Genomic DNA, 129,051 nt, shown 5'->3' with positions numbered 1-129,051 from the left:
TGAAGCGCAGACCAACTCTGTATGTGGTGAACCTGCTGATCCCCAGCTACTGCCTGATCACCGTAGATCTGTTCAGCTTCCTCCTGCCTCCTCAGAAAATGGATCGCTCTGCCTTTAAAATGACCCTGATCTTGGGCTACACCGTCTTCCTTCTCCTCATGAACGATCTGCTTCCAGTTACAGGAGACACCATACCTCTTATAAGTCTGTTATCACTCTATATAAAGAGCGGGGTCCAAAAGTCTGAGTCTGCAAATAAAATGCTAAATATTTCTGATTTAACTGATTTTTATATTAATTAGAAATCACATTTGAAAGGATTAAATAAATAGTTCTAGTGACCTAGAAATAGTGCAATCCATTTTATACTTCATGTAACCTTTATTTGTTTTATATTTTTCAAAATAACTAAATAAACTTAGATTTAAATTATATTTTGAATCTCAGACTTTTGGACCTCATTATACGTTATTTAAGAATAATATAAAGGAACTCATATCACATAAAATCAACAGATCTCAAACATTACAGGCACCTTTAATGAAATGCCAAATGTTCTTAATCTTATTTTTAGGTTATTTATTGTAAGCTTGTAGAATCATTTTGTGTACCATCTGCACCAGAGTTTAAGTGGATAGTTCACTCAAAAAAATGAAAAATTGGCATTAATTTACTCATCCAAGACATAGGTAACTTTTCTCTTCAAGTTAATTTTTAGCTGAAACCATAGTCCTTGATTATTCATAAAATGCAAGTACCAGCACTTGAAAGTCAAAAAAGCATTTACAGACAACACAACATTGATCTCTGGAGGTCTAATGAAGCGAAACAATGGATCTGTATAAGAAACTGAACATTATTTGCAACATTATTACCTGTAATCCAGAGGTCAGACAAATGGAGAAGTCCGATTTGAACTGGTTCTTTCAGACAGTTTGTTTCAAAGAACTGGTTAATGTGACAAATTTAGCATTGCAATGTGAAACTGGTTTACATGTCTACAGCATATAGTGTGAATAAACATCTTCATCAGCTCGCTTTTTTTACATAAACCATGAAAAACCATAAAAACTTTCATTTCATTCAAGTGTTCGGTTCACGCATGCACATATCAGTAGCTCATCGTTCTTGGGTCTGAAGTGTTTGAGGAACTGGAGCGCTGAATCAGTTCATTCATCGTAGGATCAAAACCAATTCAGTCTGATTTGGTGAACAGTCAGGTTTTTTGTCCATTAACAAGAACTGATTCAAAAGAATGATTCGTTCGCAAACTGTACATCTGACAGTTTGAATTGCTGGTAATCATGTTGAAAAAATGTTAAAACAAAAAGTTATTGTACAAAAAAGAAATAATATTCAGTTTCTTGCACAGACTGATTGTTTCACTTCATAAGACCGCAATATATCAGCTATGGGTATGTATTTTGTCTTGCCAGTATATGCGTTTTTTGACTCACAAAGTGACGGTATAGCCATTGACTTGCATTTTATGAATCAGCATAAAATGCAGTAAATCATCTTTACTGTTCTACTAAAGAAAAAACATTACACACATTTTAAATGGCCTGAGGACAAATTTTCATTTTTGGATTAACTATATATATATATATACATCAGTAACTAATTTTATGGTAGGGAACTTACACTATTGTCTCTCTCTCTCTCCCAACAGATGTGTTTTTCTCTCTGTGTTTAGCGCTGATGGTGGCCAGTCTATTGGAGACAATTGTCATTACTAATATTCTTTGTGGCTCGAGTGATTATCCCCCTCTACCAAACTGGGTTAAAGTGTTGATCCTGCATTACATGGCGCGACTGGTTTGCTTGCGCAAGAAAGTCTCTGACCAGAATTCTGAACCTCAAAGTGAGTCTCGTAACAGCTGAACAAAAAGTTAAACACTTTCTGCAAATAACAAGAAAAATAATATGAACCCTCTTGGACAACTGACAGTATATAATGTTTTCTTCTATGCGTAAAAAAAAAAAAAATACATAAAATACTGCATATATCGAAATTGATGCACAAGTAAAAAACATGATGCTTCACAGGGCTCGCAAAATTTCCAAATGCCTGGTAGCCCTTCGGGCAGGTACTCATCAGATTTTGGTAGCCCGAAAATAATTTAACTAGCCCAAATAAAATAAACATTTCCAGGATGTTATATTTCAGATGTCATTGCGTTTGCGTCGTCTCTCGTGTTGAGCGCACTGCAACCATTGAAGTATTCAGTTTCTACAGCGACGCATTTGGTGCATATCGTTCTCTTTCTATGAAATCGGCTCTAACTCTGTCGTGACATCAGCTCTATAGCGGTTTGCCCGAGCATTGCTATTCTTTCCCTTTTACTGGCGGCATTCAATCAAGGCTTCCCAACTCATTTTTGTGTGCGTGAGGCACATTATTTCTTCGCGCCCGCTCAGCTTAGAGGGAACACTGCGTGGGAGCCCTGTATTTAAGGTAGCCCGTCGGGCAGGGCAGTGATACATTTTGGTAGCCCGACTGTAAAACACAATAGCCCCGGGACGTCAGGCTAGCGATTTTGCGAGCCCTGCTTCATGTTGAGCTTGCTTACCTTTAGATCACATTAATACATTTAACAATTTCTGCCAGCAGAAAACACCAAAGGCACAGTTTCCTGTTCACTTGAGATAGAAATAAACCAAATTAGACACCGAGAAAAAGGCATTAAATCACCATTAAATCATAATGAGCAAGAACTGAAGGAACTGAGGAAGATTCATGAAGACATGCTCACCATTCGCCAGCAAGTTGACAAGCATTTCTCCACTGATCAGAACTCAGAGGAGTGGATACACTTGGGGGAGGTCATTGATCGATTTTTGTTCGCTCTGTATTTTATCTTCCTCTCTGTCAGCTTCTTCACCATATTAATATTCTGGTTGTACTGGTACAGTTTTGACAAAAAAACATAATGGCCAGCCAAAATGTATCTGCTCAAATTCAGTGGTCTATCTCTCATTGGTCAAGACAAGATTGCTTAACTGCATACATGAACTTCTCATGTAGTGTATTTTGCTATACAGTAACGTATGTCAGTAAGTAGCAGAAGTTTTCTTTTAAATACACATGGCTTTCTGTAATTGCGGAAGGACATAAATATAACATTGTATGCTTTAATATAAATATAACATTGTGTATGCTACACAGATCTAACATTGTATGCTTTTAATGGTTAGACCAAGGTTTAATAAATAAGAAATTCATAAATTGAATCACTATAGTCTTGAAATAGATATTAAAGCATCTTATTGTGCAAATTTTGAGAAGAATCTTGCAATGTAATTGTTTTGTTTTATATGGCAAAAATTTCAGTTTGTCGTGAATATTATATTTTGCATCAATAAAGCTATGCTGTGTAAACACTTGATGGTGGTTCTTTACAAAGTATCCAGAAAGATCTGCACATGGTCACAAGAGGGCACCCTCCCTTTTCAATTATTGTTCTGTTATTAAACTAGTAGTAGTTATTATTCCCAATAAATCTAAAAGAGTAATGCATGAAAGATATGTCAGTGCACACAACGAACAAATACATGTCATTTATTGTCATTTTAGAGTCATTTATATAGGTGGTGACACAATATACTGTATAGGAAAAGAATTTATAAATCATACTGAGATTTTTTTTTTTCTGTAACGGTTAGGTTTAGGTCATAAATAATAGAATAAATTTTGGATCATTGTGTCTGGAGAATCTTCATAAAACCCAAATATCCAAACGTGTGTGTGTGTGTGTGTGTGTGTGTGTGTGTGTGTGTGTGTGTGTGTGTGTGTGTGTGTGTAAAATATGCAGGTTACATAATAACGCCAGTAGATGGTGACAAACGACTGACTGGACGAGACATCTGTCAATCAAGGTCTACAGGAAGAACCAGAAGAAGAACAGCAGAGTCAACAGAAGCATCAGTTCCAGTTGTGCAGATGGTAGATCATGTGTCATGGTGTTTTTTGACGCGATCGACCCGAGTTCAATCCCGCCTTTTGCCGAACTTTTTTTTTCTCCCTTTTCAAATATTGTAGCGCATCGGAAAGGCATTTATTTTCAATAAAAATTAAGGAAATAATCAAAAAAAAAATTTATTGGGAATAATGACTGGAGTCCCATTGCTCTGACACCCATCTTCAGCAAGTGCTTTGAGAAACTCATCAGAGACTACATCTGCTCTGTGCTGCCTGACTCACTGGATCCCCTACAATTTGCATATCGCAGAAACCGTTCCACAGACGATGCTATTGCCTTCACCCTGCACACTGCTCTCTCCCACCTGGAAAATAAGAACACCTATGTGAGAATGCTGTTTGTGGACTACAGCTCAGCATTCAATACCATAGTGCCTGCCACACTGGTTGAGAAGCTCCAGACTCTGGGACTAAACGGATCTCTGTGCAGCTGGATCCTGGACTTCCTGACAGGCAGATGTCAGGTGGTCAGGATGGGCAACAACACTTCATCCCCGCTGACCCTCAACACTGGTGCTCCTCAGGGCTGCGTCCTCAGCCCACTCCTGTACTCCCTGTACACACACGACTGTACAGCAACACACAGCTCCAACGTCATCGTCAAATTTGCTGACGACACAACGGTGATAGGCCTGATCACTGACAACGATGAGACGGCCTACAGAGAGGAGGTGAGAACCCTGACTAAATGGTGTCAAGAGAACCACCTCTCACTCAACATCGACAAGACCAAGGAGCTGGTGGTGGATTTCAGGAGACAAAGCAGAGAACACACACCCATCACCATCGACATGACACCTGTGGAGCGGGTAAATAGCTTCAAATTCCTCGGTGTTCACATCACTGAGGATCTCACATGGTCCGATCACACAGATGCAGTGCTGAAGAAGACACACCAACGCCTCTTCTTCCTGAGACGGCTGAGGAAGTTTGGAATGAGCCCCAGCATCCTCAGATCATTCTACACCTGCACTGTGGAGAGCATCCTGACCGGCTGCATCACCGCCTGGTTTGGAAACAGCACTGCTGGCAACCGCAAAGCTCTGCAAAGGGTCGTGCGAACTGCCCGTCACATTGTTGGAGGTGAGCTTCCCTCCCTCCAGGACATCTATGCCAGGCGGTGTATAAGGAAAGCCCGGAGGATCATCAATGACTACAGCCACCCGTCCCACAGACTGCTCTCTCTGCTGCCCTCAGGAAGACGTCTCCGCAGCATCCGATCCCGCACTAGCCGACTGAGGGATAGCTTTTTTCCTCAGGCTATCAGGCTAATGAACAGTCAAAACTAATACACCCTACAGCACACTCCCACTTTACAATATACCACGCACTGCACTTTAATTCCATACAGTTCAAACTGGACTACCAGTACACTACTGCACAAATACAACAATCTTTTTGCCAGCACTGGATACCATCCAATGCACATCCATGACATTTGCACATCCGGTTTATATATAATCTGCTGCATCTTCGCATATTACTGTGTGTATATAACGTAGAATGTGTGCTACATACTGTGTATAATGTGTATCGGTAACTGTATGTCTGTCTAATAGTACACTGTGTGTACTGAGTATATGTATGTGTATATTACACATTGTCATCTGTATAAGTCTGTACGTATGTATGGTAATGTCTATATGTAAATTGTTTTTGCACTGTCTGGAGCACGCTCTCAAGAATTTCACTCACGAAGGCACACGTGCTGTGGTGATGTGACAAAAGTGATTTGATTTGATTTTGATTTGAAAAAGTTGAAAATAAAGTATCAGGTAGAGTTAGGGTAGGAGTAGGGAGGAGCATTTAAAATAATCTATACATTCATAATAGAATAAAAATATTTGACCCTGGACATCACGTATGATATCATTAAAATGTTAAAAACCACAGAGGATTTAAAGTGTGCATATAAAATTTTACTGACGTCCTATTTTTATTTTATTTTGTTTTGTTTTCAAAAGCATACAGTTCTTGGTTGCTTTTAGAATTTTAGCTGATGGACACTAATTAAAATGTACGATTATTCATAGTAAATTAGTTGTAAACATCTACATCATATTATATAATACTTGAGGATTAAATTCTGAAATAAGACTGCACTACATTAGTATCGGATGAGTTATTGACTAATTTTATTTTTTATATATTTTCTTACTCTTATTCATCACTGTGCAACACAATTCATATACCACATGCCGAGTATCAGGTTGTTGTTTTTTTTACACATGTGTGAGCTTGGCCGTGATATGTGGTTGAACGACTCTCATGGAAATATGAGGTCACGGTAGACTATTTTTATTAATACCTTCCCCATGTATACACCCATACTATAAAAGGACACTCATGAGTTCCTTCAGAAACCTAAAATGACACATTGAACACCCTGAAGTTCATTGATTTAAGCAGACAAAAGTCATGGGACCACAAGTTCACCAATTGGCACATTATATCACCCAGATCATGGTAGTAAATCTTATGCATGTGCAGATACCATGGTAATCTAGTGTAAGAATACATGTCCAAGAAAACATGGTGTCAACCAACAGCATTTTGAAGAATCAAGGGCTTTTTGCTTGAACAAAACTCAATTTTAATCAAATGTTCAGGTTTACAAATGTCCATTATTTCCATAGTGTATTTCCAACTTTCAACCTTGGTTTGTAAGTATGAATCCTTATAGCTTCTGTCACTAAAACACTAAAATTATTCGTATGTATAAACATACTTGGCCAATAAAGCTCATTCTGATTCTGATTCTTATATGTATCCCTTGTGGTCACCGCCTGAAAAGTAGAACGTCTTTACCCCACGTGTTGAGATTTGTTTGCCATTGTTTTGTTTTTTTAGCAGTGCTACATGTAATCTGATAAGATTCCAAAAGTGTTTTAAGATTAAAAGATTATTAGAATAATAATAATAAGATTATTCTAAGAATAATCTTAGAATAAAACTATTATAAGATTAACAAACTGGTTTATATTACATTATAAAATGGTCATAATCAGATTACAGTTACTTTTTTATGGATTACATGATTACACTATTCATACAATGGCAGTAAACTAGTCATAATATTCTTTCACTTAAATATGGCACATTCAATGGTATGTTTAAAACAAGTTGGGTAAAAAGTAATCTAAAAATAATCTAAAAAGTAGTCAGAACATATTACCTAAAATGAGTAACCTAGATTACGTTACTAATTACAATTTTCATAATGTAATCTGTAATCAGTAACGGATTACAATTTGTACAGTAAGTAATCTACCCAGCACTGCTGTCCGTTTTGCTTGTTTTAGGAAGATATAGATATCTGTGAATACATTTATCAATATTTGCTGAAAAAAGCCTCCAAATTAAGATAATTCAAAGACTTCATATTACTGTAGCAGATCAATGAATTACTGAATAGACATCATAAATAGACTGACCTACAGTCCACAGCAATCCATCTCAATCCAATTAGACTACATGTATATCAATCTATAGCTACATTAATCAGGACATATTCCAAAACTAAGTTTCTGTTTCAAAATGCTCTCCATCCACACTAGCATTTTCCAAAATTTGCTCGTTCACACTGACACATCTGAAAACGTGTAAATCATGTCATAAATATTCACTGAGATGATAAAGTGAAACCAGACATCACAAAGTGCTCACTCTTCTTCTAGCACAGGGGTTCCCAAACACTCCCCAACACTGCACATTTGTCTGACACACCCATTTCAGGTCTTGGAGTTGCTACTAATGAGCTGATGAGTTGAATCAGATGTGATTGATAAAGGAGACATGCAAAATGTGAAGTGTTGGGGAGGCTCCAGGAATGAGTTTGGGAACCCCTGTTCTAGCACAATCATTTTAGTTGCAAATATCCCAAGACACACTGGTCACACTCAATCGCCATTGGTCTAAAATCCAACTGTCATCATCCTTTGCTGCAGGACAGCAATTATGAGCAAATATTCGTCATCTCTGCAGAAGATACAAAGCAAAAGTATCTTTAGCAATATTATTAAAGTGAATAGCTCGCAAAACAATGCCTTTACAAACATACATATAGGGTACGATATGTGTCACATGACTAAATATGTGTCATTGTTTTTGAATACATCCATTTTCACAGTCCACACTACAATGTGAAAGTTACATTTTCAAATGTATCCACTGAGACAAAAACTTAGGCCAAAACGGTGAGAAAAAGATGCACTGGCAACTAATCGCCGTGAATTGTGCCGTAATGTAAATAACAGTAATTTACTGACATAAATTTACAATTAATTTACAGCTCTTCATTTTTACAGTATGTTACTGTTATAATTAACTCTGCTCCAATTGCTTCAAACAGTTAGAGTTTAAAATACTAGTATTCATACAGTATTAGTAATGTGAACTTGTATCATTTGCATCCACTAGTACACATAGTATAAAACTGCAAGCACTTTGAAATAACTAAAAACATGTCTTTAACTCAGATCGTTTCAGTTCATCATCAGCTATAGCACACATGCATGTGCTGAAATACTTAACAAAAAGATAATCGCTGCTTAGGCAACTGCACAGTTACTGTCTTTAAATGAAGCAGCAGAACGTCAGTGCTTATGGCTCATCATTGACTGAAGCACAGGCTCTACTCTCCAGCACAATGGTGACCCACAAAACTACATTAAACTAACAGATCTCTCTTGTGCAAAAACACATTAATACAGTTCAGTGAAATATTTACTCTTCTTATCAGTTCATGACTTTGCATTACTGTTTTCTGTGGACCTTCGCTAATATTTCAGTGAACTGCCAAAATAAAGCATGTTACAGCATGTTACATGTCCCACCAGAGACAGTAATATATTTGGATCACTGTTACACAGCAATAAAAGATGCATAGCACTCTATCCCATGGGCAGCTTTAGGACTCTCTGATCACTGTTTGGTTCATGAGGCTGTAACATCATATATCAGTTTCTGTGAAGATATGTGCATTCTTACCAGGACACATCTAACTTACAACAACGACAAACCGTGGTTCACTGTAAAACTCAGACAGCTCCGTCAGGCCAAAGAAGATGCTTCCTAAAACAAGCACAGTTACGGATTTAGTGACACATGCCTTTAACATTTACACTAAAAAATAATAGAAAATAAATCTCCAAAATGAGCAACAAAAACCTCAAATGTTCTCCTACTCAGGCATACCCCTTTTCCACCAAGGGGTTTGGAGAACCCCTGAAGACCGACGTAAAGGCTGATAAAAATTCTGATTTGCATCACTAAAATAAAATAAATTAAAAAAAACATTAAAAATCATTTGAACGGCAGTGTGTATACATATGCATATATAAATGTTATCTAGGAATATTTATATATCTAAATAAAAATAGACTTTCAGTATATGATCCAAAGTAGCTAGTAACTAACTATTTGAGTAGTGTTTTTATCCGATACTTTTTTACTCTTACTCAAGTAACTATTCAGACTATTACTTTTACTTGAGTAAATATTTCTACAAGTACTTTTATTTTACTTGAGTACAGTTTTTGGGTACTCTATACCCACCTCTAACAAATGCCCATTATTTACATACATGTAAGTGCTCTAACCAACTCTCAGTCTTGTTTTGCTTGGTTTGTATGATCCATCAACCCCTTGCGGTCACTGCCTGAGCAGGACAACATTTGAGGTTTTGTTGCTCATTTTTTAGATTTATTTGCCATTATTTTTAGTGTAAATGTTAAAGGCATGTGTCACTAAATCCGCAACTCTGCTTGTTTTAGGAAGCTAAGCTAATATGCGTATTAAGCATTGTATATACAGTGGTATTATTTTCTAAGTGGTTACAAAAGTCTTTCAAAATCAAATCATTTAATAATTACAAATATTTTTTAATACACTATAAAAATGGGTGTGTTAGTTATGTGATTTAATAAAACCTAATCTGTACAGAACAAACATGGCTTAGTGTTTACACTAACTTTGCTACAAATTATGCTACTGTATTTACAGTACCTAAAACACTGCAGTTAATGTAATATTTTTATTCAAAGTTTCATTGTACAAGTCCAATGATTCAAAAAAATATGACAACATTTCTCAAAAGGAACATGATTCGAAACACAATTTGAGTTACATATTCTTTTGCATGTTCCTTTAGTAAAAAACAGTGTAGAAACCATGGAAGATTATTTATACTATAGATTTTTTTACTGCATGTTAACATACAACCTGCATACTGCATGAAAGCATTTCATCTGAAGCTGCATTTTTTTAAATGTTGTAAATTCCAGCCAACACTCGAGAAGAACCTTCTTGTCTAAATGGTTTCATAAAGAACCTTTAACATCCGAAGAACCTTTCTGTTTCACAAAAGGTACTTTGTGGCAAAAGAAGGTTCTTCCGATTATAAAAAGGTAAGAAAGAGAAGGTTCTTTAAAGAACCTTTGACTGAATGGTTCATTGTGGAACCAAAAATGGTTCTTCTGTGGCATCGCTGTGAAACACCATTTAAGCACCTTTATTTTTAAGAGTGAAGAAATGCCAAGACTTGTCAACTCAACCATCTCACCCACACAGAAAGTCATTTGGTCTGTTTCTAAAACATTTGCAAGACCTTTTCTAACCTGCTCAGATTCTGCTGCAGGCCTCAGTCTGATCCCATCTGCACTCCTGCAACTTACTTCAAGCTGGCCTCCCTCAAAAAAATTGCTGTTGGTTCTTCTGATTTATGGGTGATCAAATGCTTGACAATTTAGATACTGAATATTAATCAACCCCTTGTGGTTATTCTAATTTGTTTAAACAAATACTGAAAGTCATATATATTTATGTTATGTTCACTCTCCATTCTGCTATTCAAACCTCCACATAAAAAACTGGCAAAGGAAACAAATCTGCTAAACATTTACTTGCAGTCCAGGTTATTGAGGACCTGATGGCTTCTCTCAGTCTTCCAAGAACGCAGGTAAGACCGTATGTGGTGTTATATTTCATTTTAATTGTATGTGTATTGGGCAAAAGAAACTATCTATACATATTGTTCTAGTTTTTAAAGACTAATAGCTGTCATTTTTGTTGTTGTTGTTTGTTTTGTTATTTTTCTTTAGTTTTAATTTCCTCTATCATACTTTTTAACATTTTGAAATTCGAATGTTTAATTTCATTTAGTTTAATATCTTGAAGATTCTTGGTAATGGGAGTTAATAGTTGTTGCTGTATTTAATCGGTGAGCTTGTATTTTGTGATTATTTGCTATATATTGCAATTAGAGGTAACACTTTATTTTAAGGTGTCCTTGTTACAAGTTACATGTACTTATATTATAATAACAATTAATTATTAGTGCTGTCCATTAATCGCATCCAAAATAAAAGTGTTTGTTTACATAATATATGTATACATAAGGACACACACATACAGCATATATTTCGAACATATTTACATGTATTTACGTGTATATATTTATATTCATATAAATCATATCATATATAAATATATTTAATATATAAACGTAACATATTTTTCTTAAATATATGCATGCATGTATGTATATTTATATATCCATAATAAATATACACAGTACATACACATATATTATGTAAACAACTTTTATTTTGGATACGATTAATCACGATTAATCACGATTATTCATTTGACAGCACTATTAATTATATATAATTACATGCAAGTAACCCTAAACCAAACCCTAATCCTAAACCTAACCATATAGTAATAGTACATGCTGTTAATTAATATTACTCAGTACAATTTAATATTCCACAGGTTATTACATGGATCCAGATGATCACCTGCTTCATTATACACTGTAAGATTCATTTCCATACAATTATTATTATTATTTTTTCTTAATCTATTTCAAAGGACTGTGATTTTACAGCAAGAACATTTGAAGTGATTTGATAGAAGAAGAAAAAAATTATTAGCAAACAAACAAACTGCATTGTCCATTATTGTTGCAAGAAATGCAAAATGCTTTAGGTTTTGCTCAGTGGTGTAGCAAGTCAGTACCGGGCCCATATGCAAAAAATAATGTACGCCCCCCAACCCCAAATGATATGGGCTCCAACTTGTATAACTTGTTGATTATTATTTATTATTTATTTATTACGTAAATACCGTTACGTGACTATTCACAAGCTGTTTTAATGCTTGTAAATAATATTTAACGTTTTCAAGTCCATTCATTACACACAAGCAATAAACTTTGTGTTTTTTATTATAACACAAAGTCTCATCTTTCTATAAATGTTAAGATCAAAAATAAACAATAAATGTGTTTTGCGCTCTTTTACATTCGCCTCAGTTCAAGCTGCATGTGAATCAATGATATTTTCCTCTTTAATATTTGCATCACGAAATAAACATGAATAAATATTTTAATGCATATTAAAAAAAATCTGAACAATTTATACAAACGAATGTCTCATGAAATTGATCAGAGGTTCAGAAATATCTATAAGCCTACGTGTTATTGCTGTTTTTCGTGTTAAGAATAACAGGTTGGATGCCACAGATTTCTTTTTTTGTTTTTCTTTTTTTTTTGTAGAGTGTAATTTTCACATTAATTCACGCAATATAATATGATTTTATTATCGTCATTTTTACTTTATTAAATTATTATGACGTTAATCTTATTTAGTTATTTTTCAGTGTGACACTAAAATGCCGCTGTAGGGTATTTGTACTGCATGCAACACAATCTTGGCACAGTGGCCCAAAAAAACTAAAAAATAAAAATAAAATAGTTTTAAGTTTGACGTACGATCCTGACTCCCCATATCTCCTCACTGGACGCGCCTTTAGAGAGAAATGCATGGATTACATAGGCTAATGAAATAGTTTTTAATTTTTTATTTGAATTATTTCATTGTAAAGTAACATTTTATAGCATTCTATAAATATATTTATCATGTCAGTGAGGCAAGTATTTGCTGAGTTTCAGTTCAGTTTTTGTGAAGTGTTCCTGCTCAAAATCAAGACACCCTGTTTGTTTTCTTTATTTTAAAAAGCAAAACATTTTGTTGATAATGTGAGTGCACACAAATAAAACTATTTTCCGCCTTTATGAGGAAAAAGTACGGCGTATTTGAATTTTCCACTCTTATTAAGAAAAAAAAATGCCAGTGATCTCAATAGCGCCTCCATGTCCTTCACAGAGCGCTTCAGCTCAGGGGCGGATCTACCGGGGTGGCATGGGTGGCATCTAAGAAAAAGCTCTGCCACCCCAGAATTATCAAAGAAAAATATATAAATGTAAGCAGTGTTTCATGTGCTACTTTTCAGCCGCGGCTATGACCGCGTAATGGAAAATAATGGCAAAAAAAAACCATGTTTTTCACTAAACTGTTCACGATGGTTGCACGCGCACGCAGCACGCCCAGTGTAGCGCAGCCCATTCACTAACGAACCGTTTTTACATTCGTTCGTGAATTAGTTACTGCTTCTTGGTTTATTCAAAAGTCCTCTGAGAAATCTAATCCCGTCCAGATATGTTGGTTCCTGTTATTGTTTGGTGATCACTTTCATCATGGATAGGCTTTTCTGCCATATCAGACGAGCAAATAACATGAAATCAATAAGAAGATGCCGATCACGAAAACTAATAGCAGCGTTAGGTAAGAATCTTGTATTGCACTTTTTGATTGTTAACATAATATAACTGATTTTAGTTGGCCCATTTCCCCAAACCATTAATTCAGTTCTCAAAACAAAGACACATTTCTCAAAAAGTTTAACAATGAGTAAGTTAAACATTAGGTAGCAAAACTGATGGCACCAATCAGAATATCTGCATCTACAACGGAGAGAGAGCTGAATGAATAATATACATGGGTTTTATACTTACACATTCAGTATAATTACATTAGATGATGGAAATTTCACTATTCTATATGTACAGTAAACTGTAGCACATGTTGTACACCTTCAAACGTGTGACTGACAAATTTAATTGATAACCATTTTTCTGTGTAGCCTACTGCATGTTTGCAAAACTGAGAAATGACTGCCTAGAGCTATAGCTAGTCTTGTGTCAGGAGACCAGGAAACTGCTATAGTACTGTATACTGTAATTAAATTTGACCAAATGTGCAGAGGATGCTGAATTTATATTGTTTTTACTGTAGGCCTACTGTATTGTAGTATACCAAGTTAATATACAATTCTTCGGTATTTGAACTGTTCTAGTGTTTTTCATCTACTGCAAGATTACCTTACAGTAGTAAGATGAAAATTATCTGTTCCCAAAAGTTCATTGCTGAATTATTATTATCTGTAATTTATTTTATGTAATAGACATTGAGTGTAACGGAACTGGTCAGACACAGAAGGTAAGTTAAATCACACAGTGTTTATTAATGAGGTGAGCAGCACACAGGAGCAGTGAAGAGTCTTCATACTTGGTGAGTATCAATCCGTGAGATTAACGTGAGGTGAATGTCACAGTAACCGTTCGTCTCTCTGTCTTGACAGATCCAGTAGAGCGGCAGCTTCAGAGTGGCCGAGACGAACGAGCGTACACACAGACACCAGGAACGAGAGAAGAGGATGACAAGACAGAAGGTAAGTAATAACAGGTCTTAACAAGTCTTAACTGGTAGCTATACTCAGCTTCTAGAAGAGCGGAGACGGTCCAGGTAGCAATCCCAAGATCGGACAACTGGTGACTCTGGTGACTGATCTTATATGTGGCTGGTGATAATGAGGTGCAGGTGCAGGTGATTAAAACTCAGGTGAAGTGGATCGGGGTAACTGGCTCTGGGAGGAGCCTGGTCCTTCTGTTACAGTACCCCCCCCCCCTCCATGGCCCACTCCTGAGGGCCGACCTCGGCGTCGTGGTGGTCTGCCTCGGCCTCGAGGTGCAGGACGATCAGGATAGGTGGCGTGGAAATCATCCAGAAGGCTGGGATCAAGAACATCGTCTCTGGGTATCCAGGAGCGCTCCTCAGGACCGTACCCCTCCCAGTCCACGAGGTATTCTAGTCTCCCACCACGACGCCGGGAATTTAGGATGTCTCGGACCTTGTAGATGGCTCCATCATCAATGATGAGTGGGAGAGGGGGTTCCTCGGTCGGACCAGGCTCTGGGGAAACAGAAGGGTAATATGGTTTGAGTAAGGAGACGTGAAAAGTAGGGTGAATTTTATATTGTGAAGGGAGTTGAAGCTTGAAAGTGACCGGGTTGACCTGTTCCAAGATGGTGAAGGGGCCAACGAACCTGGGACTCAGCTTACGGCTGGGCAGGCGTAGCCGAATGTCTCGTGTGGAAAGCCATACCTTCTGTCCAGGCTGATAGGTGGGTGTTACTGAACGACGAGCATCGGCGGCGATCTTCTGCCTGCGTACAGCCCGTTGCAGGTGGTGATGTGCTGAGTCCCAGACTCCCTCGCTCTCTCGGAACCAGTGGTCGACCGCAGGCACATCGGAAGGTTCTCCGGACCAGGGGAACAATGGAGGCTGGAAACCGAGTACGCACTGGAAGGGAGAGAGTCCAGTAGAAGATTGACGGAGTGAATTCTGGGCGTACTCGGCCCAGCCTAGGAACTGGTTCCAAGAGTTCTGGCGGCGATGGCAGAAGGTTCTCAGGAAGCGCCCAATCTCCTGGATTTTGCGTTCAGTCTGCCCATTTGATTGAGGATGGTAACCTGAAGTCAAGCTGATGGTCACACCTAGGAGAGCGAAGGCCTTCCATACACGGGAGATGAATTGTGGGCCTCTGTCCGAGACTATATCTTCGGGGAGGCCGTAGTAATGGAATACATGATTGAATAAGTGTTCTGCGGTTTGCATGGCAGTGGGGAGTCCGGGCAGAGGAACGAGACGGGTGAATTTGGAAAATCTGTCGATGATGACGAGGATGCAGGTATTATGGTCGGAGGGTGGTAGGTCAGTTATGAAATCCACTCCTAGGTGTGACCACGGGCGGTTGGGAATGGGTAAGGGCACCAGCTTGCCTGAAGGGAGATGACGGGAACTTTTGGATATGGCGCAGTCTGGGCAGCCCTGAACGAACCTTCTCACATCCCTGGCCATGTTCGGCCACCAGAAGCGATCGCTTAGCAGCGAGAGAGTAGCGTTGGCCCCTGGGTGACCAGTACCAAGTGAAGTGTGAGAGGAGTGGATGAGGGAAGTGCGCTGTGTCCTGGGAACATACTGACGGCCCGGTGGGCAGCCCGGCGGATTGGCAGGAGGAGTGTCAGAGACCACTGGAGGAGAGGACCAGGCAATAGGGCTCACGATGATGTTGGAGGGCAAGATACCTTCGAGCTCCTCGAGAGACTCCTCCTCGGTGTGAAGACGAGATAAAGCGTCTGCCTTGGCGTTATGGGATCCCGGTCGATAGGAGATTTGGAAATTGAAACGGGTGAAAAACAATGCCCATCTTGCTTGGCGTGGATTTAATCGTTTGGCGTCTCATAGATATTCAAGGTTCTTGTGATCTGGGAGCACGGGAAATGGTTGAGCTGCCCCCTCCAACCAGTGTCTCCACTCCTCCAGGGCAAGCTTGATGGCCAGAAGCTCCCTGTTGCCGATGTCGTAGTTTTTCTCCGCCGGGCTGAGCTTCTTGGAAAAGAAGGCACATGGATGGAGCTTGGGAGGCTTCCCCTGCCGCTGAGATAATACCGCACCTACTCCAGTTGTTGATGCGTCCACCTCTATGATGAAGGGCAGTTTTGGATCGGGGTGGACGAGGAGTGGTGCGGTAGTGAAGGCTTCTTTGAGACGGTTGAAGGCATTGGTGGCATTCACATCCCAGGCAAGGGACTTCTTATCTCCTCGCAGGAGATCAGTGAGGGGGCTTGTGATTGAACTATAGTTGGCGATGAATATTCTATAAAAGTTTGAGAAACCCAGGAAGCGCTGCAATTCCTTGATCGTGGTGGGTCAGGGCCAGGATGTGATGGCTTCCACCTTCCCCTTGTCCATGCGGATGCCACCGTGACTGATGATATATCCAAGGAAGTGTACTGATGGTTGGTGAAATAGACATTTTTCTGCCTTGAGGTAGAGCTGGTGTTTCCTCAACTGCTGAAGGACCTCCGCAACGTGGTGGCGATGTTCGGCCAGGCTCCGGGAGTAGATTAAAATGTCATCAATGTAGACGATTACAAACCGATGAAGAAACTCCCAGAGCACCTAATGCATGAAACTTTGGAAGACAGATGGGGCGTTGACAAGCCCATAGGGCATAACCCGGTAGTCATAGTGCCCAGTAGGGGTTACAAAGGCGGTCTTCCACTCGTCCCCCTCTCTGATGCGGATGAGGTTGTACGTGCTGCGGAGGTCCAGTTTGGTGAATATGGTGGCACCGCGAAGTTGTTCCAAAGCTGCAGGGACAAGAGGAAGGGTATAGCGATATTAAACAGTGATGAGATTTAGCTTACGGTAATCTATGCATGGACGGAGCCCTCCGTCCTTCTTGGCCACGAAGAAGAAACTCGAAGCAGCAGGGGAAGTGGAAGGGACGATGTAACCCTGCTTGAGTGCCTCCTCAATATACTCCTCCATCGCCTTCTGCTCGGGTAGTGATAGGGGATAAATTTTACCCCGTGGTACTGGTTCACCCGGAACTAGGTCGATTGCGCAGTCCCATGGCCGATGAGGTGGTAGCCAAGATGGCCTTTTGGGACAGAACACATCCCGGAAAGCCTCGTAGTCAGGTGGAACCTCCACAGATTGTTTCTCCACAGGGCTCTCTATGGACGTGGCCTGCACCGATAATTCAACAAATGGACGTGGAGAAGGTTTTGGCATATGTGGGAAACATTGAGGGAAACAGTTAGTACCCCACTTCAGAACATCTCTAGAGGTCCAAGATAAAATTGGATTGTGCTTTACCAGCCAGGGTCGACCCAAAACAATGTCTACAGTGGATTCCTCTAAAATCAGTAAATGAATACTCTCCTAATGGAGCTGCCCCATTCGTAGCAACAGGGGACCGACACAATATTTGACAAGGCGACATGTGAGTGGAGTACCTGTTATGGCTTGGATCTGGTAAGTGGTTTCGGTTGCAATGGGTGTGAGGTGGAGTTGCCGGCTGAGTTTCCCCGAGATGAAGTTCCCCGCTGAACCGGAGTCCAAGAGGACTGTGACTGGCATCAGGTGATTTACAAGGACAATGTTAGCACAAGTAGTTAAAGGGTTCATCTTGGGTATGTGAGGTTGCATACCACTCACCCAAAGCCTGGGCGGACGAAGGGTGCAGGACAGAATCATATGGTCAGAACTTCCACAATACAGGCACAACCCATTGGTAATTCGCCCCTGTCTTTCTGTAGACGATAAATGGAAAGTGTCAGTCTGCATAGGCTCAGATATGGGTCTAACCTCTGGCTGGTGGCTCGGAGGAGTGTCAATGGCTGTAACGGTCGTGGTCTCCGATGTGCAGGCCCGCATACGGTTGGAGCAGCGGATGGCAAGTTGAATAAACTTCTCTAGCCCAAAGGTGTCATCGTAGGCTGCCAGATGAATCTTCAGGCGGGAATTTAAGCCTTGCCGGAAAGCTGTAATCAGTGAAGGCTCGTTCCATCCACTCGCGGCCGCGAGGGTGCGAAACTTCAGGGCGTATTGATGAATAGTCAAGTTACCCTGTCGAAGCTTATATAACTGTTCTCCAACAGAAGAATCACCAGGAGAGCTGCTAAACACCTCTTTGAAATGGGCGAGAAACTGGGCAAAAGAGTGCGTGGCGGGTCCTGCTTGACTTAGAATCATCTCCGCCCATCTCAATGCGGGTCCTGTGAGAGACGTGATCACGAACGCTATCTTCGCCTGGTCGGTCAGGAACATCTGAGGATGTAAGTCAATTGTTAGAGTACATTGTAGAAGGAAGCCATTGCACTCCTCGGGATCACCTGAATAGGGCACTGGTCGGGCCATGGGACTGGCGTACATTACTGCCGAAGAAGTGGTGGTAGCGGAAGTGACGGGTGCGGTAACAGAGACCGGTGGCGATGGTGAAGCCGGATGGGCTAATAACCTTTTCAAAGTGTCAACCAGTTCCTGAAATGGGTCGTTAACACTCATGGTGTCGCCGTCTGGTCCGATCTTCTGTAACGGAACTGGTCGGACACAGAAGGTAAGTTAAATCACACAGTGTTTATTAATGAGGTGAGCAGCACACAGGAGCAGTGAAGAGTCTTCAGACTTGGTGAGTATCAATCCGTGAGATTAACGTGAGGTGAATGTCACAGTAACCGTTCGTCTCTCTGTCTTGACAGATCCAGTAGAACGGCAGCTTCAGAGTGGCCGAGACGAACGAGCGTACACACAGACACCAGGAACGGGAGAAGAGGATGACTGGAGGATGACAAGACAGAAGGTAAGTAATAGCAGGTAAGTCTTAACTGGTAGCTATACTCAGCTTCTAGATGAGCGGAGACGGTCCAGGTAGCAATCCCAAGATCGGACAACTGGTGACTCTGGTGACTGAGCTTATATGTGGCTGGTAATAATGAGGTGCAGGTGCAGGTGATTAAAACTCAGGTGAAGTGGATCGGGGTAACTGGCTCTGGGAGGAGACTGGTCCTTCTGTTACATTGAGCTGCAAAAATAATTGCTGAATCCTAATAAGACATTTTTTTTTGTTAAGTGTTATTGATCTCATGAGTGTTCACTGGGCAGGAAAGTCATCTGTGTATTTGAATTGAGTGTAAGCATTTAAGAATACCTGTAATAACTAGATTGAAAAGTTTGAAAGACAAATTTATGCTGGCTTGTCTTAAAGTCTTGTTTAAGATACATAAATACTTTGGTCAGTTCTAGATGTTTGCTAAAGTGTTGCTAGTTGGTTGCTAAGTTATTCTGGGTGGTTGCTAGGCTCTTGCTATGCAGTTGCTGGGGTGTTGCTAGACTATTGATAGTGTGTTCTGGGTGATTACAGACATTACCACCACTGGTAATAACAGAAAATCAAACATTGTTTTCAAAACTGATCCAGTTTCAGTGCTTTTATATTATTGTATTTCTTTCTAATGTTAGCAAATTCAAAAGTCTTACTCTTAAACTTGCTCTTAAACTTGCACTAAAACGTGATTTATACCATGTAAGTAGCCTATGTAATATTAATAGAACCGCATGTCTTCTTTAATGATACAAGCTCAGAAACATTTATAACCTGTTGAAGTTTTTTATATTTGTGTATTAACTTGGTGCCATGATGGATATTGAAATATTGCTATTTATTTTTCATTTTAAACAGTATGATTACTTAATGGTAATGCAATATTTGTGAACACAACTGTGCATGTCAGACAATAAATCCCCAAAAACTATGCATGGGGGCTTGCTTTGGATTGCCATTCCTCGTAGCCACCCCTTTGCCACCCTAAAAATTATTTTCTAGATCCGTCCCAGCTTCAGGCTCCACTTTTAGCACAAACGATTTTATATTTATCACACATTTATCTTAATTTTTTACATTTATATTGTGAACTGCATTAAGTTTTTGTTTTTGTTTTTTTGTCTCAAATTGTGTTTATTTGAGAAGGCTAGACTGATCAACCATATGCTCAACTCACTGTCTGGAGCTGGCCGCTTGGTATTTAAAACACATACAACTTGGATTTAACAAACATAAAATGTTCCAATCATGTTTCTAAATTAACTTAATAAAGAAACGAAACGAAATATTAACTTTTTTAATGGCTGCAACGGCAGCTGTGTTGGAAGATAGGGAAGAGAGAGAGAGAGAGAGAGAGAGAGAGAGAAAAGACATGGTCTCGGGTCGGACTCGGGCTGAGAATTCTAATAAGCTGTCAGACAAGGGCCGGGCCCGTGCAGGGCTCTAATTTCATTCCCTTGTTTCAATTAAAAGTCCCCTTTTGGCTCGGCAGGCCCCCAATCTGCCCGGGCCCATATGCACCTGCATACCCTGCATATCCAGACGCTACGCCCAGGGCCGTTTTAACCACTGGGCTAGGCGGGGTTGAAGCAAGGAGGGGGCCCGTGATGGACTGGCGCACCCATTGCCCAAATCGACCACGCTCACCCACTTATTAGCGCTGTTATTTAGTTGAGCTTTTCCGTAAATTCCATGCATTACCATTTGAGATTAAAGTGTAAAGTCTGAATTTGGTTTACCAATCAAATGCACTTATTCTATATTTGACTTATGACCGATATGTGCACGTATCTATCAGGTGATCGCTGCCCAGTATGTCTCCATTCACCTTCACTCTTCACTTAGTTCTGGAGTAATATGGAAAGAATGGTCGCGCAAAGAACAATATTCGATAAGTAAGAATGTCAGCAATTCTAAGAGAGAGGGGCTCAAAAAATGAAAAACCCCAAATACAAAGAACAGAAAAAAAACACAAGTTAGTCAGTAAAATCCCCAGCTATTGGGGATTTTACTTTATATTTTAGATATATTTACTTTATATTGGGGATTTTAATTATATTACTAAAGCTGATTGGAAGTTGTTTGAACAGCGAGTGGACCGCGCACATGGAGCATAAAAAAATACAACAACAACAAAAAACTGCATCATCGTCCACACAGATTTTAGGTTAGTTTGATTATTAACTGGATGTATATTGGTTTTGTGTTTAAACAAACTCTATATAGGCTATTCATTTAAGGGTGGGGACTTGGGGAGATAATCCGGTAGAAATATATCAATCGATTTGTGCGTCAAGATGTAGGCTAAGCTTGTCATTTAATCGCGTTTTAAGCAGGTTTTAAAACAAATGGTTTAAACTGTTAATGAACATTATAAGTAGTGGGACAGAATTCGTTCTGGTAAATGCGTGCATTAAAACGGTTTCAGAACGATTTCGCACAGCGCGCAGCTGCTCGTATTGCGACTGAATAAACTTTTCGCTCCTTGTTGTGCTTAAACGTTCAAATACATAGTTGGGTGTAAAGAATTCTCGTCTTTGTGAGTATCCTCATAAACACAGTTATTTGTGTCTTAAATAACCGTTAATATTTAAAGATAAAGCATGTGTAGTGTTAGATTCTTCTGATCAGAATTCTTCTGATTCTGATATGAGATCCTGGATTAGCCTATATGATGAGATCTTAAAAGGATAGTTCACCCAAAAATGAAAATACTGTCATCATATACTTAAACTCAAATTGTTTTAAACCTCTATGAATTTGTTTGTTCTCCTCAACATAATACTTTGAAAAATTATCGCAACCAGTTTCTGGTCCCCATTGACTCAAATTATAGTGTTTTTTTGTTTGTTTGTTTGTTTGTTTTCCCATACTATGGAAATCATGGGGGCCCAGCAACTGTCTGATTACCAGTATTGTTCCAAATATATTATTTTGCATTCAACAGCAGAAGGAATGGTAACACTTTAGATTACAGCCAACAATGTACCGCGTAATTAAACAGAATTTACAGCGTACCTATTTGTAACTATAGTGTACCTCCACAGTACCTACTCATAGGTATAAGGGAACAATATGCAACGTTTGGGGAATAAGGGGGTAATAATCTGCGGAATTATAAAGCATTTATACTGTAAGTATTTTATAACTAAAGGGAACCTATTCTGAAATTATGCAGAGTCCGTGATTTTCCGCGTCAGCATAACTTCTAAACGTGCATGTAGGTAAATGGAAACAATTGGGGAATAAGGGGGTAATGAGTAACTATTCTAAGATTATGTGGTATGCATGACATTCTGTGTTTGGCAACAATATTATGATTTAGAACAAGTTGCCTGATTGTAATAACATAAAATATATGATGCAGTATATTTTACACTACATACTGAGTACTTATTGTATTATTACAACATATATCTTACATGACATTGATACAAATATTAGGCCTATACTATAGGAAAATTTAGTAATTATAGCAAAGGTAAAAACCACCATAGTCGAGATTACTAAAGTATAGGGAAATTTTGTAATGAGTTTCTGCTATGATTTGGTTTAAAAATTGATATGAAATTTCATGTCAAAAATCATGTCAGCAGCGAATCATGTCTGTTGAGGTGCAGTAGTGGAAAACTAGATTACCTGTTTCCAGCTGCTCCCAGAATATAGCATATAAATTTACCATCATAATACACATGTACTTTTACTGAATTGATGTTTTTTTGATACCTGTAGTGCTGTTGGTGCACTTGAGCTTCCGTATGTGGTTTGAGGCAAGTAGAATAAAATGTACTACAACATTTTTCTCAACTACTATGCAAACATACACCCTTGTTACGTGTAGTTACTGTGTAAGTGTAACATCCGTGGGCTGTAATCTAAAGTGAAGTCTTGTTACGTGTAGTTACTGTGTAAGTGTAACATCCGCGGGCTGTAATCTAAAGTGAAGTCTTGTTACCCTCTTGTTACGTGTAGTTACTGAGTAAGTGTACCATCCGCGGGCTGTAATCTAAAGTAAAGTCTTGTTACCCTCTTGTTACGTGTAGTTACTGTGTAAGTGTAACATTAAACAATTTTAGTTATGCTACAATAGATGTGTTTCAAATTTATTAACAATTAACTGTATTACATAGTTAAACACGCAAGGTCCAAAGACCTTAAGTTAAAGAATTATTATTATTATTTAACAAAATTTTAACAGATCTTTTCCAAGAACAGAATGCAGAAAAAACAAACTTGCAATCACTTATACAAAATACAAAGAACAGTAAACACACACACACACACACACACAAAATCATGTTCTACATTTACTTTTAATAGGCATATTATAATTTTTTCCTTTCAGCTGTGGGCAGGAGTCGACAAATTTCTGGAGATCTTTTGCATATGCTTGCAAAGTTGTCCCTGCAGTATATGAGGGAGCAGAGAAGTCCTCCCCCTCAAGTCAATGGATGATGGGAAATGAAGTCCAATGTGCTGTGTAGTGTTAAAGTCCATGTAGTGAGCGGGTGACCTCTGGTGGTGAACAAATGGAGGTTCATGGCCGGGATTCGTGACATAGCCCCCCCCCCAAGGAGCGGCTTCCAGATGCTTCTATACAATCAAGGAGGGAGGCGGAACAAGGGGAGGGATGGAGAGCCAGGTCCCCGTGGAAGTGGAGTGGCCGGGGATAGAGGCAGAGCCAAAGGAGCACCAGGGCGGAACAGACGGGACTGGAGCCCACCAGTGCAGAGAAGACAGGGCGGGAGACCTCCACGGCGGAGCTGAAGACCACCAGACCTGAGCAGAAGACCACCACAGCGGAGCAGACCGGGCAAGAGAGCACCACGGCAGAGATTGGAACCTAGGGAAAACTGAGACACAAGATACAGACAACACAGGCAGAGCATTCACGGTCTCAAGGACCATGGCAGGGAACACAAACTCATCAGTGGGCTCGCTGACTGAAACTGGACAGAATGATAGTTCATAATTAGTCTCTATGGCAGTGACAGAGTTGACATGACAGTCATGGGGTGCATTCATAGTCTCTGGTCTCATAACAGGCAGATTTAAGGGTTCAATGGAGGTTTTCTGGGTTGTGATAGACTGGGCAACCAACTCCGTATTGGCCTCCTTGAGAGTGGTTGGACAGGACGAGAGCTCACAGATGGCCTCCATAGCCGTGACAGGGCAGAACGAGGATTCATAAACGGCCTCCATAGCTGTGACAGGGCAGGACGAGGATTCACTGACAGCTTCCATAGCCGTGACAGGGCAGGACGAGGATTCACTGACGACCTCCATAGCCGTGACAGGGCAGGACGAGGATTCACTGACGGCTTCCATAGCCGTGACAGGGCAGGACGAGGATTCACTGACGGCTTCCATAGCCATGACAGGGCAGGACGAGGATTCACTGATGGCCTCCATAGCCGTGACAGGGCAGGACGAGGATTCATAAACGGCCTCCATAGCCGTGACTTGACGAGACTCCGGCAGATCGGCGGAGGCATGGTGAGACTCTGGCAGATCGGCTAAGACGCGAGGTGACTCTGGATGACCGGCTGAGACGCGGGGTGACTCTGGATGACCGGCTGAGACGCGGGGTGACTCTGGATGACCGGCTGAGACGTGAGGTGACTCTGGATGACCGGCTGAGACATGACTTGGCTTGTGATGATCAACGGTGATTTGGCTTGACTCACGAAGATCAACTGTGGCTTGGCTTGGCTCTTTAACATCAGCGGTGACTTGACTTGGCTCATTAACATTAGCCGTGACTTGACTTGGCTCTTTAACATCAGCGTGACTTGACTTGGCTCTTTAACATCAGCGGTGACTTGACTTGGCTCTTTAACATCAGCGGTGACTTGACTTGCCTCTTTAACATCAGCCGTGACTTGACTTGGCTCTTTAACAGCAGCCGTGACTTGACTTGGCTCTTTAACATCAGCCGTGACTTGACTTGGCTCTTTAACAGCAGCCGTGACTTGACTTGGCTCTTTAACAGCAGCCGTAACTTGACTTGGCTCTTTAACAGCAGCCGTGACTTGACTTGGCTCTTTAACATCAGCTGTGACTTGACTTGGCTCTTTAACAGCAGCGGTGACTGAACGGGATGCTGTTGTGTCCGCCATTTTGTGAGCATGCTCTGGTGCGGCCGCCATTACACGAGTGAGTGCCGTGTTCCTCCGTGACACCCACAGTGAACACTGAACCAATAGTCAATAAAGCATAGTTCATAAACTGAGCGAGTGATGAACGCAGACCCTCAAGGGTTAATAGTGATTTGAGCGGCTGGTTAATGCCCTCACAAAAAAAGTCTGAGCACACAGTCAGGCAGATCAGCATAGTAGGCGACATCTAAATACTCTTGAATATAGGCCTCGAGGGATCGATTGCCCTGCTTGAGAGCTAACAGCAGTCTTGCTGTGTCCCTACCTGGTCAGAGTCCATTTGAACAGCTGCTGGATCCTTTTGCGGCCGAGTATTCTGTTACGGGGAGAACAAGACGTGAGACGTGCGGATCCGTATGCAAACTTTTATTTATAAACATAGTCAATTCACAGGCAGGGTCAAACGACGGCAGACAGGTATGGCATGGGCAAGACACAGAGTAATCCTAGGGCAAGCGTGGGTCGACGATCGGTGAACAATATCCAATAGGGCGAGGCAGAGAGATAATCCAGGTACACAAGCAAAGATCCAAACGAGGGGCAAACAGAGTCCAAACGGCAAGGCAAAGGGGTTAATCCAGGAGAAGTGGGCAGGAATCAAAACACAGGAAAACAGGCTAGGCAAGACTTGGAATGGCTTGTTAGAGTAGCTATCGACAGAGACTGTGACAAATGCTAAACAATACTTGGCAGTGACAGAGAGGAAGTCCAAGGCTTATAAAGCGTGTGTGATTGGGTGATAGTTCTCAGCTGTGAGTGTGATTAGTGTAATCAGCTGTGTGTGTGTGTCGTCAGTGCAATGGATGATGGGAAATGGAGTCCAATGTGCTGTGTAGTGTGAAAGTCCATGTAGTGAGCAGGTGACCTCTGGTGGTGAACAAAAGGAGGTTCATGGCTGGGATTTGTGACAAGTATACTATTTGTATACTTATACTATTGTACAAGTATACTATTTACTATTTGTATCAATGTCATGTAAGATATATATGTTGTTATAATACAATAAGTAGGCTACCCAGTACGTAGTGTAAAAATATGTTGCATCACATATTTTGTGTTATTACAATAAGGCAAATTGTTTTAAATCATAATATTGTTGCCTAACACAGTAGGATATAAATACCACGTAATCCTAGAATAGTTACGCCTTGCTTATGAAATACTAACAGTGTAAATACTTTAATTTTCCAAGTCATTACCCCCTTATTCCCCATTTGTTTCCGTTTACCTACATGTACATTCAGCTTTAAGTTATGCTGATGCGGAAAATCGCGGACTCTGTATAGGTGCTGTTGCCATTTGTGTCAATAATGTAATTCAAACATCAGAAAGAAAATCACTTACTGTCCTTGACTGAATCACTTTTGTAAAATAAATAAGAATGAATGTATATTGAATATGCACAGTGGACACCATTCAGTCAATTTGTACATTTTCTTTATACATCATAATATTATTCAGTGCTTTAAGTATATCAAGTAGGTCGATTTCTTATGATCTTTGTTCTGTTGTAGCCTAATTTGTGACAGTAACCTTATTTTTACTTAGGCTAGTATTATGTTTTGTGATATTGAAATTGGTAAAAAAAATGATGAAATTTCAGTGCATCAAGAATTTTGATATGGGATAAAAATCCTATTTAAAGCTTATATATATATATATATATATATACAGTGGTGTGAAAAAGTGTTGGCCCCCTTCCTGATTTTTTATTTTATTGCATGTTTGTCACACTTTAATGTTTCAGATCATCAAACAAATTTAAATATTAATTAAAGATAACACAAGTAAACACAACATGCAGTTTTTAAATTAAGGGTTTTTTTATGAAAAGAAAACTAATCCAAACCCACATGGCCCTGTGTGAAAAAGTGTTTGCCCCCCCCCCCCCCCCCCATCCACCCCCTACCCCCGCGTTAAACTATAACTGCGGTTTATGACACCTGAGTTCAGTTTCTCTAGCCACACCCAGGCCTGATTACTGCCACACCTGTTTGCAATCAAGAAATCACTTAAATAGGACCTACCTGACAAAGTGATGTAGACCAAAAGATCCTCCAAAGCTACACATCATGTTGAGATCCAAAGACATTCAGGAACACATGAGAAAGAAAGTAATTGAGATCTATCAGTCTGGAAAAGGTTATAAAGCCATTTCTAAAGCTTTGGGTCTCCAGCGAACCACAGTGAGAGCCATTATCCACAAATGGCGAAAACGTGGAACAGTGGTGAACCTTCCCAGGAGTGGTCGGCCGACCAAAATTACCCCAAGAGCGCAGCGATGACTCATCCAAGAGGTCACAAAAGACCCCACAACAACATCTAAAGAACTGCAGGCCTCACTTGCCTCAGTTAAGGTCAGTGTTCATGACTCCACCATAAGAAAGAGACTGGGCAAAAATGGCCTGCATGGCAGAGTTCCAAGACAAAAACCGCTGCTGAGCAAAAAGAACAAAAAGGCTCATCTCAGTTTTGCCAGAAAACATCTTGATGATCCCCAAGACTTTTGGGAAAATACCCTGTGGACTGACGAGACAAAAGTTTAACTTTTTGGAAGGTGTGTGTCCCATTACATCTGGCGTAAAAGTAACACAGCATTTCAGAAAAAGAACATCATACCAACAGTAAAATATGGTGGTGGTAGTGTGGTGGTCTGGGGCTGTTTTGCTGCTTCAGGACCTGGAAGACTTGCTGTGATAAATGGAACCATGAATTCAGCTGTCAACCAAAAAATTCTGAAGGACAATGTCCGGCCATCTGTTCGTGACCTCAAGCTGAAGCGAACTTGGGTTCTGCAGCAGGACAATGATCCACCTCTGAATGGCTGAAGAAAAACAAAATGAAGACTTTGGAGTGGCCTAGTCAAAGTCCTGACCTGAATCCTATTGAGATGCTGTGGCATGACCTTAAAAAGGCGGTTCATGCTCAAACTCTCCAATCTGGCTGAATTACAACAATTCTGCCAAGATGAGTGGGCCAAAATTCCTCCACAGCGCTGTAACAGACTCATTGTAAGTTATCGCAAACGCTTGATTGCAGTTGTTGCTGCTAAGGGTGGCCCAACCAGTTATTAGGTTTAGGGGGCAAGCACTTTTTCACATAGGGCCATGTGGGTTTGGATTTTGTTTTCCCTTCATAATAAAAAAACTTAATTTATAAACTGCATGTTGTGTTTACTTGTGTTATCTTTGATTAATATTTAAATTTGTTTGATGATCTGAAACATTAAAGTGAGACAAACATGCAAAAAATAAAAGATCAGGACGGGGGCCAACACTTTTTCACACCACTGTATGTATATATATATATATATATATATAATTATTGTGATGGGGGGCCCTGCAGTAAGTCATAGCCCCGGGGCCCAGTGCAGTCTTAATGCGGCCCTGGCTACGCCACTGGTTTTTCTCTTTCAGCTCTCTTGCTAGGATCTGTAGAGTCATTAAAATGCTCAGAACCAACAACAAAATCGCTCCTTAATGCCATGAGAGAGGAAGTATTCCTCTACAGCGATGCAAGGCCAGTTATAAGTCTGAGTACTCCCACCAACGTCACAGTGGACTTGACTCTATATGGAATCTTAGGAGTGGTAAGCAATTTTGACTTAACATTTACAAAATCATAATATTTTTTATATTACTAATCCCACTTAATATTATAGAAATGGATACAGACTGCTTATTTTCCTTTCAGAATGAAAAGACACAGGTGTTGGAAACATACCTGTGGGTGAGGATGGTAAGAGTCAACAAATACACTGTTTAGACTAAGGGTGTGTGATATTGACAAAAAGAATCCCAATATTTAATGGAATTTTTCCAGTACTGATAATTAAACAATATTTTTTTTTTTCAAAATCTTGCTGAGACATTGCTGAGTATGTTTTTGTGCTGGTACCTTGGCTGGTTTAGGTCTGTCATTAACAAATAAATAAGACACGAAAACAACCAGTAGGTGGCAGCAAGTTCCTGCCTTAATGAGTGATTCATGGAATCATTCATTCAAATGATTAATTCAAAATGGCTGAGTCACTTAGAAATTATGTAAGTGATCAGTGGTGGGTAGATTACTTACAAATTATGGTTCATTACAGATTACAAATTACATGAAAAATCTGTAGTTAGTAATATAATCTAGGTTACACATGTTAGGTATTGTAGTCTGACTACTTTTTGATTACTTTTAAATTACTTTTGACCTAACTTGTTTATCACATCGACTTGATTGTTATTATTAGCCACATTGCGGCTCATGTTGGGCCAAAAGCGTGCATGCTAGTGCGTGCCAGGGCCAGTCGTGTTTCCACTGTCCCTTCTGGGGCTTCCCCTGGGCCAACCGCCAGGGTTTTTTGGCCAGACGAAAACCTTGGGCAAAAGCAGGCTTTATGTAATCCATAAAAAGTAACTGTAATCTGATTATAAACATTTTAAAGCACATTACAATCTAATTACAAGTATACCATTTTTGGAATCTGATTATGTAATCCAGATCACATGTATTCAGTTACTACCCAGCACAGAAAATGATTTATGAATAGATCACTAATCTGTAATTTTCATTAGTGAAGCTAAAAAACTTTGTGTTTGTTGAACTGTTGTATAAAATCAATATAGCATTCGCTACTGCGCTCACACGCTAATAGTTAGGAAAACAGCACTGATGCATGTGTGAGATTAATGAACTATTTTGAATCGAACAAATATTAAAAACAAAATCCCATTCAGGGATATTTTTTGCTTCCATGTCATACCTGCTTTCTAATAGGCTTCATCACACAGTAATAGCTTTCGGATTGTCAAGACATGTTTGTCTTAGTAAAAAAATTTTTATTTATCTCTTCATTGTACTTGGGCCCTCCCTGGACGAGCGAGTATAAAAAGCCTATGCATAAATCCGGCCTTGCACGGATGATAAATATCACACACCCCTAGTTTAGTAGATATTAATAGTCACCTATGATCCATTCACATTTTATGGTGCTAAATACTTCAAGGCACTAGAAGCAATAGCACTTGTTGAATTAATATTTTTGTAGAGGTGGCAGATTGAAGGTTTGAGCTGGGATCCTGCTGAATGTGGAACGAAAAAGATCTCACTACCAAGAGAAAAGATATGGATTCCAGATATTGTCATCAGTGAATTGTAAGTTTCAAATATTGAACGTAACAGCTATGACTTCTGAATAGGGGGAAAATATAGTGTTTACGCATTTGCAATGGACATCCATAACCTTTAACCCACCTTCATTCTGCAGCATGGATGAAAACCGAGCACCTGAAACATATTATGTCTATGTGACCAACACTGGTCTGGTGCTTGACTATCGGCCGTTTCACGTGATCAGTTCCTGCAGACTGGACATCTACACCTTTCCGTTTGATTTTCAAAACTGTACATACACGTTCAACTCTTATAAACACTCTCGTGAGTAAGCCAAACTGAGAAAATTATGTTCCTGTTTGGCTACTTGTGATAATATTGTAACTATTGGTCTCTTTTTTTAGGTGATGATGTTCAGTTGTTCTTCTTTCTGCCAGTGGAGCAGATATTCAAAAATTCTCTTGAAGTGATGACAACTAAAGGAGAGTGGGAGCTGATAGACATGAGAGCAGAAAAACCTGTACAGCTCTTTCTAGAAGGGGGATGGGATACCCTCATTGTTTATGTTGGTGCCATTTTAGATTTGGGGGTGAATTCACTAAGAATTGTAACTGATAATGACCTGATTGGTGAACGAAATTTCTCCAAGTACAAAATGTTCCTGGATCAACATCCTGGTTGATCCTGGAACAACATTCCAATCAACCAAACAGAATTGAGGGATAACTTTTCAGGAAATATCTGTTTTAGGCTTACGATCAGGGTTAGGTGCTTCTACACCCTTGTTAATCAGCTATTATTTCACACTGATTTTAGGAATAAATTATGGGTAGTGTTAGGTTAAGGGGTAGGTATTGGGTTATGTGTATATTTTTGGACAGTAATGTTGATCCAGGATCAACAAAAGATGTTAATCCAGAAACATGTCTTACTTTGCAAAATCACAGCGACTGTCATAATTTGGTGCATGTTACTGGAACTGTGCAGCACAGCTGCACCACTGTGATCCAGACATCAATAAAACAAGCTGAAAGTGTTTGACTACACCAGGGGTGTCTAATCTTGCTCCTGGAGGACCAACGTCCTGCATAGTTTAGCTCCAAACAGCTCCAGCACACTTGCCTGGAAGTTTATAGTGAATCTGAAGACCTTTGCTGTGCCTGAAATCGCCCCTTTACCCTTAAATAGAACACTTTTTAAGGGGACAGCCATTTGTAGTGGTGTCCAAAACCATAGTGCACATTATCGAGTGCACTCATTCAATCCCATTATGTACTGCGACAGTTAGTGTATAACCGATGTATACTAGAGAGTACCCATAATGCACTGTGAGGGATTTGCCGAAATGAATTCCTGCATTTCACCAGAAGTTGGTGCCTACAGCTGAATCGTCCATCCATCCATTTTCCAAACCGCTTGTCCATTGTGGGTAGAGCGTAATGTCATGCAGGTATAGATTTATTTTAAATTGATTGTTAAATAGTTTAATTAAGGTTTATACTTGCAAGTTTCAATGACAAAGTTCAAGATAAATCTGCCAGTTCCTTCCAGTGCACCCAAAGTCTGAATTCCCTCACACGTTATCATTCACTCCTTCAACTGGACTATATTAGTAGACTAATGTAGGAAACAATGAATGAGGGTATGGGGGCGATTCAAAAGCAGCACTTGATTTGCTAATTCAGCTGCATTTCATTAATGTTGGGGCTAAAGTCTGCTGGGACAGTTGCCCTATAGGAACAGTTTTGGACACCCCTGGACTACACTATGTACCTGGATATGACCATTTATAGGGCTTTTCTTCATCTTGACAATCATTTTTTGATTATGTTTACATCCTGCATTCTATGTGCAGTTTTAGTGCAACATTAATTCCTTTAGTAAGAAGAACTTCGTTTTCCGAATCTGTGATCGATCTCTTACAATTTGGTGAAATCCTTCGGAGGTTTTGCTCCATCTGGAGTTCCCATGCACGTCATGATTTTTACTGAGTTAGATGTGTTCCTAAGTCAACATACTTTGTTCAACCTGGAACAACATTTTATTCCAGAAATTTAGTCTTTACTATATCCCTATACCTAAACCTTACCTTAACCATGAGTAATCCCTAAAATCAGAGGAAATGGTAGATGAATGACACTGATGTACAAACACCAAACACTGATTGTAAGCCTGGACTTCACAAAAACTATAAACTGGTTCTTCAAATCTGATTGGTTAATCACAAAGACGTTGATCATGGAACATGTTGCAATTGGTAAAATCATATTCTGCGAGTCCCCATGCTCCTTTGGAGATTTCTGCGCTCTATCTCGTTGACACAATCTGTAATGAGTCCAAATCCACCTAATGGAATACAGCTCAATAGAGTGTTGAAGGATTGACGTATTTTTGTAGGCAACGTCGGTCCTGGAGTGCCGATGTCCTGCAGAGTTTAGCTCCAACCCTGAAAAAAAAAACTCACCTGCCTGTAGCCCTAGTAATTCTGAAGACCTTGATTAGTTTGTTCAGGTGTGATTGATTAGGGTTGGAGCTAAACTCTTCAGGACAGCGGCACTCCAGGACTGACGTTGCCTACCCCTGCTGTAGACCAACCTGGTTCCAACACTCACAGTCGGGTCTTTACTTTTAAAGAATTAGCTAAAGAAGAGGATGGAAAACGTCAATGAACAATGAATGGACAAAGCTGAAAACAAGTAGGAAATAACACACACAAACGTTGTGCAACTTCTTTGTGAATTCACCCCTTTATGTTATTTTTTCTCTACTGTGAAATTTGTACTTGATAAACACTAATGTCCTCACTCATTGTGGAATAGATTGTCCTGAGACGTCGAGCTACGCTGTATGTGGTGAACCTCCTGATTCCCAGCTGCTTCCTGCTTTCTTTGGATCTCTTCAGTTTTCTGCTGCCACCTCAAAGCGTGGACCGTGCTTCCTTCAAAATGACCCTCATCTTGGGTTACACCGTCTTCCTTCTGCTAATGAACGAACTGCTGCCCGTCACAGGAAACAACTTACCACTCATAAGTAGGTCGTCAAACCTTCTTACTCATTTTGCATATTTTTGTCTTTACTCTGCTAAAATGTGGCCCCAGATGGTCACCAGCATAAGTTGATAGTCTCCAAAATGGGATGCTGGTGCAACCTACACAGCAGTTCTTGGCAAAGCAAAGTTGGCATAACCCAGTTAGGGCTGGTCAAAACTCAGAGGTGTGCAATCCTGCTCCTGGAAAGCCAGTACCCTGCAGAGGTTTGCTCCAACCAGCTCCAAAACACTTGCCTAGAAGTTTTTAGTGAGTCTAAAGGCCTCAATTACTTTGGCTCAGGTGTGTTTAATTAGAGTTAGAGCAAGTGTGCCGCTCACATCCTGAAATGTGAAGCCAAAACATTCCAAATGCCATCTGATGGCTGGTTGCAGTGTGGATCATAAACCCTACGCTCTATGTAAACAAATGGGATGCGAGCCAATCGGCGTCCTAGCTTTCTCAAGGTATTACAGACCTCTTTGACCAGTTGTATCATGAAGATCATCCTAGTCAATCAGCTTAAGTCCAGGGTGCCAAATCCTGTTCCTGGAGAGCTACAGTACCTTCCTGTAAAGTTCAGCTCCAACCCTGATCAAACACAGCTGAATCAGCTAATTAAGATTTTCAGAAGCACTTGATAATTACAGACAGGTGTGTTCAGTCAGGGTTTAAATTGAACTCTGCAGGTAAGTATTGTAGATCTCCAGGAGCAAGATTGGGCACCCCGGCTTGAGTTTTTCTGATCTACATTCTGGCACAAACCAGCCAGGGTGCGTTTCCCAAAAGCAACTATGGTTGCAAGATCATTTCTCAAAAGCAATGTAGACCATCAATGTTCTCTACAGTGGTTTACAATACTTTCGGGAAATGAAGCCGAGGACTCTAACCTGATCTTTTCAGCAGGTTAGGTGATCCTTCTTTACCTCCAATCTAATCCAATCTAATTCTCTCTCAATCTAGATGTGTTTTTCTCACTCTGTATGGCCTTGATGGTAACAAGTCTCCTTGAGACTATCCTCATCACCAATGTCCTGTATGGTTCCCGTGATTTGCCTCCCTTTCCAAAGTGGCTCAAGATTCTGGTACTGAAATATCTTGCTGGACTTGTTTTTATGAAGAAATCATGCGATAAAAACTTTGAAGGTAAGACTCTTTTTGGAAGCCAATATATTTTTGTCTTCCAGTACGCTTTCACTTTATTGGTGCGCACCTGACGTCAGAATTCATATCATTGGTGTAAAAGATATTTTCTAATGGCGGTCTTGTTTCTTGCCACAGCAAACGCATCTGAGAGCACTTTCTACAAAAATCCCATGACTGATATTCCAAAGACAGAACTAGTTGGTGCAAGTCCAGTGAGAGTCTGGGAACAATGCCTTGATGAAATGAAGAAGATGAGTACGGATTTATTGGCCATCCGTCACCAAGTTGAAGAGCACTTCAGTAATGACAACAGAACAGATGATTGGTTCATGTTTGGTCAGGTCATTGACCGTGTCCTCTTTATAATGTATAGTCTCTTTATCGTTGTGAGTTTAAGCACATTTATGGTTCTGTGGCTGTACTCGTACAGCCTAGATTAGGGGTCACCAAGTTCGGTCCTAGAGGGCCAGTGTCCTGAAGAGTTTAGCTCCAACCCTAATCAAAGACACCTGAACCATCTAATCAAGATCTTACTAAGTATATTTGAAACTTCCAGGCAGGTGTCTTGAGGCAAGTTGGAGCCAAACTCTGCAGGACATCGGCCCTCCAGGATCAAGTTTGATGACCCCTGGTCTAGACAAAAGTTGTGATTTTTATTATTGCCTGCTCTGTAAACTGATGACACCAAAACTCTGATGTCATCCCTCTAGTTGTGTCAGAAACACACGAAAAAGATATTTTAAAGAATGTTGGTAACCAAACAGTTGACAGTAGCCACTGACTTGATGGCACAAAAAATGTTTACCGGCGACTGTTAGTTTTTTAACAATTTAAGGGAGAGTACATGATGACAGAATTTTCATTTTTGGGTGAACTCTTTAAGTGTCCCAATACTTAAAATTCTATAGACATTTAACATTAAACATAAAAAAAATATTCAAAATTAGTGAATATGTAGAATCTGACTTTCTGTTGTATCTGTAACACCAAAACATGTTTTGTTAGCTTTGGTAGCATAAATAGCAAATATGACTCTTCACTGTCATTTTCAAATGTTATATTATTAAATAATACTAAATATTATTTAAATATCAAACAAACTTTGCTTCTAGTTTTGTGTTTGTTTTTTAAATGATTTATTGATTTGATTTATTGTGGTTTAATGTTAAATACGGTATATGTATTAAAATAAGCATAGGGTCATGCATTTCTAAATTAATAATTATAGTTAATGATAGTTATTAATTTGATGCATGGATATAAAAGAAGCCCCAAGAAAATGCTCTTAAAAATGCAATGTGTTAAGTAACATACAAACAAAGCCTCTGAATTTCTAGGTGGTATCACGGAAATATAAACTACCCATAGTATATTAAACAACTGGAAATATATTCAAGATGATTTAATATGTTAAAATAGATTTAAAAAGGTCTTGAAGAGCTATAATAGCTCAAGCGTGAAAGATGTCCTTTCTTCTAATTAAATGTGTGGAACTGAACATGTTTTTTATCATCTAATGGAAAACAGATACATCTCTAATGAGTTCAACCAAACGGATCCAAAGCTATTAAAATAAGATAGGTCAGTGATTACCGAAGGTGTTAAACAACATGTAATTGCACATGATGTGCCAGTAAAGTCATCACATTTCACCTGTGGAAGGTAATGGTGAGCAGTTTTAAACAAAAGGATATCTCATCCAAACGGAGCATTATGGGACATCTTTGGAGTCTTCTTTTGCCATTTTTCATTCTACTTAAAGGTAATGAATTAAACTTATGTGTAAGTCACAGACTTAACGTTTTGGTCAGTTATAATTGTGTCTTTGTTAAAAACAACTATGCAATATCTTCAATGATTCAGAATTACCCTTTATACCAAATCAATTGTCTTTTTGTAAGTGGGTGTTTTTCTTTGTTCGTTTTTTGGTCTATGCATTACAAACATTGGTATAGCATTCACATATTTATCTTCATCATAGCTGTTTGGACAAATAAAATTAGAACGTGATGTATTTTACTTTATTACAGCTTCTGTAATTGTAATGTGATTTTATCACTTGTTGTCAATTTCTAAAATGGATAAACTGATCTCACCCCATGTTACAGGATCTGCTTTAAAGTTGTGTACAGTTTCTGTATATCATACATTTATTTCTGCTTTACTTAGGCTACATTTATGTTTTATGTACATGGATAATGTACACTACTTTTAATTAACTGTCAAAGTTAAATATGCTAGAAATACCCATTAGGCATTATCAAACAACATGCATTTACTAGGGCTGTCAAAGTTAATAACGCGTTAACGCAAATTTTATTGGCATGACTGTAAAAAATACAATATTGCCAAAGCTTGAAATATATATAGAGAAATATAATAAAGAAAATATCAAAATATTAGAATAAAAACATTATAATATAAACTTACATAAACAGTGTAACAAATAAGAACTTGTGTGAACATTTCATACCACAGTGTTTAACATATAAACACACACAGGCTGAGGGTCACTGTGGTAGACATTAGGGAAACACACTGAGGTCAGGGATAATACACACATTACTCTCTCTCGCTCTCTCTCTGTGCGTCTGCATTGTTGAAAACAGTTTTATTGAGAATTTATCTGCATCAAAATACAGTATGTGGGCACCAGTGTTGCCACAGTTACTTTGAAATAGTAATCGAATTACTGACTACTGATTACTCCTTTCAAAAGTAACTTAGTTACTTTACTGATTACTTTATTTTAAAAGTAACTAAGTTAGATTACGAGTTACTTTATTAGTTACTTTCAGCAGCTGCCAATAACACCCCCCCCCCCCCCCCCCCAACATAAAAATGACAACCGGTTTTGCCAATGCTTACTTTATTGTTGGTGCATTTTAACAGTAACGTCAACAATGTATCTCTTGACATTTTAAGTTGAACTTAAAAACTATTTCCTGACAGAAATACACGTTTGTATAAAAATAAATAAAGACAGTCTTTCTTGACTTCACTTAACATAAATACTTTTTAGAGAAACAAGTCTCTTTTTTTTCTCTTTCTTGACTTCATTGAACATAAATACTTTTTAGAAAAAATAAGTCTTTCTTGACTTAATTTAACATAAATACTTCAGAAAAAAATAAGAGTCTTTCTTGACTTCACTTAACATAAATACTTTTTAGAAAAACAAGTCTCTTTTTTTCTTTCTTGACTTCATTTAACATGAATACTTTTTAGAAAAAATAAGTATTTCTTGACTTAACATAAATACTTTTTATACCATCCACATATAACATCTTATGTTGTCATCGCATGTTATGAGGGAAACAGTGGAGTGGGGCGAGTAAACCAGTGGTTGTACCTCAGTAACAGAAGCTTCTCAAACCTCTTGTCAGAAAGTCGATTTCTTCTAGGCGTGAGCACCAAACCTCCCAGACTGAAAAGTCGCTCCACAGGAGCACTTGATGGGGTTGGAGTGTCGCCAGCACAGAGTGTACAACTAACCTTAATATTATCATCTTTGGCTGATACAAACTCAAAATAGTGACTATATTTCCAGCTAGAAAACGCATATCTCTCTCCTCCCTCCATTGTTGTTCGTGTGTCGCTAGCCACGGTGCTTGCTAGGTGAGCTGTCCTGAAAATATGACCTGTCGCATACGTGATGTCACTCCCCGAGACGCAAGAAGAAACCAAATAGGTTTTGCTTAAAAAAAAATTAAAGAAATAGTAACGCACAGTGGCTTGGACAAGTAACTTTAATTTGATTACTGGTATGGAAATAGTAATGCGTTAGATTAGTCGTTACTGGAAAAATTGGTCATATTAGAGTAACGCGCTACTAAGTAACGCGTTACCGGCATCACTGGTGGGCACAGAGAGGCAAACAAATGTAATAATAAATAATAAATGTACATTTTGCATGTTCAGAACGAAGTGAGCGGCCCTGTCGCACAAAAATGTAAACAGGTTTGTGTAAGTAAATTGCTCAGTGCAAATAAAGAGAAGTCGGAACCTGGTATTTCTTTTTTTTATATGTCTAATAGACATGAACAAGTTATTTTAAAAATATCTATGAAACGTGTAGAATTCATTTTCTATGTTGACTATGGTTTCAATAATAAACATATATTTGCATAAAGCATCCATATACCCATGTTGATTAGAGTATTAAAAACTTGAAAAGTATTAATTTAAGGTACATTTAGAACAAATAAAAATGTGCAATTAAGTTGTGATTAATCGCGAGTTAACTCATGGCAGTCATGCGATTAAATGTTTTAATCGATTGACAGCCCTAACATTTACAATTAATATGTTTGAATACTTTTTGCGTTTATAATATTAAACACTTCTATATATATATATATATATTTATTTATTTTAGAATTTTATTAAAGATAACATAGACAAATTGCTTTTTTGTGTAATATCTGTACATTTTAAGTGTCCAAATATGTTTTGGGGTGACTATATACAAAAGAACTGTGTAGCACAGCATTTATTTGCTGACTGCATGCAAATAAATGGACATCAAATGAATTTCTAAGCAAGTTTCCCTGGTTTATGGTCATGTTAAGTGTCATATCTGGTGAATATGCTTCGCTGTGAAGAAGGACAAAGTGGACCCACGTATGACTCTCTACAGGAGGTCATTGACAAGAAGTCCTTCAGACCTTCTGTCAACCTCAGCACCCCCACCATAACCAACATCTCCTTCACTCTCTACGCTATCTTGGGAGTGGTGAGTCAGTGCAGGACCAGTTGTATGTCTCTAGTTGTGTAAACTGTACTTGTGTTTGAACATTTGATGCGGGTTTTGTTTTGCAGAATGAAAAAGCACAAATTCTCACCACATTCCTCTGGCTCAGGCTGGTAGGTTTGGCGCATTAACACTACGAGATGTTTGAATAATCACCTGAATATGTCACAATCCTGTTCTCCAATCATGTTTCGTTATAGTACTGGTTCCATGAGTTCCTCATCTGGGATCCAGAAGCCTGTGATGGCATTAGGAAGATCTCTCTTCCTGTCAAAGATCTCTGGACTCCAGACATTATCGTTTATGAGTTGTGAGTGCCCTCTACTGGGGAGGTTTGAGACATTTTTGTGGAGAATTAATGGTATGGTTCACCAACAGGAACTTTTTCCAGCAGATGAACCATAAAAACACTGACAGCCAATCAGAATCAGAAACATTAAAATTCATCTTATTTCTTATTTAGCCTACACCTAATGCAGGGATTCACAAACTTTTTTTAATTTATTTATTTTTTGTCTTGTCAGTCAAACCTCTTTCACCTAATATATTTACTTGAGAAGTACTCAAGAGTATTAAGCTAATGAGTTAATTATTAATTAAAACATTTGCATGTTCACAGTTCTCTGCCATTGATTAATGGCCACATGACATGCAGTTAAATAAAATATATTACTGTTTTTAGTAAGTGTTCCATTTTGATTATTGTTATTTTCAAATTATTCATTTTAATTTTAGTTTTTTATTATTTATTTTATTGTTAGCCTTTTATTAAACTTGACACAATGTAATGTGTCTTTAATAATATATTTTCTATCTCTTTGTATTTTTATATCAATATGGTACAAGATTATCCTATTTAAATCAATGTGATAAACATGTTAGGTCAAAAGTAATCTAAAAGCAATCAGAAAGTAGTCTGAAAGTAATCCTAAAATGTGTAATGTAGTTAATTATGTTACTAACTACATTTCTGTAATTCTGATTTCACAAATCAACACATTCTCACCAGTGAAATGTTAGCCCATATCTTCAGGAATAATATATAAGAAATACATAAGCACTCCATACAGTTATCATTATGGTTACTTAAGTAACTATAAACAAAACTGTAGCAATAAATTTCTCTGAAGATTTAAAGGGATCATATGATGCGATTTCAAGTTTTCCTTTCTCTTTGGAGTGTTACAGGCTGTTCATGCATAGATAAGATCCCTGAAGTTGTAGAGACTAAAGTCTCAAAACCAAAGAGATATTCTTTATCAAAGTTATTACTCTACCGCGCCCCCCTAAAACGGCTCATTCAAACACGCCCCCACATGTCTACGTCACGGTGTGAGGAGATTTGCAAAACACCTCCTGAATGTATACGCAAAGAAAGGCGGCATGATTTTTGTTCTCGCTGTAGTATTGTTGCTGCCGCCGGCGCCATGTCCTGGAGACGCTGAGTTTCATTCGCTTCCAAAAGAGGACACAACTAGAAATCAGTGGTTAAGTTGTATTTACAACACTGTTCCAGAACAGTTCAAACCAAATATTAGAGTGTGTGCAGCGTATTTCACGGAGGACTATTTCCTGAACCTGGGAGTAGCCTGCCACCTATGCTCAAAGGCTGTTTCTATAAAGTGGGGCAATTCCAACATTGCAAGGACAGTCTGGCGCTTCTGACTCACAGCCTGTAAGTACGTTTTCTTATTTAAAGAATTTGCCACTGCCGATTCAAACGCGAGTTTTGAGCTGTGTAGAGTAGTGCTTGTTTGTTATTTCTCCGATCACAAATGCAGACATGGTAATGTTTGGTAATGTAAAAAGACAGTATAATTCATTATAATCAGTAATTATGTCCCCACTGGATGCAACAAATGCCTCGTTTATAATGGGTTTTATTGTTTTTGTGTCGTCGCGCTGGGACACGGCATCACAACATGGTAAGGGGCGTAACATTTCCATCTCACGCTTGAGGTATTCAGCCAATCACAAAGCACTGGATAGCTGGCCAATCAGAGCACACCTCGCTTCTCAGAACAATGAGCTTTGTAAAAATCGACACGTTTAAGAAAGGTGGGGCATAGAGGAGCAACAATAATGTACAGTATGTGGAAAATAACGTGTTTTTTGAACCTTAAACTGCATAAACACATTGCATCACACCAAATAATGTTCTTTTTAGTAACGTCATATGACCCCTTTAAAATCGAATTAAATAGCTACGCAATATTGTTGCAGTGTTCATCTTGTTTCTAGGCCAATTCTATAAATTGGACTATTTTTGTCTTAGCAGGAGGTTTAAAATAATACAGACTACAAGTAAACTATTTTTTTAAATATCACAAATATAATCATTTTAACTCCCTCTTTTCTCCTGTTTAGCGTGGATGACGATGTCTCTCAGGCCTGTCCTTATGTGTATGTGAACCACACAGGCCACATCCGCTATGACAGGATGTTGAGGCTGGTTAGCGCCTGTAACCTACAGATCTTCAGTTTCCCTTTTGACATACAGAACTGCTCTTTCACCTTCGGCTCCTACATGCATACCAGTAACGGCTCCTCTTTCACTGCTCTCCTCATTTCCTGCCATCTCGGCATATATTTGCCATGAAAGCATTTCCCTTTATGTGTGTCTGCGGTTTGTGAAGACCCACTTAATCTGTCTTGTTAGTTTCTGTGGAATTTGGCTTGCAGTAATTTAAAGTCCACATATTGTAGTAAGCGAATGCCAATTTTGAAAAGTTTCAATTTAGTGCCTTGATTAATGTCAAGTGGTGTAACCATCCATTAAAACATCATAAATACATTTTCCTTGCATCTTGAAGTCATGTGAATGTACACACCTTTATAGTATTAAAAAATATACTTTTTAAATATAATAAAACTTTATTTTTTTTAAATAAGTCTTACTGACATTGACACACAGTCACGAGGGTCTGAAATAATTTCCTGTTTTATGAATGTGTTTCTTTAAGTGTAATGATTCTAACACCTGTAAAACCTGTAACCCCTTCAGTAAAGGACGTCCGTGTCAGTCCTGCCCTGTCCTTTAATGAGATGACAGAAAACTCGAAGCGTTACCTGCAGGCCAGTGGAGAGTGGGAGCTTGTGTATATCTTGGGCGATGCTGACATTTTGAAGTTCGGAATAGATGAATGGGACATCATCACTTTCTGGGTAAGAAAGAGACAAAAGCAGGGCATATAATAGGCTATGTTTAGAATAACATACTACTCTGTTTCTCTAGTATCTAGTTGTATGTGCACATTTTTTTACCTAAATAACCTACTACATTTGACAAATTATAACATATGTCATCATTATAACATTGTTAGAATGTGTACTACAAAAGCTTATTTCTGCCAAAAATAATAAGAAATATATTATATATTTTTATCTAATTTTTTTCTCTCACAGTTGTGAGTGTAACTTATAATTCTGACCTTTTTTCTCAAAATTTTAAAAAGTTAAATTTACATCTCATAATTTGGACTTTTTCTTGGAATTTTTAATTTCTTGAAAGTCTTTATCTCAGAACAGCAAGTTTCTGACTTTTGTCTTGGAATTATGAGTTTACATCTTGCAACTTTAACTTTTTTTTTTTTGGTTATTTTTAATTTGTTTTCACGGATTTAAAAATAAAAAGGGTAATTGCAACTTTTTATCTCACGATTAACTCTTCTCAGAATTTGAAGAATTGTGAGATAATTATTAATTTGTGGCCACATTTTACTAATTTGTTTCCTTAAAGTGGAAAGGACGTGTGGCCAAGTAGGTGCCCCATACTTGGAATTTGTGCTCTGCATTTAACACACACACAGAGAGACACACACACAGACACAGACACACACACACACATGTTTGTTTCTGTGAAAAGTGTGTACATCCCACAGGCTTAATGGTTTTTATACTGTACAAATTGTATGTGCTATTGCCCTACACCTAAACTTAGCCCTCACAGGAGACTGTGCATTTCTACTTTCCCAAAAGAAACCTCACGCTGTATGATTTATAAGCGTTTTGAAAAGTGGGGACATGGGTCAATGTCCTGAAAAGTCACCTTTACCTCATACCGGTGTCATTATACAAATTTATTGTTCATGAATAACAAGATATTTTTACTACCACACGTCAAGTGCAGAGCTCTGTAAATGTGTGATATTCCAAAATAAATATTCCAAAAAACATACAGGGCTTCAAGCTAAATATATGTCAGTCCAAGTCTTACTGTTTTCATCCTGCAGGTGGTGATAAAGCGACGGCCGATACTGTATGTGGTTAACCTGATCATCCCCAGCTCCTTCCTCATGATTATTGACATCCTGTCCTTCTACTTGCCACCGCACAGCGTGGATCGATCCTCTTTCAAAATGACCCTCATTCTGGGATACACAGTCTTTCTTCTCATTATGAATGACCTGCTTCCCAGCACTGCTAATGGGACACCTTTAATTGGTCAATTAGCCACAACACACCAGTTTGAAGCAATGTGTGAACTTTAATTTTCTTCAATCTGGCCCCAAGCGTTTGTATCAAAATGGAAGTCTACTTTGGGTTTAAGAAGAGAAAACCTTTGACAGATGGCTTAACAAAAGCTTTGAAAGATCAACCGATAATCGCTGTACCGATATTTGCACATTTTGTGCATTATAACTGCAAACCTGCTGATTGTGGAAAAATACAAATATCAGGAAAAATATGGGTAAATATAGGAAAAATATAAAAATCTGTGTGTGTGTGTGTGTGTGTGTATGTGTGTGTGTTTTGGCCATTAACATGTGGTCGCATTGACTATCTTTCAGTAGAATTGTCACAGGTGAATTCCAGTCATTTCAGTAGGAATCCACACATTTGTGAGCAAAAGGTTTCCCATGCAGATTTTGCACTGGGTTCAGTTAGTAATGCGAATTTGCCATGTTGGTCAACAGAAAGCTGCTTGGTTTGAAAGTGACTTCTGTGAGAGGTGTTTACGTCTCTACACTACTGACAATAGGCAATGGACCTTTCTTTGCTCATGAATGATATGTGAGTGATATGAGAGACATAACAGCACAACCAGTATGTTGCCATGGACAATTGACATTATTGACCAATAAGGATCAATAATTTAATTATGTATTATTGTTAACTTTTTTTAAACACTCATTTAGTTATATCTCTAAAATTTGGTTTCACCTCCTAAGGAATCTATTTCTCTGTGTGTCTGGCATTCATTACCATAAGTCTACTGGAGACGGTCCTCATCACCTGCATTCTCCACCACAATTCAATGAAATACAGGGAGGTGCCACACTGGGTTCAGGTTCTAGTGATGCACTTCATTGCTCGACTTATTTGCTACAGTTTCCCCGAAGACCCTTTAGCTAAACTAGAAGGGAAACAAGAAACCAATCCATGGGACGTCCAGCCCTCAGAATCAACGTCCAGTCAACAGACGTCCACTAATGGTGAGACAAGAATAGAACCTGATGTTAACTTTCAAATTCAAGGTGTCCAAACCTGTTCCTGGATGGCCGGTGTCCTGCAGAGTTTAGCTACAACCCTAATTTAACACACCTGATTCACCCAATCAAGGTCTTCAGATTGTGTATTGGAGCTTGTTGAAGCTAAACTCATCAGGACGTTGGTCCTCAAGGAGCAGGAGTGGACACCTCTATTTAAGATGCTAAATGTTTGCTTTTTGTCCCCTAGCGTCTGGATCCATGACACTGGATGTGCCTGAACTAAAACAGATCAGTCAGGATCTTAGAGAGATGAACACTTATTTGTCCATTCTACGAAAAGAAGACCATCTACAGAAACAGTGGTGTCATGTGGGCTACATCCTGGACTTCCTTCTCTTCCGCATTTACCTGTTGATGATCACGGGATACGCGCTTATAATCATATGCATGTGGTGCATTTGGATGAACCAGTAGAAAGAGTACAGGCTAGTAGAAAAGAATCTTTATAGACTTTTGGTTGTTTTCCCATATTCATATGTAGTGAGTAGAAATTGACCGATAGTGTTTTTTACAACATTAAATATCGGTTTTGTAATGTCAGATCCACCAATAAATAGTCAATTTATGCATATCGGCCATCAACATATAAACATACAAATAATCGATATCGGTTATAATAGGGTGACCATATGTCCTCTTTTCCTGTCCTGATCAGGACCAAAAATTAGAAATTAGACAAAATGGCGCCGCTGTGTTTGGATGCCGTTCAGGTCGCTCCGCTGAGATTTTGCTTTAACTTCCTTTTTTACTTACTTTTACTTTCTCTTTTTACACATTCCATGTCGGCACTGATCACCTACAACATAGAAACACTTTTGGACATTGGAAACCGCTACACTAACCTGTTCCAGGACACTTCATCCAGGAATCCTTCATGGCCACTGGAGATTCTTCGGAACGCGGAGATGAACAATAACCCCCCGAGGCGCCGGATCAAGAAACACCGCGGGAAACATGCTGGGATTTGAGATAGACTCCGGAAAAGGGCTCACAGTCCTCCTCTCCCGAGCATTCTGCTCGCAAATGTCCAATCCTTGGATAATAAGATGGACGATCTTAGAGCCAGGATTAGTTTCCAATGGGACATAAGGGACTGTAACATCCTTTGTTTGTCAGAAACGTGGCTTTTGTCCGGACACTGCTGTAATGCCAAGTGATAACTTCTCTATTTTTCGGATGGACAGAACAGCAGAGTAAATCCAGGGGTGGAGGAGTGTGTTTCATGATTAACAAGAAATGGTGTGATCCCAGGAATATCTCCATTCTGTCGCGTTCCTGCTCGCCTCATCTGGAACATCTTTCCATTATTTGCCGCCCATTTTATCTGCCCCGGGAGTTTTCATCGATCATTGTTACTGCTGTGTACATTTCACCACAGGCGGACACCGGCTTGGCTTTGTCCAAGCTTCACGATGTGCTCAGCGGCTACATTAACAAACATCCTGTCGCTGCATTTATCATCGCGTTTATCAAAGCATACATTTTCTTGGTTGCTTTTTTCATTTTAGCTGATGGACACTAATTAAAATGTAAGATAATTAATCATAAATTAGTTGTAAACATCTACATCATATTATATAATACTTGAGGATTAAATTCTGAAATAAGACTGCACTACATTAGTATTGGATCGGATGAGTTATTGATTAATTTTATTTTTTATATATTTTCTTGCTCTTAATTAGCTTAATATGCTATTTACATTTAAAACAATAAATCAGAAAAAAGAAAGAAATGCACGTTCTGTACTGCATAATGCATGTTGTACTGTACAGTATATTAAATTATACTGTTAACATATTGCACATTGTGTTTAGTGTACATTATATTGTACAGTATGTACAGTACATGGCACACAGTAATGGATACTTATACATTCACAGACACTATTCCAGTCTATTTGTTAGATCATGCAGACAGGCTTCTATGAAGACTCCTTAGACCCTTCATATTCTACATTCCACAGGTGAAGAAAGAAATAATACATATGGATTTTATACAATGTAAAAAAGTAATAGCAGGTTTTATTATACATACCACTTTGTGCAGTTAGTTAATATTTTTAACTGCCATCAAAGCTTGCTAAATATACATCAAGATATATAGGCAGTGTTTAAAAAGAAATATGCAGCAAATTATTCATCACTGTGCAACACAATTCATATACCACATGCCGAGTATCAGGTTGTTGTTGTTGTTTTGTTTTTTTAAAACCGCTTTGAGCGCATCATGATCGCTCTGAATGTTGGATAAGGCACAGGTGTGAGCTTGGGCGTGATATGTGGTTGAACGACTGTCATGGAAATGTCAGGTCGTAAAAAGACCCAACTTTCAACCTTGGTTTGCTTGGTTTGCAAGTATGAATCCTTATACAGGTCCTTTTCAAAAAATTAGCATATTGTGATAAAGTTCATTATTTTCTGTAATGTACTGATAAACATTAGACTTTCATATATTTTAGATTCATTACAACACAACTGAAGTAGTTCAAGCCTTTTATTGTTTTAATATTGATGATTTTGGCATATTGTTTTAATATTGATGATTTTGGCATACAGCTCATGAAAACCCAAAATTCCTATCTCAAAAAATTAGCATATTTCATCCGACCAATAAAAGAAAAGTGTTTTTAATACAAAAAAAAAGTCAACCTTCAAATAATTATGTTCAGTTATGCACTCAATACTTGGTCGGGAATCCTTTTGCAGAAATGACTGCTTCAATGCGGCGTGGCATGGAGGCAATCAGCCTGTGGCACTGCTGAGGTGTTATGGAGGCCCAGGATGCTTCGATAGCGGCCTTAAGCTCATCCAGAGTGTTGGGTCTTGCGTCTCTCAACTTTCTCTTCACAATATCCCACAGATTCTCTATGGGGTTCAGGTCAGGAGAGTTGGCAGGCCAATTGAGCACAGTAATACCATGGTCAGTAAACCATTTACCAGTGGTTTTGGCACTGTGAGCAGGTGCCAGGTCGTGCTGAAAAATTAAATCTTCATCTACATAAAGCTTTTCAGCAGATGGATGCATGAAGTGCTCCAAAATCTCCTGATAGCTAGCTGCATTGACCCTGCCCTTGATAAAACACAGTGGACCAACACCAGCATCACTGACTGTGGGTACTTGACACTGGACTTCAGGCATTTTGGCATTTCCCTCTCCCCAGTCTTCCTCCAGACTCTGGCACCTTGATTTCCGAATGACATGCTAAATTTGCTTTCATCCGAAAAAAGTACTTTGGACCACTGAGCAACAGTCCAGTGCTGCTTCTCTGTAGCCCAGGTCAGGCGCTTCTGCCGCTGTTTCTGGTTCAAAAGTGGCTTGACCTGGGGAATGCGGCACCTGTAGCCCATTTCCTGCACACGCCTGTACACGGTGGCTCTGGATGTTTCTACTCCAGACTCAGTCCACTGCTTCCGCAGGTCCCCCAAGGTCTGGAATCGGTCCTTCTCCACAATCTTCCTCAGGGTCCGGTCACCTCTTCTCGTTGTGCTGCGTTTTCTGCCACACTTTTTCCTTCCCACAGACTTCCCACTGAGGTGCCTTGATACAGCACTCTGGGAACAGCCTATTCGTTCAGAAATTTCTTTCTGTGTCTTACCCTCTTGCTTGAGGGTGTCAATGATGGCCTTCTGGACAGCAGTCAGGTCGGCAGTCTTACCCATGATTGCGGTTTTGAGTAATGAACCAGGCTGGGAGTTTTTAAAAGCCTCAGGAATCTTTTGCAGGTGTTTAGAGTTAATTAGTTGATTCAGATGATTAGGTTAATAGCTCGTTTAGAGAACCTTTTCATGATATGCTAATTTTTTGAGATAGGAATTTTGGGTTTTCATGAGCTGTATGCCAAAATCATCAATATTAAAACAATAAAAGGCTTGAACTACTTCAGTTGTGTTGTAATGAATCTAAAATATATGAAAGTCTAATGTTTATCAGTACATTACAGAAAATAATGAACTTTATCACAATATGCAAATGTTTTGAAAAGGACCTGTATGTATCCCTTGTGGTCACCGCCTGAAAAGTAGAACGTCTTTACCCCAGTGTTTTGAGATTTGTTTGCCATTGTTTTTTTTAGCAGTGCTACATGTAATCTGGATAACGTAAAAAGATTCCAAAAATGTGGTAGTCGTAACTGGTTTATATTACATTATAAAATGGTCATAATCAGATTACAGTTACTTTTTTATGGATTACATGATTACACTATTCATACAATGGCAGTAAACTAGTCATAATATTTTTTCACTTAAATATGGCACATTCAATGGTATGTTTAAAACAAGTTGGGTAAAAAGTAATCTAAAAATAATTTAAAAAGTAGTCAGAACATATTACCTAAAATGAGTAACCTAGATTACGTTACTAATTACAATTTTCATAATGTAATCTGTAATCAGTAACGGATTACAATTTGTACAGTAAGTAATCTACCCAGCACTGTTGTCCGTTTTGCTTGTTTTAGGAAGATATAGATATCTGTGAATACATTTATCAATATTTGCTGAAAAAAGCCTCCAAATTAAGATAATTCAAAGACTTCATATTACTGTAGCAGATCAATGAATTACTGAATAGACATCATAAATAGACTGACCTACAGTCCACAGCAATCCATCTCAATCCAATTAGACTACATATATATCAATCTATATCTACATTAATCAGGACATATTCCAAAACTAAGTTTCTGTTTCAAAATGCTCTCCATCCACACTAGCATTTTCCAAAATTTGCTCGTTCACACTGACACATCTGAAAACGTGTAAATCATGTCATAAATATTCACTGAGATGATAAAGTGAAACCAGACATCACAAAGTTCTCACTCTTCTTCTAGCACAGGGGTTCCCAAACACTCCCCAACACTGCACATTTGTCTGACACACCCATTTCAGGTCTTGGAGTTGCTACTAATGAGCTGATGAGTTGAATCAGATGTGATTGATAAAGGAGACATGCAAAATGTGAAGTGTTGGGGAGGCTCCAGGAATGAGTTTGGGAACCCCTGTTCTAGCACAATCATTTTAGTTGCAAATATCCCAAGACACACTGGTCACACTCAATCGCCATTGGTCTAAAATCCAACTGTCATCATCCTTTGCTGCAGGACAGCAATTATGAGCAAATATTCGTCATCTCTGCAGAAGATACAAAGCAAAAGTATCTTTAGCAATATTATTAAAGTGAATAGCTCGCAAAACAATGCCTTTACAAACATACATATAGGGTACGATATGTGTCACATGACTAAATATGTGTCATTGTTTTTGAATACATCCATTTTCACAGTCCACACTACAATGTGAAAATTACATTTTCACATGTATCCGCTGAGACAAAAACTTGTGGAAGAAAGGTCAAAACGGTGAGAAAAAGATACGTTTTCAAATGTATCCAGATGTGGACGTAGCTATGGGTTTTGTGTATCATGCCACTAGCAGCAATGATGCCTTCATAAGCACTTATTAGGATTGGTTTTGTTGTTGTTCGAGATGTTAGAGATTTTCAGCTTTTCTGCAAAACCAAGCTGAGATTTATCAACATCTTTGGCTAGAACAAAACTTTGAACATGGCAAAGAGATAAAAGATAATGCTGTATCTGGTTGTTTGATTTTAATCAAATATTCAGGTTGTACAAATGCCCATTATTTACATAGTGTAAGTGCTCTAACCAACTCTCAATCTTGTTTTGCTTGGTTTGTATGATCCATCAACCCCTTGCGGTCACTGCCTGAGCAGGAGAACATTTGAGGTTTTGTTGCTCATTTTGGAGATTTGTTTGCCATTACTTTTAGTGTAAATGTTAAAGGCATGTGTCACTAAATCCGCAACTCTGCTTGTTTTAGGAAGCTAAGCTAATATGCGTTGTCCATCAATTATTAAGCATTGTATTTTCTGTAGGTGTTCTCATTGATACAGTGGTATTATTTTTCTATGTGGTTACAAAAGCCTTTCAAAATCAAATCATTTAATAATTTAAAATAGATTTTTAATACACTATAAAAATTGCTACTTCATCTACAGTAAATGCATGTCTGGGGTAACTGACATATGCATTTTACTGCTGGTGATCAAATGCTTGACAATTTAGATACTGAATGTTAATGTATATTGAGACTGAATTGTTTCACATTTAGAAAAATGATTTGAAATAGAGAGATCCCCCTTGTGGTTATTCTAATTTGTTTAAACAAATACTGAAAGCCATATATATTTATGATATGTTCACTCTCCATTCTGCTATTCAAACCTCCACATAAAAAACTGGCAAAGGAAACAAATCTGCTAAACATTTACTTGCAGTCCAGGTTATTGAGGACCTGATGGCTTCTCTCAGTCTTCCAAGAACGCAGGTAAGACCGTATGTGGTGTTATATTTCATTTTAATTGTACGTGTATTGGGCAAAATAAACTATCTATACATATTGTTCTAGTTTTAAAAGACTAATAGCTGTCATTTTTGTTGTTGTTATTTGTTTTGTTATTTTTCTTTAGTTTTAATTTCCTCTATCATACTTTTTAACATTTTGAAATTCAAATGTTTAATTTCATTTAGTTTAATATCTTGAAGATTCTTGGTAATGGGAGTTAATAGTTGTTGCTGTATTTAATCGGCGAGCTTGTATTTTGTGATTATTTGCTATATATTGCAATTAGAGGTAACACTTTATTTTAAGGTGTCCTTGTTACAAGTTACATGTACTTATATTATAATAACAATTAATTATTAGTACTGTTAATCGATTAATCGTGATTAATCGCATCCAAAATAAAAGTTTTTGTTTACATAATGTATGTGTGTGTACTGTGTATATTTATGTATATATAAAGACTCGGTTTTGAAAATATTTACATGTATTTACGTGTATATATTTATATTCATATAAATTATATCATATATAAATATATTTAATATATAAATGTAACATATTTTTCTTAAATATATGCATGCATGTGTGTATATTTATATATCCATAATAAATATACACAGTACATACACATTATGTAAACAACTTTTATTTTGGATGCGATTAATCACGATTATTCATTTGACAGCACTATTAATTATATATAATTACATGCAAGTAACCCTAAACCAAACCCTAATCCTAAACCTAACCATATAGTAATAGTACATGCTGTTAATTAATATTACTCAGTACAATTTAATATTCAACAGGTTATTACATGGATCCAGATGATCACCTGCTTCATTATACACTGTAAGATTCATTTCCATAAAATTATTATTTTCTTAACAAAAGGACTGTGATTTTACAGCAAGAACATTTGAGGTGATATCATAGAAGGAAAAAACATTAATTAACAAACAAACCGCATTGTCCACTATTATTACATGAAGTGCAAAATGCTTTGTTCAAGTTTTGCTCTTTCAGCTCTCTCGCTAGGATCCGTAGAGTCGTTAAACTGCTCACAACCAACAACAAAATCGCTTCTTAATGCCATGAGAGAGGAAGTGATCCTCTACAGCGATGCAAGGCCAGTTATAAGTCTGAGTACTCCCACCAACGTCACAGTGGACTTGACTCTATATGGAATCTTAGGAGTGGTAAGCAACTTTGACTTAACATTTACAAAATAATGATATTTTTTATATTACTAATCCCACTTAATATTATAGAAATGGATACAGATTGCATATTTTCCTTTCAGAACGAAAAGGCACAGGTGTTGGAAACATACCTGTGGGTGAGGATGGTAAGAGTCTACAAATACACTGTTTAGACTAAGGGTGTGTGATATTGACAAAAAAAATCCCAATATTTATTAGAATTTTTCCAATAATAATTAAAAAACACTGTTTTACAAAATATTGCTGAGTGTGTTTTTGTGCTGATACATTGTCTGGTTTAGGTCTGTCGTGGATAAAAAAATAAGACACTAAAACAACCAGTAGGTGGCAGCAAGTCTTAACGTGTCTTAATGAGTGATTCATGGGGTCATATAATGCTATATCCACTTTTACAAGTTGATTGTACGGAGATGTGTTGGCAGTGCCTGTACACAACCATCCTATAATGATAAAAATCCATCCAGTGTTTTTTTTAATCTCCTAATATGTTTTCCCCTGTCTCAAATAGAGCTGTTCGTCTTGTGGCGTCACAAGATCGGAGGCCCTTCACACGATTGTTGATTGACAGGAGCGTTTCAGCACATACTCGCCCTGAGCGAGCTGTCATCATAGTCCGCCATTGTTTTTACGCTGGAGCAGAATGGCGTCTAAGCGATCGTGGTGTTCTGCTCGTGGGTGTAATAGCGAACACAGCTGTTCCTAAATCAGAACCGCTGAAGACGCAGTGGCTGAGTTTTGTTTTCGAAGGGAATAGTCCCCCAGATCAACCTCAATTCTTTCATGTTTGCGCAAATCATTTCTCACCAGACTGCTTTATAAACGAGGGTCAGTTTAAAGCTAGTTTTGCCAAGAAGCTGCTCCTGAAAAAAGGATCGGTATTCGTATTCCTGCTGCACCTCCAGAAGAAGTGAGTGTAACGTTTTATTAACCTTTATATTAATCTTTGCTAATCGCTTGCATGCTTCACCATGAATGTGGCTAAAGTTTACACTAACGTTCATTACGTGAAATCAAGTGTTCATTATTCCACGTTTGTAATGAACAACGCGTTATGGTTATTGTGTTATTATAAACTGTGTATGCTGTGGTAAAGTTACCGTGGTAACAGTACATTAAGCTTACTTTTGTAGATGGTTTATAATGGTGTCTGTTACTGATTAATAAGTAATAAAAAAATACATGTTGTAACAGTTATAACTGCATGAAGATGAATGGTAACTTTAACACAATACCTGTAAAATACTGTTTACATCCTGCAAATGCATATGATTCAAGACTATAAATACTCTCATTTATGTTTTCCAATATAAGAACATAAGTTATGTTGTCTGATCACTTATTTGCTTTTGTATAGGCTAGCACATCAGAAGAATTGGACATGGCGCCAAAAGATACCCTCAACTGTTGTCAAGGCAACACTCCAGGTGTGTTGTCACGCCCCACAGAGCAGAGGGGGCGGAGTGAGCAGGGCTCATTAACATTTAAAGGCACATGCACTGAAATGGCAAGGTAAAATGAGTGCTTTCTTACAATACTAACGAGAATTTTTAATTAAATATTACAACCTTTCATTTAGACCCTAAAGAATCATATTAACTTGTACAAAAATGGCATTATATGACCCCTTTAAAATGGCTGATTCACTTAGAAATTATGTAAGTGATCAGTGGTGGTGTCACAGAAGGACCAGGCTCCTCTCCCAGCCAATTACCTCGCTCCACCTCACCAGACTATTAATCACCAGCACCTGCACCTCATTATTACCTTCATCACCAGCCACATATAAACACCTTCACCAGTTCACTCAGTGTCCGATCTTGTACCTGCGACAAGGACCGACGCTCTACGAAGCCAAAGTGCTGAGTATACCTCTCTTACCATTACTTACCTGCTACTTACCTTCTGCCTTGTCCTTCGCCGTTCCCTCTCCATCATCAGATCCTGTTTGGCTGTTGTGGCTGTCCGCGACCTCCCGTAGTCCTGGCACACCGATCTCTAGAGACCTGCCAAGACAAGAGAGACATTATAAGAATCACCGATCACCAATCACCACTATCCACACGAAGTGTGACTCACCTGGGTTGGAAAGCTACCACCGTTGATGTGTGACTGAGCACCTAAATAAAGCACCGATTATTGTACTTACCTCTGTGTTGACTGTTCCGTTACAGAAGATCGGACCACGAAGGCTTAAAGGATGAGTACGAGCGACCCATTTCAGGAATTGGTTGACACACTCAAGAGGATACTTGTCCGTCCTTCTTCACCACCATGACCGGTCTCTGCACCTACCTCAGTCACTTCCGCAACAACCTCTTCTTCGCCTATAATGTTCGCCAGTCCCATGGCCCGACCAGCGCCCTACTCAGGTGATCCGGAGGAGTGCAACGGTTTCCTGCTTCAATGTTCTTTAACTATTGATTTACACCCGCAGATGTTCTCTACTGATCAAGCCAAAATAGCCTTCATAATCACTTCCCTCACGGGCCCGGCGCTGAGATGGGCTGAGACGATCCTTAGTCAGGCTGGACCCGCTACACAGTCATATCCTCAATTCCTCGCCCACTTTAAAGAAGTCTTCAGCAACTCCCCGGGTGATTCTACGGTTGGTGAGCAATTATATAAACTTAGACAGGGAACCATGGATATTCGCCAGTATTCCCTGAAGTTTCGCACCCTCGCAGCCGCAAGCGGCTGGAATGAACCATCGCTCATCACAGCCTTTCGTCAAGGTTTGAATTCTCGCCTAAAGTATCAGCTAGCAGCTTACGACGACACTTATGGGCTAGAGAAATTCGTTCAATTAGCAATACGATGTTCCAATCGTATGAAGGCTGTCTCCATGGAATCCACATCTACCGTTGACACTCCTCCCACTCGCCAGCCAGAGGCTCGACCGGAACCTATGCAAACAGACTCCTTTCATCTGTCCCCTGCTGAACGACAACGTCGCATCAACAATGGTTTGTGCCTATACTGTGGAAGCTCCGAGCATGATATCCAGTCCTGCACCCTTCGGCCACCTAGACTTCTGGTGAGTGGCGTTCAACCGCAAATCGACAAGATGAATCCCTTATCTACCTGTGCTAATATTGTCCTCGATACTCACCTCATGCCCGTCACAGTCCTCCTTGACTCCGGTTCAGCGGGGAACTTCATCTCGGGAAGGCTCTGCCGTCAGCTCAACCTCACTCCCGTTGCGACCGAGACCTCTTACCAAATCCAAGCCATAACAGGTACGCCACTCACCCGTCGTCTAGTTAGATATAGTGTAGGCCCCCTGTCACTTCGTCTTGGACTGTTACATCACGAATCCATCCATTTGCTCCTTTTAGAAGAATCCACCGTAGATATTGTTTTAGGTCGACCCTGGCTGGTGAAACATAACCCCATTTTATCCTGGACCTCGGGAGAGGTCCTAAGATGGGGTACTAATTGCTTCCCTCGTTGCTTTCCACATCTACCCAAACCACAATCATCTAAGACCCAAGATCTTCCAGTCCTGACTACCAGTATCGAGAGCCCGGTGGAGAAGCAATCGGTGGAAATTCCCCCAGATTATGAAGCATTCCGCGACGTTTTCTGCCCTAAGCGCGCATCACGTTTACCACCTCATCGGCCATGGGACTGTGCAATAGACCTAGTTCCGGGTGAACCAGTACCACTGGGTAAGATTTATCCCCTCTCTCTTCCTGAACAGAAGGCGATGGAGGAGTATATTGAGGAGGCCCTTAACCAGGGATATATTGTACCATCCACTTCCCCTGCTGCATCCAGTTTCTTCTTTGTCGCCAAGAAAGATGGAGGCTTAAGACCCTGCATTGATTACCGTAAACTAAACCTAATCACCGTCAAATACAGATATCCCCTTCCTCTTGTCCCGGCGGCTCTCGAACAACTCCGCGGTGCCACCATCTTCACCAAACTGGACCTCCGCAGCGCGTACAACCTCATCCGCATAAGAGAGGGGGACGAATGGAAAACAGCCTTTATCACCCCTACTGGCCACTATGAGTATCGGGTTATGCCCTATGGGCTTGTCAACGCCCCCTCTGTCTTCCAGGGCTTTATGCATTAGGTGCTCCGGGAGTTTCTACATCGATTCGTCATCGTTTACATCGACGACATCCTCATTTATTCCCGGAGCCTGGCCGAACATCGCCACCACGTTGCGGAGGTCCTCCAACAACTCAGGAAATTTCAATTGTACCTCAAAGCCGAAAAATGTCTCTTCCACCAGTCTTCAATCCATTTTCTCGGTTACATCATTAATCAAGGTGGCATTCGCATGGACAAGAGGAAGGTGGAAGCCATCACCACCTGGCCACGTCCAACCACCATCAAAGAGCTGCAACGTTTCCTTGGATTCTCAAACTTCTACCGTCGCTTCATCTCTAATTACAGTACCATCATCAGTCCTCTAACAGATCTCCTGCGGGACAGTAAGAAGACCCTATCCTGGGATATCAATGCCACCAATGCTTTTAACCGTCTCAAAGAGGCCTTCACCACGGCACCACTCCTAGTCCATCCAGACCCTAACTTACCGTTTCTCGTGGAAGTGGACGCCTCAACCACTGGGGTTGGTGCAGTATTGTCCCAGCAGCAGGGGAAACCTCCTAAACTCCATCCATGTGCCTTCTTCTCCAAGAAACTCAGCCCGGCGGAGAGGAATTATGACATCGGCAACCGTGAGCTACTAGCTATCAAGTTAGCCTTGGAGGAGTGGAGACACTGGCTAGAGGGAGCATCTCAACCATTCACTGTACTCACTGATCATAAGAACCTAGAATACCTCCGTGAGGCCAGACGTCTCAACCCCCGTCAAGCCCGCTGGGCTCTATTCTTCACCCGATTCAACTTCCAGATTTCATATCGCCCAGGTACTCGGAATATCAAAGCTGATGCTTTATCACGAATTCATTCTCCAGATGAACCTGCCGATGAGCCAGAACGTATTCTACCCACCAACATAATTGTGAACCCCATTGCCTGGTCCTCTCCACCAGTCATCTCAGACACTCCTCTAGCCAATCCGCCGGGCTGTCCTTTAGACCACCAATATGTTCCTCGGACACAGCGCACTCCACTCATTCACTCTTCTCACACATCTCTTGGTACTGGTCACCCAGGGGCCAACGCAACTCTCTCGCTGCTAAAAGATCGCTTCTGGTGGCCTAACATGGCTAGGGATGTGAGAAGGTTCGTTCAGGGCTGCCCAGAGTGCGCCAAAGCCAAAAGTTCCCGACATCTTCCTGCTGGCAAGTTAGTACCTCTACCCATTCCTAATCGCCCCTGGTCACACTTAGGAGTAGATTTCATAACCGACCTGCCACCATCCGACAACCACACATGCATCCTGGTTATTATAGATCGCTTTTCCAAGTTTACTCGACTCATTCCTCTGCCTGGGTTACCCACTGCTATGCAAACAGCTGAACTCCTCTTCAACCACGTATTCAGATATTTTGGTCTCCCCGAAGACATTGTATCCGACAGAGGACCCCAATTCATCTCCCGTGTCTGGAAAGCCTTCTTTTCTCTCCTAAGTGTGACCATCAGTCTAACCTCCGGATACCACCCTCAGTCAAATGGGCAGACTGAACAAAAAATCCAGGAAATAGGGCGATTCCTGAGAACCTTCTGCCATAGCCGCCAGAACTCCTGGAACCAGTTCCTTGGCTGGGCCGAGTACGCCCAGAACTCTCTCCGGCAAGCCTCTACTGGACTCACTCCCTTCCAGTGCGTACTTGGTTTCCAGCCTCCCCTGTTCCCGTGGTCCGGGGAATCCTCGGATGTTCCTGCAGTGAATCACTGGTTCCAAGAGAGCGAGGGAGTCTGGGACTCCGCACACCATCACTTGCAGCAGGCGGTGCGCAGGCAAAAGATCACCGCAGATGCCCGTCGATCTCCAACTCCCACTTACCTGCCGGGTCAAAAGGTATGGCTCTCTACACGGGACATTAGAATGCGCCTGCCTAGCCGCAAGTTGAGTCCCAGATTCGTTGGCCCCTTCACCATCTTGGAACAGGTCAACCCGGTCACGTACAAATTGCAACTCCCGGCACATTACAAAATCCATCCCACATTCCATGTCTCTCTATTAAAACCCTACAATCCCTCTGTTTCTCCAGAGCCTGGTCCGGACGAGGAACCCCCTCTCCCGCTTATCATCGACGACGGGGCCATCTACAAGGTTCATGACATCTTAAACTCCCGGCGTCGTGGTGGCAGACTGGAGTACTTGATGGACTGGGAAGGTTACGGCCCGGAGGAACGGTCTTGGATCCCCAGGGATGATGTTCTTGATCCCAGCCTACTAGGGGACTTTCATGCTGCTCATCCAGATTGTCCTGCACCTCGAGGCCGAGGCAGACCACCACGACGCCGAGGTCGGCCCTCAGGAGCGGCCCGTGGGGAGGGGGGTACTGTCACAGAAGGACCAGGCTCCTCTCCCAGCCAATTACCTCGCTCCACCTCACCAGACTATTAATCACCAGCACCTGCACCTCATTATTACCTTCATCACCAGCCACATATAAACACCTTCACCAGTTCACTCAGTGTCCGATCTTGTACCTGCGACAAGGACCGACGCTCTACGAAGCCAAAGTGCTGAGTATACCTCTCTTACCATTACTTACCTGCTACTTACCTTCTGCCTTGTCCTTCTCCGTTCCCTCTCCATCATCAGATCCTGTTTGGCTGTTGTGGCTGTCCGCGACCTCCCGTAGTCCTGGCACACCAATCTCTAGAAACCTGCCAAGACAAGAGAGACATTATAAGAATCACCGATCACCAATCACTACTATCCACACGAAGTGTGATTCACCTGGGTTGGAAAGCTACCACCGTTGATGTGTGACTGAGCACCTAAATAAAGCACCGATTATTGTACTTACCTCTGTGTTGACTGTTCCGTTACAGGTGGGTAGATTACTTACAAATTATGGTTCATTACAGATTACAAATTACATGAAAAAATTGTAGTTAGTAATATAATCTAGATTACACATGTTAGGTAATGTAGACTACTTTCTTATTACTTTTAGATTACTTTTGACCTAACTTGTTTATCACATTGACTTTATTGTTATTATTAGCCGCATTTCCACTGTTGGGCCAAAAGTGCATGCTAGTGTGTGACAGGGCCAGTCGCGTTTCCACTGTCCCTACTGGGGCTTGATCGTGCCTCTTCGGGGTTTCGTCGGGGCCAACGGCCAGGGTTTTTTGGCCCGACGAAAACCTTGGGCCAAAGCGGGTCAGCTCGGGCTTTATGTAATCCATAAAAATTAACTGTAATCTGATTATAAACATTTTAAAACACAATACAATCTAATTACAAGCATTACATTTTTGTAATCTGATTACGTAATCCAGATCACATGTATTCATTTACTACCCAGCACAGCAAACGATTTATAAATAGATCACTAATATGTCATTTTCATTAGTGAAGCTAAAAAAACTCATGGAATATTAACTTCCTGTTTGTTGAACTGTTGTATAAAATCAATATAGCATTCGCGACTGCACTCACACGCTAATAGTTAGGAAAATGGCACTGATGCTTGTGTGAGATTGCTTAACTATTTTGCATCGTACAAATATTAAAAACAAAATCCCATTCAGGAATGTTTTTTGCTTTCATATCATACCTGCTTTCTAATAGGCTTCATCACACAGTAATTGCTTTCGGATTGTCAAGACATGTTTGTCTTTGATTTTGCAAAGTTGGTGATGTACTTTACAATGTTAGTTAACTTAAACAACAATTACGATTTTATCGCAGATGCAGGGACGGATTTACCTCTTACCGTGACATAGGCAAAATAAATGTATGTTAATGATATTTATTAATAAATGTATGTGTGCATTTGTGAGAGAGAGTAAGAGAAGGAAAACATGCTTTCTGTAAATAAAAAGGTGGAAAATATTCAAATAGTTTGTCATTTTTCTTCCTATTCTTTGTTGTAAAAATAATATATATATATATATATTTGTGACAAGTGTCCCCAGCGCCTATCAGCGTTGCCCTGGCAACGGATGAGAAACACCTGCACACAATCACCGCGGGCTGGCCGGTCACAGCTGAAGTCAATCAGCCGAAGGCTACAAAAGCCGCTTCGCCGCACAAGAGGGTGAGAAATGTCTCCAGAAGGAAGCGAACTAACGGTGTCCTTTTTTCCCTGCCAGATAGCAGCGAGTGACCGACCAGCCCGTCGTTGGAAGCAGCAAGCACGGAGCACACAGGACGGAGGAAGAGGCGGCTCACACAGCACAGCACTGGAGCACGAGACCCGTTGGCACTTCCACCTTTTTTCTTGCACACTATTCAATAAATTACACCCTCCGGGGTCTTTGTTGCGCCTGACCCTGTCGCGTGATTCTTCAGCCCGCCACACTATGTATATATATATATACATAGGCCTGAAATTAACACCCGACCACGCGCCAAATGCGGGTGAATTTTGCAATTGGCGGGTAAAACTGTCAATCTACCTGCCACATCGGCGGGTAGCCAATGAGAATTGAGTGATTCATTAGTTGTTGTTTTTTTGCGTCTGTTTTTTTTTTTTTTTTTTTTTATCTGCCATTTCGTTGGATTTTAGCTCAAAATGTGGCGGCACATTACTGGGGTAAAGAGGCCAGTTGAAACGAACAACCAACAAAAAGATGAGGATGAGTCAAAGAAAAGTAAAAGACGATGTTTTAATACAAAGTGGACAATTGGCGACAACGGCAAGGTTCGTGAGTGGCTGATTTATGACCGCAGTACAGATGAAATGTACTGCAGTGACTGCCGTATGTATGGCTCAGAGAAAGCGAAGTCAAATCCTTTTGTAATCGGGACTAAAAACTTAATATTAGAAGCAATTAAGGACCACGAGTCATCAAAAAGCCACCTACACACAATAAGTTGCAAAATATCAAAGACTGCGCTTCCGGAGGAGACCGCTGCGGTCAAGGCACTGACGTCCATGAAAGCAGCGCAGTTTGAGAAGATGCGACTTCTGTTTCGGAACGATCACGCGATCTGGCAAGAAGATGAGGCCCTTCTCTGTCTACGTTTGTGTGTCACAGATGTGTGTGCGTGACGTGTGTATGTTGGGAGTTGGGAACCAGTGAGAAAATGGCCGGTACCCGGTAACTTTACCAGTAATATTCATTTAGTTCTGCTTAACGGTTCCTGAAGGCTGTAATTAACAGTTGCCAGGAACTATCTACTGACTAAATCAGCCATCAACACTGCAGTATATTAGGTCTAACTTATATCTGTTGAGTTAGCACGGTGTGTGTGTGTGTGTGTATACCTGTTTTTCTATCCCGGTGTGATTATGACATATGACTATGTCTGTGACACAGCAAATCAATGAATAAAAAGATTAAAAAATATATAGTCTAAGAGTTATTATTACTTATAATGATTTCGTTAATAACTTAACAGCACTTAAATGTGTATTCTTACAAGTTAAAAAATAATGTTTGTGTGATTTCTATTTTTCACCTTTATGAGGCAAAAAAAACTGGCTGGTAAAAAGTTACTGTGGCAGGTGGATTTTTAAATCCACCTGCCACAATGGCTGGTGGTCAAAAAAGTTAACTTCAGGCCCTGTATATATATATATATATATATATATATATATATATATATATATATATCTATCTTCATTGTACTTGGGCCCTCCCTGGACAGGTGAGCATAAAATCCTATGCATAAATCTGGCCCTGCGCGAATGATAAATATCACACACCCCTAGTTTAATAGATATTAATAGACACCTTGCACGATCCATTCACTTTTTATGGTGCTAAATCCTTCCAAGCACTAGAAGCAATAGCACTAGTTGAATTAATATTTTTGTAGAGGTGGCAGATTGAAGGTTTGAGCTGGGATCCTGCTGAATGTGGAACGAAAAAGATCTCACTACCAAGAGAAAAGATATGGATTCCAGACATTGTCATCAATGAATTGTAAGTTGCAAATATTGAATGTAACAGCTATGACTTCTGAATAGGGGGAAAAAATAGTGTTTACGCATTTGCGATGGACATCCATAACCTTTAACCCACCTTCATTCTGCAGCATGGATGAAAACCGAGCACCTGAAACATATTACGTCTATGTGACCAGCACTGGTCTGGTGCTTGACGGTCGGCCATTTCATGTGATCAGTTCCTGCAGACTGGACATCTACACCTTTCCATTTGATTTTCAAAACTGTACATACACGTTCAACTCTTATAAACACTCTCGTGAGTAAGCCAAACTGAGAAAATTATGTTCCTGTTTGGCTACTTGTGATAATATTGTAACTATTGTTCTCTTTTTCTAGGTGATGATGTTCAGTTGTTCTTCTTTCTGCCAGTGGAGCAGATATTCAAAAATTCTCTTGAAGCGATGACAACTAAAGGAGAGTGGGAGCTGATAGACATGAGAGGAGAAAAACCTGTACAGCTCTTTCTAGAAGGGGGATGGGATAACCTCATTGTTTATGTTGGTGCCATTTTAGATTTGGGGGTGAATTCACTAAGAATCGTAACTGATACTGACCTGATTGGTGAACGTAATTTCTCCAAGTACAAAATGTTCCTGAATCAACATCCTGGTTGATCCTGGAACAACATTCCAATCAACCAAACAGAATTGAGGGATAACTTTTCAGGAAATGAAAAGCATTTCAGATTCTGCGAGTCCCCATGCTCCTTTGGAGATTTCTGCGCTCTATCTCGTTGACACAATCTGTAATGAGTCCAAATCCACCTAATGGAATACAGCTCAATAGAGTGTTGAAGGATTGACGTATTTTTGTAGACCAGGGGTAGGCAACGTCGGTCCTGGAGTGCCGATGTCCTGCAGAGTTTAGCTCCAACCCTGAAAAAAAACTCACCTGCCTGTAGCCCTAGTAATTCTGAAGACCTTGATTAGCTTGTTCAGGTGTGATTGATTAGGGTTGGAGATAAACTCTTCAGGACAGCAGCACTCCAGGACTGACGTTGCCTACCCCTGCTGTAGACCAACCTGGTTCCAACACTCACAGTCGGGTCTTTACTTTTAAAGAATTAGCTAAAGAAGAGGATGGAAAACGTCAATGAACAATGAATGGACAAAGCTGAAAACAAGTAGGAAATAACACACACAAACGTTGTGCAACTTCTTTGTGAATTCACCCCTTTATGTTATTTTTTCTCTACTGTGAAATTTATACTTGATAAACACTAATGTCCTCACTCATTGTGGAATAGATTGTCCTGAGACGTCGAGCTACGCTGTATGTGGTGAACCTCCTGATTCCCAGCTGCTTCCTGCTTTCTTTGGATCTCTTCAGTTTTCTGCTGCCACCTCAAAGCGTGGACCGTGCTTCCTTCAAAATGACCCTCATCTTGGGTTACACCGTCTTCCTTCTGCTAATGAACGACCTGCTGCCCGTCACAGGAAACAACTTACCACTCATAAGTAGGTTGTCAAACCTTCTTATTCACTCATTTTACTTTACTCTGCTAAAATGTGGCCCCAGATGGTCACCAGCATAAGTTGATGGACTCCAGAATGGGTTAGGGCTGGTACATGTCAAAACTCAGAGGTGTGCAATCCTGCTCCTGGAGAGCCAGTACCCTGCAGAGTTTCGCTCCAACCAGCTCCAACACACTTGCATAGAAGTTTCTAGTGAGTCTAAAGACCTCAATTACTTTGGCTCAGGTGTGTTTAATTAGAGTTGAAGCAAGTGTGCCGCACACATCCTGAAATGTGAAGCCAAAACATTCCAATTGCCATCTGATGGCTCGCTGCAGTGTAGATCATAAACCCTACACTCTATGTAAACAAATGGGATGCGAGCCAATCAGTGTCCTAGCTTTCTCAAAGTATTACAGACCTCTTTGATTTGACCAGTTGTATCATGAAGATCATCCTGGTCCAGGAAGTCCAGGGTCGCCAATCCTGTTCCTGGAAATCTACAGTACCTTCCTGTAAAGTTCAGCTCCAACCCTGATCAAACACAGCTGAACCAACTAATTAAGATTTTGAGAGGCACTTGATAATTACAGACAGGTGTGTTCAGTCAGGGTTGAAATTGAACTCTGCAGGTAAGTACTCTCCAGAAACAATTTTAGGCACCCCGGCTTGAGTTTTTCTGATCTATATTCTGGCACAAACCAGCCTGCGTTTCCCAAAAGCAACTATGGTCGCAAGTTCCGTTGCTGCCAAAAGAGTTCAATGGAACTAATGATCATAGTTGGCTAACAATGGTAAAGCAATGTATACCATCAATGGTATCACTGGTCTCTATAGTGGTTTACAATACTTTTGGGAAATGAAGCCGAGGACTCTAATGGCGCTTTTCCACTGCATAGAATGGCACGGTACAGTTCAGTACGGCACACTTTTGGGGGGTTTTCCACTGGGTGCAGTACCTGGTACCTGCTACTTTTTTTTAGTACCACCTCGGCCGAGGTTCCAAGTGAGCCAAAACGTGACGTGTAAACTCTGCTGATCGCTGATTAGCCGGAGAGAATCGTCTCTGCCTGCGTCATTGAACTTTCGGCACGAGACACAACAGACCCGCTAGATTTAAAACAGCGCAACCAGCAAAGGATCGAACGCAACTGTTTTGAATGGGTGCACCTTTTTTAAGAACCAAAAATGGCTTTCGTTGTCTGTTGAGGAAGTACATGCGTCCCTCTCTTTGATAGGAGTGGATCCAGCGAGAGCTTGATGGAGTGACGTGGAATTAAAACGTTTTTCAGGAGTCACGGCAGTAGAGGCGGCACAACTATAACGACACGTGAATAATACTGCCCACACTAAAAGCGGTACTACACTGCAGTGGAAACGCAAACCGAGCCGAACTGAGCCGTGCTGTGTTGTTCTGAACCGAGCCGAGTCGTACCACGCAGTGGAAAAGCGCCATAACCTGATATTTTCAGCAGGTTAGGTCTTTACCTCCAATCTTATCTTTCTCTCTCGATCTAGATGTGTTTTTCTCACTCTGTATGGCCTTGATGGTAGCAAGTCTCCTTGAGACTATCCTCATCACCAATGTCCTGTATGGTTCCCGTGACTTGCCTCCCTTACCCAAGTGGCTCAGGATTCTGGTCCTGAAATATCTTGCTCGATTTGCTTGTATGAAGAAATCTTGCGATAAACACTTTGAAGGTAAGGCTCTTTTTGCAAGCCAGTATATCTTCCAGTACGCTTTCACTTGGTGCGCACCTGACGTCAGAATTCATATCATTGGTGTAAAAGATGTTTTCTAATGACGGTCTTGTTTCTTGCCACAGCAAACACATCTGAGAGCACTTTCTACAAAAACACCATGACTGATATTACAAAGACAGAACTAGTTGGTGCAAGTCCAGTGAGAGTCTGGGAACAATGCCTTGATGAAATGAAGAAGATGAGTACGGATTTATTGGCCATCCGTCACCAAGTTGAAGAGCACTTCAGTAATGACAACAGAACAGATGATTGGTTCATGTTTGGTCAGGTCATTGACCGTGTCCTCTTTATAATGTATAGTCTCTTTATCGTTGTGAGTTTAAGCACAATTATGGTTCTGTGGTTGTACTCATACAGTCTAGACAAAAGATCGTGATTTATTATTGCCTGCTCTGTAAACTGATGACACCGAACCTCTGATGTCGTGATTTATTTTTGATGTAACGAAAGGGATCTTCAACAAAATACTCTAGCTTTATACTCTTCATTGGGGCTTTAAAGGGGTAGTTCACCAAAAATGAAATTTCTACTCACCCTCAAGTTGTTTCAAACAAAATATATTTTAAAGAATGTTGGTAACCAAACAGTTGACAGTAGCCACTGACTTGATGGCACAAAAAAATATCTACCGGCAACTGTTAGTTTATTTAACAACTTAAGGGAGAGTACATGATGACAGAATTTTAATTTTTGGGTGAACTCTTTAAGTGTCCCAATACTTAAAATTCCATAGACATTTAAGCTCTGGAACATAAAACAAATAAATATTCAAAATTAGTGAATATGTAGAATCTGACTTTCTGTTGTATCTGTAACACCAAAACATGTTTTGTTAGCTTTGGTAACATAAATGGCAAATATGACTCTTCACTGTCATTTTCAAATGTTATATTATTAAATAATACTAAATATTATTTAAATATCAAACAAACTTTGCTTCTAGTTTTGTGTTTGTTTTTTAAATGATTTATTGATTTGATTTATTGTGGTTTAATGTTAAATACTGTATATGTACTGAAATAAACACAGGGTCAAGCATTTCTAAATTAATAATTATAGTTAATGATAGTTATTAATTTGATGCATGGCTATAAAAGAAGCCCCAAGAAAATGCTCTTAAAAATGCAATGTGTTAAGTAACATACAAACAAAGCCTCTGAATTTCTAGGTGGTATCACGGAAATATAAACTACCCATAGTATATTAAACAACTGGAAATATATTTTAGATGATTTAATATGTTAAAATATATTTAAAAAGGTCTTGAAGAGCTATAATAGCTCAAGCGTGAAAGATGTCCTTTCTTCTAATTAAATGTGTGGAACTGAACATGTTTTTTATCATCTAATGGAAAACAGATACATCTCTAATGAGTTCAACCAAACTGATCCAAAGCTATTAAAATAAGATAGGTCAGTGGTTACCGAAGGTGTTAAACAACATGTAATCGCACATGATGTGCCAGTAAAGTCATCACATTTCACCTGTGGAAGGTAATGGTGAGCAGTTTTAAACAAAAGGATATCTCATCCAAACGGAGCATTATGGGACATCTTTGGAGTCTTCTTTTGCCATTTTTCATTCTACTTAAAGGTAATGAATTAAACTTATGTGTAAGTCACAGACTTAACGTTTTGGTCAGTTATAATTGTGTCTTTGTTAAAAACAACTATGCAATATCTTCAGTGATTCAGAATTACCCTGTTTACCAAATCAATTGTCTTTTTGTAAGTGGGTGTTTTTCTTTGTTCGTTTTTTTGTTCTATGCATTACAAACATTGGTATAGCATTCACATATTTATCTTCATCATAGCTGTTTGGACAAATAAAATTAGAACGTGATGTATTTTACTTTATTACAGCTTCTGTAATTGTAATGTGATTTTATCACTTGTTGTCAATTTCTAAAATGGATAAACTGATCTCACCCCATGTTACAGGATCTGCTTTAAAGTTGTGTACAGTTTCTGTATAGCATACATTTATTTCTGCTTTACTTAGGCTACATTTATGTTTTATGTACATGGATAATGTGCACTACTTTTAATTAACTGTCAAAGTTAAATATGCTGGAAATACCCATTAGGCATTATCAAACAATACTTTTTGTGTTTGTAATATTAAACACTTCTATACTTTTATCATTTTATTAGACACCATAGACAAATTGCCTTTTTTGTGTAATATTTGTACAAGTGTTTTAAGTGTCCAAATACTTTTTGGTGTGACTATGTACTGTGTAGCACAGCATTTATTTGCTGACTGCATGCAAATAAATGGACATCAAATGAATTCCTAAGCAAGTTTCCCTGGTTTATGGTCATGTTAAGTGTCATATCTGGTGAATATGCTTCGCTGTGAAGAAGAACAAAGTGGACCCACGTATGACTCTCTACAGGAGGTCATTGACAAGAAGTCCTTCAGACCTTCTGTCAACCTCAGCAGCCCCACCATAACCAACATCTCCTTCACTCTCTACGCTATCTTGGGAGTGGTGAGTCAGTGCAGGACCAGTTGTATGTCTCTAGTTGTGTAAACTGTACTTGTGTTTGAACATTTGATGCGGGTTTTGTTTTGCAGAATGAAAAAGCACAAATTCTCACCACATTCCTCTGGCTCAGGCTGGTAGGTTTGGCGCATTAACACTACGAGATGTTTGAATAATCACCTGAATATGTCACAATCCTGTTCTCCAATCATGTTTCGTTATAGTACTGGTTCCATGAGTTCCTCATCTGGGATCCAGAAGCCTGTGATGGCATTAGGAAGATCTCTCTTCCTGTCAAAGATCTCTGGACTCCAGACATTATCGTTTATGAGTTGTGAGTGCCCTCTACTGGGGAGGTTTGAGACATTTTTGGGGAGAATTAATGGTATGGTTCACCAACAGGAACTTTTTCCAGCAGATGAACCATAAAAACACTGACAGCCAATCAGAATGCACCCGAGTTTAAAGCGGCAGATGGCAAAGCTGGCAATAAACAACGTTATCGTTCGTTGGTGTGGACGCTAGTGCTGCCGCCATAGATGTATAATCACAGATGCCTCATTGGCATAGCTGGTCAAAGCCAGCTAGAACAAGTTTATTGTGCATCGTGCTTATACAAATGTATGAATATTTATACTGCAATCAGTGCTGAGTATCAACTGATTACATGTCATCTGGATTATGTAATCAGATTCCAAAAATTAGGTAGGCCTACTTAGAAAAATGTGGTAATTGTTGATAATATTAGGCTACATAATCAGACCACTGCATTTACAAAATATAATTTCCGTGTTTTCGCAACATGTAAACATTGCATCAACTACTGATGAACAGATTAATAATTAACCTATTTGAATTATTAGTCACTTTTGTCTTTAAAGCACATTAAAATTTAGTTTATTTCTTATTTAACCTACACTTTTTTTTGGGGGGGGGGTTGTCAGTCAAATCTCTTTCACCTAATATATTTACTTAGGAAGTACTCTCTCAGATTTTTAAATTAACTTTCAGAAGTTAATAATTTGCATGTTCACAGTTCTCTGCCATTGATTGGCCACAAGACATGCAGTTAAACAAATAAAATATATTACTGTTTTTAGTAAGTGTTCCAATTTGATTGTTGTTATTTTTTTATTATTTATTTTACATTTACTTTTTTATGATTTATTTTATTGTTAGCTTCATTAAACTTACAAACGCCCGTTTGGGAAACATTGACTTAATGTAATGTTTAATGCACTTCATGATGTTTCTTATACGTATCCTTAATAATATATTTTCTATCTCTTTGTATTTTTATATCAATATGGTACAAGATTATCCTATTTAAATCAATGTGATAAACATGTTAGGTCAAAAGTAATCTAAAAGCAATCAGAAAGTAGCCTGAAAGTAATCCTAAAATGTGTAATGTAGTGAATTATGTTACTAACTACATTTCTGTAATTCTGATTTCACAAATCAACACATTCTCACCAGTGAAATGTTAGCCCATATCTTCGGGAATAATATATAAGAAATACATAAGCACTCCATACAGTTATCATTATGGTTACTTAAGTAACTATAAACAAAACTGTAGCAATACATATCTCTGAAGATTTAAAGGGGTCATATGATGCGATTTCAAGTTTTCCTTTCTCTTTGGAGTGTTACAGGCTGTTCATGCATAGATAAGATCCCTGAAGTTGTAGAGACTAAAGTCTCAAAACCAAAGAGATATTCTTTATCAAAGTTATTACTCTGCCGCGCCCCCCTAAAACGGCTCATTTAAACACGCCCCCACATGTCTACGTCACGGTGTGAGGAGATTTGCAAATCACCTCCTGAATGTATACGCAAAGAAAGGCGGCATGATTTTTGTTCTCGCTGTAGTATTGTTGCTGCCGCCGGCGCCATGTCCTGGAGACGCTGAGTTTCATTCGCTTCCAAAAGAGGACACAACTAGAAATCAGTGGTTAAGTTGTATTTACAACACTGTTCCAGAACAGTTCAAACCAAATATTAGAGTGTGTGCAGCGCATTTCACGGAGGACTATTTCCTGAACTTGGGAGTAGCCTGCCACCTATGCTCAAAGGCTGTTTCTATAAAGTGGGGCAATTCCAACATTGCAAGGACAGTCTGGTGCTTCTGACTCACAGCCTGTAAGTACGTTTTCTTATTTAAAGAATTTGCCACTGCCGATTCAAACGCGAGTTTTGAGCTGTGTAGAGTAGTGCTTGTTTGTTATTTCTCCGATCACAAATGCAGACATGGTAATGTTTGGTAATGTAAAAAGACAGTATAATTCATTATAATCAGTAATTATGTCCCCACTGGATGCAACAAATGCCTCGTTTATAATGGGTTTTATTGTTTTTGTGTCGTCGCGCTGGGACACGGCATCACAACATGGTAAGGGGCGTAACATTTCCATCTCACGCTTGAGGTATTGAGCCAATCACAAAGCACTGGATAGCTGGCCAATCAGAGCACACCTCGCTTCTCAGAACAATGAGCTTTGTAAAAATCGACACGTTTAAGAAAGATGGGGCATAGAGGAGCAACAATAATGTACAGTATGTGGAAAATAACGTGTTTTTTTAACCTTAAACTGCATAAACGCATTGCATCACACCACATAATGTTCTTTTTAGCAACGTCATATGACCCCTTTAAAATCGAATTAAATAGCTACGTAATATTGTTGCAGTGTTCATCTTGTTTCTAGGCCAATTCTATAAATTGGACTATTTTTGTCTTAGCAGGAGGTTTAAAATAATACAGACTACAAGTAAACTATTTTTTTAAATATCACAAATATAATCATTTTAACTCCCTCTTTTCTCCTGTTTAGCGTGGATGACGATGTCTCTCAGGCCTGTCCTTATGTGTATGTGAACCACACAGGCCACATCCGCTATGACAGGATGTTGAGGCTGGTTAGCGCCTGTAACCTACAGATCTTCAGTTTCCCTTTTGACATACAGAACTGCTCTTTCACCTTCGGCTCCTACATGCATACCAGTAACGGCTCCTCTTTCACTGCTCTCCTCATTTCCTGCCATCTCGGCATATATTTGCCATGAAAGCATTTCCCTTTATGTGTGTCTGCGGTTTGTGAAGACCCACTTAATCTGTCTTGTTAGTTTCTGTGGAATTTGGCTTGCAGTAATTTAAAGTCCACATATTGTAGTAAGCGAATGCCAATTTTGAAAAGTTTCAATTTAGTGCCTTGATTAATGTCAAGTGGTGTAACCATCCATTAAAACATCATAAATACATTTTCCTTGCATCTTGAAGTCATGTGAATGTACACACCTTGATAGTATTAAAAAATATACTTTTTAAATATAATAAAACTTTATTTTTTTTAAATAAGTCTTACTGACATTGACACACAGTCACGAGGGTCTGAAATAATTTCCTGTTTTATGAATGTGTTTCTTTAAGTGTAATGATTCTAACACCTGTAAAACCTGTAACCCCTTCAGTAAAGGACGTCCGTGTCAGTCCTGCCCTGTCCTTTAATGAGATGACAGAAAACTCGAAGCGTTACCTGCAGGCCAGTGGAGAGTGGGAGCTTGTGTATATCTTGGGCGATGCTGACATTTTGAAGTTTGGAATAGATGAATGGGACATCATCACTTTCTGGGTAAGAAAGAGACAAAAGCAGGGCATATAATAGGCTATGTTTAGAATAACATACTAACATACTACTCTGTTTCTCTAGTATCTAGTTGTATGTGCACATTTTTTTACCTAAATAACCTACTACATTTGACAAATTATAACATATGTCATCATTATAACATTGTTGTGAATTAAACATTTATATTTATTTTTATCTATGTTTTTTAATCTCACAATTGACCTTTTTTCTCTGAATTCTGACTTTACATCTCATATTTTGGACAATTTATTGGAACTTTGAAGGTTAAATCATAATTATGACCTTTTTTCTCTGAATTCTGAGTTTACAGCTCACAATTCTAAACTTTTTGTCATGGAATTCTGAGTTTACATCTCATAATTTGAACTTTTTCATGGAATTTTGAATTTCTTGGAAGTTTGTATCTCAGAATTGCACATTTAAACTCGTAATTTTTCTTCTTTTTCTCAGAACTTCACAGCACTTCAAGCTAAATATATGTCAGTCCAAGTCTTACTGTTTTCATCCTGCAGGTGGTGATAAAGCGACGGCCGATACTGTATGTGGTTAACCTGATCATCCCCAGCTCCTTCCTCATGATTATTGACATCCTGTCCTTCTACTTGCCACCGCACAGCGTGGATCGATCCTCTTTCAAAATGACCCTCATTCTGGGATACACAGTCTTTCTTCTCATTATGAATGACCTGCTTCCCAGCACTGCTAATGGGACACCTTTAATAGGTCAATTAGCCACAACACACCATTGTGAAGCAATGCGTGAACTTTAATTTTCTTCAATCTGGCCTCAAGCGATTGTATCAAAATGGAAGTCTACTTTGGGTTTAAGAAGAGAAAACCTTTGATAGATGGTTTAACAAAAGCTTTGAAAGATCAACCGATAATCGTTGTACCAAGATTTTACAGATATTTGCACATTTTACCTGCAGGATATCTGACTGTGGAAAAATGCAATTATTATGCAAAAATATTGGTAAAACCGATTATCGGTTGATTTCTTTCTTTCTTTTTTTCTTTCTTTTAATCTAGTCAGATTTAAATAAAAACAGGCCGTGAAAAAATTTCCCGGCAGAACTTTGCTTTTATGGAATTGTGGTCTCGCGCTAATTTGCCCTGTTTAGTAAATCTTGTCCCAAGTTTATGTCTATAACCAAAACATAGTCTTTCAAAGTCTATTTGATAGTGTGCACAATCGCAGATGGTTAATATTTTTGCGTTCATCTCCGTGTCTGTGCAATTTCTCTGAATCATGACAGACAAAAACGTCTTTGTACTTGTTTAAATTGGAGATGCAGGTATTTCTTAACCCTGTCACACAAACGCTCTTCAAAGTGGCCATCTATTGATATATAAATATTTATTCAGTAGTTTGTTTTTGCTGTTTCATCTCGAAAAAGTTAGTTTTTTGACTGTGAAAAGATCAGTGTCGCCACCTTGTGGACCAACAAATTAATGCAAAATCATAGCCCATACAGTATATACATATTATGCTAAATAACCACATTTACACAATAAGCCCTGTACATACACCCTAGCAAATATATATATATATATATATATATATATATATATACATATATACACACACACACACAGTGGTGTGAAAAAGTGTTGGCCCCCTTCCTGATTTGTTTTTTTTTTTTTGCATGTTTGTCACACTTTAATGTTTCAGATCATCAAACAAATTTAAATATTAATCAAAGATAACACAAGTAAACACAACATGCAGTTTTTAAATGAAGTTTTTTATTATGAAGGGAAAACAAAATACAAACCCACATGGCCCCGTGTGAAAAAGTGTTTGCCCCCTAAACCTAATAACTGGTTGGGCCACCCTTAGCAGCAACAACTGCAATCAAGCGTTTGCGATAACTTGCAATGAATCTGTTACAGCGCTGTGGAGGAATTTTGGCCCACTCATCTTGGCAGAATTGTTGTAATTCAGCCACATTGGAGGGTTTTCGAGCATGAACTGCCTTTTTAAGGTCATGCCACAGCATCTCAACAGGATTCAGGTCAGGACTTTGACTAGGCCACTCCAAAGTCTTCATTTTGTTTTTCTTCAGCCATTCAGAGGTGGATCATTGTCCTGCTGCAGAACCCAAGTTCGCTTCAGCTTGAGGTCACGAACAGATGGCCGGACATTGTCCTTCAGGATTTTTTGGTAGACAGCTGAATTAATGGTTCCATTTATCACAGCAAGTCTTCCAGGTCCTGAAGCAGCAAAACAGCCCCAGACCATCACACTACCACCACCATATTTTACTGTTGGTATGTTGTTCTTTTTCTGAAATGCTGTGTTACTTTTACGCCAGATGTAATGGGACACACACCTTCCAAAAAGTTAAATTTTTGTCTCGTCAGTCCACAGAGTATTTTCCCAAAAGTCTTGGGGATCATCAAGATGTTTTCTGGCAAAACTGAGACGAGCCTTTATGTTCTTTTTGCTCAGCAGCGGTTTTAGTCTTGGAACTCTGCCATGCAGGCTATTTTTACCCACTTTTTCACACAGGGCCATGTCGGTTTGGATTTTGTTTTCCCTTCATAAAAAAACCCTTCATTTAAAAACTGCATGTTGTGTTTACTTGTGTTATCTTTGATTAATATTTAAATTTGTTTGATGATCTGAAACATTAAAGTGTGACAAACATGCAAAAAAATAAAAAATCAGGAAGGGGGCCAACACTTTTTCACACCACTGTATATATATATATATATATATATATATATATATATATATATATATATATATATATATATATGTGTGTGTGTGTATATATGTGTGTGTGTATGTATTTATATGTGTGCGTGTGTGTTGGGCATTAACGTGCGGTCACATTTACTTTCTTTCAGCAGAATTCTCGCAGGTGAAGTCCAGTAGGAATCCACACATTTGTGAGAAAAAGATTTCCCTATGCAGATTTTGCACTGGGTTCAGTTGGTTAATGTGATTTTGCCATGTTGGTCAACAGAAAGCTGCTGGGTTTGATTGACAATAGGCAGTTTTCTTTACTGGTTTTTAATGGACCTTTCTTTGCTCATGAAATTTCACAAATGTGAATGCACCATTATCCTGAAGTCCTCCAAGGCCAATAGTTAACCAAAACACAGTAGTAAGATGTAACATGCAGAGTGATACGAGAGACATAACAGAACAACCAGTATGTTGCCATGGACAATGGACAATTTACATGATTGACCAATAAGGATCAAGAATTGAATTATGTAGTATTGTTTTTTTAAACACTCATTTATTTATATCTCTAAAATTTGGTTTCACCTACTTAGGTATCTATTTCTCTGTGTGTCTGGCATTCATGACCATAAGTCTACTGGAGACGGTCCTCATCACCTGCATTCTCCACCACAATTCAATGAAATACAGGGAGGTTCCACACTGGGTCCAGGTTCTAGTGATGCACTTCATTGCTCGACTTATTTGCTACAGTTTCCCCGAAGACCCTTTAGCTAAGCTTGAAGGGAAACAAGAAACCAATCCATGGGACGTCCAGCCCTCAGAATCAACGTCCAGTCAACAGACGTCCACTATTGGTGAGACAAGAATAGAACCTGATGTTAACTTTCAAATTCAAGGTGTCCAAACCTGTTCCTGGATGGCCGGTGTCCTACAGAGTTTAGCTCCAACCCTAATTTAACACAAATGATTCACCCAATCAAGGTCTTCGGATTCACTAGAAACTCCCTGGCAAGTGTATTGGAGCTTGTTGAAGCTAAACTCATCAGGACGTTGGTCCTCAAGGAGCAGGAGTGGACACCTCTATTTAAGATGCTAAATGTTTGCTTTTTGTCCCCTAGCGTCTGGATCCATGACACTGGATGTGCCTGAACTAAAACAGATCAGTCAGGATCTTAGAGAGATGAACACTTATTTGTCCATTCTACGAAAAGAAGACCATCTACAGAACCAGTGGTGTCATGTGGGCTACATCCTGGACTTCCTTCTGTTCCGCATTTACCTGTTGATGATCACGGGATACGCGCTTATAATCATATGCATGTGGTGCATTTGGATGAACCAGTAGAAAGAGTACAGGCTAGTAGAAAAGAATCTTTATAGACTTTTGGTTGTTTTCCCATATTCACTACAGCAGAAATCTAGTGAGTAGGTCCACCAATAAATGGTCCATTTATGCATATCAGTCATCGGTATATAAACATACAAATAATCGGTATCGGTTATAATAGGGTGACCATATGTCCTCTTTTCCTGTCCTGGTCAGGACCAAACATTTCACAATTTTGGCTGTTTTCTCATTTATGTTCGCGCGTACATTATATGAACGTGTATTTGTATTGCTTTGTCTGTTCTCTGTAGAGTTCACCTTCTTACATGCCACATTGGTCAATTATGTACTTTTAAGTCATGACTTTGTACAAGTATGAAAACAAAGCTGGACATTTTAGGCAATTTTGAAGTCCCGGCCAGGACATGTCCAAAGCAATAGTAAATAAAAAATAGTATGTATGGTCACCCTATTATAACCGATACGGATTATTTGCACGTTTATGTGGTGATAACCGATATTTATAACTGAACCATTTATCGTGGATCTGACATTACGAAACCGATATCGGATTATGGAAAAATGCACTAATATCAGTAAAACCGATTAACTGTCCATCTCTAGCACTGAGACCAAAGGTTTTGAGTAACACAATACAATAATGACTCCAAAACAATAAGGCAGTCTAAACATCTTTTATTGTCAGTTACATAGATTTACATAAGAAATTATATATGTGCATGTTCTCAAGTAGTGCATCAAAAGCCCCTGAATAAAAAAGGCAACTCAGTAATTTTACAACAAGAAGCTCAAGTTGAGATCATCAGCAGGATCAAATGAAACATTACAAACTTAATGTTAGATCTCATAAGCAACCACACAAAAGCAAGTTTATTCATTCGTTCAATCTCATATACTTAAGGACAGTACATTCAAGTCATTTAACACCTGTGGCAGAGTAGCACATGGTCGTTATTGCTTCAGATATACTCACAGCAGCAAACAATAGGGCTCTTGAATAAATTTTCTTTTAAATACTACTCTAACTTAGGGCCAGTATGTATGATGTAGAGAATTTGAATACAACTTACCAATGTAATAAACTCTTTTAAACAAGTAACACTTAGGTACAAATTTATTTTTCAATGAGTAGCTTCATTGGATGAGTATGGGCCACTGTGCAAGATTTTGGACTGAATGTGAGATGTTGGAATGATGTTCTGGCTCAAACATTAATACAGTTCTCGTTTAAACAAACATCAAACTAGTGCAAATTAAAAAAAAAAACTAACAAGACATTTTTTGTGTAACATGGGACGGAAAATATACAGTATCATTTTTTGGTCGGTGCAAAATGCTGAAGCAAAAAGACCTTCAAATTTACAATTAAAGACCAGCATTGGGCCTCATATGTGAAACTTGAGCAAAACAAATTTAAAAGTAACTTCCGCAAGAATGGTTTTACGAATTGGTTTTATTTATATATCTGGTTAAAATGTTCACAAAACAAAACAATTTATGTAACCAGAGCAAATCTCGGTCTAAAATGGTTTTACGAAAAAGCAAACTGAATTTCTGTACAAACTAGTGCAAAAAAAAAAAAAACCTAATTCTTACATAAATAGTTGCATTCAGTTCAATATGACAATTTACGCTTCAATTGTTAATAGACATTCACATAATTTGTTTTACTTGAAATTCAGCGTTTAGTGTTGCATTAAATTAATATAATTTATTTACAATTTACAAATTCATTTGGCTTGCATTTCACGAATGAGGCATTTTTTGTTTTAGTAGCTTTGATCTTTAACACAGTAAGCTTTAACCTGGCATTTCTAGAAACTTCTCGGGAAACAAAGGTTGTGCAAAACTCGCTGGAGTTCAGCTGCCCTTCCCTGTCTCTCATCGATATAAACTAACAGCCATTTAAGAGGCACACAACTAATTATACGCTTAAATATAACCAACAAAAAGCAGACAGACAAAAACATTACACAATAAAGCTTATGACAGGACTCGACAGCCTGTTGATTAAAACAAATTGGATTTTTAAGGACGGAGGCAACAAACAAACAAAAACATGGCACATAGTAAAAAAAAAAAATACGATTTTGTGTCTGAAGTCAGCAGTCCTTAAAAATAGAAACGCTTGTTTGCACAAAAAAAACTCTTTAGCATTAATGATCCATTGTGCTGCAGTCAGCAGGACTTTTAGAGCAGCTTATTCGGGACGGGAATCAAGAAAATTTTGGCTGAATATCAGTCACTACATTCACTGCTGCGCTGTGCTCTGGTGAAATCATACTGGGGTTGTGTGTTAGGTCCCGCTGGCCTCGTCCTCCTCTCTGTCCTCCTGCTCCTCCATGTTCTTGCGAGCCATCCGCTCTCTCCTCTCAGCGAGTCTCAGACAGCGAGGACACTGCTTCCCTCCCTTAAAGCAGGTCTTATGATAGCACGCATGACAGTCTGCACAACAAAAAAAACACACCATTACATCCAACCACCATAACATGGGGAAAATACCTAAAGAAAACATTGTAGTTTAGCTTAAAAAAAAAAAAAAAATAAAATTATAAATGCAAAAAAAATGCATTAACGTATAAACACACAAAAGCATATATACATAAATGTATAAATAAACAAATACATTAAAAAGCAGAATAAACAAAAACAAATGTATAAATGCATAAACATAAATACATAAATGTATGCATACATTTTATTCAATTATTCATATAAATAAATGCATAATTGTATAAATAACATTTACATTATGTATTATACACTAAGGCAAGAATTCATAAATCTATAAACAAACAAATAATTGTATAAATACATGCATAAATGTGTATATAAGTGTACACAAATGTATAAACGCATAAACTTAAATGTATAAATGCATAACAAACTAATGTTGAAATAATTGCTTAAATATAGAAAAAATAAGAAATAAATTCCTAAATAAATGTAGAAATAAAATCAGAAAAATAAAAAGCAGAATAAATAAAAGCATATCTTTATATATAAATTTTATTCATTTATGCATATAAATGCATAAATGAAAAATTGCTAAAAAAATGCATAAACGTATAAATAAATCCATAAATGCAGAAATAAATCCATGAATGCATAAACAAATGATTGTATAAATACATGCATAAATAAATGTGTATAGTGCACACATAAATGCATAAATTAATGTTGAAATAATTGCTTAAATATAGAAAAAATAAGAAATAATTCCTAAATAAATGTAGAAATAAAAGCAGAAAAATAAAAAGCAGAATAAATAAAAGCATACCTTTATTTATATATACATTTTATTCATTTATGCAAATAAATAAATGCATAATTGTATAAATAAATGCATAAATGGAAAAATTGCTAAAAAATGCATAAACGTATAAATAAATCCATAAATGCATAAACAAGTGACTGTATAAATGCATAAATAAACGAGTACATAAGTGTATTTATACATTTATTTCTGCGTGCATTTATTTATAAATTGAAAAGTATTTTAAATGTATACATGCATAACACACTTATAAATAAATGTAGGAATGAAAAAATTAAATGTAGAAATAAACTAAATTCGAAATACTTTTCAATTTATAAATAAATGCATGAATGCATAAGTGTAACAAATTTAGAAATAAATACATAAGAAATGCAGAAATAAACAAATGCATAAACAAATGCATTGATCAATCAATAAGAGGCTCACCTTCACAGCGCAGGCACTTGTTGAGCTCGTAAGGGAAGATAATGTCCTTGTCATTTCCACAGAACTCACAAATGAAGCCCTTGGCCTGGCAGAGCTGTGGGAGAACAACAAGAGAAGAACCAATAAACCTGATCATCTAAATCAACCGCAAATCTAGACCATGAAACACAGTGTTCTGTAGGTCCTGTCAAGCTGTGTGTGAATGGCTCCTCACCACGCAGTCCGTGACGTGGCTGGAGCCGAGGCGCAGCAGATCTCGCAGCTTTGGCGCCAGACCACCGCTGCGGACAGCCGTGAGGTCGTTGAGAGAGAACAGGTGAAAGTCTTCGGTCAGATGTCCAGGAAGAGTGTCCAACTGATCCAGAACCCTGTCAACAGAACAGAGACTTGAGACGCAGATCTCTTCAGTGCTGTCTCGAAGAAACCGTGCAGGAAATACACTCACTCTTTAGCCAAACGGCACATTCTTAAGAGATTCTTCATGTGGTTCAACTGTTCCCTCAATGCCTGTAATACAGTAAATTCATTCTTAATTAAACAATACAAATCACAATTAGAAGCATTACATATTATACAAAAATCTTTGGAAGTATTCTTTCAAAAATTATTTGATCGAAAGTAAAAATGGTAATGCTGTGAAATATTATTACAATTCAACCACTTTTTTAGTAAATTAGTACATTTTAAAATATTATTTATTCCTGTCATGGCAAAGCTGAATTTTCAGCAGCTTCAATGATTCTTTGATGAATAGAAAATGTATTTTATATAATTTTTTTTAATTATTATTTATTTATATTCCATGTTATATATTATTGTATTATATTAATATTATTATCACACTACAAAAGTAACTAAATTAGTAAGTTCAACTAAATTGATGCATCAATTCTTAAAGAGGAGCAAATGTTGGTGTTTAAAAAGAAGTCATGAGACGGTGTGTAACGTACGCGCACTGTTTCCAGGGCTCTGACTTTCTTGTACAGGCCGCTGTTGATGTCGTTCAGGTTGAACAGCGGGTCCCCTGCGATTTTGGCCAGCAAGTCCCTGGAAAAGTTGCTGACGTAGCTTTTACTGAAGTCCCACTTCCTGATGATCTTTCCTGGTATGACGGCCTGTGCGTTCTCATGACAGCACTGGCAAAAGTAGCGGCCCAAATACTCACAGTACCTCAGCCTCTTGATGTAGTCTATTACACAGAGAAACCACCAGCGTGAACCCACAGAGTCAAGGAAATCAAGCTGTATTTGTACAACGCGTGTGTGTGTTTTGTACCTGGATCGATTCGAATGCCGCAGCCGGCGCAGCGGTAGTTCTGTTTGGCCACCACCACTTTCCTCCTGACAGATAAATGGAGAGATAGATACGTTACAGAAGCATGTCATGAAGGGAATGGAGCTGAACACTGATGGAGATGGTCTCACTTTGGAGGAGGGTGGATGCTGAAGATGATCTGTGGTCTGGGAGGAGCCCACTCCAAATTCCCTCGCACTCGGATGCGTAACTTGTAAATGTCTGCGTGTTCGCCGTCATCAGGTGAAATGGGAAGAGAATCTGGTATTGGAAGGAGCTTTAAAACAAAACAGCAACAAAAAACACGCTAAAATTAGCAGAAATTGAGACATCTTCAGTTACAATCACTACGTGCTTTTTCATGCACTTATAAAATTTGAGATTTTGGGCTGTTTTGAGGCCATAAGAAAACAGGAAAGATACACGTTTAAGTAGGGCTGAACAATAAATTGCATGTGATGATCAAGCGCATCTCGTCAGTAAAGCCGGTTCTGCGATTAGTAGTAAAACTCCATCAGATGGAGCGGGAATTAGTACACAGAGTTCACTGACAAGCTACGCAATATCGCGTTCATAATCGAATGTGATTCATCAGCATCAGAGAGTGTTTCAGGCCTAAGAATATAAATGGAGAAGTTGTGGTACTTTTTGAGGAGCGTCTTGTTCTGGAACCAGCCAGTCGAGCTCTGAGGCGGCGGGCAGCTGCATGCCCTCAAACTGCCTGAGGAGACCCATCGCCACCGACTCTGCTGAGTTTGACTGTAGCATTGATGGAGAGCTGTGGAGAGGGTCATTACAGCAGATCACCAATCAGTTTTGGATACTGTTCAAAACTCAAAACCTCTGGACTTCACGACCACAAAAAGATCGCCCAAACAAAAAGACATTTGCGATGTTCTTACATGGAGTCGGAGCCGAGGAAGGACCTGCTGCTGGAAGCACTGCGCTTGATGTCTGCATCTGACAACAATGAGAATAAAACGGTTAAAACTTTCTCCAATAACATCTACTGTATAAGAAGAAGCGACAGTCCAATAAATCAGACATTATTTGGCATTTTTACATTACTGCATGCTTGGCTTAGCAACACTTAGCATTCCTAAAATATTTGGAGAAATCTTAAAAATGAAATATGGCATATTTTGTTACAATAAATTTCAAAAAAACTTAGTATTTCATTACTTAACTTGTTATATTTAAAAAAAAATAATCACAAATATTTAAACATTACACATATTTTTATAAATATACATAGAATTATATTTAGATTTTATTTCGCAAATGCCTTGTGTCCTAATATTACATAAGTTGATAAACAAAGAGATTGCACTGAGATTGAGAAACAGATTGCAATTCATGGCACTGGTTATGAATTGAAGCATTAAGATAAGAAAACTTTAAATTTACTGATTAATATTAACAAAAGAGATTAGGGCACATGATTGAAGCCATTCTTATATAATAATACTGTATCATTTTTGAGACACACCCATCATAATGCAGGAAAGCAGTGCTAAAGGTTGCAAGTTTATTAGCACATATAATAAATAAAACATCAAACAAGAGGCTTATATAACATGCATACTGACACATGGGATGGACACTTGTGAGAGGGGATGAACAAGCAAAGCAGAGGAAAAAGCAGGAACAGCCACCAACTACAGCTACAGAGTCTAAAAGCCCTGACTCCTCTGATCCCACCATCATAGGCTGTGAGACCCTTTCTCTGTCTGTCTCTGGTACCTGAGAAGAGGGATGCGAGTGACAGGGACAGGCCGCTCTGAGACACCGCCAGCAGGGACTGACCATCACTGCCATCTGAGAGACAGAGACCAGAGACTGTATCCTCAACCAGACACCCATTTCTGGTGTCGAACAGTTTATATAAACAACAGGAAATCTAAACGGGCCACAACTACGGTCTTAATAAATGTCCTGGTCACCATTCATCAATGCAGAAACTGCACATTATTCAAAAATGATATTTAATTTAATATTTAAAAACTGGTTTCTTCTGTGATGAATAAAAAAAAAAAAAAAAAAAAAAAATTATATATATAGAAATCTGGTACATTGTAGAAAATATGGTGCTTTATTAATATGTTCCTATATTGTGCACAAATATTTTATAGCAGGTGCATATTTATTTGGAGATTATTTTAGACAATACCATTTGCAATTAAAATGTTTTATTCAAAATAAAAAAAATCATTTGGCTTTTTTAAGGGACAGTTTGTGTGTGTGTTTCAGGATGTTGGTTGCACAATATGACTTATGTTTTATTAAAATTTAGAAACACGTTTTATAAATATTACCCATTTGTCCCACAATACATTATTTCTAGCTAAACATTTCTATGATCTTTTGAAATGTCACATTATGAAGGTTAAAAGTATTGCCAATGTCCTTTTCAATACAGTAATATGACATTTGCAAGTGCAACAAGATTTTTAACCACATTAAACGTTATCCAATTAGAGTGAATATCTATGTGTGTAAACGTGTGTTAATTTTGTTTTCACATTGATTTGAGTACTGAAGTCTAATGTATTAAGAATAACACCTCAAATGATTATTCTGCTCTTTCCTGCTAAAACACAATCAAGAAAAAAACAAAGTTGATTCAAAGTTACAAATTAGGGATCAAAAATAAGCATAATCGGTTAGAAATCAGTCATGTGATTGGGATGCAAACATTTCTCATCACATGGCATTATGGGTAATGAGGACAATCGTGAGGATGATTATACGATCACAAGCGGGAATGAGGTCCTGCCTGGAGCTCCTACCTTTGAGCTCGATATCCTCCACATCTCTATCCGAGCCGGAGTCAGAGGGGTGAAAGGAATCCTGGGAGCTCCTCCGTGAGCCGCCACTATCCGCAGATGGGGTTTCTGTGGAAAAAAAAAAACAAACAATAACTATACATTGCACACATCTTGTTTACATTTAATTTCCCTCTTGATTGCAAACGACCTCAGTCTTACGGTTATTAGAGGAGACCGGAGGCTTTATCCGCGTACGGCGTATCTGCAGTCTGCGCAGACGGATTTTCTGTTTGAGCTGCTGGATTTCCGAGTCGCTATCGCCCTCTTCCTCCGCCACCGGCCTGTGCATGTTACACTTCATCAGCTCGATGGCCGCGATCAGAGACTCAGAGATGCTGAAGTGGGCGTTTTCCTGCAGTGATGGGATATGAATGTGAGTTATGAACACCATATATGAGACGCTGAGCGCAAGTGAGTTTGCACTTGCCTTTTCCAGATCAGCACAGCTGCCAAAGTCCTGCTCGGAGAGGTAGCTGATCAGACTCTGACCCTTAGACGGCCTGCGGAACAATCCATCTGGGACGCTGTTGTACTGGCTGCCATCTGTAAGCATGAAGGCATGTTTAAGATTATGATTTTTCAATATAATTCGATAAAATATGCAAGTGTCCATGATGAAGAGAAGGAAATCTATGTAGAAATGTGCACTTTGTGTTCATGTTTGTTTTGTATAGTTTTGGAACAAAAAAAAAAAATCATTTTTTTGACAAAAGTGTCATGCGGTGTAGCCATCAAGTGGAAAGTAATCATTTTTTTCCTTACACCTCAAATACATGTGAGTGTAATGAGTCTTAATAATTATTTTCAAAAAGGTTTGTTTATTTATATATATATATAAATAAATAAATCATTTTTTTAACAAATATCCAAAAATTATTAATTAAGAAATATCAGCTTTTTGGAAGTCACACCACATGACATATTACAACCAGAACTGATTTTGCCATCATAAAAAAAAAAAAAAAAAAAAAAGTAGTAATTATCTGATATTTTAAGAGACTTGTTCTTGTCTCGTTTCTGCATATTTCAGTATGTTGGTTGAACTGCAAGACTTTAGTCATACCACATGACTTTGATTAGAGGGACAGAAGTTGTGATACAATTTTATAAAGAATAACAACTTTTTTCATTATGATATCAAGACAGTTGTACCACATGACATTTTATAACCTCAACTAATCTTGCAATCATAAAAAGGTCAATTTATTTGACATTTTAAGTAACCCTGCATATCTCATGTTGTACCACATGACTTTTTTGTTGCACCAAATGACATTGATTAATTGGACAAACATTTTTAAATAAGTAGTAAACAGTTGTCAAATTATTTTTATATAAAAAAAAATTAAATGTCAAACGCCTTTATTCATTTTTTATTTAATTTCATTCTTTCTTCATTACAATATCAGTACAGTTGTACCAAATGACATTTCACAACATGAACTAATCTTGCGGTCATTAAAATGGTCAAATGTTTCAGCATCTTGTTTGTACCACATTACTTTTGATGGCCAAAATTTGTCAAATATTAACAAGCACTAAAGTAGTTGTGTTAAATGTATTTTATTTAAAGAAAGAAAATGTTAATACACATATTCCTTCAGAACATTTGTACCACCCTTACATTTTGACTATGCTCACAAAAAATATCAAACAAACTTTTAAATAAAAACATGCTCTTCAAAGAAGTAGTGCATTTAGGTCATTGTAAGCATGAATTGCATTTTTAATGTATTTTTGAATAAATTAATAGATTGAAAGCATCACGTCATTCACCCAAAGAAAGACAAAAGGTGAATTCACTCACTAGACTCCATATAAAGGGAACTGTTGGTGCTGCTGTCGCTGCTCTGGGGCGAGAAAGGACCACAGCTCTTTGAAATTGGTGTAGCTGCAACAGACTCTGGGAAATACAGAAAAACATGATACGAATTATGCACAAATACATGATATTAGGATAAGGAAGATAACAAGTGCGTCTTCCTGGTGCAGGATCTGATCCATGATAAACACTGATGAAACTTTAGAGCTACACAACATGTAGTGTTTGAATGTTTATAACTGATAACACGAAGGCCAAAAAACAGAAGAGACTAAAAGGAAACTGAGAAAAATTTAATATTTACAACTTTCCAGGCACAACTGTGTAAAATTTCACTAAATTGAAATAAGAACAAAATGGAATGGCACAGGACAGGAATGTTGTGCAACAGCTTGACAAACAATGCCAAAAGCTGAAGAAAAAAAACTAAATAAAAAGCGGCAACAGCGAATCATGCATGGGTAAGAGAAACGGAGGGGTGGACAAGATGCAGCACCACGGCAGTGCAAACCTGCGACAGGGTCCTCAATAATAATGGTGATTTTCCTGTGATTCCCTCCTTTCCATACAGAGAAGAAAAAGAGAAAGAATAGAGTTGAAGCAGAGAAAATATCACCCTGATCCACAGCAAGACCAAAGAGCACAAGAGGTACAACAGCTAGAAGCAAGGTTTAGAGATCTGTTTTTACATTTTTTATTGCAGATGTGTATGGGAATGCCATATTTTTAAATTAAAATCAAGCTAGTTAACATTATAGATCATTTAAAGTGAGTGAACAGCCAATTTGACTTTCATAATCTGATGTATTTTTAGGTGAAACATGACAGAAAAATAAAAAAGTAGAGAAAGTAAATAGGATCAATTTTAAATTTTATATAATTTGACAGCTTAAACCCTCAAAATTCATCTTGTGAAAACTATTTTGAAATCGGACTTTGCGTTATCATGATAACAGTAATTTAAAACCTTTCAGTGGGCAGTGCCATATTACAAAATGTACTACAGTATTTAATAACCAAAACTCTTCTAATATTGACAAAACACATATTTTGGTGGTTATGTAGTGAAAGAATTGTATAAATTGTATGAATTGGAGTTTGGTTGTCAACTGGTGGCTATTTTTGCTATAGCGCCTAAACAAAATCTGATAGGAACCTCAAATTTTGTAATGTTAACTTCAAATTTGGAACATAACTTAGACATATTGCTTTGATTTTACAGCATTTTTAGATTCCAAAATATTTTGTTTAATATTTATTTGACATAAAATATTAAATTTTTAGTACGTTTTCACTTTAAATGCTCAAGCTCTTTTAAGTTGGGTGGCTTATGATTGAAGTTTTTATTGTTCAATAGCACGAAAAACATGGGAAAAAAACCTTCAAAACAATCAACCGAAGTGCGTAGACCAAAAAAGTTCCAAAAAGTAAAATCCTTGAAAAAAAAAGTCCACACACTCTCAAATACGAGATAAAAGCGCTTTACTGAAGAAACAAGGCACCAAGGCAAACATGCTTGGCACTGGAAAATGTCAAATGTGACTGAAACGTTTGCCTTAATGCTTAATGTTTTTTCAGTAAACTGCTTTTATCTCGCATATGAGAGCATGCAGACTTTTTTTCATGTATTTTACTAAATAGCTAGAAAAAAAATAGTTCTGAAAGTGATTCCAACCATATCGTTACTTTGTGCCATTATCGATATAGCTGTGGCGTGGATGTCGCTATTCTCATAAAATTAGAACAATTATCTTGAGTTATCCTTATAGTTAATGTCCTTGGCGTAAACAGGCTTTTACACCAATAAATATTGCTTTGTTAGTAGTTTCGCTCTTTTCGTTAGTTTTGACAAGGCCTGTGTTCCAAAGAACTGTTTGTACGCACCATTTTTCTGCTTCTGCGTGATGCCCGTGTCAGACAGAGACCGGATGTGGCCCCTCGAGCTCCGCCCTGTGGTTCTCTGAGCCTCTGAGAAGGAGCAGCGGCGCGGCGGGGGCGGAGCCGAAGGAGTGTGGGCGTCACCCTGAGTCCCCATGTGTTCACTGCTCTGAGTGGAGCTGGACGAGTCGCGCCGTTTGTGCTTCCCCAGATTACCGATAGCCAGGTACTCCGGGCCGTCATCCAGATCCGCTTCCACACAATCCCGGATCTCGGGCTGAGCGGTTGATGCGGGCTCAGTGGAGATCTGGGGGATTCCTGCGTCCTGGTTTCCTCTACTGCACACCCATGGAGCTCCCTGAGTGCTGCTGGATGGAGTGACATCTTCACGACAAACAAAGAGATGCACTGTGATACTAAGCAACGGTCAGATTTCTTCATTGCAAGCATTGCTAACTGCCCACCTTCCATCCCTAGTTTTCTCACCAAATAGCATACCGTTTTCTGGGGCATTTTGTGTGTAAACAAGGCAAGCATTTAGTGTGGTAATGGAGCTACAGAGCTAGCTGTTGTTCTCTGAAACCTGCTGACCTGAGCTGCTCTTGGAGAGTAGGGTGCTGGGAATCTCTGTAAGGCAGCTCTGGGACGTTGTGAGCCGACGGGACTCTGAATTGTCCGCAATCCTCCAAATTCCTGTGGCCCCAGGAAGCAAACACAAACTCTGACTCTTCAGCAAACCAAACGGAGACTCTTTCATGTGCGAAAGCTTTGAAGACAAAAGAGACAGAAGAAATTTACATACCAGCATGTAGAAATGCATGGTTACAGTGAAGGCCAACAATGTAGTAAGATGGAGTAGTTATAATGACTACCAACAGAGGCTAAAAGCGCTATGCTAACCAACCAAACCATGACCTTTTGAAAAACTGGATGTTATTTAAAACATGCTGACATTTTAACTAACTTGTATTGAAAATGGTGTAGTTATGTTGTCTACCAGCATGGCCTAAATAAGCTATGCTAACCAGTCAACCAACACTGATTGAAAACTGGATGTTATGTAGTTCGTTAGCTAGCTAGCTAGACACATGTTGACAGTTAACTTAAATTGAAGTGAGATGGTATAGTATAGTCATGGTTTTTACATAACGTGCTGTTGTAGACGCACACAGTCAACGCACTCAAAGGTTTGCAGACCGTTCCAAAAATGACGGATGGCTTAGGTATCGTGGCTAGAGCTCGACCGATATATCGATTTACCGATATTTTCCCGATATTTAAGCATTTTTCCATAATCTGATATCGGTTTTGTTATATGGGATTCACCGATAAACACCGCCATCTTGTGGGTGTTTTGAGAATTGCGCGCAGGATCGCAATTGCAGCGCATCTGAGGGGAGACGACACAGCAACGGCGTGCAGGTACTTGATTTGCTGTAGTTAGTAAACTATTTAATATTACAGGCATTAATGCACAAATTAGATGTATTACATAAATGCCTGATATGTAGTTTATGCAACTTGGCTCTAAGAAATATGATAAATAAGATACTCTGTCAAGCCCTGTCCCTATAAAGATATAACTTTCCCTGAAATAACACAGCCATGAATTAGCGCATGTTGGAAATAAAAGCGCTGAATTGAATTCTCTCTCTGTGGTCTATTAGTCTCGTGAAGTCAGAGTCACGTAGATAATCCGTCAAGTCCTCTCCCAATAAAGACGTAACTTTGCATGAATTAAATACAGCCATGAATGATTGCATGTTGGAAATAAAAGCGCTGAATTTAATTCTCTCTCTGTTGTCTATATGCTCATCGTTATTCTCGTGAAGCCGCTTTCATATCGCAGTTCACTCAGCGGTTGATGCTCAATGCTCAGCACGGCCACTGCATGTAACTTTTAACAAGATTCACTTTTTTGAAGCACCCTAAATTGTATTAACACTTACTATATAACCATTATTTTGTTTATAAACATCTAAATTAATACAACTCTATGGAAATGAATTATTTATTATCTCTGCAATCGATGGCAGTTTGAGTAGCCTATAGTTCTGTGTAAATGCACAGATAAACCGCGCTGTCAGCAGCATAATTCAGAGCATGCCAGTTGAGAAATGCAATAAAATACAATGCTTGTTATATTCCAATATTCCAGAGAATATTATTCCGTGAATTAACATTATCCAGTGAATTATTCTTCACTCTTTAGCCTATTAAACAGCTTATAAACCTACTAAAACTGTAGTTAAAAATGAAGTTGATATGACTCCTGTCCTTTATTTTCTCCATTTGAAAACATTAGACTTTCTACGTTTATTTTGCTTACTGCTAATATTAGTGTTGCTGCTAAAGCTTTTTAATGAATAAAATGTTTTTTATTGTTGTAATACGAAGATTGAATTTAACATGACAGGGCTCTAGACTGCGACCAAAATGGTCATTTTTTGCGAGTTAAAATTTGACGTGGTCGCATTTGTACGAGTGCCTGGTCTGCGCTGCTCCAAAGCGTCTGTTTCATACAGCGCACGCTGCCAGCCGCAGCACATTATAGCAGGAGTCAGATTTCACTGATCACGTGAAGAGAGGTGCTTTCAGCGCGAGCGCTTCAGTAGAGCCTGGTTTATACTCGGCGCGTCAGCACGAGCGCTTCAGTAGAGCCTGGTTTATACTCGGCGCGTCAGCACGAGCGCTTCAGTAGAGCCTGGTTTATACTCGGCGCGTCAGCACGAGCGCTTCAGTAGAGCCTGGTTTATACTCGGCGCGTCAGCACGAGCGCTTCAGTAGAGCCTGGTTTATACTCGCCGCGTCAGCACGAGCGCTTCAGTAAAGCCTGGTTTATACTCGGCGCGTCAGCACGAGCGCTTCAGTAGAGCCTGGTTTATACTCGCCGCGTCAGCACGAGCGCTTCAGTAGAGCCTGGTTTATACTCGCCGCGTCAGCACGAGCGCTTCAGTAGAGCCTGGTTTATACTCGCCGCGTCAACACGAGCGCTTCAGTAGAGCCTGGTTTATACTCGGCGCGTCAACACGAGCGCTTCAGTAGAGCCTGGTTTATACTCGGCGCGTCAGCACGAGCGCTTCAGTAGAACCTGGTTTATACTCGCCGCGTCAGCACGAGCGCTTCAGTAGAACCTGGTTTATACTCGCCGCGTCAGCACGAGCGCTTCAGTAGAGCCTGGTTTATACTCGCCGCGTCAGCACGAGCGCTTCAGTAGAGCCTGGTTTATACTCGGCGCGTCAGCACGAGCGCTTCAGTAGAGCCTGGTTTATACTCGCCGCGTCAACACGAGCGCTTCAGTAGAGCCTGGTTTATACTCAGCGCGTCAACACGAGCGCTTCAGTAGAGCCTGGTTTATACTCGCCGCGTCAACACGAGCGCTTCAGTAGAGCCTGGTTTATACTCGGCGCGTCAGCACGAGCGCTTCAGTAGAGCCTGGTTTATACTCGCCGCGTCAGCACGAGCGCTTCAGTAGAGCCTGGTTTATACTCGCCGCGTCAGCACGAGCGCTTCAGTAGAGCCTGGTTTATACTCGCCGCGTCACCACGAGCGCGAAGGTGCGCGTCGCGGACGGAGGATTTTGTTTTCAAACTACAGTAAAAGACCGCTTCTTAAACCAGAGAAGGTGAACATGCTGCTGTTCTTGTAGAAAAAACATGCAAGTCCTGTCAGCGACAGCCAGTTTAGTTTTACTTTTCTTTTCGTTTTCGTTTTGAGAAGCTTGTTATCTTTGCTGTTTACCTCACGTTACGCTATGGAGGCTTTCCTTAATTTAAAAAAAATATATATTAATATTTATTTGCTTCCTCAGAGTTTGCTAAACATTCTGTAATATACTCGGTATATAAGACAGCATGTGATGTGTCCTGTGCCATGCCTCGTCTTATTCGTTTTTGTTAATAAATGTTATGTAAGCTAGTTTGTCATTGTCAACGTACAGTTTTATTGTTGTTGTGCTTTTTAATTAAGAATAACAATGAATCCATCTTTTGTTTCCTCTTAAAAAATGAAAGGTGTATAGATACAAGCAAAACACAATGATCTTTTCTTGTAAAATGTGACACCAAGATCTGAATTTGAAAGCGAAAGCGCACGAAAAAAAGGAATTCCTGATCACAAAATTTAAATCACAAATAATACTGATAAAAAAAGAACGAGTTGAATGTTGAACACTTTCGTTACCATATAACTAAACTATGATAAAAGTTCATCAGCATGCATTGATTAATCAAATGTTGTAGCAAAAACAAAAAACAAATTGCAACCAAATTATGTGCTCGTGCGACTAACTGAGAAAGTTAGTGCAAAAGTGAGATCAGTGGGAAGAATGAGTCTAGAGCCCTGCATGAAAGACTGCTAATTCTCAAAACATTTTTTGTTAAGATGACTGAAAGGAGGAAAAACCAAAGTGAAGTATGGACTTGCTTCACGCAGTCATTTATTAACTTTATAACAGTAAATAAATATCGGTTCTGCATATCGGTTATCGGGCACATAAACATGCAAATAATTGGTATCGTTATAAAAAAAATCAATATCGTTCGATCACTAATCGTGGCCCATAGAAACAGTCGCTAATGACGCATCTACGTATATATCTTTATGGTATTTACCACCAGGGGCTAAATAAGCTAGGCTAACCAGCCAAACCACGACCTTTTGAAAAACTGGATGTAGTTACCTAGCTAGCTAGACACCTGTTGACAGTTTAACTTAAATTGAAGTGAGATGGTATTGTGTAGTTATGGTATCTACCAGCAGAGGCTAAAAGGGCTATTCTAACCATTCTAATCATGACCCCTTGAAAAACTGGATGTTTAGTTAACTAGCTAACTAGCTATAAACATTTTGATATGTTTAACCAAGTTAAATTGAAGTAAGCTGGTGTAGTTACGATATCCATAAGAAGTTAAAAGGACTATGCCAACCAAACCATGACTCCTTAAAAACTGTACTTTAGTTAGCTAACTAACTAAGTTTAATATGTTAAAACAAAGTAAGTTGGTGTAGTTGTGGTATCTACCAGAAGAGGCTAAAAGGACTATGCTAACCAGCCAAACCCTGATCCCTTAAAAACTGGATGTTACTCAGCTAGCTAGCTTTAAACGTCAACAGTTTAACTAACCTAAATTTACATAATCCTTTATAACAATTCATAATCATAAAATGCAATAAAACATGTTTATTGTATGTTTATTAAACCCCGTCTAAGGGGTTTTCTTTTTCAAAATGACTTATTGTATATATTGATCTTGCGTCAATGGTCTGATCTGATAGGAAAGATGTTTATTGGATAGATCAATGAAAGCTCTGTGAAAAGAGGAATTTGTTCCAGACATTCAGTGAGATAACAACCAAGCATGGGAGATGAGATCATGGACAAACACAAACATTGACTGTCATTATCCTACAAATAAACACTTCACAGGACAGGTTTATGAAGGGAACTGTTTTCTGGTATAAAGAATTCAGAGGACCTCGCATTATTAAACCCTTCTCAGCTTATAACAAAAGCTTTCTATGGACTTTGGCCTCAATAAACCCAAACAAATGAATTCCTACCAGTGAAGGACATTTAAAACCTCTTTTAGATTGCCAAAGCAGTTTTGTTTTACACTGCAGGGTCACTGCTGCACATGTTTAGTCAATGCTTGGAGGGTTTGGACAAAAACCAAACTACGCACTGCAGCCCAACAAAATCACCTAATCCCAGAATTCTAAATGAAAAGTCTTTCAAATTATATATATATATATATATATATATATATATATATATATATATATATATATATATATATATATATATATATATATATATATATATATATATATATATATATATATATATATATATATATATATATATATATCATAATATCACAGAAGTTAAATATCAAATTAAAAATGTTTCTTTGCTTAGGCTTCAGTTAGCAAACTAACAGCTTAGCCTACTAGCTTAGCATAGCATTAACGGGTTGCATGCCCTTTTAAGGCAAGCCGATCTAGGGGTTTGCGATATTTATCGTCTGCGATAATAACGTAACTGTTGTTTTAGCGATATGCGAGCTGACATCGTCTCATGTGTCAATCACTTCGCAAAAACAAACAATAAGCATTCACTGCGTGATGAAGCCTAGTGGAATGCAGTTAGAACTCCCTTATAATTCAAGTAAAGTAATAAAAGAAACACTTCCTGTTTGTTTGTCTGTCGTTTTTATTGTAAATTTGTAAGATGTGATTTAGTTAAGTAATATCACACAAGCATCAGTGCAATTTTCCTAAATATTAGCACATAAGTGTGATCACGTGATATTAATTTTATATAACTGTTCAACAAACAACAAACAATGCTGCGTTTTGTTCCTGAATAAATTTGTTTTTGAACAAATTATTTGAGTCAATGTTTCAATGATCCATTCATAAACTACTTGCTTCGTTTCTAAATGAATCAGCCGTTTAAATTTAGCCATTTCAGTGAATGATTCAATGAATCACTCATTAAGGGAGGGGCTTGCTGCCACCTACTGGCAGTTTTAGTGTTATATGTATTTATCCATGACAGGCCTAAACCAGCCAAGGTACCAGCACAAAAACACACTCAGTAAAATAGTTTAATTATCATTACTGGAAAAATTGCAATAAATATGGGGATTAAATTTGTCAATTTCGCACACCCCTCAGCCGATCCACTCGCTGGCCATCTTGGTAATGCCTTTGGGCAGCGAATTTCTGTCATGCAAGAAATCTATGCTTTTCAATGTTAAGTTTAAATAATAACAAACTTTGACAGTAATGGTATTAAAATTATGCTTCCACAGCTAAAATCCAGTGATATTTTAGTATAATGTACTTTTTTTATAGTTCTGAATAAGATTTAAAAAATGTATATGCTTATTTTTTATTATTAATTTTAAAATAGCTTTTATTTTTGTTAGTTTTTTACTTCTACTTCAGTTTTAGTTTTATTTCAGTTAGTAATTTTAGTACTTAAGTGTAATTATAACTATCATATTTTAGTAATTAAGTTAGTTGCCAAGGCAACATTTCAAACTTTCGTTCAGTTTTTCATCTAATATTTACAATTTACTTTAGCTTTATTTAAATTAACAGAAAGTGTTTTTAATAGTTTTTTTTTTTGTAATATCCATTTCATGCTTTTCTCATTTAAGATAATAATGACTTTAAATGATCTTTAAGGGGGCGATTTCTCAGCCAAAGTTAATGAGCAACTAAATTGCGATTAATTAAATAATTAAGATTAAAAATTTGAAATGATTGACAGTTCTACTTTTAATTAGTGATACCAACACTGCTAAAAATGTCTCAAGTCAGTTGTTTACAAACCAAGTTAATATTGATTTGTGACTTAAAGGGATAGTTCACCCAATAAACTGGTTACCCCAATTCATCAAAATATCGTCTTTTATGTTCAGCATGAGAAAGAAACTCATACAAGTTTGGAACAGCTTGAGGGTTAGTAAATGATGACAGGATTTTCATTTTTGGGTGAACTATCCCTTTAAGTCTGGTTCTCAGACTCGAGTTTCCATCACTGTTTGGATTCAACAAAGACCAGGAAAAACATTTCTCTTCTTTGTTATGCTTAATCACATCCTCTAGAATCACTATGTAGAAAAAAACCTTACTAATATGAATCGATTACAGACTTCCTCTACCAGGAGGTCAAGTTTCTCACCTCTATGAGAGCCAGCATTCGAGGGTTATTCTGCTCTACGGCCTCCAGACACTGGAACATGGCAGACACGTGTGGTTCACTCAACAGGAAGGCCCCGTCTACAGAAGAGGACAACCAACAACATTTTCACACACAGGAAAACCGTATACGTAAGTGAAGATGCTACAGGTTTGGAGGATGTTGAGTTACCATTGTAATATTTCTGTGTATTTGTCTTATGCTGCAGCAGCGGTTTGAGCTGGGCAGATAAGATGTGACCTTGGAGGCTGTGTAGAAGCCAACGCTCGGCTTTATAACCCTCGCCAAAACTCTGAACGCCGCTGCTCAACACCGGCTCCAGCTGACTGAACTGAAAGAGAGAGAACGAGGAGTCAAAAATCTCACTGAAGGTGTCAAAACAAGCTTCCCGTGGGAAATATTCACTGGACTGACAAATACCTGTTCTACATGACAGGCGAGATGAGGACAGAGATACCGCACACACCACACGAAACGCCAGTAGTCTTTTTGTTTATAGTAAATCTGCAAAACAAAATAACCAAATTAGATCTTGTACCACAGCGTAATGATTCGTACATTGAAAATGTGTTTGGTCACTTCTGTGCTTGACAACACTGTTATTAATAACAAAAGAGAAAAATATTTAAATAAAACAAAAAAGTTGCATTTAAACAACAACAAAAGTGTCTAAAAATAGAGATCTGAAATTATAAATAAATTTATTATAGTAAAATTTCAATTTAAAGTAAAATGAAGCAGCAGTTGTTTGTCATTTGATTGGCATCTGGCTGACAAAGTTTTATCTATAAGTAAAAATAAAAAGGTATTTTATCATTTTATTGTATTTTATTTGTAAAAATAGCAAATAAAACACTGCATAAAACAATTAAATGGAACTGAAATTCCTGATGAAACTGAAGTAACAGAAGGTCATGAATCAGCATATCTTCTATTCAATCTTTGTTTATTATTATTTAATATTGAAATCTGAAAAAAAAAAAAAAAAGAAATCTGCTTCATTTTTTGTTTTTATGCTCAGGAATAGAAATCGAATAAACTACTTGAATATTCGATCTCTACATGTGGGCGGGAATGAAACGCCCCTCTACGCTGATTGGTTTATTCCCCGACTGTCATGACATGTAAATTAAAAAAATGACATGCTCAATTCAGAATAAAACTAATAAAGTGCATTTAGAAAATAGATATGAATTTCTATTTAATGCAGACTTTAAACATATAAAAACTAGAGATTTTCAAAGAAACACTTCCGGTTTTGAAAAAGGTCTCTTCTGCTCACCAAGTCTGAATTTATTTGATCAAAAATGCAGTAAAAACACAGTAATATTGTGAAATATCATTACAATTTAAAATAACTATTTTCTGTTTTTACATATTTTAAAATGTGATCATGTGACACTGAAGACTGGAGTAATGATGCTGAAAATTCAGCTTTGCATCACAGGAATAAAATATATTTTACAATATAACTAAAAAAAATGTCAAAATGCTATTATAAATTGTAACAATATTTCACAACATTACAGTTTTAGTGCTTTCCTGATCAAATAAATGCAGCCTTGGTGACTAAGAGAGACTTTTTTCAAAAACGTTAAAAAAAATAGATAAAAACTTACTGATCAGAAACATTTAGCCAGCAGAGTATATTAATCCTGATGTAGGTTTCATGACGTTAATCTATAAACTAACAATATTTTCTTTGTTGGAAAGGCCACAGAGGCCATTTCTTATCCCCAGTTAGGTACAGAAAGTAAAACAAAGTAGTAACGAAACTTAAAAACACTCTTCCTCGTCTGATTAGCCACAGAGCTTATTTGTGTCTAATGGTTCCTGGTAAATCAGGACGTCGTTTTAAACATATTCCTGCTGTCACCACAGGATATTTTAGGTACTTTCAAGAAAAACGCTGATGTTCCTCCACACCTGTTCGTGTTTGAGGCCATGGCCCAGGATGTTGTTCATGTCCTTGTGCAGGCGCTGAAGACCCCCATAGCGGGACCACACATTAGGGTTGTTGGTGGACAGTAGCCCTTCAACAGTCGTCTTCAGATTAGACAGAAGCTTCCAGTGTTCCCATCTGAAGAAAACACATGTAAATTGCTTTTATAATAAACATATGAGACAAAGGTGTTGTTTTTCACGTCTATGCATCGGCAGTGTTTAGTAACTTCTGTAATTATTAGTCTCATGTATATTAGAAAAATAAAAAAAAATGGGGTGAATCAAAATGTGAATAATTTATTGCCATTGTGTGAATAAAATGCAATCACGTAATCCATAAAGTAACTGTAATCTGATTATGAACATTTTAAAACGATATAACCTAATATCATAATCCGTTAAAAATGCTATAGTAATTTATAGTAAATACTATAGTGTTTTTCAACTCATTTTGGCCGATTCCGATACCGATATATTTCCATTTGTTTGGAAACACCACCAAGTCTCTCCTGTGTAGAAATTATAAGCAAAATATTTGTAATTTTGGTTAGTTTTTAACGAACTTATTTGTTAGAATTAAATAAACAATAATTTGATAGTACATTGAAGCTTTGAAAATAACCATTACATATCAATCGTTGCATTTTTTTCCCAGAAAGATGCAGTGTTAACCTTAATTTTATTTTAAGATTTAACATTTGTAGATGGTCTAAAGAGTTGGAAAAATTCTGAAAATATTTTAGAGATAATTTGCTTAAAAAATAAAACGTATTACACATTTACGACTAAATCAATATATATAAAATTATTTTATTTAGTAGTGTCATGTTTGGTTTTTTATATAAGCTGTAGCTTCTGACCTTTAAATCAAAACATACTCATTATTTTATGACATCAATTATCGCTTTATTTAATCAGAAACAGTCTAAATGTTATTTGTGTAATCTAATTGAATTAGATTAAAACTCCTTACCGAACAGGCTTTAGGACCTGGGGGAGGCTGCTGCTGCACGTGCTATTACTGTTTACTCTAGTCTATCACACACCAAAAGAAACAAAGCAGCCTCGGCGTCCGATCGCAGGCCTTTTGCTCCTTGAGTTCTCTCCTACTTCTTGCCTTATCGTTCTGCAGACGTTTTCCTCTTTTGTTTTTTATTCACCATCTCTATCTTTCTGGCTGTTCACTGAACGCTCTCCCCACCACATCATGAGTAGACACGCCCCTTACTGCTGATTGGCTACAAGTTTGATTTGAACTCGGCCCCGTTTTCTAAAACGTTTTTGAAAAAAATCGCTATAAAAGGTAAAAACATTACATTAATTTTACTTTTTGTTCTATATTTTGTATTTTGAGAATTTCATGTACTAATTAATATTTATGATCAATTTCTTCTCATTGAAAATAATACACATTGTTTAAAAAAAAATATTACTTTTCAATGAATGCAGTATTTCATGTTAAAATAGAATCAATGCCTTTAAAATCCAATTTTTTAAGCCAGATTAGTGCCATCTGGTCGGAGTACGATAAGAAAAACATCTTCAATTCCATGGTTTAGCCCATAGATTCCTATATAGCTCTGTATAAAACACTTATAAATTCTATAATTCGGTAACACTTTACAATAAGGTGTCATTTGTTAACATTCGTTCATGTATTAACCAACATGAACAAACAATGAACAATGCATTTATTCATGAAAATACAGTCGTTCATTGTTTATTCATGTTAATTCACAGTGCTTTAATGTTAACAAACACAAATTGTGATCTTAATGCATTAGTAAATGCTGAAAATAACATTAACTAAGATTAATAAATTCTGTAGAAGTCGTTCATTCTTAGTTCACGTTAATAATGTTAACTAATGAACCTTAAAGTGTTCCCTATAATTTTTCTAATTTATTAAGTTGTGGGTTGAGATATATATTTAGACATTCGGTTTAAATTAAAAGGTTTAGTTTAGTTTTTTTTTTAAGTGTTGATTTGAAGTGTCTCGAGGCATGGGACTAAACCACCGAATAGGTTAACAAAACTTTCCGGCTCAGACTGAATTGGTTAAGATTACGGGGCTGTCACGTGATTAACGAATGACTCAAACCCAAAGACTCAAGAGATGAACTAATCAATTCTCTTTCCGGCTCAGACTGAATAGGTTAAGATTATGGGGCTGTCATGTGATTAACAAACGATTTAAACCCGAAGACTCAAGAGATACTAATCAATTTTGCACCCCGTTTTGTCCCAGTTCTCAAGAATCAGTGTATTACTACAGTCACACCAGGGGCCTCTTACATAAAACAAGTTTACCAAATAAGCCAGGTTTATTTCAGTTAGTCTGACTTACTGTCAGCTGATTTGGTTCAAAATAAGTCAGACTAAATTAAATAAGCCTGGCTTATTTGGTAAACTTGTTTTATGAAACAGGTCCCTCAACACAGAGAAAGCATTTTGTTATACAAAACATTAAAATGATAATGTATAGCCGTATCAATTCATTTGTGTATAATTGTGTGTGTGTGTGGGGGGGAGGGGGGGGTGTCTGTTTTGCATTCTTGATGTTTTGCTTCCTTGCTTTTTATTGCATTGTGGTTGAATTATTGCTTTTATTTTACATATTTGCTGTGTTACATTCACACCAGTTCATAGGCGTAGGTGTGCGTGTGTGTAGGTGTGTGTGTAGGTGTGTGTGCGTAAGTGTTCTCTGAATGTTTGTGTTTTTGTCGATTTCCCATTCATTTCCAATGGTCGGTCATTTTTGACCAAAGACCACAAGTGTGACTTATTTTAAGGAGAGTTTCTGTTATGACCTTTCATGCGAACTTCAGCTCCCAAGAGCAAACACCACACAAAAAAATAACCGCTTGAAATGAAATTTCGCGCTTAGGTCTGCTATTTACCAGCTAAATGTGAGCGGGTCACAAGACTGTTGTTATTCGCTGCGAGTCTAAGCTGTTAGAACATACTATACGGCGAAGGCGAGATCATTAATATTAATCACGACACCGAACGCTTCCGCGAGCGCCAAGCCTCCCATTGGCTAATCCTCCTGCTTACATAATACCATATACAGCTCGGCCAATCAGATGAGACGCTTTGAGGGCAAACGTACCGTGGCGGAATTAATATTCATTAGCGAAGTCTTCACCATAGTAGGATGTCCAAACGCACTAGCCAGCTAGCTCGATATGATCTTCACAAACAAGATTTTTAGTGTACACATATATAATTTAAACGTATATATACAAAGGTATGAGATGATAAAACTATTTAATTTAGCACCATAACTAGAGCTGCGAGTCTAGCTGTCAAACTCTGGTCTGCTGTAAGTGTTCAATATTACTGTTTTTGTTTACCTGCGCTCTCCATCTTCCGCCTCCATGGATATCTCCATCTCCAGTCCAGGTAGCGGCTTGACTTAGAGTTTAGGTCGGGTTTAAACACTGAAAATCCGCGGACAGGTAGAAGGTGTTTCCACTGGGCGTCCCTCACCATAACAAGATAAACGACGGTGAAGTCGGAGATAAAGAGCGCTCTGCCCGGAAGCGCATTCCTGAAGTAGCGGAAGCGGAGTGTTTTTACAAAATACAAGTCAAACGTAGAATTTTTATCGTATCAAAGCATTTACTGGTCATCATGTCCTCATATTGATATATTAGAAAAAATATTAAGTAATTAAGTAAGATTAAGTATAATCGCCAGCTACGGTTGTTATTTTGTATATTTCATTCATGTTGTTTTTGTATATTAATTTTGCATTATTAATATTTGATTCCTTATTTTTCATTTATTTTGATAATTAATTATATTTAAGACAACATATTTTGGTTATAAATGTTTTTTATTGTTTGGTATATTTAATTTATTTTGTATTTATATTTATTTTTAATTAGTTATATCACGCTTATTTGAATTATTATATATATTTGAGTTGTATCTAAACCGAATATTTATAAACAATTTGAAAAGTTTTTATTTCGTTTATATTTTTAAAATTTGATAGTTGTATTTTGCTTTTAATTGTATAGTTTTTTTTTATTATTACGTTGTGTTTATTTTAATTATTCATTAAATTTGGATTTTATTTGAAATGAAACTTTCATTAAAAATTTAGTTTATTTTATTTGGTACATTTAATTTATTTTGCATTTATTTTAATATTTCATTTAGGCCTACTATTTAGCATTTATTGTAATTATTAATTACATCTAAATTGTATTTAAAGCAAAATATTAATGAACGATTCGGTTTTTATTTACATGGTATATTTTATTTATTTTTACATTTCATGCATTATATTTAATTTAATTTGTTAATTAAATGTAAATTATATTCTAAGCAAGTATTAATGAATAATTTATTTTTTATTTTTTTGGTATAGCCTATTTAATTTATTTTGCATTCATTTTTATATTTAATTTATTACATTACATTCATTTTAATTATGATTACATTTAAATGCAATTTAAATACTAAGCTAAATATTTATGAACAATTAAAAACAACCAAAACTTGAATTTAAATACAAATACAACTGTCCTAAGCGATGAGATTTGTGACCTTACACGTTGTGACCACACGGTGGCGCTGCTAAACTACAATGTTTTCCAAATGTGACCCTGGACCTTAAGTGTCTGGGGCATAGATATATTCTGACTAGATGTCGCCTTGGGCCTCTAAGCCAGGGATGGGCAACTTCGGTCCTGGAGGGCCACTGTCCTGCAGAGTTTAGCGCCAACCCTAATCAAACACACCTGTTTGTAGCTTTCTGGTGAGCTTGAAGACATTGATTAGCTTCTTCAGGTGTGTTTGATTAGGGTTGGCGCTAAACTCTGCAGGACAGTGGCCCTCCAGGACCGAAGTTGCCCATCCCTGCTCTAAGCATACGTCAACATCGCCGCCATCTTGGGTCGGGGATCTGAAGGAAGCGCCAAAGTTTCCCGGCATTCAGATCAACTCTGAAGATGCCGGACTTTTGTGCTGCATATGGATGTTCGAACGAAAGAAATGAAAAAACCAAACAGCAAGGGATAACATTTCACAGGTGAGAATGTGTTTTATGACATTGTGGTTACGAAATTATATTGTTTCAGTGTCATGTTTCAGTCCTTTGTCGACGACCGCACGTAGTTAATCCATGCTAACGTAAGTTAGTTAGTTAGTTACCCATGCTAGTGCAAGTTGTTTTTGCCAGTTATGTAAACCAACAATGAACATAATGTATTTACATCGATGTAATATGATGGTAAGATGTTGGAAATTTGTCCACACAGTTGTGTCATTGTAGTCTGTAAAGTTATTTTGCTCGACAAGTTCATGTCTGTTACTGTTCATGGTGATGACCACGAAGTTAATGTTATCCTATGAAAGAAAGAGCTAGGTAACGTTAATGTAAGTTGAAGAAAACCAACAATGAATATAATATAATTGCAAGATGGTAAACAGAGTTGCCTAAAGTTTGTGTCAGTGTTAGTTTGTAAAGTTAAGACTTTGCTTGTCAATGGTCAGTGTGGACGCTTTTATTGCTATGGTTAGTTATTGCTGTCGTCCTCCCTGGTGAATGAATGCTCATTTACACTGCTATCACGTGGCTATGTCCCTTGAAGTACACTACACAAATGCTATGGACTTTTGGATTTGTTTTGTTTGTAGATTCCCAAGTGATAAACAGAGGCGTCAGTCATGGGCAATAGCACTCAGGAGAGAGGGGTTTGAGCCAAAAGACCGCAGCGTACTGTGCAGCTGTCATTTTCGGCCTGAAGTTTTTGACAAGACTGGACAGACAGTCCGTTTACGGCAAGGAGCGATCCCATCCATTTTCAAGTTTCCTGATCATCTTTCAAAGGTTTGTCACAGCATTTTTTTTATTATCACAACATATTCTAATTGATTAAGTGTTTCTGTAAGTTCAAACAATTTCCCTTTTTTCTAGCAGCCTAGTTCATCAAGGTTAAGCAGAACGTCAAACAAGGCAACTGAAGAAACTCCACAGCCATGGTCTAACATGCCTGTCATGGGATTTGTAGGACAAGACCTCTTTCATGAGTCAATCTCTGTAAGTGAAGTGATTTATCACCTTTGGATGCTTGGTGGCTGTAACAGTGACATTTTTAGAAGTTAGGAGACAGGATTGAAGTTACCGAGTTGCTAAATATTTTTCAGGATCATCAGTATGCCCTTGAGCCAGCGAAAGCAAAAGAGAAGTTGTCCATGTATCAAGAGAACATGGAGAAGTTACGACGGGACTTGAGAAATGCGAAGGACCGGGAAAGGAGACAAAAGAAGACAGTGAGCTCCTTGTTGGAGGATTTAAAAAAAAAAAACAAGATGTTAACAGAGGAACTGGAACAAAGCTGGATTTCTACTCTACATTCACACACCTACTGGATACAGCTGTTAAAAACGCACTTGTCTGAAATACTTACCTGGAATATACTTACCTTTTTCATTTCAGGTGGATGGAACAACAATCCAACTGTTGCTCACTTCCAGAATTATTTCCGACGCATTATGGTCCGCTGTGGCATTGCTCCAGGGAAGACAGGCAACGTTCAACCACAGGATGACACCATGTGTCTGTCAGCTGTCGACATGTCATCTGTGGTGCCAGCTGAGGACGACGATGACAACATTGCACCCTCTCCCTTTCAGCCAATCTCTGGTGTTGTGTTGGACCACAGTTATTTAGCAACAAGCTTTGGGTGCCTAACTGAAAACGCACTTGTTTACATTGCGGGATTTGTAGTTAGGCAAGTCATGAGAAATCTTGCATGCAATGTATGTCGTAGTAGTTTGGTAGTTTCGACCATACCATCTTTTGGCTATAACTACCATCTGCTCACCCTCAGAAACAACGGAGGCCTAGTAATACCAAGTCAAGGTACCGTTAAGGTGATCCGCTCGGCTGAGCACTGCATCCGACGGGCCTCTAACATCAACTCAGCAGCCCATCAGTGCCCCGTGTCTCTGTTAAACAGCGTTGTGAAAGCAGAAGTAGGGTCTGAGGACATATTTGGCCTTTGTGATCACATTGTCATTGTATTGCAGGCTTGCTGATGTACAAAATAAACCAGTACAATTCAAATGTTTTAATTAACATGTATTTTTAAGTATGGATATCACACCATTGTAGCCATTTGTGTGCAGTAGACTAGGCTAAGGTAATAGTTCATTTTAAGTTCACTGAAGTGGAAGAATAATAAACTTACACCTAGTTTTGAAGTAGATTAATATCAAAAGCTTCAATTTTCTCTGGACTCGATCATAAATACATGTCTGTCAGTTGGAACAAACCAAAAAACTAAGAAAAATCATTTGAGATTTGGACGATTTATGATGATTTAATTTCTGCCTAGATGCAGATGTTAGGTTCCCCATCCTAACATTCTGAGGTCTGTTGGTCAGGAAGTCCATAATTGTTTTTTTTTCCCGCTTTAAGTCGTGCCTTTATTAATTTAAATTTTACTCTATTATTTATATATACTTTATATTATTCATGGTTTTTTCATATCACTATCAGCATCCTTGTAATTGTTGGTGCATTGTAGAACAAATTAATTAGTTATGCAGGTGTGTCTAAGTATTGTTTTGTATATGATATATCACATATTTATGATAGAACATAGATTAATTATTTTACTTATATCACATAAGTAAAATAATTAATTAATCTATGTTCTATCATAAATATATGTCTGACATTTATAATAAACCAAACGGCTTGAAAATCGGTTGAAAATTAAGCAAATTAAGGTGATTTTAATCGTTAATAGTTCTCTGCCAATGTTAACTAATGCAGAGTAGACGCGGCTTCCCCCGACCCAAGATGGCGGCCGCGCTGACGCATCGTTCCTATGGACAGCAGCGTCAGAGGCGACATCTAGTCAGTATATATATCTATGGTCTGGGGTATATTTGCAGCAATAGCCAAAAATACATTGTATGGGTCAAAATTATCGACTTTTCTTTTATGCCAAAAATCATTAAGATATTAAGTAAAGATCATGTTCCGTGAAGATATTTAGTAAATTTCCTACCGTAAATATATCCAAACTTAATTTTTGATTAATAACATGCATTGCTAGGAACTTCACTTGGACAACTTTAAAGGCGCTCAGCAGGCGTGTCGTGTCAGGTTATTACGAGCACGTGACAATTAAGACATTTGAATGCTTTCTGCATTGATACTTAGAGCCAAGGGCAGCATATTTCCATTTGGCTTTTGAAGGTGTGATTTATGGTAGCACACCACCATAATAGAACATAATAGATACTTTTGTAGTACAAACACATTTTTAGAAAGAATAAGAAATGTAAGTAATTAAAAGTTGTAATTTGATGGAATTTAGAGCTAATTGACAGCAATGACCAGTAGATGGCAGCAGTGATCCACAAGTCCTGCTTAATGCTAAAAAAACAATACTTATATGACAGTAAAGTATATATATATACACGTGACCACCCCACATATAGTTTGGGTCGCAGATTAAATTATTTATAACCCTTATTAGTCATTTATTGCTTACTATTAGCATAAATATCCCACAGTCCAAAGATGATGTTAGGCACCTAATATAGCTGTGATGCAACTTATAAATGTTACAAATTAATTATGTAGCATTACACTGTCGTTAGTCAATATTACAGTTAATAGCAAACCTATGGAGACTGAATGCCAAACTTTGCTCTGTCATTATACTTACAGTTGTATTGGTCAATTTAGAAGTCTATGGCATATATTTAATTAGCTAAGTGTGTTAAACTCACCTTCAAAATGTGAATGTTTATCGTGCGAGTTCAGCACAAGAAAACAGCCATTTAAAATGGTTTAGTTCTCAATGGAACAGTCATTTATTTCTGACAGAAAACTTAAATTTCAAAACAGCACATTACAAGGGTATTTTTGGAAATATTCTCAAAGGCTCAGTGATCAAGTACAATACATTTTGCTTGTATACGACATTTCCTTCAACAAAAAAAGAAAAACAAGCAAACCTAAAAAGTTCAGATCGATGTACAGTGATTGTACAATATTTCTGTTTGGCTCAAAAAAAAGAAAAAAAACCAGATCGCTGCATCCAAGAGGCACAAAAGACATTAAAAACAGAGGACATGCCCTATACATAAACGACATCTGTGAACACTTTGATTTCATTACCATGGTTATTTTATTGTTCTTTGAAGGTTATCAGTGTAAACTACACCTGTAAATGTATATCGCCATTTATTTTTGTACATTTTCTGCAATGTAATAAACATTTGTATGTCAAAAAAGCAAGAGTGAACAAACAAAACAAGAAAATGTGCGTTATGCACACAGCCTTTCTTCTTTGGTTACAAATACATTGTACGAACTAATTCACAGCTTCTTCCCCCCCCATCCCCAATTGAAAATACAAAACGAATTGAAAAGCCAGAATTTAAGTACTTAGGGAAAGTATAGCGAGTATACTTAATAAAATCCGAAAAAAAAATACTTGATAACTGCAGCTCACCTGTACAGCTGGCTATACTTTAATATTTTACAATCTATACACATGTACATTCAACCCCGAACCAACTCAACTATACAGGACTGCATCAGCAATGTTGTTCAATCACGTTTAGTGTTGGAACTGTGCCATGGGGACATTATTGCCTTGTTAAACCAGTATCTTACATTTCAGAAACCAAGAGAACGTTTCTTATATACATACACATATATATATATATATATATATATATATATATATATATATATATAAAATAGATCTCTGTTACATTGTTCATTTACATTATGAAAATAGCAGCCCTCTAATAAATATATGCAAACAGTAAAACTCAACAGATGAAAGAACTCATGCTCTAGGCTCTCCCAAGCTCTCCATTTCCATATAAATCACCATTTAGCTTCCTGCTAAATCTCCACTTTTCTACTGAACTCTTTCAGCAGCCCATTCCCATGGAAATCTACCGCACCCATCGTGGAGCCAAATTTGCTTCTCCCAAAATGATTGTCTAATACAGGGAAAGCCAAGCAGCACGTATATAACGAAGCATGGCTCTCCGCAAGTGGCAAACACGACTGGAAACCAAAATCTCCTTTGCAGATTGAATTTGTTTTGTTTTTTATGCAAGTGAAATCTCCAAAGGCAGGTGTTCACGCTGTGGACACGTTGGGTTGCGAGGGCAAGGCCACGAGTTTGCTTCCCTCCTGTAGGATGGCGTTGACCGCCGTCTGTTGGGGTGAAGTGCTGCCGTGGTTGTTGCCCTGAGAGGTGAGCTGGGTCAGCTGCTCAGTGTTTGCCAGAGATTTTAATACTGCATTTTCCCTCTCCAGAAGTGAGTTCCTCTCATAGAGCTCCTTGATCTGCTCCTTCAAGACCTCCACTTCCTCGCGCACGGCGTACATTAAATGGCTTTTCACAAGATCCTGAGGAGAAGAGCACAGCGATGGTCAATGAAATGTTTACGATTTTTTTGTGTGTGTGTGTGTCATGCCAGCGTCTGTGGCTATTTTTTGGCAACAAAAAATGTTCAATTTTAAATTAAATCAGATCTATTTTTGCTTAAAACTCTAAAATTATATATGGTTTAATTTACCAGCACTCATGTAATATAACATTTTAGCGATAAAGTGGGTTTTTTTTCCAACTCCTTGAAATTTTTCTCCAAGCAATGGGATTTATTCCATGTCTGTTCACGATAAATGCAAGTTATTATAAAGGTACTCTCGATATTTATTCTAGCTTCATACGGATTTGAAAAACTTGAAAAGTTTCAATTTAATGACTGCAAAAATGCCATGTGGTATAACAATCAAGTAAAAGAGTCAATAAAAATAAACGGATAAAAGTAAGAGCTTGTGCACATCCTAATAATTTTTCAAAAGGCAGAAAGCATTGTTTACAAATATCATGAATTATTAATTGCACCGTTAATTTTTTAATTGCACAAATTATTTGACATTTATTGAACTTCAACGTTTTTTCTCTTATATTTTGTTGACAATCAATTAAAATACTCACCATAGCTTGCTCTATTTTGTTATCAATGGCCACAACACTGGCGCCCGAAGCACTGCAGAAAGAAAACAAAGACTATGTTTAAAAAAAAAAAAAAAGAGTTTGCATTGGGATCTCTTCTAAGGAATATTTCCTGTCAGGCTGGTAACATTATATCGGTTAAATCACACTTCCAGCTAACTAACTGACAAAGTGCCTGCACAATAATTCAGAATGGTACATTTAGATTAGATTTCCTTGTTGAGTTTATCAGCAGGGATCATATAAAATCATACACGTGTTGAGTGCTCAGAGATGAGACAGAAATCAGGCATGCACATACTCCAACATTATATTCCATTACGCATAAGGAAATATATCCAGAATTTGTGCATAAACAATCAACTATTGCAAAATACAAACATTTACAACAAAACTACCAACACACAGAACTAAATATCAAGTGAAAGTAGCAATTACTACAAAAAAAAAAAAAAACAAGGAAATCCGTTCACGCCATCAATGGAAACGCGCGTGACAGTCAATCTTTAAACGCCCCTCGAGTTCAGTTTTACTCCTCTCCGCTCGTCATTGGGTTGCGCAATAACGCGGCTGCTTACATTTCTACCATTAAAACAACCGAGGCTTTAACGGAAACTGATAATAAATAATTACACTTGGCTTAATAAACACCTTCAGTATAAACGACCTTGCACGGAAAGTTTTCAGATGCGTTCATATTAATGAACTGAAACATTGCGTACGTGACGCATATCCTTAGGCGACATTCACAAACATCATATCATCACATAATAAATTCACATTTAACACAAACGTGTTTGCAACAACGATATATAAACTAATAAAACTAAGAAATGAAGCGTCTTTGCACTCAAGAGTTTATCTCGGGTAGATCATAAAAAGCATCGCGTTTCAATCCTGTTATTAGTTTATAACGTTTACCTGCATCGTGCTCTGTATGGTAATAACTTCCCAGAATATGTAGGAGAGGATCCAGGAGAGTAGGGCAGGCAATAACTCATTTTGCAGCGCATGTTGGTAATCGTTTAGTCTCAGACACAGAAGCGTGTTAGTGTTAGTATAAAGGCGCTCTTCAGGATTTAAGGAATCTGGGCTCTCAGGAGGCGTGGCCTATCATATGTGCTCTCTCTGGGGGCGTGGCCTATCATATGTGCTCGCTGTCGGGGGGCGTGGCATATAAAATACCTCAGCAAGCCTCTGGGATTGGGAGTTGTCTTATTAAAGTTTATATTGCACCTAAATCATACAGACGACTTATTAACATTTTAGGAAAGAGTCAGGAAGATTTAGAAAATACATTATTTGAATGATTTCTCAAGGCCCACTAATGATGCGGGAAATTACTTTTTAAAAAATATATTTAAATAGAAAAGTTATTTTCAATTCTGATAATATCTCTGTTTCTGAACAAACAAATGCAGCCTTGCTAAGCAGAAGAGACTTCTTGAAAAAAAAAAAAAAAATCAACAGACAAATACATAACCCTTAATTATTCCAAACTTTTGACTGGTAGTGTATCTATACTATATATATATATGGAGAGGCAGATCTGTTTTGACTAAATACGTAACGTACAAAGCTGAAATCAATTATAAATGAGTTAAAAGTGAACAAAAAAGCATTCTTGGAATTTTAAACTCTATATAAGAATTAGTCCCTGAACGAATACAAAAATGAATCCAACACACACACAAAAAAAGTCATTTTTCAATAGAAAAATGCATTCAAGGACGATGACCGTAAAATAAATCACCAGCCTCCATTAATTTTGGATGCTCAGTAGTCACAAAAACAAGCTTAAGACTTTTTTCTGGGATACATATGCTTTCTAGATCTTATTCTCTGTCATCCAGATTGTGAACTGGAACGCAGGCAGGTCAAACAGACGTGTACATGCAAACCGACACATGCCGCCGCAGATCATAGGTGTCTCCCAAACCGCATCAATCTTCCTTAAATTTCACAACCTGCGCAACTAACGTATTCCTTCAGGCGCTAAACAAAATCAGAGAGGAAAAAGTGCTGTTAAAATGAACAGACGTATCCTAGACTACAAGAATCTTCCATTAAACAGCTGGCGATCAGATGCATTCATGTGTGAAACAATATTTATTAGCACAAAAAACCAGTCACTCCTCTCAGATGTCTCTTAAACTAGACGAGTCAAAAAGCTGCGAAAGTCATCCCTACTAGTGTCCACTGCATCTGCTCTAAACTGGTGTCAACACCTGCTTAAGTTGTCAAGTAGTTGCACCAGAATAGTGCATATTAGTCTATATATACACCAGCTGACTGCTGAACTCAAAACCATTTCGACAGGATCCAGAATTCGAGGAAACTATTTAAATATATATATATCTTGATCAAAATTCAGTGAAATTCACTGATATCCCGCTAACTCTTGGCAGAAAAGGCAGTTCCTTAACTTGGAAATAAGATACTTTCAATAAAGCGAATATCAACAAGAGTGTGCCATGGAAAAATAACAAAACCAGTCATATGGGTGAATTTTTCGAAAATTGAGATTTCTACATCATCTGAAAGCGGAATAATTACGCTTTGTTAGGATCAGACAATATTTGGCTGAGATACAACTATATGAAAATCTGAGGGATTAAATATTGAGAAAATCGCCTTTAAAGTTGTTCAAATAAAGTTCTTAATGAATATTACTAATCAAAAATTAAGTTTTGATATATTTAAGGAAGGAAATTTACAAAATATCTTCATGGAACGTGATCTTTACTTAACATCCTAATGATTTTTGGCATAAAAGAGAAATCAATAATTTTGGCCTATACAATGCATTGTTGGCTATTGCTACAAATATACCCATTCTTCTGGTCCAGGGTCATATGTATGAATAAATGCAACGTTAAATAGTCACTACACTTGCAAAGCAGGTGTAATTTTCAACATTAAAGAAACGACCTGTAACGTGGTTTTTGTGCATCATGTACTTTTTTCTTTTTTTCAAAAAGTAAGTTTGTGCATATCTGTTAAATCAAAATGCTGAATTCATTAAACAGTCATTTACTGGAGGTTTAGTACCGATGAGCTAATGAATGAATCATGTAGTTCTTGCAAGGTTTGATAATATCAGTTGGCATGACAAAATCTTATTACCCCATTCTCAAGAACCTATTTCACACAGTATGGTTTATGGTCATGATGTCAAATCTATCTGCATGTTGCATCGTGACTAACAAAACACACACACTTGAATTCCTGTCTATTCCAACTGAAACTTCCTCCTTGCGGTATAAATGCCCACAAAGAGAGAAACTCAGTTCTTAAAGATTTATTTCTTGCCTTTATTATGATAGGACCGATCTGAGCTGACAGGAAGTGAAGTGGGAGAGAGATAGGGGGGCAGGATCGGGAAAGGTCCGGATTCAAACTCGGGACACCTGTGGCGCAACGGCGCTGTATATACGACAAGAGCTAGTGAATTGAACTCAAAAATGAATCTGATTTGCTAACTAGACCAACTGAATCACCAAAAGATTTAGCTCAAAACAATGATTTCTTCACAAATCGGGACCTATCTACTTATCTTATGAACACGCCAAAGAAAACCAAGATGAAAGTCAATCATTTCAGTGAATAACGCAGCCTTTTGGTCCAATAAAGCTATGAGAATTCATGGTGCACTAGTTCTACTTGTATGACAGTTTTATGGTATTATTTTTTTGTCATATTGGAATTTGAGCTTCACTTACGTTGCACTAGGGCTGTGACGATAAATCAATGCAGAATCAATTCGTGGATCAGTTCTGAGATCTTCCGAATGCGTCGCAATTCTCTCAGGACTCGAATCTTAGCTTGGATTTTAACAGCAGATGGTGATCTAATGTAGTTTTTATCCACACACTCAAATGCTCACGAACAAGAGCGCCGAGTTATGTAATTTTCACCTCGGCTCAGATTGCGTTTATGACACAAGATTAATGTAAACACAGCCCAGTGTGAACACACTTGTAATCGCTTCAGCCTTTCTGAATTTTATGAATGATTATTTTAGGTTCAAGTGTGTGTAAGAATTTGGAAACAAGCAGAGTACGAGCTCAGAATCGATGCATACAGAAAATCTCAGAATCGATGCCGAATCATTTCTCGATTCATTATGCATCAATTTATTTTCCCAGCCCAAGGTTGCACCGACTAATCGACTATTTGACTTTAATGCTCTGCTGTGACGGTTTAAGCTTGACGTCGACTAGTTGCTGGTCCTATAGAGGGTGCAACAAGGTAAGAGATATGTGAAGTCCACATTCACGCTCTGTTTTCAAACAGTTAACATGACAAATAAATGCATACTATATTATCTATTTTAAAAAACTATATTATCAACTAGCTCTACCTTCCACACAGCTGACATGATTAGCTGTTGCAGGCAAAGTTTTCATCTGAAACCAAAAATTAATTTATCCAAATGTTGTTTTCAGCTGCCGAAATGTTGAGTAGCGTTCTCAGAAATCATGCGTGAGATGCTGCAACAGTCAAGCAATTTGATTTAGAGCATGATTACATAAGAAAACAAAAAGCAGCACAGTGAAATGCAAAAACTTGTTCTGTGAGAATGGGTTTAAAATGTCTTTCAGAGGGCATCTTCCCTCAAATGCCCTGTAAATCAGGTAAAGTTCACGTAGTTCCTTCGGCTCGAAATCAGAATCAAGTGTGATTCATCCTCAACACCCATTTGTTGTAAACAAGTCCAGAGTCTTGAGATATGCTGTTAATTGATTCGCTGAGCTGTTGCATAATGTTTTTGGTCTGCACACAGCTGGCCTAGAATCAATGACCTCCTACCGCTGGTGCGAGTCATATGGGCCCCTGTGATTCATGCGGATCACCCGGTGTTACCACCTCCATCCACACGTACTCCAACAGGCGCCTCCTGCTGTTTAGCAGAGTGCATAATGTACTTTAGTTCTGCAAGCATTCATTTATTTACAGAGAAAATGAGGATGGAAATGATGACGAGTCTCAGTCTACACTTTGAAAACACTTTAATGAATCAATATAATATTGAATAATTTTCCAACAACCCGCACACTTAGCCAGGCGACACTGCAAATGTCAAAAGTCAAGTGGTAAATGCCCAGTGTCAAAATGCTACTTAATTACAAGAACATGGCACCCAAAGGAGGGACTCTTTAAGTCATTTTTTGGTCAAACCAACTTCTAAACACACCGATTTGACTATAAAGCTAGACAACATCTAAAATGGCATGACAATATCTTAAGTAAAATCATTCAAAACATTCATCCAAGTTGAATTAATGTGGGCTATTTGCAGTATTTTTACTACATAAAGCTGGTTAAAGTCTATTTGTAGATGTAACCACACAATTGAACTAAGTGTCGGATAAGCAGATTGTGAACTAGTTGGCCTAGAATCAATGATCATCTTTGCTAGTTCACAATATTTGCATTCTAAATTCTTATCCAAAACAAAGGAATGCATTACACAACCCCTATTTGAACTCTGATGTCCAAGGGCTTAACGTTATGATTGATTTAGCCAGTTGGTGCAGTTTTCTAGAACATTTGTGAAAGAAAAAAAAATAAAAGTCAACCAAATTTAATTCATCATGAAAGCCAACTGATTTCATAATCTGAATTTGTGAGGACATCTCTATCAGGTTTGCTCAATAATGAAAATACTGTCATTTACTCATATTGTTCCAGACATGTATGACTTTTTCTATGCATGCTCATTGGAAATACGTGACTATCTCTCTTTCTGCAAAACCCAAAAACATATACGTACGAATCACTGCAGTTTCCAGGTGAAATTAACACTAGAGGCAGTAAAACTTTAACAACTTGTATTCCTTTCCACACAAAGTATGGTTTACAAGTCCACAGAGATACGCCGTTGTTGCAGAAACGTCGCCACAAGCACATATTTCCAATGAGCCTAAAATACTTTCTTTTGTGTAAAAGGAGATGTTAGGAAAATACTCCAAGCTGCTCTTGTGTCCATACAAAATAAGTAGACCATGACCTGTCAAGCAACATAAAGAGATACAGTGAGGGACAGATTTTGAGTGAATATTTGACTGGTCTACTTTCACTGTGTGGCGCAGCTTGGACATTCTGCAAAATATCTCTTTGTTCTCCAACCAAAGATTAGGTTTTCTGAATGAACCATTCCTGCTCCACATATACAAAAATCATTTTGCAACAGCTCAAATGCAAGATCTATCATTAACCCAACAACTAATTCTACAAAAAAACCAATGCCTTTGCACTTAATGCTGACCAACAGGAAAGAAAAGACATGCAAATATTCTCAAACTAAAGTATTTCCATGGATGTATTTCCAAATTGGATGGAGATAAAAGAATGAGATACAGTCAGGTCCATAAATATTGGGACATCGACACAATTCTAACATTTTTGGCTCTATACACCACCACAATGGATTTCAAATGAAACGAACAAGGTGTGCTTTAACTGCAGACTGTCAGCTTTAATTTGAGGGTATTTACATCCAAATCAGGTGAACGGTGTAGGAATTACAACAGTTTGCATATGTGCCTCCCACTTGTTAAGGGACCAAAAGTAATGGGACAATTGGCTTCTCAGCTGTTAAAAAAAGGCGCTTTCAAGGCAATGGTTTGATGGCTGTCAAACACTGTTCTTCAGTGGGGACAGGAGCGAACATGTAGCAAATATCAGAAATCTGCTCTTGACGTGAATACCATCCTTCCCACTAAAGTTATGAGTCACAAAGCCAAATCCTTCTGGCTTACTGTCAGTACAACACTCCCTTTGCTCAAGAATTATCAATCATAATCAAATGTCAATTTGTGCCTCTGAGGTTTAAGTAAACTAGTACTCAAAGTACTCATGCAAAACTACATTAAAAACACCTCTAATGGACATTTTGTTCATAGAGAAATAGTTCTACACATATTAATGAGACAGCTTAGCAAGAATTACACATTTGTTTCTTTGTTAACTTAAGGCTGGAATACACTTGCTGACTTTAAAGATCACAATAAACTCACATAGAAACATATGGCTCAGTCCTGGCAGACGTGTGACAAATGAAATGTGTTGTAAAACCAATGTAAGAGTTATGGATGTCAGACACTCAGACCTGAAACATGCTCACTCCATGCACACTCACGGCTGCCAAGAGTGCAATGTAATACACACACAGTGATCATACCCATCACTGATGGCCTTTGACCTGCCATTTGGGAAGGCCTGATAGAAAGCCGTGGAGGGATTATATAAAAGAAAGAGAGATGAATAAGGTAATATAATGTCAAAGCTTTAGAAAAAAGACCAAAACAAATTTGCTGTGATGCCTTAAGGGCTTTCAAGATGAAGTTGAATGGGTATTCATCTAAGAGTGAAAAGGCTCAGGGTGTGGAACTACAGGCCTGAAGTATTCAGAGTTTAGAGTGAATATATGCCAAACCGGAAAAGTCAGAACAGCCATTGAGTGTGAGACACAGATCCCGTACATAAATGATCGCACTGATTTACAGCCAAGTTTATACAGCTTCACTAAAAGGCGATTCATACGATTTTCTTTGGTCGATCATGCAACACAGTGAACGCTACAAAGTGACCATTATCCTTTGACTCACATATTATTATTCATTTTAAATCTGGCTTCACTGGAATTGTATGTAGCTGCAGCTGAACAAAACATAAAAACGGTTACTGAAAGTTTTTGTATCACAATTCTAATTCGTTGTCCTCTAAATTTTAAATTCTTTTTTAGAATTCCGGGTTTAAATGAAAGAATTCATCAGAAAAAAAAAAAAACACTTGTGGAACTATTCTTTCATGTTTCCACCAAAAGATGATGACTGACAAATGGAATTACCCTGGGGACGTGAAGCTGGCAGAGGATTACGCCGAAACAGGTTTCTGTACACAGAGTTATATAACTCTAATAACAAACGATCTATAGAAACAGAGCATTCAAAGAAGAGGGTATCGACAATACTCTTATTAAGATTTCAGGATGTCTGCTATCAACTGAAATTAAAACAAATTGTCTATAAAATTCAGGGACACAGAAACAGAGTCTCAAAAAAATGCAACACTGTGTCGTATAAAGCGGCGAGTTGAATCATTTGGCAAAATAAGCTCACTATAACCATTAGATAGCACAGCTCGCCACACCATTAGTTGGCATAGCATCTGACACATTTAACCCTGCCCACTTCGGGAACTGTTTTGTTTAATCATTAATGGATAATCTTTAGCCACATAATTTTAAAACACTGGCAGTCCACCAACATGTAGCACAAACACAGCTCTACTGATATCTAGAAATAAACATTTCCTACAGTGAGGGTCAGTTACTGTCGCCGTACCGAACAGATTATATCTTTGTCCTCAAAGCATAGTTTCTGTTGTCATTCAGCAGCAGTTCTGAATCGATAACAGTACTCGAGGTGCAAAGTAAGCAATGCTAAATGCGTGTATTATGTTCAGAAACTTCTTAGTGGACAGCATTTGCATTTAGCATTACTAGTGAAAAACATTCAAACAAAAACACAATATATGTGTGTGTACTGTATGTATATATAAATACACACATACAGCATATTGCAAATATTTACATGTATAGTCATAACATTTATATTATATATAAATATATTTAATAAACATATCATATTGTTTAAAAATATACACATGCATGTGTGTGTATTTATATAATACTTAATAAACATACACAGTACACACACACATATATTATGTAAACAAACACTTATTTTGGATGCGATTAATCGCGATTAATCGTTTGACAGCACTAGTACAGATATGACACTCTGCTATTTATTGCGCGTTTAGATTGTTCTAATTATTCTGTATTTTAATTGTATGCGATTGATATGCAATTTCATGTTAAATTAGTAAATGAAAGATTGCTCTGATCTGTCGCATATTAGGGGTTTAACGGAGAGCAGTTGATCCATGATTCGTACGAAAATTTAAAGCACAAGAATAAACGAAAGAGAACGTGATTCTTTACTCACACTGCTAAAGCACGCACAAGTATAAATACGCGTTTCAGACAGCGCGCGAATACCAAATTGATTCCTCTTTCACGTCTCCCTAAGATACATACACATAAAATTAAGTCAAAAACCTTTCTGTACTTGAAATATTTTTTCTTGTTTCTTGCTTATCCGAAACATCATCAGAGCGCGTTCTGACCCTCCATATACAGCAATGCAACTGACAAGTTTGAGGCCCAGAGAGGTAGTAAGGACATGTGACAACAATAGATCAACCGTAATTTTACGAGGCAACGAGAAATTGTTGAAAAAATTAATTATTGTTATTTACTTTGCGCACAAAAAGTATTCTCATAGCTTCATAAAATTAAAATAAATAATAAGATAAAATAAACCATAATAAGAAAATTATGGTTGAACCACTGATGCCACGTGGGCTATTTTAACAATGTCCTTTGCTACGTTTCTGGGTCTGGGAACATTTTAGTGGCATTGCTGTCTACGGAGAGTCAGAAAGCTCTCAGATTTCATCAAAAACATCTTAATTTGTGACCCTGGACCACAAAACCAGTCTTAAGTGTAAATTTTTCAAAATTGAGATTTATACATCATCTGAAAGCTGAATAAATAAGCTTTCCATTGATGTGTGGTTTGTTAGGATGGGACAATATTTGGCCGAGATACGGATATTTGATAATCTGGAATCTGAGGGTGCAAAAAAAAAAATCTAAATATTGAGAAAATCGCCTTTAAAGTTGTCCAAATTACGTTCTTAGCAATGCATATTACTAATCAAAAATTAAGTTGATATATTTACAGTAGCAAATTTACAAAATATCTTCATGATCATTTTGACCCATACAGTGTGTTTTTGGCTATTGCTACAAATATACCCCAGTGACTTAAGACTGGTTTTGTGGTCCGGGGTCACATTTATGGTCTTACGGGTTTGGATTGACATGGGAAGTAATTACTGACAGAATTTTCATTTTGGGTGAACTATCCCTTTAAATTCGATTGAAACACACAATAGACAAATAGAGGAAGTGTTTGACTAATTAAAAATTCCTTTTATCAGTAGCAACACTTCCTCAGAAGAATCTGTTATAGCTAACAGAGTAATGTGTGACCGGTTTCTTTCAACACTCAAGTCCTTTGGCATGCTCCTTCATATTTCTATTAACATCCAAAAAGTTAAGCAAATTTCTAAATGCAGTGTAATTTTGTCTCCGTTCAAAAAAGTAACCTCTGATGTTTCACATAGCATTTTCAACCTTCTGGAGATTTGGGTCCTAAGACTCAGATGACAGAAATGTCACCAGTCTCTTAAAAACGTGAGCACACATTCTACCGTTTCTGATTCATACGAGTCAGTTACAGACTCATATACAGCTTTCATGTACAAGGGCACGTCTTCCAAAACATGAAAACATGATGGCATAATATACACAAACGGCTAACTGTCAGAGCGCTGTGAGAGGACTGACTCACCTGCACCATTACGGTGAGGAATAAGACATCAGCACCACACCTGCTCTTCAAACGAACAAACAAACTTCAGCTACTGCCATTTCTCAAACAGGTGCAAAGCAAAACAGGTAAAAATGTCAGACTATACTCATTTTTCATAATCTATCAACAAATACTTTTGAAAATATAAAGACGCCAATAGTCAAGTAGGTATAGTTGCGCAACCCTTGGAAGATAACAACTACAACAACGGCAGATTAAAACAACAAACGTTCTTTTAAAAGCAGAGCTTCAGGTGATAAACAAAAAGCTGTAACTATCCAATCGTATTCCGAGTTAAGCTGTTCTGAACCCTGTAACGCATTCTCTACAAATACTGAGGCGTTCACCATTGCTTCAACCGTAAAAAGCCAGATTTGGATGGTAATTGTTTCTTAAGGGGACGTAAGTGATTTTCACCATTTACAGGGGGTAGTTGGTGACTCTAATGCCGTCTGAATCCAAGACGTCGGTGTTTTTCTCTCACCACCCCCGTAAAAATCCCCGGCCAAATTACCTACTGTTTTTTGACAAACACCAAGATCGTGTGGTAATTTAATTCCCTTCCGAATCCACATCTCTGAGTTTACGAGAAGAAATCGATTCAAAATTCAGCGTTTAAACCCTTTTTGACCACTCCCGAACACCGTACGGTAACTGTTGTACTTCGGTGTAATTTGCATACATATTTGTTTCTGAAATGCCGGAAAGTATTTAAGAGAACGATACTTCATAACTGCTCCACCACAGCGAGTGGGAGCAGAACGAGAAGCATGTAAACATTCGAAATGGGTCTTTATTATGGCAGCAGCAGGTATGCAATACAATTTTAAAATGTGTAATAAACGGATATATATCGCGTATAATTATATACAACTATAGTTCATATTTTCCTATTTTTTTTAACAGGAAATTTAAATAATCAAATAATAAATAGGATTATACATTATAAAATATGCTTGGAATAATAAGAATGTATTTTACACAATAATAAGAATAAATTTGTAAATAAAATTAATTTTATTTACAGCAGATAATCAAAACTGGCCACGTGGTTCGTAGCATCACAGAACTCGCTCCACAATCGTGAGTTTTATCACTGAGGTGATATGTAAATTCATTTTTACAGACGTCCATATGAGAAACAATTACCGTACGAATCGGGCTTTAGACAATAAAGTGATTCATATCGTCATATTTGTTAAAAGGTCACTTCCTCTTTGTTATGGTGTTTATAGTGGTAATGAGTGAAATGTCAAAATGATCAAGGGCCATTTCCTGGGGATTTAGTGAAGGAGGTTATGCTAGAGAACTGAGACATCTCGCATCATCCTCAGTAATCTTTAGTATAAACAGATTAGCTACTCAAACGCTGATGTGCATATCTCAGTCTAAAAGGTGAGAGAAAAGATGTCTTTGGTTTGGAACAACCTCAACTTCTTTCAACAGCAGACTAAAAGGAATAGTTCAAACAAAAAATTACATTTTTGAATGTCCTCATACTCAAATCATCCAATTTGTTGGAGTTTATTTTTTTTGCATGGTAATAGATTTGGAGAAATGTAGCATTGCATCACTTGCTCATCAGTGGATCCTCTGCAGTGAATGGGTGCCGTCAGAATGAGAGTCCAAACAGCTGATTAAAAACATCACAATATTTATTTAAAACTGTTTTGGACTGTTACAGTTTATAAACAGTGCAGATTTCTCTCCTGATTCAGACTGAAGATTCTCTCCTGAAGACGACTGCAAGCAACAGTTTGAAGTACAAATGTCTTGATGCATTTGTTTCTTACAAACACACAGCTGTTCGGTTCACAAGACATTAACTGATGGACTGGAGTGGTGTGGATTACTTGTGATGTTATTATCAGCTGTTTGGACTCTCATTCTAACGGCACCCATTCACTGCAGAGGATTTCTCAGAATCTGATTACATTTATGCATTTAGCAGACGCTTTTATCCAAAGCGACTTACATTGCATTCAAGTTATAGTTTTTACAGCTCTTGCTTTCCCTAGGAATCGAACCCATGACCTTGGCATTGCTAGCGCCATGCTCTACTATTTGAGCTACAGGAAAGACCAAGATGTAGATGATTAAGAACTCATCTACACCTTGGATGGCCTGAGTACATTTTACTCACATTCTCAATATTACCTGTTGCCTCAATTATTTTGGTAAATCTCACTGCTCAAATATGAATGCGTGTGCATTTATGCCAACAAAATAAACTGAGGAAAAGCGTATCAACTACAATCGGTGACAGTAAAAAAGCTATTTTTGAAAACTCACCCTTTGCCGTCTTTCCTTTAACCTTGATAACATTTGCCACCCATGTTGCAATATTTCCAAGCATTCTCAAAAAAACAAAAACAAATTGCAACTTTCAGTTCTTTCTGCATCTTCGTTCCCTAATCTGTGCACCAAAGTTAAAGTCTACATAATACAAAAGATAACCAATTTGCACTGTAATATAATATTAGTAGTAAATTTGTTTCATTAAAACCAGCATCTAGTGCAACAAACATTATCACGGGAACTATAATTCTAAAAATATACTAAATAATTTGGTTTAAACTGCTTAATTGTCATTAAAACAGTATTAGAATAAAAAGTAAAATCATAAATGTACTTTAAACAGTCTTTTTTTTTGCAATGAAAATGCTACTAATACCTAAATATAAATGTGTACAATTGAATCTAATCCTGTATAGGTTACAGGTGCATCTCTGAACTTCTCAAAAGCCTGCCAAGAATGGTGACAGCATGTATTCAGCACAGAATGTACAGATTTTTCTTGGATTCCTACCAACTGCTGACAGTAAACAACGTCCATATGCAGCATAACATCATGCAGATGTTACACATGTTTGAAGGCCTTATCAGTGTTAGTGCACAGAGTGGAGAGCAGCTTCTGCACGTCACAAGATAGGAAACACACGCTAACATCACCTAATCAGTCTAAATAAACAGTTCATCTTCTGGTGAAAACCATGTGAGGAGGATACAGTGGCACCAAAACAAATCTTTAGGAACTGGATAGTGCGCTGGGTAAATTTGGTGTGAATTTTTTCCACAAACACAAAACGAGATCACTTGAGTCAGACACTCATGTGTCAAACTTTCCAAAGGCTTTACCAATGAAATGCTCATACGGCTGGCTTTTTTAAAAGAAGTGTGAAGTGGTTTGCAGGACAGGGGAAATGACTACATGCAAAAAAAAAAAAAAGATGCTTGGTGCTTCCTCAGATCTACACATTTCTGAGCCATGTGTGCACTGACTTTTTAAAAAGCTGGTCAAGAATTTTATGAAGTATGTTCCTCTCAAGTTCACATACATTAAATATTAACTTGTTCCACTGAAGCTTGAGAACAACAAACTGTCTTTTTCTTCTTTTCTATTCTGTAAAACACAACAGAAGGTATTTTAAAAGCATCACCTTTGTTTTAAACCCCACTGACTGAAACTGCATAGGCTAAAAACAGTTTAAAATAGCTTATTTTGTCTTCTGCGGATGAAAGAAAAGTCTTACAGGTTTGGAATGACATATAAAGGCTGACGGACTTTTACACATTTGAGTAAAATCCTTTGAAGTCAAGGCAGCCAATCCTGCTCCTGGAGAACTACAGTACAGCAGAGTTTAGCTACAAACCTAATCAAACACATCTGAACCAAAGTGATAAGGATTACTTCACAACTACCTAGGAAATTAAAACTATTCTTACCATGTAAAATAACTCAAAACATCTAACATGATTTGAAGAAATAATCATTACATTGTTACAAATTAAGTTTCACTTACTAAATTCACAAATGACCTGGAGACCCCTTTCTTATTTTAGATGTCAATACAATATAAATGAGCTGGTGACTTTAATCAGATGTGTAAAATCAAGGTGGCATTCAAAATGTGGAATGGACCTTTTTCACATTTACTGGGTTCTCAGAAGTCATCATAGTTGGGTGAAATTCTATTGTAGTGATTTTTTTGCATTAGCAAAAGAAAAACAACTTTTTCGGATAAATCAAAACGTTACAAAATCTTCACCTGTAAAAGTGTACTTTTTGGTATGCATTGGAGTCAAGGAATCCAAAAATCTACAATAGTGTTCCTATGCCTTTCAAACATCAAACATCTTTCATCTTTTAAACTAAACTTGTCCTGGAGGCCCCCTAAATGATCCTTTGTTTTACAGTCTGTAGCTAAACGTCCCCGATTTATGATTTTAATAAACATGGAAATGGGTCACCACAGTCTGTAAAAAAAAAAAAAAAAAAAGGATCATTTAGGGGGCCTCCAGGACAAGTTTAGTGAAAAACTAGACACTTAAAAAAAAAAACAGAAAGCAAAACATACGAGTCAGCATGCACATTTTCACTCCGATGCAACAAAATTGACTCATTTTCAAGGTAACATGCTTTCAAAAGTAAATATTTGCAACTCCTGCAAAAGATTTACCCAACACATATTTGATTAATTACTTGAACTATTTTAATCAAAGTGAGCAACATCAAGGATTAAGGTTTACCTGTCCTCATCCCCATCAATGGGAATAGCTATTCCAAACAGGCTGCTGACAGCAGGTGTGGGAAGCTGCAAGCCCTCGGGATTCAGGGGTTTGATGGCATCTTTTCCTATGAGTACAGAGCTCTGGAGCAGCCCGTCGGGCTTCCTCTGGTTCTCCTCGGCCTGGGCGACACCGGTGGGAAGCTGGCTAAAGTTAGCGGGAGTCGTCTGCGCACCCAGTCCTCCTAGCAACCCCCCGTGGACTCCCTGAGGCGGATTCTGTTTTGGCATGCTCTGGGGGGTATTAGAGGCAATGGACATAACAGCAGGCACATTTTGCACACCAGGGACCCCAGCAAGGGGGCTTACAGACACGGTTACCGCCGGCTGAACGAGCGGCACTGGTGCCTGCTGTACAACAGCTGCGGCCGACACGGTCCCTAGAGCCGTGCTGATGCCTAACTGCTGTAAAAGCCCCTGAACATGCTCAGACTGGCTGATGAGAAGCCCTCTGCCGTCCACGGGCTGGGGAACTAATCCGAGCATGTGAGCGGCGCTTCCCGGCGCTGCAGGAGTCATGACAGGTGACGGACCCTGGTTTAATGGGGTCACGAGTGGAAGCGAAGCCACCGAGACCGTTTGGGCTTGATTCGACGGAATAACACTCTGAAGAATCTGCCCAGGTCTCTGCACCTGTTTACCTGGGAAAAACGGCTGTGGTTGAGTTGCCAAAGGCATGATTGGAGATTTGATATGGGCATTCTGGGCTGCAAGCCCTAATCCCTGCTGCGAGATGCCTAGGGTTTGCTGCTGAAGCTCCGCAGGCGAGTTCGATGGTGCAGATAAGTAGCCACTATCTGTATGAGGTTCTGCTGCAGATGTTGAAGACCCAACATGCACAGCCACCGAACCGCCGGCGACTAGTCCGTCCTTTTCCACGCTATGATCTGCGGCACTTGTGTGTTTAACGCTATCCATAGTCCGGCCGGAAGAGGAAGCATCCGTTTCTCGCTCGTAAAACTCAGTGCAAGTCCACCTACCTCTTTTGAAGGGTTCACCTGTGCCATGGTCTAATTTGATGACCCTGAAACGGGAGCTACAGCTACTTACTGTGGCAGAATTGCTAACTGATGAAGTCTGGATGCTGGACGGTGCATTAGATGCAACCGAAGACTGGGAAGATACAGACCCACTGACTGAACGGACAGGTGGGTTTATATGAGCCGCACTCGCATTGCGAGAACCAGGTATGTTCGTTATGGGAGCATCTTGGGCGCTCGCCCCAGATGTTTCGGCCTCGTTATGTAGCGATTCGTCCGATAAACTGACGTCACACGTCTCAGGCTCGAAATCTCCAGCTTTGGACATGTCGTATATCTCGGATGAGGACATGTCCTCAGTCCTGGGCTCGTCAGGGTCGTCTAAACTCTCGGTGTCGTCCGTGTTGCTGTTGGCCGCCACCTGCGCTGCCTGCGTTACGCTGGTGATCTGAAAACAGCTCTTCTTTTTCGATGGCATTTTAGACATTTTGACAGCTTTAAGTGTGTCTCAACACGTCAGAGTGAAGCGCACAGCTCCAATGTAAGCGTAGCAACTCAATGTATATGAAAATATGTCATGTAATTTTCAGTTAGCGTCACGCTAACACAAGACTCCCTCAGAGCTCCATCCTCATCGCGCCAGTTTTAGTCCTTTAAATCCTTTAAACTGAAACTCCTGAAGCTCCAAACACAAAGACAGCTTTATTCCAGCTGTGTTTAATCCTGCCAAGCCCGTGTGTTTATTCTCCGTGGCCTAAAGGAAGGCCATGCCCCGGTGTGAGTTTCCCTCAGGCCGCCCTCGCAGTTGAAACTCTCCAGTCGCTGCTTTTAACGCTCTGCCGTCTATAAAAGCACACATCCTCTGCGAAACACATCGGATAGACATCTTGACACGTCGTAACGCATGTTTGCTCTCCGTTTCTGCCGTTAACGCAGTCTGTCGGAATCAGGAAGGCGGTTTGTTTGTCAGTCTGTCGGCTGTCAGTGCAGATCTCGAGCTTCCTTTGCTGTAGTCTACACAAGATGGCTACGTAACGCGCACGCTGCTCTATGTATGGACTGCGCACGAGCGTACGTAACTCCGTCGGGAATACCAACCACTGCGCATTATTCGTGGTGGTGTGTTTTTTTTTTTTTTTTTTTTTTTTTTTTTTTGAACAAGTGCCAAGGGAAACAAATTCAGATGACATAAATACATTTTCCTGAACGTTTGTATTACTCTTTTTCTTATTGCAGCCTTCTCTCAGATAATGTCATTAATGATTTTAATAAATATTTCCATCTTAATTTGACCCTCTTACTCTAGCACTCTCCATTCCAATTCTATTCTTTAAAAAAACTGGCCCCTTTTAGACTTCCACTCTATTCATTTACAAACTGCTTGTTTTCTTATAATAATAATAATAACACTAGCTTCTCTAATCTTTTTGTATTCTATCTATTCATTTTCTTTTTATTTATTATACAATTAACAAAAGCAAAAAAGGGCTCTAATACTAGTTTTCTCTATTCTTTTTCTATTCTGTCTGTTTTCCTTTTATTTATTATATATATGTATATATATATATATAAACTTGCTACATGTACTGCATTAAGCTAACTGAGACTTGTTATAGCATGAATAAATGTAATAATGAATTCATAAAAACATTTGATAAAAACAGAAGTTTTATTTTCCATGCCAATGATATTATGCACTGCACTTATATTAATTAAAGGGAAAGATGCGTGGCCGAGTGTGGTGACCCATACTGGGAATTTGTGCTCTGCATTTAACCCATCCAAATATACACACACTGTGAACACACACCCAGAGCAGTGGGCAGTTGTTGTTTTTTAAAGGGAAATTTTAATTATATTATATTATATTAATATTTTGTTTCTCTGTCTAGACACAGCTGCTTTATTTACATATCTTACATTTCCTGTCAAAAGGGTCATTTACTTTTGTTGATTGTAGTTGGCTATCATACACGAGGGGATTTTTCAAGTGGTTTTATGTAAATTTTCAAAACCAGACTGGACACAACCAAATAGGTTTGTTGTTAGTTTTGGTGGAAAGAAAACTTATTTTATAATATTGAACAGGCTTGCTATGCCACATTTAACAGACATTTTAACATAACATTAGACACTGCAGGACATGAGTGTGTGTGTATGTATATATATATATATATATATATATATACACATAAAGCAAATGTTTTACTTAAGTTGTTCTATCTAATTTTTTTTTTTACTTAATGCACAACAATTGATTTATTTTGTTAATTTTTGCCTAGTCATGCTTCAAGTGTTTTTAGCAAAATCATGTTACAAAACACAGTTTCTTCTTTGTTTAGCCTTTTGGGAAAAGTTCACGCAGGGGGCGAGCAGGAATGCAGCTAGTGTAGACAGAAACATCTTTGCTGGAGTTTGTTTATTAGTTTAGGTCATTATTTTAGGCATGAGTCTATTCCAATAAGTAAGGGAGGCAGTGTTTGGTTTGCTTTTGAGTTTGCCCATCCTCTCTGCAGCCCGATCCAAACAGCAGTGAAAAGTGAAAGAAATACTTGCCAAGCTTCTTATATTAGAAAACTCTGATGCAGCTTTCTAAAAATTGGTTGAATTAGTAACAGTAGATCCTGAAAGTGATTATTAGGCCTACAGTTGTTCATAAAAACTCAAAATATCAACAAAAGTCGCTTCGGAATTTAGATTATCACTCAGAAGTTACACAACATGTGGCTGTTTATTGTATTTGCCTCTGTCCCGTGGTGAATGGGACATGCTTGTTATTTTAGCTGGCTGCATTTATGTGTCCAAGTACTAAACCCAGTTTGCATTTTAAAATAGTTTGAGGGCTTTGAATCAATCGTCTGAAGACAGGTGCGATTCGTCATGTCCATACATAGAGATGTTCTTTGTTTTCATGGGCTGGATGCTGTGTGAACACACGCTGCGGTTTCGTCCAGTCCATACAGCTTTACCGAGATATATAAAAAAGGGTTTGAGGGAATTTCTCTAAATTTAAAATATAAACGGGAAGTTGCTTTTTTTGAGAGAGAGAGAGTTTATGTGAACAGTCAGGCTCATTCTGGCTTGGAGTAGCCAAAGTTGGTAAATCTGGACTTGAAGAATACATACTCGTGTTGTAAGCTGTGTCAGTATCAGGATTTTTGACTTCGATGTGTCAGTAGTGTTTGGTTCTGTGGTTGTAAACATTATAAGCGACTTATGTAATGAGATTACTTTTCCAAGTAACTAATTATTTTTTCAAATAAGTAATGCAAGTTATTTTTTTTATGGAGTAGCGCAATATTGTAATGCGTTACTTTTAAAAGTAACTTTTCCCAACGCTGGTTGTAAACATCCCGTGCATGTGCTGAAACCATGTTTTTGAGAAGAAGTCCAAGTCCAATTTCATGCTTTTCCAGGCCAAGCCAACACTCAAATGCCTTCTATTTGCTTCAGGTTAGTTTTAAAAACCTACCAAAAACATGTACCATTTCTAGGGTTTTCCTTGTTCATTTCCTCAATCAAGTCACAACTTGATTCCAGGTCTCCAGTTTCATAGAGTGACATAAAAACGGTGGCAGTGTAAACATAAGATTACAATAAAAGCATAACATCTATGTATCTGTAACTGTGAGGAGAAATTCCATATTTGACAAAAAAGAGTGATTTATTAAATTAGGTCAAAGAAACAAATCAATTCATTCTTGAAGTTGTTGACATTGATTGCAATGTTCTCCGCTCAGCTGGTGCACTAGCCATGCACGTCTTCTCAAATGATCTTATGTCTTATTTAGATTGGCCTTCACTGCCTTTATTGCACAATGAAGGCTGTGTAAGACTCCTTGTGAGTAAACATGACTGATTTTTTAAGTCTCTCTGTGTGAATTTTTGCTTTTAAAATTACAGTATCATATTTTTGTGATAGCTGTTGGGTAAACAGATGAACACAATCAAAATTGAAGTTGGGCAAGTATGAGTTTTGAATGTTTTTTGATTAATATTTTAACTATTTTTTGAAATTCTCAAATTGTTGTGTACAGCAGCTATTATTTAGAGATACTTTATCCTATTACTTCATGTAACATTTTTGCTCTTTCGTGGACTATTTTGGGCTTCATAATTGTTTTACTTCTAACATAATCGAAAATAATCTGTATTCATATGAACACAAACCTAATCCACAAGAGGACGCCAGTGCACAATCTGGTGTAATTTTGTGCTTTAGAAATGATTTAGGCTATGTGATCATTCAAGCATGTCTTATGTAATTTGTTAATCTCCATTGAACAAGCAAAACGTTTTGCTTTCTTCTAAAGAGACCTGTTAATACACAAATCTGGAAAATGTCAACTAGCCTATAGCTATTTGTAAATATTTCCACTACATGTGTTCAAGCTTCTGGGAAATTACTGCATTTTGTATTTCCTGCTGTCACTTTTGTAAATGTTCCGTCCAATATATTAGCACATTTCTGCTCAAGAGTTGTACTAGAAAGCTCTTGAATGCTGCTTTAGTTGTTTCTCGCTGCACAACATGGACAATTGTTGTGCCAGCTAATAATAGGCCTATGCAAAAATGAAATTGAGACACTTTTAATAAAACGTCTGCTGAATGAATAAGTGCAAAAGTAGGTATATCTATGGACTGTTTTTAAAAATGTACCAAGAAATGAAATTATTTATTTTCTGGCTTCTGAAGAGGATCTTTACGCAGACAAATGAATGCTGTTCAGAGGTGGAATGAATGCATTTCCACAGCAATTACACCTGTC

At 38.2% G+C, this 129,051-nt stretch overlaps 7 protein-coding genes across 8 annotated transcripts; 5 read left to right on the top strand and 2 right to left on the bottom strand.

Annotated features, from left to right (window-relative positions):
• Positions 1–28,982: 28,982 nt before the first annotated feature.
• LOC306875286 (5-hydroxytryptamine receptor 3A-like) lies at positions 28,983–35,210 on the top strand (the record flags this gene model as incomplete). The annotated part of the gene is made up of 8 exons (XM_079425757.1): positions 28,983–29,087; positions 29,192–29,236; positions 30,534–30,640; positions 30,753–30,922; positions 31,003–31,163; positions 33,418–33,628; positions 34,588–34,770; positions 34,906–35,210. 8 exons carry the CDS (start codon positions 28,983–28,985, stop codon positions 35,208–35,210), a joined length of 1,287 nt encoding a protein of 428 aa, XP_079281883.1.
• Positions 35,211–39,217: 4,007 nt separating this feature from the next.
• Positions 39,218–45,429, top strand: LOC306875285 (5-hydroxytryptamine receptor 3A-like; the record flags this gene model as incomplete). Its single annotated transcript, XM_079425756.1, has 9 exons — positions 39,218–39,227; positions 39,342–39,505; positions 39,592–39,636; positions 39,724–39,833; positions 41,891–42,060; positions 42,528–42,688; positions 43,756–43,966; positions 44,695–44,958; positions 45,203–45,429. The coding sequence occupies 9 exons, from the start codon at positions 39,218–39,220 to the stop codon at positions 45,427–45,429; spliced, it is 1,362 nt and encodes a 453-aa protein (XP_079281882.1).
• Positions 45,430–52,480: 7,051 nt separating this feature from the next.
• On the top strand, positions 52,481–66,204 carry LOC306875284 (5-hydroxytryptamine receptor 3A-like; the record flags this gene model as incomplete). Its single annotated transcript, XM_079425755.1, has 8 exons — positions 52,481–52,585; positions 52,690–52,734; positions 62,478–62,584; positions 62,697–62,866; positions 62,947–63,107; positions 63,857–64,067; positions 65,583–65,765; positions 65,891–66,204. 8 exons carry the CDS (start codon positions 52,481–52,483, stop codon positions 66,202–66,204), a joined length of 1,296 nt encoding a protein of 431 aa, XP_079281881.1.
• A 1,533-nt stretch (positions 66,205–67,737) lies between these two features.
• On the top strand, positions 67,738–76,012 carry LOC306875282 (5-hydroxytryptamine receptor 3A-like; the record flags this gene model as incomplete). Its single annotated transcript, XM_079425753.1, has 9 exons — positions 67,738–67,786; positions 68,159–68,322; positions 68,409–68,453; positions 68,541–68,650; positions 71,154–71,323; positions 71,791–71,951; positions 72,482–72,692; positions 75,258–75,521; positions 75,786–76,012. The coding sequence occupies 9 exons, from the start codon at positions 67,738–67,740 to the stop codon at positions 76,010–76,012; spliced, it is 1,401 nt and encodes a 466-aa protein (XP_079281879.1).
• Positions 76,013–76,672: 660 nt separating this feature from the next.
• LOC306875505 (run domain Beclin-1-interacting and cysteine-rich domain-containing protein-like) lies at positions 76,673–100,760 on the bottom strand. Of its 2 annotated transcripts, XM_079426131.1 has the most exons (21): positions 100,557–100,760; positions 97,183–97,336; positions 95,677–95,760; positions 95,428–95,587; positions 95,239–95,336; positions 88,134–88,308; positions 87,549–87,926; positions 85,650–85,745; positions 84,270–84,385; positions 84,002–84,194; positions 83,804–83,908; positions 82,758–82,832; positions 81,917–81,974; positions 81,660–81,792; positions 81,146–81,291; positions 80,997–81,061; positions 80,672–80,910; positions 80,167–80,228; positions 79,936–80,089; positions 79,722–79,815; positions 76,673–78,460 (listed from the first exon to the last, which is right to left on the bottom strand). In XM_079426131.1, exons 1-21 carry the CDS (start codon positions 100,592–100,594, stop codon positions 78,312–78,314), a joined length of 2,772 nt encoding a protein of 923 aa, XP_079282257.1. In that variant the 5' UTR covers positions 100,595–100,760; the 3' UTR covers positions 76,673–78,311. The 2 variants fall into 2 exon arrangements, with proteins under 2 accessions (XP_079282257.1, XP_079282258.1); XM_079426132.1 differs by lacking the exon at positions 82,758–82,832 and having other exon boundaries at positions 76,674–78,460; positions 100,557–100,743.
• A 1,369-nt stretch (positions 100,761–102,129) lies between these two features.
• On the top strand, positions 102,130–104,256 carry LOC306875281 (uncharacterized protein; the record flags this gene model as incomplete). The annotated part of the gene is made up of 4 exons (XM_079425752.1): positions 102,130–102,244; positions 102,853–103,045; positions 103,133–103,255; positions 103,363–104,256. Exons 1-4 carry the CDS (start codon positions 102,165–102,167, stop codon positions 104,254–104,256), a joined length of 1,290 nt encoding a protein of 429 aa, XP_079281878.1. The 5' UTR covers positions 102,130–102,164.
• Positions 104,257–106,025: 1,769 nt separating this feature from the next.
• On the bottom strand, positions 106,026–125,278 carry LOC306875409 (TSC22 domain family protein 2-like). Its single transcript, XM_079425937.1, has 3 exons — positions 123,266–125,278; positions 108,207–108,258; positions 106,026–107,611 (listed from the first exon to the last, which is right to left on the bottom strand). Exons 1-3 carry the CDS (start codon positions 124,768–124,770, stop codon positions 107,339–107,341), a joined length of 1,830 nt encoding a protein of 609 aa, XP_079282063.1. The 5' UTR covers positions 124,771–125,278; the 3' UTR covers positions 106,026–107,338.
• Positions 125,279–129,051: the final 3,773 nt, after the last annotated feature.

Source organism: Barbus barbus (genome assembly GCF_936440315.1).
Source record: "Barbus barbus genome assembly, chromosome: 9".
NCBI classification, from domain to species: Eukaryota; Metazoa; Chordata; class Actinopteri; order Cypriniformes; family Cyprinidae; genus Barbus; species Barbus barbus.
The sequence above is the reverse complement of the archived record's forward strand: the minus strand, read 5'-3'. Positions and strand labels throughout refer to the sequence as shown.

Excerpts from the sequence above, each read along its gene's own strand:
- LOC306875505 (XM_079426131.1), bottom strand. The coding sequence starts at position 100,594 with ATGGAGATATCCATGGAGGCGGAAGATGGAGAGCGCAG. Across the intron at positions 83,909-84,001 it reads TCCGGTCTCCTCTAATAACC|AAACCCCATCTGCGGATAGT; the intron begins GTAAGACTGAGG and ends TTTTTTCCACAG. Across the intron at positions 80,911-80,996 it reads CGGCATTCGAATCGATCCAG|ACTACATCAAGAGGCTGAGG; the intron begins GTACAAAACACA and ends TCTGTGTAATAG.
- LOC306875409 (XM_079425937.1), bottom strand. The coding sequence starts at position 124,770 with ATGTCTAAAATGCCATCGAAAAAGAAGAGCTGTTTTCAGATCACCAGC. Across the intron at positions 108,259-123,265 it reads ATTGATGGGGATGAGGACAG|TGCTTCGGGCGCCAGTGTTG; the intron begins GTAAACCTTAAT and ends TTCTTTCTGCAG. Across the intron at positions 107,612-108,206 it reads ACAAAATAGAGCAAGCTATG|GATCTTGTGAAAAGCCATTT; the intron begins GTGAGTATTTTA and ends TCTTCTCCTCAG.